The sequence below is a fragment of the Melopsittacus undulatus genome, chromosome 10 (assembly GCF_012275295.1).
Source record: "Melopsittacus undulatus isolate bMelUnd1 chromosome 10, bMelUnd1.mat.Z, whole genome shotgun sequence".
NCBI lineage: Eukaryota > Metazoa > Chordata > Aves > Psittaciformes > Psittaculidae > Melopsittacus > Melopsittacus undulatus.
Window position 1 is genome coordinate 26851490 of NC_047536.1, and position 144179 is coordinate 26995668.

General features: G+C 40.3%; 3 protein-coding genes across 4 annotated transcripts; 1 reads left to right on the top strand and 2 right to left on the bottom strand.

The window, feature by feature from the left end:
* Positions 1-6809: 6809 nt before the first annotated feature.
* DOK5 (docking protein 5) lies at positions 6810-51178 on the bottom strand. 2 transcript variants are annotated; one of them, XM_005147563.3, is made up of 8 exons: positions 51048-51178; positions 30330-30437; positions 19205-19319; positions 18986-19105; positions 18062-18251; positions 16475-16610; positions 10205-10325; positions 6810-7422 (listed from the first exon to the last, which is right to left on the bottom strand). In XM_005147563.3, the coding sequence occupies exons 1-8, from the start codon at positions 51111-51113 to the stop codon at positions 7355-7357; spliced, it is 924 nt and encodes a 307-aa protein (XP_005147620.1). In that variant the 5' UTR covers positions 51114-51178; the 3' UTR covers positions 6810-7354. The 2 variants fall into 2 exon arrangements, with proteins under 2 accessions (XP_005147620.1, XP_030903507.1); XM_031047647.2 differs by having other exon boundaries at positions 18986-19126.
* A 62102-nt stretch (positions 51179-113280) lies between these two features.
* PFDN4 (prefoldin subunit 4) lies at positions 113281-115915 on the bottom strand. Its single transcript, XM_005147564.3, has 4 exons — positions 115763-115915; positions 114811-114918; positions 114032-114175; positions 113281-113708 (listed from the first exon to the last, which is right to left on the bottom strand). The coding sequence occupies exons 1-4, from the start codon at positions 115784-115786 to the stop codon at positions 113577-113579; spliced, it is 408 nt and encodes a 135-aa protein (XP_005147621.1). The 5' UTR covers positions 115787-115915; the 3' UTR covers positions 113281-113576.
* Positions 115916-128616: 12701 nt separating this feature from the next.
* On the top strand, positions 128617-135738 carry CYP24A1 (cytochrome P450 family 24 subfamily A member 1). The gene is made up of 11 exons (XM_013128663.3): positions 128617-128853; positions 128957-129147; positions 129507-129600; positions 130352-130448; positions 131629-131720; positions 132494-132605; positions 134008-134153; positions 134480-134646; positions 134834-134912; positions 135323-135517; positions 135628-135738. The coding sequence occupies exons 1-11, from the start codon at positions 128632-128634 to the stop codon at positions 135736-135738; spliced, it is 1506 nt and encodes a 501-aa protein (XP_012984117.3). The 5' UTR covers positions 128617-128631.
* The last annotated feature ends 8441 nt before the right edge of the window (positions 135739-144179 follow it).

The following is a 144179-nucleotide window of genomic DNA, read 5'->3' on the forward strand; positions in this document are numbered from 1 at the left end:
TATCTGAATACAGACAGTTACTTTAAGCCTACCCCAATAGACTTGAAAGACACATGAAGGTCTGGCCTGGTCTCCATTTTGAGACAAATACATGAAGGAAAGAACAAGACCCTCAAGGGCACAAGGGGACACCAGAGCCCTCAAGCAGCTCTGGCTGGGATAGGTCCCTCCAACTCCTTGTATTTCACAGCTGGCAGAGGAGCTATAAATCTAATTTTGCCAGTTTTCCCCCTTTGTATGCTGCAGAACAACATTCATGCATTTCCTTCATGCTCAGTGTAGGCACACTTTCATTTTACTAAATGTGCCAAAAATAGAGATCATGCATCTCTATAAATATACTGTCTGGCTTTCAGCTGAGTCATTACACATTTATGGAGACATAAGTATTTATGCAACTATTTACTTCAGTTTAATGGACTATATATTCTGAAAGGGTGCACTGCCTTCAGCACAAAGGGTTTTCTGTATCATTTGGTCCGTATACAGTTTATCTCCACGTGTAAAATTGAGCACTCTTTGTTCAGTCAAAAAGACACAATAAATTACATTAGCAAGTTAATTTCTCTTATTCATTTCTTAGCCATTTTGTAATGTTTACCCAGTCATCTCAGAATACAGACAGTATCTGATTAGAAGCTATAATTTCATACAAGCATGATTTCATATACCACATGTAAATAGCGCACCCATCTCTGCAGTGGAGTGTGCTGGATATGTGAAGTTCAAAGCAGAACATAAAAGTATAGGACAGGAGGTTACGGAAAGTCAACCTTGAAAACTGAGACACAAAATTCAGGCAGTTGCCGGAGTTTAAGTGTGGCTGGGGTGCAATTCTCATAAAACCAATACCAGAAGCATCTCAATGAGCACAGGTCATAAGAGTCTCTTTTTAATGTGCCCTTTTAAATCTAATTTGTCTGATGGGACCACAGGTCTTCTTCACCCTGTTTTATGTAGTACTTGCTGTATTGTTTCTGAAAGTAACAGGACTGTTAATCTACATTTTCCTTGGGGACTCCTGCCTGAGAATGTGCCATTCCCATTTTTAAGTTTTGGAAAAATCAAGTGGGAATCTCACATTGGACTGGAAAAATAACCTGAGCCAAAATATGAGCCTGTCCATACATTGCTGGTTTCCTCACCTGAGGATCTAAACCTCCTCACTTGGGTTGTGACCTATAGCAGCAATGCAAGGGCAGGATAAAACCCTGCACCACCCATTTTGTTTGCTAAACTGCAATGAATTGCTTCAGTACACTGCTCCTTTTGCAAGGAGGCTGCTTCCGGGAAGCTTTAATGACAATCCGCTGCAGTTGGGCGACTGTGGCCTAACATCTGGAAGCTGGAATAATGTAATAAAAATAACCCAGGCAAACAAATGGACCACATTCCTTTAAGGAAGCCTGGGAGCCGGTCACTCTCCATCACTGGGTTGAAGTGCCGCATATGCCACCTCAGACACCTTGGGTGAGGTGTGGTGGGAGCTGCAAACAGTGGCTCAGGGCTCATTTACAGGCTTTGATTTCTGGAACTGACATGAGGCAGGAGAAATCTGTGGATATCCAGTTGTTTGCCTGCTACACCTCCCATCCCTTTCCTCTGCACACAGGGTCAGCGGCAAAATGCAAAAGGTGGTGCTGCCCTCTTCGATCCCGTCCATACAGTGCAAAAATGGCACCAGAGGCATAGAAAACATTTTTTTTCCTACACATTTATTGCTTGTACAAAGGGACCTTACAGTTCTCCTAAACACAGACACTCCTATTGTGTTTCTACAGGGTTCAGCCACAGACACCACGTTTAGAATAACCCAGACATTTCACTTTGTTTCTACTGACGTGCAAAGAAGGGAGGAGGCAGACCATATAAGCTTGATAGGGAGGAAAGGGTGGAGGGCGTCACAAAATAGGCAAAGAAAAACCGGTATGAGCTTTTTTGGCGTTATTGGCTGTAAACCCGTGCGGCAGGAGAGGAGAGCGCGGAGCAGGCAGCGGGAGGCGAGAAGCAGAGCCCATGATCCCTTTCCCTGGGAAAGGCTGGCACCCGGCGGCAGAGCCGAGATGCAGCATAGAATCATAGAATAGTTAGGGTTGGAAAGGACCTTAAGATCAATCAGTTCCAACCCCCCTGCCATGGGCAGGGACACCTCACACTAAACCATATCACCCAAATCACGGCACAGGGGATGAAGACCTGCCAAACATGCTCTAAGCTACTTTGGTTATTTCTTATTCTCACATCCATACGGCTGGAAGGCCAGGAGTTAATTTCACTAAAGAGATTTTAACTTTGTTTTGGATGGTTTAGAGCAAGATGAACACCTCACACCTTTTATTTCAAAGATTTCCAGAGCATTTAAAAGACAGATAGCTGGGGAAATACCCATATACAAACCCAGCTGTCCCAAATACCTCAGCACCCATTTCCTCTGTTTTGGCTTGTCAAGAAATAGAACAACCCATAGGCTAAATACTAAAGAGAAAGCCACTCCAATAAACTTTTTCCTAGGAAGTTTATTTTCTGGCATTTGTAAACCCACTGAGAAGGTGCAGTGCAATCAATACAGCTGAAGCCCAAGTTCTAATTAGAGCCTTCTGTTTGAAAACAGGTTTTCTTTAAACACTATGTGGCTAGTGGTAGTGATAGAATATTCCCTAAAAATAAGAAAATGGTTCATTAGTGTTCATGGAAACAGAAGATCAATCTGCCCTTGCGAAAGTTAATGAATACACAGAAATATCACATTGTGACCCCTGATCTCAATGCCTGAGGCAGCACAATTATTATTATGCACTTGCCAGAGTTGCTCAGCAATAGGAGTCGGCTGCAACTCTGAGTGCATTAATTTTATCTGTGTGATTATTTAAATTAAGGACATTCTGGCTGCAAGTCACAAACTTCAAGAGTGGTTCTTCTGCCTAAATATTAATGATGCTTTTCTGCTACAAGGTGTAAGACAGGAGAGCAAAACTAAATGCCAACAATTTTAAGAATAAATAATAACTACAGTACAAGCATGAAAAATAAAGCTACTTCACTCAAACAAATACTGAAACAACCCCCTTAAACTGCTGCCCTGCCTCGAGGAAGCAAAAACTGTTTTGTTAAAAAAAGTAAGTTTTCCTTTATTAAAAATGCAACAAAAAAACAATAACAAAGAAAACCCCAAAACTCCAAGAAAATAAAAAATGACCCCAAAAGTTTTTAAGTATGCTGAAAATACCTTGAGGTCTGGAGTGACTTTTGGCAAGCCCTTGCGAGACTCCATCTCCCTCTATAAAAGAGAAAAGGAGAGGCTGTCGGCTATCCTTTCTCTGAGCAGCACAATTACTTACAGTGCCCTGTATGCTATTTTAGATAATGGAATTTGCATTCTGTTGCCTGTAATAAGAGCATCTAAGGAAAAAGAGTATGATTTGAAATCTTGATTATTATGATTCTGCTCCCCCTAAATGTACCTGATTCCAAGATGAGCTTTTTAAGAACATTACCCACCAAGTTCTGCTGCAGTCTGGACTATCTCCATCTATCTACCCACTGTGCTATTACCAGTTCACTGGTTCATACTGGCTCGAAAGGCAAAATAATTTTTCTTAGCATGGATTTGAAAAGTTGTGTAAGCAGGTCTAAACCTTCTCTTCTGACTCATTTTTACTTTACCCCTAAAATGTACTTTACCATCTCCACTATTATGACTTGCAGGTTGGCCACTGGTCTTCTGTGGGATGAAAGGGGACCAGGGGGCATGGCATTTCTGTCCAGTCTGTTTGGAGCAGCCATATCAGAAATGGCACAGTGTTACTTAGAGACATGTGAATGGGAAAGGTTATTCAAAGCCAAAGACCTGCCCATTGGGATGACTTTGCAGAACACTTTTGTGCCTTTGAAAAAGTTATCTAGGAAGATCTGTAGACATTTGAGAAAGAACGAGGTTGAAGGATATAAAAGGCTGGAATTTGGTGGAGCAACTGAAACTAGTCCATAAAATTGTTATCCTCCTTTTACACACAGGACAAGATTAAAGAAATTAAAAAAACCCATATGAAGTCCTACTAATGGGAAAGCCTGTGTGCAGGGCAGAGACTGAAGAAAAATACATCTTGATGATTTGTCAGACACTGATCCTTGAATCCTGTGGAACCCTGAGCCCCACAGCTCTACAGATGGATTTGCAGCACATTTTTTAAAGCAAATCTCTTCAGACAGAGTACAGCTCAGGTACCCAAAAGGTTTCCACCCCAGTGCATCTGTCTTCACCATTGTATCAAACACCATGGACATCCAACTGGCACACGACGGCACCATCATATCAGTATGGTGCAGAGCTTGCTGTACAGTCTGAACAGCCCAGCTCCCAACAACTGAAAAGACCTTTCCCTCACCATAAATAAAGCCACTAATACAGAAGCAGCAAACCCTGTCCTAATGACAGCTAATGACCTTGCTAACAAAGCCAGTCAGCAATGATGCAAAAATTAAGTATCCTAATTTGTTGGTACCACAAATTAAAACAAAGCAGCTTCTTGATATTGTGTCATACACACACAGTAATTCAAAGCAAAGCTACTTCTAGGCATCTTTTTCATCCTTCACAGGCAGTTTCAGTGGAAAGAATAGTATCAGAGCTAGCTGATTTAATGACCCTTCATTTAAAGGCCAAGGTTATAGCAGCTTTTTTTGTCTTCTTTGTAATTGGACTGTTCAACCACAGATAGTCTTACCATATCAATCACTGCATGAGTGAAAGGTGAATAAAAGCATTTACTGAACTGTCATATCCATGATAAAACAACAGATGCTGTCAGCTCTAAAGGGAATCCATTACAGAAGTAAACCTGAAAGATAAAAACCTATTAGTCGTAACATGCTTTTCAACCCTTATGTTAGCAGTTCAGCTTTGAAATAAAGTGAACATAGTCCTTATTTACAATAAATTAATCTTATCTTCGCACTATGGTATGTCTTAACCAATGATGGTATAGTGATTTATTTTTCCTTTTTTTCTGTATTTCCAGAATCATGTTTACCTTCACCACACTCATTGATTTGCTTCTTTGAAAGCCTCCCTCATCTCCAGTTCCATTACTATGACCCTTGGATGCAGAAACCAAACATCTTACCTTTTCCCAGTGTTTTACTTCAATAATTGATGATATGTTTATCAAAGAGCTATATAGATGCTAAACCCAAAACCAGTTAAAGAAAAAGATTTTACTGTTACCTCAGGACACTAAAAACCAGAAAAGCTGAATTGACTTAGAAACATTGTCTCCTTCCTTACTCCTGGAAAGAAAGTCTGTTATAAAGGAAGGTAAAGACATTATACACTGCAAGTCAGGAGCTGAACTATTCCACTGTAGTGGGGCACAGGTATTTGTAGTAGCCAAGCACATTAAACTTGAGATCAGCCACCACACAGGACTCCAGCCCTGCCAGGCTTAAGTAGAGCAGAATTACTTCAGCTGTCTTGAAAACTTAATGCTTTCACATTTCTTTATGACACTTACTTGTTTTGCAGCAACATGGCCTTTTTGCCTTATGTTCCACTTGTAATCCATAATAACCCTTATATCCCTTTCTAAAGGGCTGCTATCTTGCTTCTCTTCCCATTATGTGTTTGTGAAGTCAATTAACCTTGCTTATAGCACTCGTCCCTATCAAATTTATTTTGTATTCTAATCTTGTATTCCTGTGTCTTTCCTCCTCATTTTATAGATGTGCAGTTTTAATAAGCACACTCCCTATTGTTCCATCCAACTGATTAACCATGACTGGAAGCAGACCCAGAACTGCACGCCACTCTGGATACCCTCCTCCAGAGCTGAACACTGACAGCATCTCTGAGTACAGCCCACTGCAACTATGAGTATAGTTTTGAAATCTCCTTTCAGTCATCATATTGGTCATGATCAACGGCATGCCCTCGCAGTCTGCTCTGGAATTCCATATTCAGAATTAAAAGCCAAGATATTTGCTATTTTTACTTAAACCATAAGAACATTACCTCTGTCATATGAGAAAATGAGTCTGTGCTGACTCATTTCTACAAACATGAACAAATGAAGCTCATTCTCTACTAACCTACTATAGCTATTGCATTCTTCTACTTTTCTTCCAAGATACCTGCTGAAACCTTAGCTGCTAACATTATTTGTATCAAATACTTATTTCAATTAAAAATATGCAGAGACCATATCCCCCTCTGGCACAATCACAATAAAACCTAGTCCTTAAGCTTGTTAAGTGAACAGGACTAAGATGCTTACAACCAATCTGACTTGTAATCTGATGAGGCATTCTTACTCAGAGCTTGTTAACAATATGATTTAACTACACCTCGCTAAGCACAGTACTTCATTTGCATCCGGGTGTTCCTGTTTACAGCTGTTACACATTTTCTGACCATTTGGTACAGCACACAGTAGTCAACCATGCTATTTTTGAAGAGTTTGTTTGCTGTTAAATTAAGATGCTGGTGCCAATCTATTAAAGTAATACCTAACACAAATGCTGTCACAAAACAGAAAAATCAGCTTTCTGCCCCAGAATAGTTTGTGGCACTGTGAGAGTAGTAACTCTGTTTCACTAGAACACTCAACAGGTGGTTATATGGCTTTAGATGTGGATGGGGGATCCACAGCAAACCACTATCCCTATCCATCTGTCCTTCCTTTCTTCCACTGTTGTAGTGGCTCCACAACAACTCTGTTCATGATGCTGGTAATGATGACAAAAAGCACTGTAAAAATTAAGTGGGACTTTTTTATTTCAAGCATTTACAGAGATGGAAATAAATACAGGAAATAGAAGATAGAGAGGGTGCTTTTAAAAGAAATCAATCAAGTCTTCATCAGGCTTCAAACAGGAAAAAATGCATCCAATAGCTGCTTAAAACTGGCCACCATTTCAAAGGTCAAGGATTAGGCTGAACAATAATGTAAATAACTAAAGATAAGCATTACAACAAACAAGGATGACACAGCTGACATCAGTGAACACACAGCTGTAATAGACAAATAGAACCACACTACAACAGAAGAGTCTCATATTTACAACATAGTTTACAACATTGCTATCATACAAAAACATTTGGAAATATTTAGGGAGTGATTTCTTCTCTGTCCAGCTGTCAGATATAAAAGATACACTGGAGGGTTTGCTGGGGTTTTTTTCCAATATAGTTTTAGCTTTTGGCAAAGTTTAAAAAAAAAAGACAAAAACCCTTTGTATTGCAAGAATTTTTCATCCAACCGAACTTTTCCATGTTTGCATTCTTGTTTATCATCATCACTGTCATCCACTGGGGCAGTCTGTCAGAAGACAAAGACTTTGTAAAGTTCTTTGCAGTCCTTTATCGATGCTCTGACCTGTAGGTTGGAAAAGTGTCCGTGCGATGAAGCTTCACTGGGCTAGAAACATCTTCACCAAGTCAGATGCAAAAGAAACCCAGAACAATACTCAGTAAGACACAGATATCTTATTCAGCATTTTATAAAGGACTATGTGAACTAAAGATTACAGCCTTTTAATTCAACCCATCTCTGCTTAATCTGCTGCTCCACCTCAGAAACATCTCCAACTCAGATTTTCTTTCCCAATTCCTTAACATTAGAAAGTTGTACAAAGCAAATTAAATTTTTAAAAGTTCTGACTTTGCATTTTACATATACAAAGCACTTTAGCTCACAAAATCAGCATCAGCTCTTTCCCACATATTACAAAAGAGGACAAGTGCCAACTCAGAGATCGTAAATTCCAACTTTGATGGAAAATTTTTTTGCAATACAAAGTTTTCAGGTGCCTCTACCATTGAGTCAGCAAAATACTGCTTCTTTTCCATTATATGACTCACTAAAACAATGGTCTTATATTTCTTTTTCCAGTAGCAATTGAAGCATAACAAGATTTTGGCAACCTAATGTAATTAGAGGTGCTCTGTGTACTACTGAAGGAGTAGCCTTGACTGCTGAACAACACAAGGACTTCAGTGTCTTTCCTAATTACAACGTTGGCTGTATGTCTTACTTACTTTACAAAGACTTTTACCCCATTCTCATGACGACAGGCTCCTGGGATCCTTTTTCTCCAGCTTAACAAGCAAGCTATTTTCTAAATATAAAACAGGTGGGGTTTACCCATACAGTCTATTTATCTTGTGTCAACTCAATGGTGAATTGTTGCTTTAATAAAGGACTCTATAGTGACGCACAGTAAAAGACCAATCCACTGATTGTGTCAGAGTGCTGCAAGCAGCCTTGTTCTCGTGTGCCACAGGCTGCCACCAGCAGGTCATCTTCCCATGCCCTAATTTATTGAACAAATGTGAACAGGCATGTAAGTGCTGCTTTCATTGTTCCTCCTCCCCCTGGAGCCTTTGCCGGGTGCAGCTGGGGCTTTTCATGTGCTGCCTGCCCCCTCTAGCGTTGAGAAAAGGAAAAAGAAGCAGCTTTTATCTTGCTGAAAATGAGAGGACCAGAATGGAATATGGCTGCGTACGTCAGGGCTGCCGGAGCTTGTAATTTTTAATCACAGCTTCTGACAGTCGGTGCTTTGGAGCTTTACTAAAATCTCCAGCTTTATTAAAAAAAAAAACGTAAAATAAATGTCTGTCTTTCATTATTCGTTGAGAAACTCCTAGCGTCTGAGGAGGACAAAAAAGGCACACACACAAAAAAAAAGAGAGGCTAAAAGTTTTCCAAACCAGAATGTTTTAAAATATCTGCCTAGTGATTGCTGAACAGTTGGTGTTAAGCAAAGGATATCTCCATGGTGGTTCTACAAAGCCCTGCCAGCCCCTGAGGTTTCCTGCTAAACACAGATTTACCCAGGGGGGTTTTAGCAGGATAAGCACCAAGAGCAGGGCTGTCCCGTGGAGCAGCACACACCAGCCCTGACCTTTAGGGATGACAGAGAAATCAAGCCATACCCTGGCAGGTTGATTCAGTTTCTAATGCCCCTAAAATGAAGGGATACTACTTCAGTTCATCTTTATCATCCAAATGTTTAATCAAGCTCAGCCTTTATTCTGTACGTTGTGAGAATAAAGTTATGGTGGATATTGGCTCTTTCCACTCCATGTTCCAGGCTGATGCACTTGTACAAAGTCTTTAATCTGTTTTCTGATGACTTCTCTAATGCCCTGATCCTGACATCACAACTCTGCAACACCAACTTCCATACAAACACTAACTCAGCCAATCCACATAGCTTAGAGTGGAAGAGTGTGTTTTGAAACACAAATGGGGTGCTGCTGTTTAAGTACATGACTATGAGATGCTGACTTTGGATCAGCTCCTCAGAGGTACTGAGCACCTCCACCTCCCACTCTAAGGGTGCCTCTGGGGAAACCAGCTCAGAGCAACAACACCACACATTGGGAGCTGCAGTTCTCAGTCTTTCGGGAGACTGAAGTTCAGGTTTGAAACACAGGGGCATGGACGGCTCCCGCCAGCGCTGCAGCAAACCCCACTGGGCACCCTTCCCGCAGCAGGGTGTGCTTCCCCTCCATACCCCCCGTGAATCCACTGACCACTAGATGTCCCTTGGTGACCACACTGCAGCCTGGGAAGGTTTTCAGGTATGAGGTGACAGAGCTGTGCTGCCTGTGGGCTGACAGCAAACAGGGGATCTGGAGAAGCCATCTGCCCATCGTCAGGCCAGGCTGCCATGCACGGTGGCAGCACTGCAGCTGTTCAAGCAACAGTTTTCTCCAGCTACTTATCATAGCCATTTCCTTTTACTTTCCCTAATTCAGCTGGTTTTGAGGATGCAGTTTTGGTTGAATATACACAAAATGAATAATGAAGACTGCGTCATTCTTCCTATGAGGCAGCCATCCAAAGGAGAAAGGAGTCAAATGGTTATAAGTCTGGCAAGCAAAAATCAGGTGCCATTAAAGAATTTGGTAGCAGAAAGGATTGGGCAACCTTGGTAACTGGCCATCCTGTAAAAACTGTCAGAAAACTTGTCAAATGAAGGATCCCTCTCCAAGGGGAAGAAAGGCACTTCCTGATTATAAACCCCTCTGCCAAGGTGTCCATCTTAAGGTGGGATATGCCCTTCCCTCCATCAACCAGACAGCAGTGGCAACTTGCTTAAGTGAACATCAGCCTTCCGTGAGCTGGACAGATAACTGAAATGATTCAACAACGAATGCCCTGATCTGATTTGTGCATTAAGTCTTCCCACCCCAGCCCCTTACCTTGCAGACCATACAGCTTGCCAGTGCTGTGCTGTCGCGTGATGTGCTGCCAGTAGGCGCTGCGGGGCAAGGGCACCATGGTGCTGAGGGACACGGCTCGCTCGCTCATTTTCATCTGAAGCTGCAAAGCAATAAACCGATGTGAAGGAGACTGAGAATAGCACGGCTACAGGCTGCAAAAGGCTCCTAACGATAGAGCCAGCACAGCCTCTCCCTCGTTCCATCTCCCACCCTGCACAAGCAGCAGTGACTAGGTCAGGGGTTAGTCTCCATAGGCACACACCACTCAGGTTAGGATGCCACACTGCTGTTGCACACCAAAGCTCACCTTGGTGCTGCCCTGGTCCTGGGCTAGCACTGCTTCCCCTGAAGGGAGTTGTAACTCAAGCAGCTGAAACAGAAACTGAGGATCAGCAGAAGGCAGAAGAAGGCTGGTATGCTTCCCCTTTAGCTGCAAAGGCATCAGAGGGTCTTCCCAGCTACGCAAGCAACTTCCCAAAGCTAAATACAGCTTCAGAACACTGAGAACCTGATGGGGCATGTTTCACATGGGTAAGGACAAGTTGTTCTTGTTAGATTTGAAGCACTTTCTATTCACCTCTGCTACATCTGAGGAACATATCAGGTGAATGGCATGGGAGTTCAACTGCATCCTTCAGCTAGACTGCTTGAAGGTATGCTGGGAGGAGGGCACGTGGGCTGCAGTGCATTGCTGGCAGCCCCATCTCACACCTTCCCCTCCATACAGGGCCTTCAGCTATGTTTTCTTACATAATCACAGCCTCTTGTTATTTGTACTAAACACAAAAATACACAAGAACTGACTACTTTAAGCCATTTATTTCCCCATTAATTCAATAAGATGTATATACGAGCTAATAAAAATATTTGAATTTCACCAAAAGCCACACAGTGCAGTTCAAATTCTCCTCCCACAGCTCAGGAACAAATCAGTTCAAACACACCAAAACTGCACTTGACTTAGCCAATTTATAAAGACAGCTGTTTGCAAAAGGGTTTTACACATTAGTTTTATGAAACCTGAGGTGAAAGAACCTTTTACAAGACGATCAGTATATTTTAGAGCAAAATCAAACAGGTGAAGCAAGCATAGAAAAGAGGGGAAGGCTGGCTGCATCTGAACAGACCCATTTCCAAGTTACTTAGAGGTTTCATCTACCTTCAGCTTAGTCCTTGCACGGTGGACACTGTGCCTGTGATGAGAAGGCAAAGCAAAACGAAACCCAGATCAACTTGTGCTCCTAAAACACCCACCTCTGTGTCAGCTGGGTGTGAGTCACTGCAGCACACAAGGTTCCACCTACATCACACAGTGTATTTCTACAGCTCCTTCACTAGAGCCCTGACACCCTTCACAGTGTCATCACACACACCTCAGCACCATGGAAACAAACAAGGAGGGATCTTTTACTGGGAATAAAAATCAGCAGACCATTGTGAGGATGGCATTTCCCTGTAGATGCCATTTTTGGTGGTTCCATTTGGCCGGTTGGACAGCAAGCTAAGGCACTTCAAGCAACAGCCTTAACTGTCAGGAGTGCAAAAGTCTATCCTGGCAGGAAAGAAAGAGGCACAGCTAGAGAAATGTTAGATAAAGATGCAGAGAAAGGCCAGCAAGGGTGACCCTCCTGAACTCAATCAGCAGGGGGAAGAATTAAAAACCCCACAGCTGGAGATAAGAATTAGCATGTCATGTCCTGAATTCACCGCACTTCATCAAACCACCTCGGACTGCAAGCAAAAGCAGCTTTAATGATGATTGATTTCATTCTCACAATTAACCTACTGTATCTCTGCAGCAACAGAAAGAGGAGGAATAACTTGCTAATGACCTGGCTTTATGCTGCAGAGGTACCCGGCACTATAAGCAGGTCAAAAGCAGCCAGAATTGATATGCTGGAACACGCGTGAGCAACGTGCTGGGAGCAGAGCACAATGTGGGACACATGGCTCCACATAGCAAACTATTTGTTGTATTAATAATAACTGGAGGGCATCAACGTGGAGCCTCTCGCCCTCTTCTGCCCAGGGGAGAAGGAGCATGCTGACTCCGGAAAGGAGATAAGCATCCCCAGAGCAGTCTGAATGCAACTCCCTGTACGCATGGCAGGGATCAAGTTATGTTAAGCCGCTGTCAAACCAAAGAAGCAGCAACAGTGTCAGAAGCAACGAGGGACAACACAAAGCCACCTGCAGCTCTGGTGGCTAAGAGAGATCCACAGAGGAAGGGATTGAGGATGAGGAAGAGGAAGCTAATGCTGAGAGCATCTGGGGAGTTGCTGTGCAACCTCCTGTCACCCAGATGAGATACGGACAGAGGTGTACACCAAGGCAGTTTGCTGAGGCTCTGCACAGCTCCAGGTCAAACACAGGGTGAGGCTGGCTCCCAGAAGGTTGAGTATTTTCCTTCTTGGAACCCACCTTAACAAGTTGGCAAAAATGCACTAAAAATATTTAAAGAAAAAAAAAAGTAGAGGTACTGCTAAAAAAAAAAACCCAAACCACCAAAAAAAACCCCACATGCAACACAAAAACCCCTCAAAAGCCTTTAAAAGAAACACCTGCACACCAGTGTTCTCTCAAGGTAGCTGTGAACATGGCTCCAAAAGGAAAGAAAAGAAAGAGGATTAAAGATTTTGCTAGGTTTGGTTGGTTACCTAATGCTGGACAATCCTATTTTCAAAGAACAACTTGCTCTCGGTAAGCCTTCATCTTGAGATCCCCAGCTGGAGAAGTTTGCACGCACTGTGCTTTTGAGGGGTTCTTCTTTCCAGGGAAACAAATTTAAGTAATCCAAATCAATTAGAACAATAACTGCTTAAGAACCATTTGCTAAATTCATTACAGCAAAACTACAGAATGGTGGCTAAGAGAAACAACTTCGGTAATTGAAGGGCACTAATGCTGCTACTTTGACTCCTACCCATCTTACACCAATACTCACTATTCTTATGTCAAAAGTAAGTGAGTAGCATTTCTACTCTTAATTATGGATCTCTGTGGAAATGGCAAAAGATAGCAGCAGCCTGGACAAAAGCACATCAGGTGGATCACACTTGAGTTGCTGAGAGGGGAAGAAATCAGGGAATGTTGCTGATAAACCAGCTGATAGTAGCTTTCTATGGAGCATGGAGCTTTAGCTGCCAAAACCAGGAAGTTTGCAGTTATTACTTCTTAGTGACGTGTCAAGTTGTAATGGCTTTTTTAAAGCAACCTGACCTGAGAGCAAGCATAAATCACAGCACTGCTCCCGTGAGTCTGCACAGCAAATACGCATGGAAATATAACCTGAATAGTTATTTTCTTTCCATTGTCTGGCAATGGAAAAGTGAAAGAAATAAAACAGCTGGATGTGATGAGCTACCAAATGATCAGAAAGGCTTCATGCATCACCAAGGAAAGACATCTCTTTCTTCCCTTTAAAAGAAAAAAGGGAGAGGTCTTTGAATTCACTGAAAAGGAAAGGAAACTAAATGAAACCAACTCATGCAAGTGTCACTGACTCTGGTCAGCATATGCTCAGACCTTGGCAGCAAGCAACAGCACATTAACAGAAAGTGTCAGGGTGAGGTTCCCAAGCTGAAGAACCACTACTGTGTCAATTTCTCACATGCATTTCAAGAGCCAGAGCCAGTTATAATCACAAACTGAACCAACATACGGTAACATAAAGAGTGACTGCTAGGGAGGTGACAGACACATTATAGCCCACATTCTCAACAGTACTTGGCAGCTTTATTTCACTCTAGCAGCACGGGATATTCAGCTGAGGTTTTCTGGTGGGGTTTTTTTTTTGTGCACAGGCTCCAGAAGCCCTCAGAAGCTTAATACCATCTTCACCCTGGTCTGGGATAATCATAGCACTGATGTAGCAGTAGTTAGGACTACAGGAGCAAACAGAAGACATGCAGTGTAGACTTCATTTCTCAACACCCTATCTCCTGCCTTCTTTTATTTACTCTTTCTGTAAATAAAAGCTCAAGCTTCACTAATGTAAAAATTCACAGGGTAAATAATTCTTGGAGATAGAAATCACATAGACAGGCAAGCGTGAAGCGCAGGCATCTCGAATGAACTCCTTGTTGAGGCATTCAAAAGCAGGATAAAAATACAGAGCAAATCACTCACTGTGAACAAAGATGTTCTTTACAAATATTTTGTCATCAGCAAAAGAAGCCTTCTGAGTCTACACTGATACAATGATGCTCTGCATAAACTTCTAAATCTGACTATCCTTGAACTCCAGAGAAGCCACCAAGTCTCACTACTTCGGAACCAGACAGTGTTTCTATGACAAACTTGGGAATATTTGGGGCATATGAACTTCTATTATATTCTGCTACTAAAGTACAAGACTTTCCATTCACCATTCCATTCCAAAAGGAATATGTTCTTAACCCGCACTCTAGCATCCATAAAACTAGATTTAGGGTCTATGGTTGGATGCTGTTCATGAAAAGCTTTTAGAGGTTGTGCAGCTGCTCTCTATTGAAATCTACAGCAACTGCACATCTGTTGAGTCTACTGGCATTTCTAAGATGGAAATTTTACAGTACAACATCAGACATCATCTATTAAAGATGCTATTACACAAATGTAAAACCAATGAATATTAAATTGCCTGTAAGCCTACTCCCTATTTCTACAGAACTTATCCCTGGGTTTTGAAAATGAAGCTATGCTCTCAACAGGTTACTCCATTGCTTCTGATCCTGGTGGGCTACAAATGTTAGCTAGTTATGCTGATTTAGCCTAGGTTAATTTTAATCTGCTTAATTTAGTTGGTGTTGAGTACTTGTATCATCTACCCATCTGTCTCAACTCAGATAATTTAGGATATTTTTGAACACAAACTCCCTTCGTTAACTAGAACTAAAAGGTTCTTGGTTTTAAAGAAAAGTCAAAAGCAGCGAAGATGGTGTTAGATGATACTTTACTGGGAAAGGGAAAAATACCAGTGCTTCTGGCTGCAGTATTTACCTGCTAGTTCTACTGCTTTTACAAGCAAGCAAGCAAAGTGACAAGCTCTTCCTAGTACACCTGGAAATACTTGGAAAGCATGTGATCCAAACAGACACAGGGCAGAGGCTGTCCCATGAAAGGCTCCAAGTTAGTACTTCATCCTCAGAGACATAGTGCTCTCTCTCTTGGGCTTTACAGAAGGGAACACATTGTAATGACACTAGCCAGAAGTTAACAGAGCAGCACACTGGTATACCACACTACCTAAATATATATATATTTTATTTACATATAAAACACTAACTAGGCTCTTTCCTATTGAAAGTAAAAGCATTGCACAACCCAGATAGAAACAGACTTGAATTTTCCTCACTTTCCCATATCATTTACTATAGAATCACAGAACCGTAGAATAGATTGGGTTGAAAAGGACCTTATGATCATCTAGTTCCAACCCCCTGCCATGGGCAGGGACACCTCACACTAGACAAAGTCACCAAGGGCTCTGTCCAACCTGGACTTGAACACTGCCAGGTATGGAGCATTCATAACTTCCTTGGGCAACCCATTCCAGTGCCTCACCACCCTCACAGTAAAGAACTTTTTCCTTATATCTAATCTAAACTTCCCCTGGTTATGTGAAAGTTAATAAGAGCCTGATACACATTAGCTGCAAGTGCCCTAAACTGTCTGCCTTAGATAGAATGCTTTTGGAGATCCCACACTATCTTTTCTCAATCTCTATGTTAGCTTTGCATCTTACACTTCTATATGGGTTGTAAAACAAGTTCTAGATACAAAAAGCACTTGTGGAAAACAGACATCCATGGAGAGATCAGACAAACATCTTGTCCTCACCCTTAGTTTAATCTGAACCATATGACTCCTTCCAAATCATCCTTGGAGTGTAGACATCAATTAGTAAATGTAAAACTGAGCATGAGCCACAACATCTTGCAAATAGATTGATGAAAAATGCTTCCAAACAAACTCATGATGCTGATTAATCAAAGGAACCTAATGAGAATGTGCACTGACAGGAGCTTATCATCTCTGTATTGATTCACACTTCGTGATAGCTTTGCAAACACAAAAATCAAGCATGAAGTTCCCTGTTTTGATTCTTGAAAAGCAGTCCCAGTTTATAAATCTATCACCCTAACTGTAATCAGGCACAATTTAATAAAAGCAATAATCAGACAGCTTACTATCTATGAATCAAAACTTAAGATCACATATTGTTAGTTGTGCTCACTGTGAAGCAACAAACATAACAAGCAGCCGTACCATTGAATTTTTCACACTCTGCAACAAGCGCTCGTGTTGCTCTGCTATGGCTAAAGCAGCCGAGTGAACCTTCTGATAGATTGCTTCCCCATCTCTGGTCTGAAAGATGAATAGTCCTTCTCCTGTGTCACACATCCTGCCAAAGCAAGAACAGATGGGATCCAAGTGTGAGATTTAAGTTTACAGGAGCAAGCAAAAGTTTATCAAGCTGATCTAGAAGTGCTATTGTACAAGCAGTAAGAAAACAGAGGTTGCTGAAATATGGAACAAAGTTACTTAAGCCTTTGCTTATGGGTCTTTGCAGCCCTGGTCCAACCTTGCTGTTTTAGCCTACATTTGTATTGCTCTCACCAAGCAGAGATTCATCTAAGTACCACTGATCTATCTTAAGTGTTTAAGCTCTAGAGAGATCATGCACAAGACACAGATTTTTAATACTTAGACTCCATCTCAAATCTGTGCCAGGTGGGATTTTCTTCCCATTGCAGGCTTTTAACACTGCCTGTAATGAGCTTTGCAGAGTTTTGTCTTCCACCTGAAACAATAAATATCTATCCTCAGTATCCCAACTGCATTGTCCTATCCTGGTTAATGAATAACCAGCTAAATAAAAATGTATCCTTTCCCTCCACCAAGGGGGGTTATTCTGTAGTAATATGGAAGATGGATATTTAAACACTCTTCCCTTTCCAGATAAGTTAATTATATCATCTGTTTCTTTTACTACTGTAATTCTTTCATGTGCTCATCCAAAATAATGCATCCATATCCTTTAGACAGGATTTGATAGCTCAATAAACAAGTGCTCCAAATTCAGCCAGCCAAAGACTTCAGCTCATTAAAACTGAGCTGTAGGAAGCAATACAGAACATCATCTCTAAAACAAGGAATTGCATTCAAATTTCTTACAAATTTATTTGTCAAAAAGATGGAAACCGGTAATCCACTGAATGGAGAAAGAGGAGTTCCTGCTCCATTACTTCAGTTTGTTTTGGGGAGAAAACTTGGCACTCATTGCTCTCAGCTTCAAATCCTACTTCCAGTACAGAACCCATAACTTTGTACCCAAAGGGTACATGATATTCACCCCTTCTTCCCAGATCTGTCTGTCCAATTCTCTGTCTCATATATAGCTTTACTGAAGAACAACCCTATACAGTAATATACAATGCTGCCAGCCTCCACCCCTGCAAACCCTTGGGATACCTCAACTCCTCCACCCCCATCCTCAGGCACTTTTATTTAGCAACTGCTTCTTTTCAGGCTGCAACCTGGGATTAAGAGAGGTTTTTTATTTGGTTTTATTTTTGTTTCAATTTTTACCACATATTTTAACATATAAATTATTGTATGTAGTATATCATTACATGAATATAAATTAATATAAATATATATTAAATTTATATATATAAATAATTTCTATATTAAATATATGGTAAATATATACATATAAAATAGATATATTTTTAGCAGAGGGTACAGATTAGACTCTGTTTGAAGATAAGCTCTCATGTCTTTCAACACCATGCAGAAGTGATCCAGAGCACCACCGAAGAAAGCAATGCAATGTAGTGAACACAGACCTACCTCCCAGCTTCAAACGTGAACCAAGAGGGGTCCCGTCCGTAGCGTCGGAGGGCACTTAATGGCCAAGAGACGAGTTTTACTCTGGGATTCTGGATGTCCCAAAGACAGATATTCTCAAATGTTATCTGCAAGGTACATTCCCCATGCACATCTAAATTAGGGGATGGCATCAAATACACATTGAATCTCTCTGGGAGAAAAACAAAAGGTTAGTCTAAAATCCCTGCCCATTAAATGTGCAATTCATTAAAGGAATTTCCTGTTTTCGATATCTAAGATAAGATCTTATTTCCACTTAGAACACTTAATTCAAAAACAAAGAGTCAAATCCTTCCAGTAACCCAATAAACTTTATGGCTAGGCCAGTCAGAATGCTGCATTCCTAGGGTATCAAACATTTGTGCACGCATTCAGACACTGAAGAGAATGGCACCATCATTACCCTGATATTTGCAAACAATTACTAAAATTGTGTGCATAAATAAATACATTGCAATTGCATTTCTGCATGTAACCAGTTCATTTGCATAGGAAAGTGAAGTAGCCATGGGCTCAGGTTTTGCATGCAATTACTGTTATGGATTTGCTTTACAATGCTGCCAAAGAGCCCCAGTCACAGATTGAAACTGTTGTACAGACATCATACAAGAATACACAAACAAAAGATAGTCCCCATCTTCAAGAGCAACTAACTTGTCTCCGAAAGTGCTTCTCCATTACCTTACTTATTATCTCTTGTAGCAATTAAGAACACCCAGAAGCCAAAAAGAAAAACCCAAACAAAAACAACCCTCCACAAAACAGGAAAGAAGGCTTGGAACAAACAATTTTGCTTCATTTTACTTCTGATATTCACGAGCATAGTCCAAAAGACTTAAAAATGGTGCAAATAAAGATTTAAAAGGTCAACATTTATGTACCTACCACTCTGCTCCCTCTCTACTCCAGATGCCAGCAAGTCAGGCTCTCCAAGGCTAATGTCATTAATCCGCGTTTCAAGACACTCCATCTGCAGCACCTTGCACCACTCATCTGCCTCAAGTTCTGTATAAATGCCCAGAAAATCTGTGTGTAGGTATATAATGCATTTATAATTTCACAATTAATGCTGTGTTTGCTAATGTGCGTTGCCATTTTACCCACCTGACTCACAAGCAAAGGTTTTTGATGTGTCATCATTAAAATAAATTCCAACAGCATGCTTCTTTGTGCTTTTTGGCATTCGTAATATATTCTTCACATTATTGAGCTCTGTGACCTGGAAAAGCACAAGTTAGAGTTTTACTTAGGAGCTTGAAAAGACACATATCCATTATTGACTAGAGAAGGAGACGAAAGAATAATATCTAACAAAAAGCACAAAGGAACATGCTTAGACAATCAGTCTGAAGTCCCTGGATGATGAAGCAGTCACATTGTCCGGTTCTCTCTTGTCTGTACATGAGCTTCAGTGCAATACCATCTGAGCAGGATTTTAGCCAAGAGGCAGATGGAATCAACGTTCACTCCAGGTTGAGAAATATTTACATGAAGAACATGAGAAAGACCAACCTGATGTAGCAGAAGCAGAGGAAGGTGAAGATAAAAACTTAAAGGATTCGCCTATTTGGAGGAGCAAGTCCAGTTCCAGTACAGCTTTCATCATGGAGGACAAAACTGTAAGAATGGTGAAAAGCTGCTCTCTAAATTAGTTTTTTGATGGGAAGTTAAGGATTTGTTAAAGTGGTCCACTTAAAAAAGCACAGTTTTAGTTATTAGAAAGCTTTTTAGCACTAAAGATTCACAGACTTGTAATCACAGATTTCTGTTGCTTGGCTGCCAAAAAGCGATTGGAAAAACAGCTTTCATGCCAAAAAAATAAACATGTATCTGTTTCCCTGCATACAGCTTTAGTAAATACATACTGCAGTTGCTCCATGTTTCTAATATCTACTTTTCACCTTCACAACCACAAGTAACACTCTTAAATTCGACTGAGGAGGAAATTTTCATTATTTAAATTCCTTTTAATATAAGGCTCCCACCCAGAGCCTTGTATTAAGGAATCAGGAAATTATATTCAGATATTCATTATCAGAAAATATTTCACTGATTCTTTAACGCAGTAGGGGTTGAGGAGAGAGAAAGAGGGGGAATTTAGCAGAAATGTTCCCAAAGTTGTACAACCTAACAACTTGACTACATTGGTCTCCCTAGTTCTGTGGAATAGCCTCATATCAAACTGCGTCAACTCTAAACAAAGAAATGCAGCAATTGTCTCACAGATAGGACTGTGTATTACAGTGTAAAGAGTAATCAGTGCTGTAGGGTCTAGCAACAGAAAGCACTCCTCTGGAGCATCTTGGGATCACCAGCACAACCCCCTCCATCTCTCTGGCCCTTCATCCTAAATCTCTTTCTTGGGGTCATTTTATTGCCTATTCTCTGGCAGCAGGGAAGAACAGGCAGCCAAACCTCCCAAAAGGAAACCTTCCTGTGAATGGAAGGAACAAAGAGCAGCTGGTGGGAAAAATAAAAACAAATAATAGATCCAATGTCTGGGAACTCATTTTATGGGCAGTAGGCAGAAGGAAATAATGGAAAGAATATCCCCAGGGGAACATGCCAAACCTTCTGCAAGAGGTTTGCAGAAACAGCCAAATTTAGCTGCCAAATTTAGAGCTCAGGTTTTTATAGCCTCCAGGTTCAAGATTTTGAGAAGTGTCAAAACTGAAACTTCCTAATTGTGATTTAATTTTGCATGAGCAGCTTTTTACTCTTCCAGGAAACCCTGTGATGGAAGCGCATCCCTCAGTGCTAACAAGGCACTGACAAACTCATTGTTAAGCATGACAAATCTGTCATAACCTATTCCCATCGTGCTCAGCACATGACAGGTCAAGCACAAATTGCCAGCTGCCAAGTTCAACTCTCATATATTTTTCTCATATGCCAAAAAAAAAAAAAGATTCAAATGCAGGAAGGAAATGTTCATTCAGGACAGCAACTACCTTGACATTTATACTGAGCACATTTACATTTTCTGCAAGTGAATGTGCTAATGAAGTTTTGTATCTACAAGCACAAAAGTTAGCAGAAGCAGAACATAGGCATACATTTTGGTAATGAATCATTCAGCTACCTAGGATTTGTCCTAATGGAAAGCTCATTTCTTAAGATCAGGCATGTCACACTCTCGCTGCTGGATATCCCAGTAATTGTCTCTAGACTGATGAAACCTGAGGATGCTGTGACAAGGCTCACTGAGCTTTATGAGGTTATGAGGTAAGCTTATGAGCTTACCTCCATGCTGGCTGAGGAGCCAAAAGCACTTCCAGCAGTTAGGAGGCTCAGCAGTACCACCTAGTCAGCTGTTGCCCATTGTGAGGGGTAGCACATGCTGTCGCAGCCCCAGGCAGGAAGACATCCTACATGGCAGTGAGTGAGGGAAAGGACACTTCACCATGTGGGATGGTGCCTGCTTCGGCAGAGTGCTGGGAAAGAAAAACCAATCAACCCACCCAAAGGGCATCACCAATGAGCCTGTGTTCAAAGCCATGCACCCCTGGGGCAGATGGGAGAGAATGTTCATAACACTGCTGGGAAACTGAGAAAGACAAGATTAAAACATTTCTTTGCCTGCCTACACCAAAATTTGCTTTTCCTGCCTACACTAAAGGAAGACATTTCTGGTCACTATTTCTTTTACTACAGTTCCAACCTTGTACACCTTACCTTCATCACTTCCACATTTACCTCCCAAGTTGCTGCAAGCTGCAACTACTGCCCAATCTCCATACATCAGCTCATAGAGTCTCTGCATCCTTGGCACAGAGAATTAATCACTCATTTCTGTACTGCTAGAAACATCCTGTACTTGCCAGTCTCTGCACTCAAGTCTCATCCCTGCCCAGACAGCATCTTCCAGCCTTGCACACTGTTTCTTAAGTGTCATATCCAAAATGCAGCTCCAGGACTACATCATCTCTGAACCCAGCCACAGCGACTGAGATTTCCTTCTGACAATGTATCAGATAATTGCAGTCCAAGGCTTCACACCAGAAGCAGCTGGTCTCTCCAACAAGGTTTACCCAGCACACAGCATAGGTCAGAAGCCACAGACATGCCTTGCAACCCAGAATTTTCTTTCTTTAGGTCACCCAGTCAAGAAAGGTTTCCCCAAATGTTACATGCAGCAGCTCCATCCTGTGGCCCAGCACAGCAATCTCACTGCTTCTCCCAAGAGAGAGTAGGCCACTTTTGCTGCAGTCAGTTCAGTGGACCATTAGGGAGCTGTGCTGCACTCAAGGTGTGGAGAAATGTGGTGGCTGGGTGACTAGACCTCATGACAGCAAAACTCACTACTCCTGCATTCCCCTTTAGAAACGACTGAACATGAAAAAGGCATAAATATAATGGCATCATTGTTTCGGAGCTGAGAATAGCAAGTTTTTTTCCTTCTTATCATAAATTCTTCTCAAAAGCCAGTTAGTTCTTGCAGTAAAGTACCTCTTTGTAATCCCAAATGCAGAGTAATATATTCCAATAGAGATTTTACAAGAATCAGCTCATGCTTGAAATCCCAAAGTTCAACATTCTGAACAGAAAAATTTAGTTTAATTTCAACATGCCTTCTCCTACATTTGCTTTTTATTACTGTACTCCTAATTATACTGTGGTATAAAGAAGACAATGCAGATTACCTAAAATATTATTTGTTTCATCTATTGCCTTTGCAGTATTCACAGTGGCCTTTTTTTGCTTTTCTGGGGTATCAACCAGCAGTTAATTCATCTAAGTGCAAACTCTCCCTAAGTCAACACATGAGAGAAGGATGAAGATAGCACGTGAAAGTGCCACTGACTTGAGCGTTAGTGGGTCTGGGTTTTCCTTAGGTCTGCAAGGTGGGTGTACAGGAAATGGAGGAAGGAAAAAGAGGCACAGAGATGGGGTGAATAATTTAATTATATGAGGATTTCTGTTTAATATGCCTATGAAGCTCTATCCTGCATCCCTTCCTCATCACCCTATCTCCGAGTGCTACATACTGGGAGAAGGGACAGAACATATCACTCCACAGCCTGCAGCACAGCAAGTCAGGTGCTTCCAGGAATCACCTTACGCTGTGTGTGAATGTGCATAGACTGCACTGCAAAGCAGTGTGCACCAAAACCACATCTGCTTTATAGCCTGGTCAAATAAAATTGCAGGCAATTTCACTCCTTGGACAATACCTTGAAGAAATACTGAAATCAAATATCATTGTGCCATTGACTTCACCGATCATCAAATCCTTTATAACTCATGTTTTAGCTTCTGAAATGGGGGGGGGGGGGGGGGGGGGGGGGAGGAGGGGAAGGTATTTATATTTGTAGAAGTGCTAGCTACAACATTTGGCAGCTTCTGGGTTATTCTGTGCTGCATTGACTGCTTGAGAGCTTTTGTATAATGGCATTTCACAGAGCATGGTCTGAAAGTCTCCACATCCATCTGAAGACTTCTTGATGGCATTTGCTTCTGTTGAGCAGCACAAGCTGACACCAAAGCACTGCCCTTTGAAGGGTGACAGACAGATAGCCCCCAGTTCTGACCCCTGACCCAGGTCCAAATGTCCACACTACTATGCACATACCCTAGTCCCTTCCCAGGCAGTTTCAGATAGATAGTTTCAGACCTAGCAGACACAAGGAGCTTAACAGATGGACAAAATCTGGCACTCTGGGACTATTTCTGAAGTCAGTGGCACAAGTGCTAGGATGCAGAAGAGTCGCCTGCATTCCATCCTTCAGCTCTTGCATACCTTTTGTCCTGGACACAACCCTGTGGCACCCAATTTTATGTCCAGCATAAAAACCCTAATGTCCTCTCTTCCCTTTAGGGGCTGCACTGCTGAAACTGCCCTCACCTTTCAGAGGTTCTCCAGGGTGGCAACAGCCCCTTCTGGCAAGGCCAAGCTGCTCCTGCTGCCAAGGCTCAACAATGCACCTGCAATCCTAAGAGAGAAGTTCTCTAAAGATCACTTGATCTCTGACACGCTGTGCCACCCAGCAAGGTGCTCCAAAACACCATCATTATCCCAGGTGCCTGAATAGCCTTCCTGTTGCTCACCCTTGTGTAACAGATGGTTCAAGTTGTCTGGCACATATGTAATGAATTCACACTGACGAAGTGGCAGGCTGCTAACATCCCCTCTACCATGCTTTTGGAGAGGAGTCAGGAGCAGACACCAAACACCTACAAATATTTGAGGCTTAAGTTTTCTTTTTTTGCATGTGTTTTTTAAATAACTCTCCTTCTGCCAGGCTCTTGTAAAACAGTGGGTTCATGGTGGGTTGAATTGATGTATGATTTATTTATCTGAGATTAATAAGTAATGCACATTTGTGAACTTACTTCTAAAAACGTGGATAAACCAAAAAATCAGTCCTAAATCAGTATTAACAGAGAAATCACAAGAATGAGATTTTGTTTGGCGTTAAAGATGTCCCTTTGCACACTTCTCCCCTTTACCTTCAAGCCTCTTTTACGTTAAGATGACAATCCATGTGATCGAAATACATTTCATCAGATTAAAACCTAAAACACTTGCAGAGCTGTGTGGTAAGAGAGTTCTGAACCAGAACAGGGATTAATCAGTCACTTCCCTACTGACAGTACCAGCAGACAGAGCTTCACCCTGACACTCAAGCAAAAACTCTTCCATCTCTCTCACTCCCTTCAAAAACATGCCAAACACATTGGTTACCAAAAATGGTCTTTAGCATTCAAACTATTGTTTGAATTCATCCATAAATCTCAAATATGGGTAGCCTTTCAGAATATAACACAAGAAAATGTATTTATTACCCACACAACTGCCACATTCAGTGGTTGTTAAGAATCTTGTGGTTTACTCTTAATTTAGGGCTTCATGGTTCTGTATTTCTTGGTTTCCTGAAAATTCTCCCCATGATGAGCACAGGTAGAACACTTCCTAGGACACCCCAGGGGAACATTTAATGGAAAATGCTGCTGCCGCTGCTGCAATTCCAGCCCAGTCTTGTTTATAAGATTTGGCTATATAGATATATATCTAAGTTACTAAGTATACATAACACACTATGATTTTAAATAGGTTTTTAAATATTTCTTCAACCTTGCCTGTATCTCCTTTCTTCAGTGGGAAAAATATGCCATTTTCCCTTGTTTACCTACAGAAGGGCACACACTGACTTATTCAAAGAAATTAAAGCCAGGAACACCCATATTTAGAGATCTGGTATTTACCATCACACTTGGGACTGCTCTTTCACTCATGGGATCAGTGGACCCATGCACAAGGTATGTCCTTCCATAATGGAAGGGCATGCACCTGCCCCACAGGCTTGCAAGGAGCCTCGCTATATGACAGCATAGTGAAGATACCAAAATATCCTGACCAGTTACTTTAATTCTTTTAAAGCCTTAAACTAAATGTTTCATTCATATTAAGTGATAGTATTCATTTAAATAAATGTTTAACAGATAGTTATTAGCAGAGTGGTCATACTTTAAACATTTAATTTGCTACCAATACGGTTTTGCATTAGCAAGCCTGGAAAACAATTACAAATTACACAATTCAATTTTCCAAATGGATTATTCCATAACTAGACAGAAAGACTGTTTAAATTACTTCTGCTGTTTCAAGGCAAGATTAATACAATCGGATTAAAACTTAGATCCCCTCAAGGAATCAGTATATTCCTGTCAGCAGTGTGCAATTAGTTGGTTTTATATTGGAATATTAAGGATTCTTCTGGCACACTGCAAAGTCAAAAGTCACTGGAAGAAATAAGAATGTCTTTTTTTCCTCCACTATTATTTTCTTAAAGCATAATGGTAATTTGTGGTTAGTATTTACATATAACAAGTGAAAACTAGACAGGTACCTGAAAGGCAACTCTGTGTAGATTCTGTAGCCTGGATCCTAATTATTTACTGTCCATTGTGGGCCCATGTGAATTAAGTGGGCAATTTGCTTTGTGTATGCAAATTTCCAGTTAACAAGCTACAGATGACTGTTCTCAGACAACCTGTATTTTAGGACACTTTAACCTTTCCACTTCTTAAAACAGAGAACAAGATGAGAAAGGATTTAAAGGTCAATATATATATATACACACACATATATAGTCCTTATTTCTTTTGTTGCTTTAGACTTTCAGTAGCAAGGATGTCAAAATGTAGCCCCACTGCAGGGCTGCAGTAGAGGACACATACATCAGGCATTCAAATGAGAACAAACTGGACCCCCCCAGTATAACAGAAGCACCACTAAGGCACCCCAGAGACACTGCTTGTGACCCAGATGTCAAGTGGGTAAAGGAGGGACCTTGACTCAATCAAGGTGCCAAGGAAATGATGTACGGTCTCAGACCACAGCAACTCAGCTCCAGTGACTGGACCGTCATGGTGCCAGCACAACAAATGCTCTTGACAGCCCTTTTCCACTAATAAACTGAAGTAACATTTGCACTGTGATTCATCACAGAAAGAAAAAAAAGCAACAAAATTAAACAATTCAACACTTCAGTGCAGGAGGCAGGTGCCAATGCAAAATTAGCTCCATTCATCATTTTAATTTTTCTACAGTTTTATGATTAATTAAACCTTTTCTGAGATTGATGGGTTAAGTGGGGGCTCCTCAGTTTTCCAGATTTGATGCTTCTTTCAACAGTGTTTGAGAACCACCTCAGAACAATGCAGGAAGTTAACAATCGCGTATCTGAAACTGGTAATCTGTAAGTGAGGTTTTCCTCTAACAGTATCATCTGTCAGACTGAACTGCGTTCATCCTTAGATTTATTAGCACAGGCTTATGACACAGTGACACTTGACATATTAACAGGACTGGCTGGGCTTCTCATTTGTAGGATTAACTTCATTGTCAGCAGCAGCGAGACGCAGCCTTCTGTCCAGGAGTGACAGAACTGGAATTCTCACAGAAAAGCCTCCACACACCATCAAGCTGTTATTATAACAGCTGCTCAGGCTGACCAAATGTGTACCAGGACAACAGCAATGACTGTCTTAGACCTCTGGGTGATGTCTTGAGTACCAAAGTCCCATTACTATTCTATGTCAAACCAGGTGACAAGTGGAGTTAGTTGAAGGCTGCCATATCAAGTTGTTTGTTGGGGTTTATTAATAATTAATTATGCTTTTTATAAGAATCAGTTCAACTACAGAGCTGCACAGAGCAGCAGAGACATGTTCTCCTTTTTCAACACCTCATATTTAATAGTTAGAAGCTGCATCATTCACCACCTTAGAATTTCACACATTTACAAAGCTTACTTAAAAAAGGAACTTGTTTTTTCCACCTGTGTTCTTTGTAAGTTAACACATTTTAGCCAGAAAATGCTATTTAATATTCATTAGCTTCCATTTCAGGAAGGTTCATTAAAACTAAACAGGATCCATCAGCTTGTATAGCTGATGACTCTACAGCTAGAGGACAGCCTCATTTAACATCACAGGGGAAAAACAGGGATACTGCAGAGCCCCATTACCAAACAGCAACACTGTGTAAGCGACAACCCACTGTCCTGCGTGATCACACTGTACTTGGTTAGCATTGCTTCATTACAGAGTGGTGAAGAGGAGTGATAAATGAGGAGAACAAACACCTATGGCAATATTCTAGGGCAGATCCCAAGAAGCCATCCAGCCTGCACCCCAGTGGCTCTCAGCAAGTACATCCACAGCATCCAGTTCCCGTGCTGCGAAGGGAGATGCCCATTTTAACAGGAGGACTAAGGGTTCCTGGCAGAAAACTCCATACTGTGTCCCATAATTTGGGTCTACATTTCAGGAACCTGAAGCAGACAGAATTTTAGGGGAGGGGCTCAGGGTGATTGGAGCTGGTAGTCTAGCTCGACAGGTCCAAGACACCAAAAGCAATGCAAGATGGATCATCTCACGTATATTCCACTTAAGACTCAGACACTAAGGCGCCTCACCTGTCCCAAAGGAGACTTAGAAAATAATAATCTATCAGTTCCCTCCAGTGCTTTCAAGAGGACACAATGCATTCAAATGTGGTTTACTCCTCCAAAAGGTAAAAATTTCTTCCCCTCTAGATATGAGGATTTAGGCCTTCATCCTGCTTGAAAGAGCCCCCAGATTTGGCCAAGTTCTAATAAAATCCACACAAAATATGTGTGGAAGACGTCTTACTGCTATGATATTTCTCAAACCTCAGTCAAAACTAGGGTTTGCTTTAGTGCCTTTATTAATGTTACAGCTCTGATTACGTACAGTTACAGCTTTCAAAAGCAGAAAGCATGAATTTGCAGCTACTAAACAGTTAATTCCCATTGACTGATATGGGAGTTTGACCATTGTTTATTCCTGTCACATAAGCTACCAGAGAAATCCAGAAACTAAATTTATAGAAGCAGCAACAGCTTAAAATTAACTGTTAGCTACAGACTAAGACTGACTTATAACTGAAAATCCCTCCAAGCTAGCAAGACTTTCTATGGTGCATTAGTCTCCAGATCCAGAGTCTCATGGCTTAAACCCAGCAGGTAACTCAGAACCACACAGGGACTCACTCCCTTCCTCCTGTGCCCCCGTCTCCCAGAGTGATGGGGAAGAGAATCAAATGAATTTAACTCCAAGAGCTGAGATAAGAACAGTCCAGTTCCACTACTGGTACCACCAATAATAATAACAATAAGGGAAATAACAAGAGAAGAGAATACAAAGCTAAACAGGGAAAAGGAAAAGAAAACAATAAACACAAGTGATGCACAGTACAATTGTTCACCACTCATGGACCAATACCCAGCCTGACCTGAGCAGAGATCTGGGCCTTCTGGGTAATTCTCCCCTGTTTATATATTGGCATGATGTGCTGTGGCATGGAATATTCCTTTGGCTAGTTTGGGTCAGGTGTGCTGTCGCTGTTTCCTCCCTGCTTCCCATGCTCCTCCTCACTGGCAGAGCATGAGATTTAAAAGTTCTTGATTGGAGTAAACATTACTTAGCAACAACTGAAAACATCAGTGTTATCAGCGTTGTTCACGGGCTAGTCGAAAACACAGCACTGCACCAGCTACTAAGCAGGAGAAAAATAGCTGTTACAGCTGAACCCAGGACACTTAGGAAACTGCTGTTAGGTTATATATATCATAAATAAGTGTGAAGGCACAGATCTTCTTGAAAGAAGAGAAAAAGTCCAGCCTAATTAGATTCTTCTTGGATTTTATATTCATTACTTAACATGAACTTCAAGACAGTGTGTGCTTCTAATATATTGCATTAATACAATGGAAGAAACAGATTTGCATCAATAACTGACAGAGCCATATTACTATAAATGCAGCATTTCACACAAAGCTGGAAATTGTCTTATACACACCCTCACACACATCAGATGAAAAAAAAATGCACTTCTCATTACTTTTGAAAGTTGCTTCTGTCAATGTGAATGAACTATTTCTGGGCATGACTTACTACGACTAGCCACAGGTTTTATGAGCAAACAGACAAGTCTGAATTCACATTTGGTATTCCCTCAAGATTTCCTCCTAAATGTATGTCAAAGTGAGTAAGCGTGGATCAGCCTCAAGCTGAGCTGTGCTCATCGACTCCTAGGAATTAAGCACATAATTCCTAATCTTCTAATATATTAAGCTTTTGCCAACAATGATTCTGAGTTAAAAGGTTTCTTATTTCACCTTCATGCCCAGGAGAATTACACATGTAAATTCTCAGATGAATATGAAATGTGCACATAACTCCAGAGTAGTGATTAGAGGGGAAAACTTCATTCTTTTAATACTTGTGAATTTAGAAAAGGTTTTCACACCATCATTGCAAGAAAAATTTGCACATTTGGCTTCACCTCTAGTAGCTGTCTACTGTCTTCCCACAGATGCAATATCCTAGTCAAATGAGAACATCTACGTATCCAGCTTTTTTAATTCATGTGTTACCTTGGGTGGTTGTTACTGTAATTATGAAGAGTCGGAGTCATTGTAAATATTTCAGATTTGATTTTAAAGGGCTGAGAAAAGGGACATCATCTTCTTTAAAAATAAAGGCATTTTCCATTAGCTTAGCAAGATGTTTGCTTCAAAACAGAAAACAGAAGACTTTGCCTCCACTTCACTGAATGAAGGAACATACAAGTGGGTTTAGGACCTTGATAGTAAGAAAATTCCAGTTTTCAGGCAAATTAATACATGTCAACTTCAGATTTTCCTCTTGATTGTACATATAAAACAAAATAGATAAAAGAAACAACCTTGCGCCTTACCTTGTGATAGCATCTAAAGTAAGCAGCTCGTTCATCTGAGAACTTCTCCAGCCTCTTTGGCCCTTTGCTTGAAGCTTTTTTGAATACTAACCAGCATCTCTGGTAAATCTAGAAACACAAGAGAGTAAACTTGGCATCTCCAATGACTTTACTATCACTAACATTCACATAGATGTTAAACCCATAAATCAGCTCTTGCTCTGGAGCTACAGTTAATGGCTCTTGGTAGCTTAGACAAAACATAAAATCAAGCTAATGGATACTTACTATTTCTTTTGAATTATGACACAATCTAAATTCTATAGACAGCACATGAATGCATAAAAGGTGCTAGGAAGAAAGAGCTGTAATTATGCTTGCAAATGCAAGGCTTTCTAAGAACAGCTTTGTAAAAACAAGTGACAGACTTTTCCACATGGATTTATTACAGGTTCCAGTCTTGCATGTTTCAGATGGACATGAAGAAAGCTTGAGCAGAGAGATAGCAACGGATCTTCCATCACACAAGGATGAGAGATATTCCATGTGCAAGGATAAATGAGGATACACATAAGGAAGAAGGAACTGAATTACGTGGTAGCGAAGATAATCTAACTGTAGAACCGAGGACCATTCTGACAACTGGCATTTTGCTTTCAAAGTCCAGTTGAATTTAAATTCAAGTCATTTGTGGCAGACTGTGCAGAGGAGATTAAAAAATCTCCTTTCCATCTACAGCATTAAGCCACTTCCTCTCTCAAACTTCTGCCACCATTTCTCACAATCTTCCCACCTATTCTTTAACTATGGTGCACTTTCTACCATCCTCTTACATTCAAACCTTAGCTCTCAGCTCAGATAACATACTGTCAGTATAGAAGGAAAGAGTTATAAGCCTTGCCAACTGTTCACAGCCTACATCTAATTAGTAATTCCAAAGTAACACCTGGTAAGTTAGAAATAGAACAAAACTGCCACTAAAATTAGTGTGATTTCAAAGAAAAACATTCTGACCAGCCATTACCAAGTAGTTCACAGATCTGACAGCACAAATTCACTGGAGTGATCAGTGACCCATCAAAACATCTCACCACCTCCAGGTAAGCCAGCACCCAACAGGTAACCAGCAGACAGGGCAACTCCATCCTTTGGACCCTTGATGGGCTTTTAACCAATGGATTCAGCATAAAACAATTATGTCCATGAAAAGCAACTTTATTTCTGTACCCACAAATGTTTGTTAGTTGACTATAGTTGTTTCTTTTGCCAGCTTTTAGCTGCTTCTATAAAGCTGTTCAGAGAATCACATTACTCCCCCCAGCTTTATTATTCTGCCTCACATGTGGGCACTCACACTCTTGGCCCACTTGGCTGCAGAAGCATTTAGAATATGGACAGGCTGCTCTGATGCCAGGCACCAGCTGAACCTATCAAGATTTCCTTCCAATTTTCCAGCTTATTGGCCTCTCAACCTGTTCTGTTTAATGCAAGGGTTTGAATTGAATTGTTTAAAAATTATTGGACACTGACCCAAATGACAGCTTACCACCCAAAAAGCCATTTAGATATGCACCCACTTCTATTGGAAGCGACTTTCTACCTTTACCTTCTGAGAATCTTGTTTGCTCAGCCCAGACAACCTCATCACATCTGATAAAATCTCTCCAAAACGCCACTCAAAAGAGATTGTCAAAAGTTTGAGTATTCAGCCTGTTTGTTTTTCAAAAACCCATAACTTTAACTTCAGCAATTAGAAGCCCATAGAAGACAATAGAATCCTTTAGCAATGCATTTGCTGCATTTGTCATTGTACAACACAATGGCAAAGACAGCTACAATGATGTCCTGTTCAGACCATCCACACTCAGAAGCTCCTCTCTGGGTCAACAAAAGCTGTAGCTGCAACAGTGAGTTCAGCAGCACATGGAATTAGGGGCAGGACACGAGATCAACATCCTAATGCAAATAAGCAGCTAAAGTTTTGCTCTTCCTCCAGCTGGGCACAGATCCAGTATGGTTATCATCCTTCCAAATGCCACCAGGAGCTTAAGTACTATTAACAATCAACTCCAGTCAAGCATGGTAGATGGCTTTAAGTTAGTGCTACTGGAATTTATTACTGCAGCTCAACAATGACCAATACAGGGCTAATTCTTGGATTTAGATCAGAATCAGGACAAAGCTGGGGGAGAAGGACTAAAACTATAAGTACCTCCAATCATGCAAAAGCCAAATCAGCCTACAACATAAATGCCAGTCTTTAATTTTGATTCTGATTCCATATTAGAACAATTCTCTAACAGAAGAACCCCAGGGTTGGAATACATTATATCAGTGCCTCAGGACAGCATCATCATGACCCATGCAGCTATACCTATAAAGAACAAATGGCATTCATGATGCTAACTCAACAAAAACAGAGGAAAGTCAGGTCATGAAGGTCCCTCCTCTGAACATCCTCCTCCTCCTCCTGTATGAGCTAGTCAGCTCTCTCCTCCTAGGCAATCTCTAGGCAGAGAGATTCTACCACAATAGTAGTTTAAAGTAGAAAAAAAGTATGTTGCTTGATAAGAGACAACAAACAATTTTTTGTCTGAATATACAGTTCAGAATCCCATCAATGTTAAAATGGTTATGGTTATGATGGTTAACTCCTCTCTGCTGAGTTTACAGAAATTCAAAAGGAAGATACAGGCCCTCTCTTGAAACCTGCTTAGCACCTTCAAAAATGTGAAAATGGAGCCATCAGGAACACTCATTAGTAACACAGTCCCATTTCCCTGCTCCCATGACACATACCTCTCACAGGTGAACATTCAACACCATCTTGACTGAGCATGAACTACATGGTACCCTAAACCTCTAGCAATAAAGCACTAAAAAAGGGTGTTGGACTATGTGACCTTTAAATGTCCCCTCCAACCCAAACCATTCTATGATTCTATGAATAACCAATTTGGCAGCATCTGCCTAGGAGCACTGAAAGCCCTTCAACACACTCAATGCACAGATGATGTGCCTAAGACAGAGAGCTAATCATAGACCCTTTACGAGCTACAATACAGAGCAAATAATTAGGTCTTTGATGCCACCATGATCTAGTAAGTGCCTGAAACTTGTCAGTATTTCTTCAGCTTGAAAAAGGTATGGGAACTGTTTACATTGATACATTTTGACAGCAGCAACATGAACCAGCCCCAGAAGCTCTCAGGTGCCTATTCCATCATGAATGCTCAGCTAGCTTACCCCTCAAATCCACATTTTCAGTACTACATCATGAATAGGAATTAGTTGAAAGTACTGCTGTAATTACTTCCACACCAGACACTTCGGCTGACAGCGATTAGATAAATCCAAACAGCAAATCGGGATCTGATGTGCTGAGAGAGAACAGTAATAGCTGTCATTTGTATAACACCTCAAATTTACAAAGCTCTCCCCCTGAGATCTTACAGAAAGTCTAACTCAGAAGTTAATTCAAGTATTAAAAATTAGCATTAACTTCCTATGGTCTCTCCTGGAAATTTCAGCTTCTAACAGCTTCCAACAGCCCATCAAGTACATAACAACGTAAAACTCAAGGGAAAGAAAGCGACTGTTTATCAAGTGGATGACCCAAAACCCAGATAAGGGATCCAACATGCATGTCCAAGGTCACATCAAAACAGTTCTATTTTTGGCTCTAAAGATCAGCTGATATAAATCATTACCACAAATGAAGTCAAAGAAGTGACTTCAAAGGAATGATGCAATCTGAGTATCTAGATTCCTGCCCCTCGGCGCTATGCCTTCAAAACCAGGCAGGATTGCTCAGCCGCTCCCATGCTCCACACTGTGAAGCAAAGGAGCTATTAACCTCAGCTGGAACTGGTCAGCATCTGGCTGAGTACAGTGGAAACATTTCTTCTGACTTGCCTAGATTCCATGGTTCAGCTGTGGTTTGGGAATACTCTCCCTGCAGAGAGGGAAGATGAAACCAGTCTTGCTGTCCTACATGATGACCCAAACCCCTGGACTGCCCCTGGAAATAGGTGTGGGGAGGGCAACCTGCCAGCCTTCACCACCTCCCAGCTGATCATTAGGCAAGATAACCAAGAGCTAGATTTCTGAATGCCTACAAATGTCATCCTTTGACATGCAGGAAACAAACATTTGAACATTTAGAAACTAAAATCTGCATTTCAGTCTAAAGCAACTTCACTCCAACCCTCAATACCTTTGTTCAACAAATGCTTTAAAAAAAGCATTTGCAAACAGCCAATTATTTCCAGACTGAGGGGGAGGCTATTTTTCTTATCTTAGGGCAGGGAGGTTAAAACAAGCTATCTTTTAAAACCAAGATATGTGGCTTCTACTACATTATAGCAAAGCAAGCCTATTTTACTTCAGGATCAAACAATTCCACCCCTTTTGTTAGTTATTTAAGAGGGATATGAAGGTCAGAGACAGTAGCACAAAGTCTCATCTGGCGAATTTCCTCTTTGTGAACAAGTGAACCTTAAGGGAAAGCTGCTCTATTTTATTAGTGTTGTGTTTTTCCGCTCTCTGCCCTAAAACAAAGAATTGCAATGAGCCCATTTACAGAGACACAGAACTTCCTGTTAAATAAACACAAACTTGCCTCTTTTTAAAGCAGTAGCTGAAAGTACAATCATGCACCTTAGGACAAGCACCAGAAAGCCTGGGCTATTGCCGGTATCTTGCATTTTGTTGCTCTGATAACCTCTAGAAACCTTATCTAGTAAAGACACAGCACAATGGCACAAGGCATTTCTCACAGTACTTCTGAGCTTTTTTGTGGGGGAGAAAGAGGAGGGAGACAGGAAAACAAGCGCTGTCATTTTACCCAAGGCTGGTAGATGGCTCACCCACTGAAATACCTTAGTTACGTGCAGGAAACTGAGTGGTTTTGCTGAACTTTGCCAGGGAGTGCCCAGTGGACTGGCATTCCAGGTACAAGGTCCTTTCCAACTGCAAGTTGTTCACATAAGAAATTAGCCAGCTTGTGCAAAGTGTGTGAATTGTAATTCTTCTATCTTAAAAGTGCCTTAATGTGTCACTTCTGACCCAAAAGGTGTTGAGTCCTACAATAGAATTCTTAGCCTGAAGGAATTTTGTGAGGACACTGGATCTAGAATTTTGCTTTGCATCTAGAAAAATTAATCATTACCTACAAAGGCAGATTGCAGCTCAACGCTGAATTATACTCGCTCCTCAGATACATCTGGAGCAGTAGATCTCCATCAGGTAGCTGTTTCTTTGGGAAAATCTGGAGGACCGCTTTCTCGTAAAGAGATCTAAGTACAAGCAAGTATGACGATGCCTTTGTGACTTCTATACATCATGCAGAATGGGACTGTGGCTCTAGTGAAGAACCCACAATCTTTCCATGACTTACAAAATGGAAGTACTTAATTTGAATGTATTTCTTCCATTAGGTTATGTCTTTCCTCTACTTTTCCAGCCCAGCTTTGTCCCTTGCCCACTTCATCCAAGTGTTCAGCTCTATTTCAGTCTACAAAAACACAATGTAAGTATAAAACAATTACAAGTAGATGGATTACTAGAAATAATCACATAGCTGTAAATCTATCTAACTTGTACTGAAATGTGTTTAGCTTGATGGGGAGTGGCTCACCAGCTTTGGAAAATAAGCAGCAAAGTTGTCCACATGTTGTCTGTACAGATACTGCTGCACTTGGCAACAAGACAATTTCACTTTCCCAGAATACCCATTTAATGTGTGTTATGAGTAAGTGATATTGCATTATTCATTGTGATCAGGTTATAATGACTACATAAATCAAAGTTGGTTTATAACAAGCTATCTTATTCTCTGGGGAACCAAAGAAAATAATCTAGATTTCCTCTTTCCCCAAGAAACACATTTGTGGAGGAAGAAACCTCACTTCTTCCTCTCATTCAGTATACATCTTCAGAAACAGTATTTTACATTAAGAAGTCATCCACAGCTGCTAATAGGGAATGAAGCTGTAATCTTGTCTCTGTGCCTGATCAGAATGCACAACATAGCTCAGTTTTGCCATGCTTTTACATCAAGTTATGAAATACAGGTTCAGCAATGGCCAGAACTTGCTATAACGCCAGTACACAGAAGACTGTTTGGCAGATCTTTACAAATTTATAGCCCTTCTTTTACTTTTACATTTATTAATACAAGTCAAAACAGATGCCTGCTGCTCTAAAATGAGGCATTTTAAACACTCTTCTTCAAAAACTTCTTTCTGTCCCTTCCCTCAAAACTGGAATTGCATCAGCCAAGTGGGATTTTTGTTAATGGCTGAGGTTCAGAACTCAATCCTTAGTTTAAAGCACCAAACAGCTGGATTTGAGCCTACAGATGCAGTCCCACTTGGCACACTAGTTAGGAGGCAACTTTTTCCTAAATCTTTTGGGGTTTTTTTTGGTCCTTCATGATTACACAGGATTCATTCCACAGACAAGACTTGCTGCCAAAATATCTTCAGCAACTGAAAGTCTGCATGCTGTGACCTAGGGTACATTGTCCACAGAAGGGTGGTGAGGAAGCATAATCTAACCAGAGACAGTAAAATGGCTCACCCAAGATTACCTAATGATTCAGTAATGAAGCCATTGTTTTATTTCATGCCTATACTATGTTCTGTGACAATGGACGTTGACAGGGAAACACAGGCAGCATTTTACAGGTTTTGCCCGTAGCTGGTGTATATATATATATTTATTAGTCATTGGTTCAGACAAAGGGGGAAAAATGCTCAACAAAAATGCTGCTGCTGGCACAAGTCACCGCTGGCAGATTTCAAGATGGAATGGGCTCACTGAAAGACAAGAAGGGATTTGCTGAGGCATTCCTGCCTGGTAGGAGATTAGTTTTTATTTTAATTTTTAAAGTGACACCCAGCTCATGAGAGCCTTTTACAATGAATCACTGCAACTGTCAATAAAGTAGCTTAGTAGCAATATACCCCTTCAAATCATTGATGCACTCACCCGCTGGGAGTCTAGAGTTTAGAGGCATCTTAATTACAGATCCTGGACATATGATGAAGCGCATTACCAGTGAAATCTCTCTGACATACAATCTTTTGAGGGCTTTGGAAGGACACTATGGTACAGTCCAGGCAGGACAGAGAAACCACCAGGCTTGGGGGGACACCTGAAACAGCCATTCGGACCTCAAGGGGCTGGAAAAGAGCTCTGAATGCAGGTCATCCAGGAGGTTGCCACCTGGGTCAGAACAGCAATAGCCACTAATGCAAAATGTCATTAAGATGATAGGGCTGGGATTTAGGACTTACTTATCCCACATGAATACCATCAGGGTTCTGCAAAGGAGTAATGTCTTTCCCTTCTCTTCTTAGTGCATGGTGCCTTGAATTTGCATTGGCAGGTGCTCCTTAAATGCAGCTCACAGGAGACTTGTTGATAAACTGATGTGTAAATAAATTACACTGCATAATAAACTACACAGGAGATGTAAGACAGAAGCTTTTTGATGCGATGGAGAGAAACACAGAACTGGATCCCATTTTTTAGTTTCTCCACTGACTGTCTGGAATTTCAGGACCTAAAGGACATTAAAAGCAAGACATCAGCTTCCAGCCTGCTCTCTCTGAAAAAAATTATGAGTTGGATGCAGCATCATTAGAAGGACAGCATTACCTGAAATAACCTTCCACTTTCAGGCCCTTCTTTATTGGCTTACAACCTTCAAAGCATAGGGCTGCTGGTTTGTTAAGTTGGGGTTTTTAAATCATACACAGAAAAGGTTATAATTCTGGGCTGTTAAGGCCATTAGAGAAGAGTGTCTCCAAGTGCCAGGAAGCATTTACCAGGAAGCAGAAACCCTCTCTTGCTAGTGACAGCTTGAAAAAAGTCAAACTGAAGCTAAGTATCTGATTTGGCTCCTTGAACATCTGCTAAGCTTTATATATGGGAACAGTTAATTCTAGGCATGAAACTGGATAGGAGAATAATCAGCCTAGGATTTTAACTACTAAAGGAAGAAAAAAATAGTAAAGGCTTCAATGCAGACTAAAAACTGCCTCTGCGCAGCCAGCTCGTGCTGGCTGAGCTCTGCAGAGTGCAGTTGGATGTGCTGCTGTCCTGCTGGGTCAGGCCATTAGCGCGGTCCAGTGAATTAACACAATTTAGTGCTGTGTTAGAATTAGGTAACTGCTGAGCAACTTAAAATGACTGCAATGAATTATGGTTTGGAATTATTCTTCTTTTTGTAACCAAGGATCTAATCTGGTTACTTTAATTACATGGGCTATAGAGGGAAAATAGCATTGATACAGCTCATTAACAGTTCACAGAGCTCACTAATCAGTACATGGAATGCAAAGAGGCTGCAGAGTACGCAAGTGCTAACCCTTGAAAATAGCTGCTCACTCCTCACAGGAGAACACAATCTCACCTGTGAAAGCCAGGGTAAGGGGATGCTCCCAATTCAGCTGTGAGAAGGCACTGATGGGACTTTCTCCATGTTTGGAGATGAACTATACTTGCTCACAAACTCTCAGCAACAGGCTTCAGCCCCACAGAACACACAACCATTTGTAAGAGTTGTATTTCAAAGCTGGCCTTTTAATTTTAAGACTACACAAGAGACAGAAGAAGGGCAGAATGTGTGCACGGATTTCTACTTTACCTCAGTAAGTTCTTCAGCAATAAGCTGCCAGCCAAAACCAGACATAGCAGAAGGGCTTTAGTTTCTCAATCTTCCGTGTATGACTTGAGCAATTGGGCTGTACCTGTTGCCACTTGCCCACCTGTTAAGTTCAGTTAATGATGCTTATTATGTGCTGCTTGGAGAGCCAAGGATGACAAATGCCCTGCAAGCCCATAACTAACAGATGGGTATAACTGCCCAGTCCTGGCCCGCTGTCATTCTGCTATTCACCAATTAATTCAACTGCAAGCTTCAGAGAGCATCACAGGTTTCCTGTAGCAAATACAACCTCCCATGCCTCCAGACACCCCAAGTAAGTCTCAAGGTTAGTCCATCGCAACACATGGTAAACCAAATTTATTCCTTCCACATCTGTCAATCCTGACATCAAAGCTATGCAGTCATAGGTCATTTCCCAGCCTCTCTGCAGCTCAGATCAGTTATAAAATCAAAGTGAATCTGCATAAAAGAGCAAATAATGCTACCAAGTGAGTCACTGCAAGCTGGACTTCACCAAAATATAGTGCTTTGTTAAGAGTGACAGAATTACAGCCCATTAAATCATAGTAACAAGCATTTCAGCATTGCAGCAAATAATTGAAGTCATTTGCCTGGGCTGCTAATGGACTGCCACTCTGTTCAAAGCTGCTGCAGGGAGAAGTCCATGGCAATCAAAAAGCATTTCCCTCTTCAAGCACTTTGGTGCACTGGCTTCAGAGTGGTAACCTTCAATGTATCCTGAATTACAAAGGGATTCAACTCAGAGCAGCACCCATGGGGTTAGTGATCAGGAGATGGACTCCATCCTAGGTGTGCAAGACCTCTGTTACTCTGTCACAACTTTTAAAGCTACCAACCAGGTTAAGCTTGTCATCAGTTTGGCCTTTAGAAAGAAAATTCAGTCATTTTTCTGGTAAAGGTGCAAGTGAGGCTGCGGGAGGGTTTTGTTTGTTTATTGGGTTTAATTTTGTTAAATTTGTTTGACTTAAAGAAACACAGATGAAAAATGAGAATTCTAGGGGCATTATTTCCTTGGTAGACTTCAGCTTTCCACTGGCTCTTGTGGTCTTCTTGCATTTGCTCAGACTAATCTACACATTACTTCAAATGGACAAAGCCTACTTCTATTAATTGCTCATGTCCCAGCTGGGTAGTACTCATTACAGAAGGAGTTCAGGAGTTCATCCACATTTAGATAGGTTCCATGCTCAAGAAAGTGTGACTGCTGCCTAAAATATGCCTATGAAAGCTTAGCAGAGTACTGCCTTAATGTGCACTACTTCATTTAACAAAGAATAGCCACTTGCATTATACCATAATCACCGTGCCAAGAGTATGCCACTCAGTAGTATGCAGCTAATTCAGTACCATCATCTAACATCCATCCTCACTAGTATGGAGATATTAGTGAGAGCATTAAGAGGAATTTTTCCTCTACTGACCACAGGGCATTGATAGTTCCCCAGACAAACATTACTTGGTAAGTAAAGGGATAACTTAATCTCCTACATTAACGTTACTGGGGAGAAATGATTTAACAGTATTGCCATTTGGAATTGAAACAAGCTACATTATTTTCTGCAAAGGTGGAAAACCCAAAAAAACATTCCACTCTTCATTCCAGCAGCTTGAACTTTCACTGGTATTTCTGACAGCCCTTGATGAAGTCAGACAAGAAGATAATAGGAACAGTCCATCAACTTCCACAGTATACCTAAAACTACGCAAACATCAAATTAAGATGTCAGTCCCAGGTGCAGACTTTGCATCTGTTACTTTCTTTCAAGTGTCTCCACAAACACTGCAAAAATGGTAATTTACCACAGATCTAACTTCAGGGTAATGCCCATATACACCAGCAGGAAAATTACCTTCACACTGTGTAACAAATTGATGATGAAAAGGCATCAAAATCACAAAAGACTAAATTTCACCTGTTTACAATTGGGTTTTCTTTTTCTTTCACTGTCTTTTAAATTGTTCTTGGCATACCCTTTTGTATGCAGAAACTGTACAGACTTTTGTCTAGCAAAGGCAAAGCAAATAGTCAACATGCAGAACTGGGACCCACAACTGGCAGAAGACAAGGGAAGCATCTGAATTAAAAGCAGAAGAAAAAAGGGTGATCTGGTCAATTTGCATTAGACCCGTTAAAATGAAAACTCCACCTTTATAACAAGATAGCAAATGAGTAAGAACCACTGGTTTACTAGTTTACTCAGTGTAGGAGAAAAGGCAAATTTGGAATCTCATTGTTTTGCTTCACAAGCTAAGCCCACCTTCCAAAGAAGAATGTGGAAGGTAAATTGCCAGAAAACATATGCTGGAAAGCACAAGAAAAGCTGTTCCTGCTCCTAAAAAGGCCACTGTCAAAACAGGAATTTCATATTCCAAATCATGATCTACATAATCCCACATATTCTGCCTCTTGGAGAGAAACTGGAACAGTTCTTAGGCTTATTTGGGGGTATTGTGGTGGTGGGTTTTTATGAATCAAATTAGTCTTTCTTTTGTTTCTTTGCACACAATTCTGAGGATAAGATTTGCCTATTTTTAAGACACACAAACCTCCAGCTTTCCCAGCTCAGCTTAGAATCATAGCTTGGGCTCTGAGTGATATCCAAAACAAACTCAGATGTTGCCCTAAAATGAAATGCAATAGTAAAAGTGGTTTGATGCAAAGTAGGGGCCATGGGAAAGATATCAGACCCTTGCTTCTCCATCCCATTTCTACAAAGTTAAAATTAAGATACCTTAAGAGAAGACACAAAATTCCATTTTTGTTGCAAAACTTGCTTTTAATTCATCCAGAACACAGGGCTGAACACCCTACCCTCTAACACATGGATCACACAAGGTGAGCAGCTCCAAAATGACAAGCACTGCTCATTTTTCTCCCACTCAACTTCTTTGCTTTGAGAACCTTTACTTCATTTCCAGAGGTAAGCCCTTCAAGATACATGCTGACTTGGACTCAAATTCCATAACTTTGTGCCAGAGGAAATCTAAAGGGGACTTGCTCATGGGCTGGTAGACCCAATGCCAGCAGCCAGATGGAGCTTCATTAGGTCTTGAATGACATTTACTGGTGTTTCTCCCCTCATCAGCTGGAGGATAAAAGCTCAAACTTTCTAAGCAATATTCTGGATCCTCTCCCTGCTGCCACTGACAAGTTCCAAGCAGTAAGAAATGTTAATATCTGTGAATATGTTCCAACACCTTATTTAACAGTTGTCTAAAAATATGACTATCCAATGGGCTTAATACCTTGCAGGCTGAAGTTGATACATGAGAAATCTGTTCATTTTTTCCCTGTCTCGATGCTGCCAGACTGAAAGGAGCCGTATAGGTGAACACAAGAGTTTTATTAATAATGCTGCTTCAAATGTACATGTAAGCAGACAACTTTTCCTTCTCTCTCCCTTTTCTCTCCCCCCCCCCCCCCCCCCCCCCCAACTTACATTATTCTTGTTTCCACTTTTCACAGCTTGTACTCTAAAATTCCCATATTAATTTTCTGGCATGCTTCTTGAAGCACCAGTCTTTTTAACCATATGGTTCTAGTCCTGCAGATTGTCTCTCCCCCATTTTACCTCTCCTCCCACAGGGTTTCACAGAAACAGCGCTAAGCAAAACTTGCAAAAGTACATGTCATTTTATACGCTCAACACCAATCTTCTCAATGAAGTTTCTACAGAAGTCAGTTTACTTCAAATCAAGAACAGAAGAACCTGAAAGCTTCATCTCTTTTCGGTTTTGGACAATCAAGAATTTCTGCTGATGTTTAAACCAAAGCCTGGAGAGGACCAAGGCCAAAACTTTACACAAAAAATTTTCCAAACTTCTAAGCATGAATCACAAGTTTTTCCACCTAGCCCTAAAACAAGAGTATGCAGGATGAGCTAAACTTCCCGAGGAAAGGTCTATAGCACAAAAGTGTGGAAAGGAATTGAGGAAAGGTCTACAACACAAAATTTTCCCACTTAATCCTAGCATATGGCCACTGCCCAACAACTAAGTTCTCATGCAATAATACTGAAATACACAAGAAATTAACAACCTCCTAATTTTAGGTGAGTGTCTAACACAGTAAAGCATTGACCAAAGAAGCAGGCAGTCCAGAAACCTGAAGAATTACTTTCTTTCCACCGGGTTTTTAAATTAACACAGGATTATTTGAGTACTGCTCACATCACCTCAGCAGGCATTTCCTAGAAACAAGCAACTAAGTTACATAGTGCTGAAGAAGTCAGCTCCCTTCTCTGTCACAAACCAGACACTGAACTGCTACAAATTCCTCCTATGGGGTTGGCCAGGAGAGCGCCAGTTCTGTGTTGGAGGACACCACTTACACCACATTCCTTCACACTGATGTGATTAAGAGGTTTTGGGCTAGTCAGACCCATCAAGCAAAGAAAATTGACACGCACAGATCTAATTTCTGACCTCAACAAGGTTAATACTACAGAAGGAACAAGTCTACTGCTGTAGTTCCAGCAGTCACGTCTTTCAGGAGAGACCCAGTCATTGCTACCTACTAATTTCTGCTTCCCTGATTTCACTGTGATCAAGACTTTACTGAACCGAGTTAAGCTGGTTCAGATCAGTCTTAAAACAGTGTTCAGAACAATGCCACCCACACAAACTTTTTCTACTATATGTTAATGTGATCCTTGCACCAGCAAGATTGATGGCATCAACACAGCAGCTTTCAGATTTACAGCTTCTGATTTTTCTCCTTCCCTTCACTCCAAAACAGACCCATTTCCATCAGCCACATTTCCAGTAACATTCAGCACTTGCATTAGGTCACCCCTGTAATGAGAAATCACTTCATCATGTCCAAGTTGATTTGGAGAGGCACAGAAAAGAAATCAAACTATGCTGCCCCATCAGGGGCAAGGACAGCAAGAGGGAAAGGCTGAGTGCCCTGACCCACAGTGCCTCCAGCACACCCAGGGAAGTGCCCTGCAAAGAAGCAGTTGGAACGAAGAGGTCTGGGCTGAGCTTAGCTCACCTTTAGCTCTTCAAATAACCTTGTTGCTAGATGTATGGGCAAAAGCTTCTCCATCTTTAACAAAAGTAGCTAAATGCTTAGTTTAAAACTCCATTCTACACATTTGATCATGGAAGATTCAGCCCCATGAGAGGATGACAACAGAAACCTCCCAGGCAGGACTGCAGGAACACATCAGATGTTGGACAACCCAATATTTGCCATGACTGAAACCTGGAGGTCAGTGGCTGATCTCCGTGCCGTTAGTGAACTCCCATGGACAAGGGCAAGGTGTATCAGAACTGCACTTCGGGCTTCAGCTCTAAAACCCTGCCAACCCTCACGCTGGGTGCTCAGATCTTATTCTTGGCTCCTGCCCAAATTTCCATGGAGGACCCACTCTAATAGACAGATGAGGCTGATCATTCCTTGCATAACAAGGAGGTGCCTCCAGCAGATGGGGTTACAGACAACCCCAGAGCAGGCTGTGCAGCCTGTGGATTTAATTAGAAGTGTTGTTAAACAGATACGACTGCAAGAACTGGTCTGTGCCTCACCCCGTAAGTGCAAAGTTGGAGATACCTCAGGAGACAGCATTCTGCAAAACTGTTAGCAGCGTTTCCTCTGCCAGACAGAGGTACAAGAAGCAGATTGCCAGGTAAAAAAGAATCCACTTTATCCCTCTTTTCCTTTCTGTGAGCTTCATTCAGATATAGAAACCTCTGCAGAAACCTGCATTTTTAGGAACAGTTAGCACAGCTCCATTAAAGTCAATGGATCCTCCCAAAGGAGTGTTTTTAATAGCCTGTAATAACTTGATAGTGATACAAGCTTGTGGAGCAGACTCCCAAACCTCCACATGCATGAAATACCTTATAAAATCATAGCAATAATAAAATAAATCAGGCTGCCTGTTAATAATGTCCAATTCTGAGAGCAGCACACATTATTTTTAGTGTTCAGACTGTTTTTCTGGGTTGTAAACATCCAGTGTATCTAGTTAGCATAGTATATGTTCTAGAGAGATAAATACTTTGTAAGGCTTTTCTAACAAATTGCCAGGACTATTTGTTTTAAGTACCTCTGCCATACAGAAGCAGTAATCTATGTATATTAATTGAGCAGCGTATGTCCTACACGCTTCTAATTTTAATAACCCTGTCTTTTATAAAAGAAAAATCTCCATCCTCTTCTAGAATAGAGGTCACCTTAATTTTCATATGCAAATCACTTCAGCATTCCCTATTCTCCTGTTAGGTACACATGATCTTTAGTGTTTAACTTGAATCCCCTGTGAAATACGCACAGAAGCTTGGGAAGGCTACTTTATGTCTGTGGAGAAGAGCTACTTCCATGTCTGCGACAGCTAAAGTTGTTTTGCAGCTTCAGTTCTTGCATCCTCACCATGAAATTGAGAGACAGATGACCTGAAATAACATGTTGTGAATAACCTGGGAACAGAAATGGTTTCAATGCTAAAGAGAAGTCTGCTGAAGCAGAAAGCACCACAACTGTTACCCTTCTTTTTGGCTTTATAATGAAAGAAATAAGTATGCAACAACTGTACATTCACTTTTTTAACCATAATTAATTCTTTATTTCAACCTGGATTTATATTAGATTATGGCATAGACCTCTTATAGCAAAGGTCTTACAGAATAAAGACGTTTTAAGAGTTTTATTGACCAGATAAAGATTACTTCAGCATGGGGAATTTTGCGCACTGGGAAGAGCACACAAGAGCACAAACTAGAATAGATGGCTCCACACCTATTTTTAAGTCTTAAAAATCTGAAAGATGCTGTCTATCCTTGCTGTTGGACTTTTCCTGGAAGATTGTTCAGTAGCAGCCTCCTCACATTGCACATGCAGAGCTTTGATCCACCTTTCACCACAGCAGGTCAAGCATCACAGTACACAGAATGAAGCTCACATTTTGATATACCTATCTGAGAGATGAGATAAAATAGAAATGCTTGACACAGACAGATGTGTTCATAGCAAACAAAGCTCGAGAGAAAGAGTACAGTCATATTTGTGTCACCTTAAGGTATGCTCAGAAAGGTATTCTTCCCGTCCTAGAAAGCAGCAACATGCAAACCACCACAGCCAAAACCTCTTTCTCTATTGCAAAGAAGATACTGGTTTCCAAGCAAGTCAGAGTGAATGTTTTTGGAAGCCAATGTTTTCTAGTCAATCAAGTATCTTGCAGAGCCAGACCAGACTCTTCAAGGCTTTGCATAGCTATGACTATGTACAATCCCTTAACAGAGACATCTCACCAGCAGCACATCTCAGCTGGTTCTCTGAGGCATTTCTGTTTGATCAGCACTATTTGGCTTTTAGCTGCAGACAGCTTAAGGCAGATGCCATTCATCGAAGAGATTGTTTCCCTCTGACACTAACAGTACTTCATCACTTAATGCAACAAGACACTCCAACTGTCCTACTGGCATATCAGAAACCAGGGGCTGACAGCTAACCCCATGGCATCTTGCTCCATCAGTCTCCCATACATCAAGAGACAGGGACAGGCCAGATGCCTGTAAATTCTGCAGGGTCTTCCAAGGGGAACACCATCGTCCTCAAAGCCCTGCATGCAGGAGGGCAGCCAGCACCTCTTGGTGCCATGCCACCAGCACTTCCAAGACTGCTGTCTTTACCCAGAGGAACAGGCTTCAAAAACTTTGAGCCTTCAGCATGCATTTCTGCCTTATACCTTGACTATGGCAGTAAAGAGTATCCCTAGAGCAGTTCCTGTACTCCATAATGCTTGCTCAGCTTAAAATGTGGCTTCCAGCAAACCTGAATTCAGGTGTGCATGCAGGAGGCGTAAACTGAGCCTTGACAACAAGAAGTTCAACAGAAGTGTGAGACTGCAACCAACAGACACTTCTGGGAGCTTCCCAGTCCATGAGGAGAGGTGGGCTGGCTGCACCTCAAAGGCCACTAACTGCCCCTTTCCTTTTAAAGCTCTTCAGGCTCACCAGTGTAACAAAGGCCCTTTAGTTCAAAGATTTGTACCTGCTTTGATTTCTTATTATTTGAACACTCAGTTGAGCCAGTCCAATCTCAAATGAAAGCTCAAGTGTGTTTGCAAGCAGCACACATCCACCCATTCTTAAAATGAAAACACAAGAACTAGCTGTTTCATTAAGGAGAGGAAATATCAACATAATACATTCCCCCTCAGAAAGGTTACATCTATATCTCGGAAAAGATGCAATCTGAAAATTATGAGGGCAAGAAAAGCCTATTCCAGTAAAGAGGCCATAAAATTACTCCTCTGTTTCACAGGTAGATAGAAAGCACTGAATCAGATGAAAAGTGACTGCAGGCAAAAGCACTCAGCCCAGCTGAGTACCTTCCTTTTCAAAACCCAGGTCCAGCAGTCTGATGGAAGCACTGCTCACAGAGCAAAGCAGGTTTCCTTTGTTTTCAGGAACTCTGGAAGGTTGTGCTTTTATACACTGTCAGCAGTTTTCTAGCACACCACCTCCTCTGTGTCACTGCTAATGACATAACAGAGGGAAATCATTGGCTGAGGGAATTATTTTTCTCCCTATAAGGATGGAAAGAATCGGGAAGAGTGTGCTTTCTCCCGAATATATTTGGCTCTGCAGAAAACATGTGATACAAATGTTGCTATGGAAACCATTCTATTAAATAATATTAAATTAAATTTACATATTTAAAGTGTGCAAAAACAGTCCAGGTACAAAATTCAATCCAGAAATTACAGTGGAATTGTCCACTGCCCACTGGAATTGGCAGTTTTCTTTGGTTTTGAGAAAGCTGATTCTCTGCACCCCTTTCTTTCCAAATGGAGCACCTGCATCCCAGTTACTCAGAAAAGTCATTTCTTGAGATAATTTGTAGATACGAACTCAGTTCCTAGTTCCCTTGGAGATGGAATTACCATAGCATTGCAGAGAAAAAGCTAGGAGCTGAATTAGGTCTGAAAAAACAATGCACTGATTACAGCCGTGCCACCATAATATTGGTATATATTTAATAACTCCCACTTGCATCCCACCACACACAGAGTATTGAAATCCTTTTCAAATGAGCAGGAGTCCTACATGGGGCTGGAGTAGGCTGGTCCTTCCTAATGTTTTCAGTGTGGGAAAGTTCTTTAAAAGTTAGTATTTTAAGGTCTAGATTGTTTTTTTCCCTTCCCACCTCCACCTCCTGGGTGTCCTACCGCCCTCCCCAACAGAGCTGCTATATAGAAAGCTGTTTGCATAGTTTCTTCATCTCTGAAGAAGCCAAGCTCACATAGCCCTTGAGTAAGGCTGGATTCAAGCTTTTGCTAAAATCAGGTGGCAGTCCCAGGTGCTCAGACATGTGCATACCTCACCAAGGAGGAAAACACACAAAGGGGAAAGGACGGTGCTTAGCTAGGGTTGCATACAGAGAAGTGGGTGCTGACAGTTGTTGCCACCAAGCAACACAAGCTCATCCTGCATTTAAAGAACTGGGGTTAATCACATTACCTGTTTCTACTTGGGTGATGCAAATCAGGGCAATGCACTTTTAAGCAGATTATAGGAAACAAAAGTTACAAGAAGAAATCTGCAGCCATGTTTCAACCATCTGTCCTTAAGCTGTGGGCCAATACACTAAACTGAGAGCTACAAGCACAGTAAAGTATTACTGATGATGAAACTGCTATTTCCAAACAAAGAGAGCAGCCAGATCTGAACAGGTCACCATTCCTGCACAGCAAAGGCCTCTTCTCCAGATGCAAAGCAGTGACAGCTAGATCACTGCGGCTGCTATCTTCCTCATCAAGTTCTCCACAGCGCTGGAAAGCCATCGGGACAGCACGCCCAATGCAAAGAGCTGCTTAGGGCAACAAACTCAGGGCTCCACAGCTTAACAGATCTATGGCCATGAGAACTCTTTGGGACTCTTCCAGTATCTGAAGGGGGCCTACAGAGATGCTGGTGAGGGATTATTCATTAGGGGCTGTAGTGACAGGACAACAGGTAATGGGTTAAAACTCAAACAGGGGAGGTTTAGATTGGATATAAGGAAGAAATTCTTTACTGTTAGGGTGGTGAGGTACTGGAATGGGTTGTCCAGGGAGGTTGTGAATGCTCCATCCCTGGCGGTGTTCAAGGCCAGGTTGGATGAAGCCTTGGGTGACATGGTTTAGTGTGAAGTGTCCCTGCCCATGGTAGGGGGGTTGGAACTGGATGATCTTAAGGCCCTTTCCAACCCTGTGATTCTATGATTCTATGACTCTGCTTGAATTTCCTCACAAAAGCACTTTCCGCCACCCCTTTCACACTTTCCAGATATTGATAATGACAAGAACCTTTAGAACTGAAAGCAATGAGATCAAATAAAGAAACAGTCTTTCCAAAGAAAACATTTAATATTTGTTCCGTTTCCATGGACTCAGCGTTGTTCTCCATTTCTTGCTCTATTTTTGCATTCACCTGTCAAGTGCATGTCTATTGAGCAGGCACTAGGCACTTCACCACCACCACCCTCAAAATGTTCTGGAAAGCCTTAGTAAAGGAAAGGCACAGGTGTTACCAAAATTTACACCTTTCTCAGAGTGAAATGTGCCTTATTCACATGATCCCTGGATTTCACTGTTACAGTATAGAAAAGTGTCAAAGTTTAACGTTACTCTTCATTTACATCGGAGCAAACTAAATACTAACATACATTTAGTAATGAAAGGATAGTTAAAATACACTAATTCTGCCAAATTTACTACAAGTTGCCTCATAATGACATTATCTCCATCACAGGATCGTGTGGTTCTTAAAGAATAAACTGTGCCTGCAAGTCCACGTTCAAGAAAAACAGCCTGCTGGAATACTTTAAAATGCTGTCCAGTTTCCAAACAACTCAGGAAGATGCAAGTTACCAAAGCTGCAGAGAAGTGCTGAGCATGGATACAGCAAGAGAATGAAACTACAACTGTAATGGGCCAGCAAGAGCTTTCAGATGACTGTGCACCCTCTCCTTCTCCCCCATAATAAATCTTGATGCAAAACTCACACTATGAACAACTGAGAATTGCCAACCCGTCAGTTCTCAGTAAACACAAGAAATGAGTTCTCTTCCTGTCCTGAGAGGCAGATACATCAATTTAAACCATGTTATATACACAAAGCCTCCCTCCTTTAGCCGTCCTGGCTCGCCAAGGGAGGCCGAAGGTGCAGAACACACTGGAGCAGCTCTGGTAGCTCGCTCAAGGGGAACAGGCAGCAGCAGCAGCCCGTGAACAGCCCCTGCTTTAAGAGGGCAGATGCCAAACCAGGTACTGCAGGGAACTGCTCTGCCACTACTGCCCACTGAGTACCTGCAATGAATCCAGGAACACCGCACGCTAGTGAAAGAACAACCTTACAGGAAGTTTAAAGATACATAACGAGATAAAGGGGGCTTTCTGGATTTTCATTTTGTGCAACTCCAATGAACTCCAAAGCCCGGAGGGTACCACGAGGTTTTCATCTGTCCCACACAAGACCTTAAAGCCGTGATTTTCAGCAGCCCCTTCCCAGGACCCCTGCAGTCACCGACCGCTCTCAGCTCTCACCGCTGCCTAGGGCTCCCCGCACCGGCAGACCCCATCCCGGGGGCACAGGCACCCCCAGCCCCCGTCCTCCTCCCAGCCACACGGTCCCTCCCCAGCCGTCCGAGCCCTCGGCGCTCTCCTCGCCGGCAGCCGTTCGGCTCCGGCCCCAAGTTGGCGGTGCCTGTCGGGGTACGAAGGGCAGTACCGGGAGGTGGAAGCAGCCGAGGCTTCGGGCGGGCAGCGAACCCATCTCCAAGCGTGAGAGAATAAAGATACAGGTATACCACGCACGTATATATATAATGCGTATATATGTGTGTGTGTCTATACATATATATATATAGACACACACACATTTGGGTGCCTTTATTCTTCTTCCCCTCCCCCCCCCCAAATTTTGTCTCACGTCTCCCCCGCGGAGACACTCACTGAGGCCAGTTTGTACAAAGGACAAAGGAATGGAAGGGGACGAACATAAGAGGTGAACCAGAGGCCGGTGCGAGCCCGGGAGGTGCCAGCACTCACCCCCAGCCGCCTGCTCCGGATGCGCACGTAGCCTTGCTTCACGATGTCGTTGAAATTGGCGGCCATCCTGCCCCGGGAAAGTTGGCACCGGCCGGCGCCGCTCACACCCGCACCGCTCCGCGCTCCGCACCGCTCCGCACCACCCCACGGAGCACCCCGGGCCGCGGCGGGCCGGGCCCTGAGAAGGGCCGTGGGAAGGACCGCAGCAGCGCCCGCCCTCTTCTGCCCCGCCTCCGGCACGGCCCCGCCAGCGGGAGAGCTGCCGGTGCTTGTCCCAACAGCCAGCGAGGGGCACGGCGCTGCGAGCACCCTCACTCTCGAGGCACGTTGTCTCGATGCTTTATGCCATCCCGCCCTGTACCAAGAGCATCGCTTCCTCCAGCTGCAGGTGGGTCATCCGGCAATGACCACATCTGCGCCGTCCTGCTGAGGCGGTGCGGCTCAGACCTCTGGTTTTCCCTGTGAAAGGGGGCTTCCCAGAAAGTCTTTGGGATGCCTGAAAGAACGCCAAGTGGCCCAGCTCCAGAATCTCCTTCTAAAGAGCGGTAACTAGAGCTGCTGTCCTGCGTTGCACTTCATGTCGTGGAAATGTCACACGAGCCTATGCTGCATTTTCTAGGCAATGTGAGGTTGCAGCAAGGAAAGATTTCGCCTGGCACTGGGTGCCTCTCAGTTCTCCTTTTCCAAGAACATGCAACTATTGCCAAGCACACCAGCGAGTACTGGAGAGAGGGGCCCCAGTAACTCGGCTAGCTCTACATGGGTTACCTGCTTGTGGCATGCTATAAATACTATGTCCTGGAAAAATGGACCGTTCCTCTCTTCATAACATCTTTTAATAGCATTACAAATATAGGCAGTCTGAGGTCAGCCAGAGAGATGACTTTGACTTTAAAAATTATCCTACCATGAAAATTACAACCAGGGTAGCAAGGAGGAAGGCAGGGCAGGGAATCACCAAAGAGCATAAAGGGGAGAGCACCTCGCTGCTGTGCTCAGCACAGGGTGACAGGGAAGCAATGCCCATTTTTATTTAGTTGCTCCATAACTACAGAACTTACCTGCAACAAAACTGGCCCCTTTCTGCTTTAAATTTGTAGCTCCTTCATTTTAGGAGCAGCCAGAAATGATGGTGGTTGCTCTGCTGTGGTGACAGCATGGTGCTTTCAGTTCTTGCTTGAAGAGTTCTTGCTTGATTATGCTCTGCAAGGCTTTGCGAAATATCAATTGATGGAGTGGATTACAGAGATGGAGTGTAAGACTCTCTAGCTGAAGGGCTAATTCACTTAGGAGGAAGGAGACAAGTCTGCACTCCTTGCCACAGTCTCGTTTGTTATTTTGTACTCTTCTTTTCACTGAGCTATTTTGCAGAATGCGTAAAACAGAACAGCTTCAGCTAGAAACAGCAAAAACATCCACACCCATGCACCAAAATACACCAGAAATGAGAAGAATAGTCTGAGACAAGTCCATCCACTACAGCAATACGACCCTAAATCAACCCAGAAGTTGAATATTTCAAAGTATGGGTTCCTGCCTGCAAAATTGCCAAGTAATGTATTTTTGTTAAATATATCACTCTGACCCAAGAACACTGTTAATACCAGTTCCATAGTGCCATTCATTAGATTCCACTGCCGGTTGAAAGCTAGGGAAGTTTAGGCACCTAGCCTGCTTCATCTGGTATAGGAACATGCATTCAGCACAGAAACGTGTTTTACACTCTGAAGCGCTATAAAAGTATTAATGCTGGAACCGTCACTTATGTTCTAAACTCAGAAAATAAAAAAAAACAAAGCTTGCTTATTTTAGTTTCAAAGACATTTGTAGCAGAAAAGAAATTACAACCACACTTAGATGTCTTTTCAACAAGTTTAGACATTGCTTCTAATCCCTTCCAGTACCTGTAAACACATCCTGCTGATACCATTAGCCACTAGCATAATCTTGCAAGTAAACACATTCCTAGGAGCTTTGTTAAGTAAAGGTGGATTTAAGCCTGTGCTTATTCTTTGATGAATTAGGATATTAGTGTCCACTTACGTTTTCACTTTGAACAACATAAATCCCTTACACATGCTATGGTTCAAAGAGAAAATGCATTTTAATCCCCATGTGTGCAATATGTTCCAAGAATGTGCCAGAAAATCTCATTGTTCAGGTTTGCAACCCAATACTATCACTAGAAAAAACCTTGTTTACTAGGTTTTCAATACAGATGCAAATGTGTGCTGTCATTGTTTTGACAGGAGTCCTTCTTTCATTTCCCTAGGGGTCTATTGACCATTTGCACTCCCTAAAAGGAACCGCTGCACATGTTTTTCTATATTCAAAACTGTGCAAAACCTTTATAATAAGCTTTCATTGAAATTCAAATGCTTTTCCTTTTAATGACAATGTTACTGCAATTATTTCTTAGGAAGATAAGAGTTAAGGGTCACTTTGAAGTACTACCCTACTGTTGATAATTTAAGTGGATTATTGTTATATTCTAATCTCATAATAACTATCATTGTATTGCCCTACAATGAGCTCATTTGCTTTTAGGGCTCTGCAAACAGAAAACACTGTTGTGCGTTTTCACTGACAATGAAGGTATCCGGTTGTTTTCAAAATGCCATACTGACATTTTAAAAAGAAGTTCCATTCACCTATTACATTTGCAGCATGTCATCCCCTGTGCCCATGACATTAGTTCATCACAGTCTACCAGTGGAATTTGTCAAACATCTCTCAGACGTACCAAGTTAAAGAATAAGAAAGCTGTGGAGGCCATTTTAAGGGAGCAATATTCTCTGTGGAAGTTATTTCCTCGAACAGATGGAGCTGGCACTACTCAAGCATTTCTTGACAAAAAGAGTTTCTCATTTGATCACCCTGAAATGATTTTCTGGAAATGCAGAACATGCATCAATACTGTTTTATGAAAAGCTCCCATAACATTTTGTCTCCATAAGGTCAAGATTGCCAATGTTTTTCCACTACTGTTTGGATTTTTCAGAGTAGTTTGGAAATGATAACGTCACAGTGAAGTGTTCTGACCTTATCAAGTACTTTGAGGTTACTGGAATGCGATATTTCAAACACAGTATCTCCATGAAAAGCTTTTTGGCGTTCCTATGTCTAGTTTTGTTTTGGCGTGTGATAATTTTTTTGACACTTCATTCTGATTCTGCAATGAACAGTCTGAATTTGGACTAGTTCTGGCTGCAAGGAAATGCAACAGGTAATGAGCAAAAACCAGAGAGTGTCATGCTTTAAAAAAAGCATGCTATTCCTATGCTACTGCAGACTTTGACATCCCTTAGTCTCCTCTGTGAAGCCAGATTTAGTGCTGCCTTGGCTCATTGGGCCAGCTATATTTAATTGGAGAAAAACAAGGAAAAAAAAGAAGTTTATTCTGAATTTACTTCTTTCCCAATGCATAGGAAGAAAACACACTTTTTTAAAGCATGACACTCTGATTTTTGCTCATGCATAGTTTTGTTTTATAACTGTGGCTTGTTGTACTGCTGGTGCTAATGCAAAAGCATAACCTGGATCCACAGCACAAAACCGCTCAGAAAGTCTGTTCCTTTAGCATTCATGTATCATTGTGCAAACTGATTTTGAGTGAACGAATTCTGCAGAAGTAGATTTCTCAGATACTTTGCTGTTATATCTTCCCCTCTGTCTTTGTTTCTAATATGCCAGCGAGACTCTCTATGCAGCGACCCCAGGTTTCAGGCAAAAGAGAAGTGTGTTGGGGCACAGAATTTAGGAATCCTTCATAAAATTTGGGCTAGGCTTTTGAGGTAACTTACCTGGCAAAGTGAGGGCAAGATCCTTGGTTATAACATCATTACTCAGTGCAGGGATTTTGGAATACATTAGGTATAAAATTGCTTTTGAGAAATGCACACATAACTTATTGGTGGAATTATTATGCAGATGTCAGTCAGTGCCAAAACATGAAAATTCATGAGACTGAACAGTTAGCTTAAAAAAAAACCCTACCAGAACAGAATGTAAGCATATAACTACTTGCACAGTAAACAGGAAAGTGCCTGCCAGCATAAGCCACTGATAATCAATATTTAATGAGAATAAATAATCTATTAACCAGGCTAACATGTCATTTTGCACAGTAATATTGCAGTATCAGGCACTGAAATTACCTTGCCTCTGCATGATTCATATAATTCTGTTTCATGTAGACCAAGGTGGTGAAAGGCAGAGAAGTTAGTGGAGGGTGGGGAGTAGCAAATGAAATGCATCCTTTTACTGGAAACTCTGGTTCTGATTGTAATATTTTGTCCCTAACAAAATTACTGTCAACACAGTGAATGCTAAGATAGAAATAAATATATGCTGCCTGAATCTGCAAGCAAAGTGAATCCAGGATAACATTAGCAATTGAAAAACCCAACATTCATTTCGCTTGCTTTGTAGTTCTGTGACAGTTACAAGCATTTAAGCAACTTTCTCATCCTCCCGCTCCTGAAGGCCTTCCTTCATCTGCAGAGCACGTCTGGAGGGATTAAGCTGGAGTGAATGGTGGGTCATGAGGTCACCATCCATCCTCCCTTTCCTATAGGTAATTTATCAGAGTCTGCAGTGTATCAGAGTGCAGCTCTGGGACTGTCAGCTCGCTCTGATCTTTGGCTATGGCAGAGCTGGAGAGATACAGCCTGTGCAATTGCAGTTTCCCTGCCTGCCTTTTTGATATTTCCTGTCTGAGCCAGCACAAGAACATTAATCCCCCAGTAGGTCCCAAAATATGTGACTGTAGTCTTTATCAAGCCATGAGTAGGCAATGCAGGAGTGCCAGAGACTCAGACCTCAGCAGCAGCTGAATTCGGATTACACCATGTGCACATGAAAGACTCATTCACATTTGTCTGTGTGTTTGGGCTTAACTGTGCTGCTCGTGTAGGTGGATTTCACTGCATGACAAGTGGTTATCGTTGGGGCTGGCCCAGCTAAACTCCACAGCACAATGAATAATTCCTTCAAGGGATCCTTCCAAAAATCAGTGTCTCCTGGGATAAGGCAGCATTTTCCAAGACAGTGAAGACAAACCTGCAAACGAGTGTCTCAAGACTCAAATTGCCAACATGAAACTGTGAGATTTAGCATACAAAGATATAGAAATCATACCATAAACAGACATTTTGCCTACTATATGCTCACAAAGGAATTTGGCTGGAAAGTATTCATGGTACCCAGGGAATATTTAAGCCAGGGTCCATATATGGTATGGGGTCCATAATGGTATCTGAAGTTTTTAAGGACATTCTGTAGGAGCCCAAAGCTTGTCTCTGGTAACACTCAGGCTGCAGTATGCCTCATCAGTGCTGTAACAGGATGCTGGTTGCTAATACAATGTATTTAAATAAATCATTTACTATCATCACACGGCCAGAAAAGCACCAGCTAAGTTTCAGTTGCAACCCAAATGTTAAGGGTTTCACTTGAAAATTCAGATAGAAGCTTCTTCACAATTACGTCACTATTTTGAAAGCGAGTTGTTTCTAAATTAGACTGCAAGGTATGTATTTATAGATACGCCAATACTGATCCAGTGAAACCTATTTTCTGTTGTTTCAGCCTAAATACTCATTACTGAGCCAATGTCAAGCTAGTTTGACATCTGTGCTAATAATATGTCCATGAGGTTAATTCTTACCTTGTCTTAGTGCTCATTTAAGTATGTATTGCTGCATGCATACTGAAAACTTACACCTGAAAGCTTCTGGAACTTTGTGTTGCGTTAAATGTGTTAGAAAGAAATATATTTTCTAATTATAGGATTTGCAGATGGCATTTGGAAAAGATATCACATAGTGTCAATTTACAATGCTGGTATTATATGCTGCCTTATATAATCAGTAAGTTTGTGAGATGGATTTTAACATTCCACTGTGCAAGGTTAAATTTACATAAGTGTTATCAGAACTGGGCACCTGAATAAAATGAATGACTATAGAAATAAACACCATTCCCCACTGCAGCATGACTTGCAGGTAGGAAAAGCCAGAGCTCTCACAACACCCTGCATCCTGGAGCTATTGGACAGGGGAGGGACAAAGGGTAGGTTTTGTTCTCCATGTCATTCTTCCAACATATCAATCCCTTTGCATGGAGGTGGCACAAGAAGGGTTGTGCTTTGTAATGCTCTAAAAGTCTAAATCAAGTTATTTTCCTTTAGAAGCAAGACAAATTACTATGAAAGAATGATGACTGATACCTTCACACCAAAGTGTGAGAAAATATAGCTAAAAAGATGTACTTTCTGACTCTCCCTAACTACAGCTGAGACAAAAGACTGCATCAATCACCCTCCTGCACATGGAATTGGAAACATTTGGTTCATATGTGAAAACCTGCCTGTCACTTCCTTGAAAAGGCAGTCCAAATTTACAGATGTTCTGTGCTAACTTTGAAGGTGGAAATTCAAAACACATTATAAAACAAAGACTAATGCAAGTTAGTTAGACATAAGGACAGCAAGTCATGCTTTTTATGGCACACAAACAAATTTGGAATTTGTTTTTCAGTATTGAACTAAAAATATTAAGAACACTTTCAGAGTGGTAAACCACAAATAACAGGCCTTCTGCTTAAGAAGTGATCTTAAGTGCTATTTGCACAACTCTAATACCATGTAGCAAAAGGCTCTGTGTAGAATATAGGTTTTGTAAACTTTTGCTAACAGCCCAGCAACTGCAGGTATCTTAAATAGAGTCACTTGTGACCTTTGTGAGACACCATTTATTAATTGCATTTGTACTGACGATGAAGCTAAAGTCTCATTGGAAATTTAAGGGGATTTGTCTGGGCTCAGCCACTGTACCTCCTAGTCTCTTGCTAAACTGTGCCAGCAAGTCTGGTGTATACAAATGGGAAAGGATTCTCAAAGACTAAATGATTTCTCAGATTTCCCAAGGTCTTGGTCAGAAATAGCATGGGAATTCCTTCCATGTGCTCACACCTCTCAGGAGCTGCAAATATTGCTGCTGTTCAACCTTTTGAGGAGCAGATTCCAGCACAGGCATAGATTGTCTAAACCAGGAAATGTCTGCCAAAGGGTTAATTGCAATTTTAGGTCAGGTCACTCAGAACCAATGCCAGAAAGCCAGGGAGGTTGACTGTAGAAAACAGCAGTAGAAATATTTGTTTACCATTAACCCACAGTTTAACAAGTTTTCTAACAAAGCTGCCATAAATTGAACATCTGGCTGTATTGGGTAGAATTTACAGACCTTTCTCATGTAGCTACTTTCCTGAGGAACTGAGAAGAATGACTTTAACACCCAATTATCCTTGATTTTCATGCAAGTTACACAGAAAATATTGTAAATTGCATCTCTCATGTAAATTATTTCAAATGAGTATTCATTAACACAGGTGACTTTGCTTGCCAAGGCTCAGCTGGCTCTGGGGACTCATTCGTTGTCCTGAATGGTGGATACACACACTGATTAGCAGAGCAAGGGAGAAGAGCACAGGCATATCTATACAAGGAGCACTCATTCATAAACAAAACCAACAAGGACAACTTGAGAAACCTGCACTGTCGAATGCTAACAAGTCTTGTCAGCAGAGCCTGTGTTTTCTTACAGGTGTTTAAACGTTCGATCAATTCAAATTGAACTTTGTCATTATTTGTGGCCAGACACATCTATCTCACTTTATGTTAATATCCTTTCAATAAGTAGTTTACAACACATTAAAAATGATAAATTGATATTACTAATATATGGATTTGAGTGGTAATAAGCACTAAGCTGAAAGGTTATTAAGTTATTACAAAATGTAATGCTGAAGAATTACTAACATGCTGCACAGACCCTATGCTCTTTAACCCGTAACAAACCATTTGTTGAAACTTCCATCATTGTATTAAAAATCTATACTATCTTTATATATGAGATTTATGGATTACTTAAGCTAAGTCAGATCTCTCTCTGAAGCAAAATAGCATGCAGCTTTAGAACCCTTCCAGCTGGCCTGGACAGGAATCTTTGCTGGTGAGATGAGGCAGCAGCCCAGACTGCATCCAGCCCAGTTCTCTGCAAAGTATCATAGAATCACAGATGGTTTGGATTGGAAAGGACCTTAAAGATCATCCAGATCCAGCTCCCTAATGTGAATTGTGATCTGGCACGGGTAGTTCAGGTGGGTGCAGTTGTCTGCTACAGGGTGCCTCAGCCAATGACCAGCCTTCCTGATAATTATCTGCTCAGCTTTGCATTCATCTTTTTCCATACATTTTAGTAGATAATGGGAAATTGGAGGGAAAAATTCTAGATACAATTTATGAACAAGCTAAACTTGACATCTGTCTTGCAGTATTATTGTATTAACCAAATTCCGATTGTGGTTTTGGGGTGAGTCATTACAAATTTGTACACTTAAACAGCCTTCTCTTTCAAAACAAACTATGGCTAAAAGAATGGGGGGGAAGTAATTTTAAAATTGTAACTAATCTCACTGTAACAATATTGCCTGTCCCTTTTGGTTGCCAGAGCTTGAAGCAGGAACAACTGGCAGCATACTCTGCTCTTGGCACTATTGCACTGGGCATCACTTTCATGCTTCAGAAACCACTTTTTGCATTGGCCTTTTCAGAAGAGCTTAAGGAAGCTTAACTCTTAATGACTTTTCAGTGGGGTTTGGATGTTTGCCTCCGTCAGGTTCCTCCAAGAGGCTGTTTATTATATTTTGAAGGAGTCTTTTGCAACATATAGGTAAAGCATTCAGAATTCTCCCATTCCGCTATGGAGCTGGGATGTTTTAGGCAGCGCCATACGGTGCAATGGAGAAAACCTGCTCCAGAGATGTGTGCATCCCTGGGGCTCCTGGCAGTAGTGAAAGCACACACCTGAACAAGAAGCTTAACTGTTTAAAAGTGGGCTCCACATTCCCTGCCTCTCCTTGGAGAGGCTGCCCTTCATTCACGTTAGGTGTGGGGAAGGATTAATTTCTTTCCTGCACTTTTCTTGGTAATTTTTGACCATGAGCACTGAAGTGCTACTGCCCTGACTCATCAAGAGCCTTAACTGTGAACCTAATTTGAAGCAATACCACAGTGACATTACAAATTAATGGTCTTACTCATGTAATAATGTTTGCTATGTGCTCAGGCAATGGCTGTTCCAGGGCCTCATTCCTTGAATGATGGATGAGTAATTCTGAGGCCTCCATTTCATTCTCTATCAATAACAGTAGTTTTGAGGTTTTTTCCTGGAGAAACTGGTGTCTCTGCTCACTGGAACTTTATTATGAGCTTTTGGTCAGAGTCTCACTAAAACTGAACTGTCAGAATTTCTTTCCTCTCAGCTGAACAATGCCAGTTTGCACTAGCGGACACGTCAGTCTTTAGCCTTTGTCTTGGGAGCTTTCCTCATGGTCTCCAATCAAAACATATGCTGCAAACATAAAATGTTGAGTAATTGTCACAATTAATCCGCTACTACAGAACCTCACATAAGATCTAAAATTTTCATACAGAAGGTGGGGGCACCAATAACAACATGGAGGCAGTCAGGGCAGCTCATTTGGCCATCAACATATTTTCTGCTGGCATCCTTGTAGAGCAATCCCTTGGATCTAGATAGGTGTCACCAACTAATATGTTTTGAGCTTGTTCCTTCTTTTCTGAACATCCTGCAACTACACACAGTGCGTTTGTCACTTGATGATAATACAGGCAATTTATCCCATGTAACATGTGGATGTGTTCATGGCTGGTGTGAGCTCCTGGGGCAGTGCGTATCCCCCATCACATGGCCTGGATGGAACTACTACTTGGTTAATTGAAGAGCCTGCCTGGTAAGATTGATAGATCAGTAAGACTGATGAGCTTTACTGGAAGAAAACTCTAATTCCCAGCTGTGGTTCAGTTTGGGATAGCAAAAGTAATGCTTATATTTAGTCATGGAAATAAATAATGCATGAGTGTTACCATGGCATTTTAGCAGCACTTGGGTCTGAAACAGGCTTTGCTGTCATCCCTTCTCAGTCTGTTCAAGCCTTATCCTTTCTGACAGTTCATTTTCTCAACATTAAAGTTTAAACAAATGTTATTTTCTTTCATGAAAATCAGTGGTTTCTATTAGACTTCCATGGGGCAGATTTGCTAAAAAGTGTTTATGTGCAATATTTAGTGTCATACAAAAGCTACTCATCACATTTTCTTCTTTGTTTCAAACTGGAGAAGGAACGTTTGCCAGTAAACAAAATGTATAATTGTGAATCTAAATGCACATATTGTCTTTATAAACATGCTTGCCAATTGGTTATTTGCATAAGCAAAACACATACCTACAATCACTAGTTTTAAAGGTCCAGTTGTGAAATTTCTAGCTTTAAAAGTATAAGCATTTGGTGTTTTTGTGGAATAGAATTCTCCAGTGTCTTTTCCCCATGAGTTTTTCTCCCTGTATATATCCATCTTAAATTGAGTAACTTGGCTATACTGCGTTGTTAATATTTCCTTGAAAACTCTGAGAGAATGAAATATATATCTAGTGGAATCTGTAAATACGTTTTAGATATGCACAGGTATTGTCACCTCTCAAAACTGGATCCATCTTTTAGTTAACATAGTCAGAATAATTATGACCGGAGTTTTTATTTAGATTTCCACGCAGTTCTGCACATTTCTTAATGGATATCTCAGCCCAAGAAACCTCAGTAGTAATGCTAGAAAACATTTTGCAATGACTCACTAATTTCTGGATATTTTCCTGCTTGTGCCTTGATTTCTAGAAAGACAGAAAATCTCTTAAATATATTTCTTAAAATGTTATTATTTCTTCATATATCTATAAATGTTGCTTTCACTTACTGACTTTTTTTAAGGACTTTCAGTTAATGCTTCCAGCTAAGCAGAATGAAAAACTGATAGAGTGCTTAGGTAGTAATATTGAACTTCAGCAGAAGCACCATGAACAACAATAAAATACTCTCATATATAAAACACTGTGGAGTTTTTGGTCTGAAATTCCTAAACTAATCCAAAAGGAGGATTATCCTTTCATTCAACAAGTTGCAGTGAAGAAGATAAGCAATCATGCAAGAAGATTAGAAAGACTCCAAAATATCCTTGTAAAAATAAACTATTAAGACTTTGATGTTACCTTGTCTGCCAGTGAAAGATTTGACAAATGTCATACAATATAAACAGTTGTACTTCAGGACTGAAAGGCACAGCACTCAACTCTAATAACTGAGCCAAATAAAATACAGTCCAATCTGGAGGAAAGGAAGCACAATCTGTACAGTTACATGTAAACTGTAGGTGGATGTGAGACAAATGCCCAGCTCCCCTCCCAGAGTACAGGCACAGGGATTAATTCCCCATCCAGACCTGCTGCACTTCACATCCCAGACACCAGCACAAACCACCAATGCAACAAGCTTAGTAACTGGACAATGAGCAGAAATGAGACATGGTCCAGGACAGAAAGAAGGAAATGGTACTTTGACAGCATGTGTCCTTCACTGGGACTAGCAGGGTCCAGACATCCATCATATGAAGAGATGGGTAGGACAGGGCACAACACTGAGACCTTAGCTATAAGGGCAGCAGTTTTTACCTGCTGGGGATGGTGAAAAGCCATTGCAGCCATCTCGGGTACAGGTAACAAACACATAAAGCAAGGAAAACCTGCTGCCTTTTTATTTTCCAAAGGTAGCTACACCTGAGCAGCCATAAAATGTAGAAAAAGCTCTTTGACCAACAAAACCATTTTCCATGCAAGAATGTCATGCCCTAACTTGTCTGTGCATGCACATATGGAAACTAAATAGTTCCTTGTACCTTGGTGTAAAGAATGAATTGAGTTGGGAAATATTTTTACAGATAAATATATGAAAAGGAAAAATAAAGTAATAGTTCAGAATGTCATTTAACACATACAAAAACATAAATTAGATCAACCTAGGTGAACTTTACAATATTTCTAAGGAGATTTAGCTGAAAAGGTTGCTCAAAATTAATGAACTAGAATCCTGTATGACGAAGGTAGAAGGCAGCTCCTAAAACTATGAATAAGATCAAAAGACGGTTTCAGGTTTATTAAAACGATTTGCTTAAAGGAAACTGAATAACTGCAAATGACCGTGTTGGCAGTGCATTTCATTTAGGGAAGATTTCATATGGTTAATGGTAATTACGAAGTATGTGACAAATTAACTGAAAGCAAGTGAGAACGTGTATGACAGGCAGATAAGAGCAAATATTACACTACTGCTGACAACTCCCAGGTCTTTCAATGAGAAGAATTTTAGAATTAGTCAGACAGGACCTTTTTCTTTGTTTTTTAATAATAAAATAAAGCAGAATTTTGGAAGATGTAGCAGTTTCAAGGGAAGTATCCAGTCTGCTGTCCCCGAGCATTATGGATCTGATCAATCTTCATGGCCTTAGGTAAAATTAGGAATTAAAACCAAAAAGAGTCAAAAAATCATATTTGTGCCTCACATTCATTCCCTGTAACTCTCATTCATTGTCATGCCAGAAACGGATGTTTGCTTTTTTAATCATGGGAAGGAAAATAGACCAAAATCTGCCACTTGAAAGTAAAACATTCCCATCTCTATTGCACTGACAAGCCATGAAAAACACCATGCACTGAACATCTTCCTCTGTTGCTGAATGGAAAAATCTTCTTAGATGCTTACTGAAGCTTAACCCAATGAAGCAATTAAAAGAAAAATTTAATGAAGTGGTGTGCTAATGACTGACTCAGTCTGTGGCAGCTATCTCAGAAGGACACATTGCTTCAGTGCTTTCCCTTCGATACCCTGTAGCAACAAGCAGAATCACAGAATCACAGAAGCCATGTTAAAACCAGTACAAATTCCAGCAAAAACTGTATTGCCTTTTTGTGGTCTGAAAAAGCCTTTTTTGTTTCCAGCACAGCACCTCATTTGAAAGCAAGAGCCAGAAAGAGAGGCAACATATGGGATCTGCCACCACAAAACCACTGTGCAAACAAGCTTTTTGGTGATTCAGAGTTTGCACAGGGGAGAATGAATGTGTATTTCCCTCCTCCAGCATGCTGCGAGGTCCCAGTGGTAGTATCTCATGAGGGGGGCATGCCTATTTTATGCTTCAGAGCATGTTTGATTACATCTCTCATGAATCACTGCCAGATAAAGAGTACAAGACAGGTAAAAAGCACCATTTGTAAAGAAATGTATGCCCATGTACATATAAATCAGCACAGAAATTACCGTATCCTTTGCACCATTCTGTGAAACCCCATAATACCTCTGGATGCAGGTAAATTGCCGAGGGGGTTGGGTTGTGGGTTTTTTGGTGTTTGTTTGCTTTTTTCAATTCGCAAGCAAAATGTTATGTCACCTTTTTAGTACAATTTCACTATGTTGGCATTACTACAGCTCTGCAAATGATGTTGGCCAGCTGATAAGGCGGCATTAGGAGCATGACAACAAGCTCAGACAACAGCTGGTGGAGGCTCTCACCTCTTCCTAACAGCTAGCAGAAAGAAAAGGTAAAGCAGCTTTGCAATAGGAAAATGATCTAACACACACTGAGATTTTAATGGGATTTGCATCAAACCTGTAACTCGTTGAATAAAAGAGAAAACAATAAGACAAAGAGCTTCATATGTCTCCTTGCTGATAAGGCTGGAAGTCAGTAAAAGCCCTGTTCCCCACAGGGGAATTAACAAGATACATCCTTGGTATTGAAAAGGGTGTTACAAATGAGAGTTCAGGAAGGTGTCAGCAATCACAGAAGCTGGCCATATTTTATTTAGTTAAATGGATATTTGCATTTCCCCTATGGAAAGGTAAAAGCTGAACATGTCAGACTATTTTTCCTATGTAAATGTAAGTAAAAACACATATGCATCAAGTGGATAAATATGGCCTCTCAGACAGATCCCTCTTGTGCAATCATTCTTTCAAATGAGACCATGACTGAATAACAACATTTCCTGTTTTGCTCCAGGTTTTTACCTGTGACTGCATAGACATTTCTATCACCATGTTCTGTAGGGGAGCTTGTTTATGTCTGCTCAGAAATTAAAGGTGATACAAAACCTGGAAAATGCCTCAGTGTAGCATCTGCTCTTCTGCACCTTTCTCGTTCAACATTTCGTCCTGAAAACACGGACATCACTGAAGATGGATGATATGCAATAGGGTGATTTAAACCTGAAACCTGAATTTGCTATAGAGATTTCAAAATTGTGCAATTAAGACAGACTGTCACGAAATGATTAATACCACAAGGTACCTATCATTTCTTTTAGTCATAGCAGAGTAGCCCATTAATTCGAAATCTGCATGGTCACAAGTGTCACTTGCTCCCACATTTATCCATGGGGACTGAGAAGCTGTCTTTATAAGGAAATCAATACTGAGTATTGTCATGATACCTTCAGACTAATCAAAAGCATGGGCGATGTGAGGGGGGAGGAGGATTTCATTAAAGTTAATAAATTATTGGTGTGGCACGGTGGTACGATGTGAAATGGATGTCACAGTGCAGACAGCTCATGTTTTAAAGAATGCTCATTACATTTTGCCCTGGAGTAATGATTTATGCGATTAGAATGTTTTCTTCATCTAAGCTCTCCTCTTGTGTTCAGGTTTTCCTCTGCCAACCATCTTCATTATATTGGAAGAACCTCAATGCAAAATTTTTAGCAGTAGTCAAAATTTATAGCACTCTTCAAAAAGGAGTTAGTGTTCAGCACTTTTCTTTTTTAAAGTGCCTCAGATTATGGACCATTAATGAAGAAGTTAATCTCCAAACTCCTGAAGAAATCGTGGGTGACGGAAGTGGCTGGGAACTGAAGGACCAACACTCCTTGTGGATGTTGACACACAGGCTTCCCTAGATATTCCTTTCCTGCCAAGAAACCTTTTCTATCCAACAGAAACTTTGGAGGCTTCAAGAAGCCCAAGCAGCCTGCTTGGTGCTCACAAGTGCTTTACACTGCACACACAGAAAATCCCACTAAAGTGTGTGGCCTTAACATGCACAGCTGCTCTTCCTCCCAGATTTCCTCAATAAAAGGAAACACAACAGCATTTAGAAAAATAGTAATAGTTCACTTTTGCTTTTTATAAGTAATTTCTGGAATAAAGAGGGAGGAAATTCAATCCTAATGTTTGTAATTGCAGCTGAAATGCTACTGAATTTATGGTTATTTTCGGCATTGACTACTTTCTGGTTTACCACACACCCCCACATGTTATCTGCTGGATTTTTTTGGCTCTGGTTTGAGAGTCTTCCTTAATATCACCTAAAAAGCAACACACAGCTATCCTTCCTTTTAGCTGATGGATTCCATTCCCAGAACACACTAAGACTGACTTAAGCTGAAAGCTTAGCCAGTGGGATTTTCCAGTTAAACCTTGATCAGGTTTACTCACACTCTTCTGTAAAAATAAGAAGTGTGAACCCAGATGTTTTCTCATTAGCAGTCTGATGTTCTTGAATGCCTTGAGACACAACCTAAATCTATTTGATTTCATTAACTTTTCTGGAAAAAAATGTCCATTTATTAAGATTTAATGCAATTCATTCAAAGCACTTCAGACATTCACGGACTTGTGCACAAGGCCCACTTAATCTCTCTGTAATCCCTGTTTTGGTGGCTTTCCTCGTAGACAGTGTGTTAAGCTTTTGTTTGGTCACTGAACTGAATCCTCCATGAAGCATGACCCACTGCAGCTGTATCCTCGCAGCATTACTTATTGTAGTGATAAGGGGTTTCAGGAGGCATCTGCAGTTACTTTTGGTGCTCTGGGCAAACTGCATTACATGCGATTATATTCAGTCTAAGTACCCTTACAATTTCTGTTGGGTATGATATTCTTCTGTATTCTCTTCCCAAAGTCATTTGGCAATTTTGTCACTGTGAAAGCATTGTTGCAGCCAGTCCTCAGTTAGCTGTATTTAGTGTTGGATGAAACAATCTCACTAAGCTTTTAGTGCAGGTGAATGTTATGCAGGGCCCTTTGAGATTTCTGAAGGAAAAGCTCGGTAGAAAAGCACTATTATGTTTTATTTTCTAACATGTCAGCAAGTTGGATGCACTATGAAGGTCCCTGGAGAAAATAGTCTTAAAAATGTCTCCTCTGATAATGTCCTCTAGGAGCTGCGACCCAGAAGTGATATCCTGCTGGTACTCACTTCCCCACATCTCTGCCAGAGCATCACAGGGAACAGCTACAGCCCTAGAGTCCATAGACCTTCTCTGGTCAGCAGAAGGGCTGATCCAAACTGATGCAGACTGTCACTGACATTTAGCTCTCACTGGTTTGAACAGAGAATCTTCCCATGGGACTGAATCATTAGTGAAATAGATAGATGAATGTAAAAAATGGAGCATTACTCCTACATGTGCACAGAATACCTCTACAAATATCCCATCCTGAAAACAAGTTAGAGAGATGGTGTTGGGCAAATGTTGTTTCTTGACTAATATTATCATATTTATGACTAATACCTAAATATGGATCCAGTTTCATTGCCTGGAGAAAGATCAAACTAAAATGTTTGCTAAGCGAAAGGCATAGGACCGGTAATGGGATTAAAGAGGGGTTAAATTCAAGTTTCTGTATAGGAATTACAAAGAGCAGGAAATAGAGTCTAAGAAAACTAAAAGCAAAGAGCATTGAGTATCTCTCTGCTTAAATTGTGAAATATATAAAAAGTCTTTACCAAAGTATGATGATGTTCTGGACAGTTTTTTCATGTGTATCATCTGCACAGATGCTTTTTGCTGAAATTAGATATCATTTAAGAATCTGCACAGCAAATATCACACACCGAGAGAAGGAACACACACAGGCAAATAAGTCTTTCTGCTGGCTACTTTAATTTTATTCTGTGTAGTTCACGAATAAATAATTTACATGCTAATGTAAGTTAGATCAATTACTGTTTTCACTTGTATGAAATCATTATTATTAAAACAGTTCATCCTTATAGAGAGGAAGTGCACCTGCTCTCTGCTCTAACATTAGGGGACACTATGCATTATTAATGTCAGATATAAATGCCTTTTGTCTCATAGCTAGATCTACTTTTCCCCCTCTTGAATCTATCTTTCAATAAATTTGCATGCAAATTAAAGTTCTTTCAATGGAGCATGATTTTGCTTTATCTTCCAGCTTACCTATGTACTAAGGAGCAATTTCAGAGATCAAGTCATAGAAAGGCTTTATATAGTACATTATATGAACTTACTGAGGCTATATAATGTAGCAATACAAGTTGCCAGGTTTTCTATTCAGTGGATGACAGATAAGTTTTAAAACTTGGTATAGAATGAGCTTGTGTTTTCCTCTCTTAAAAATTCATGCCATATCAATATTAGATACAGATACGAAGAAAATAATCACATTTGCTTGGTTCTAAATAAGGACAATTTATTACTTCTGTCATTACTTTGCCAGGTATATTTTATCCCTGACTTGCAGAAAAAAATCTTAGGTAACAATATTGGGTTCATTTAAGGGCATTGAAACAGGGCTGCAGCATCAAATGCAAATAAGAAGGTAAGAAAAAGTACATCTGCAGAGTCATCATTATAAAAACCCACAGAACAAGATGATTTTACGTGATCTCTGTGTTAGAAAGGACCCATGCTTGCCCTGATGGTGCATTAAGATAAAAAGTGCCACAGAGGAAAAACTGTGCATCTCCTGTCAGAGTGACACGTACCAAAAAACCTCCAGGCTGAGCTGACTGGTTTCTTGCTCAATGACATTAACAGGTTACGTGAGCAAAATTCATCTCAACAAAGTGGCAATAGATTGCTCATTCAGACGTGTGAGACCTACAGCCTGGAAAACTTGCCCAGAAAAACACAATACAGAATGAGAATCAGGTAACTTCAGTAGATCCCTGACAAACAGCAAAGTAGCTAGATCATCATACTGAAATGAGACTATCACAGTACTAGAGCACAGAAAGGCTTCGCAGCAGTGGGTCTATGGGTTAGAAATGCTAGCATCTATTAGTAGCAGATGCAGTTAACTTGCAGATGCAATGCAGAGTCTGAACTGGGTGTAAAAAGCTGCAGAGATTTGGTGATCACAAAAACAAAAGCACAAGAAAAAAGGCAGCACCAATAAAGCTGAAGTTCAGCTTCTGACATTCTTACCTAGAAACTTCTGCTAGAAATACTTAAAACCTTGCACAAGGGTTGGCTTTGTTTTTAAGTGCTTGACTTCTCCTGAAGTCACTGAGGAGTCTCCCTTTGACCTCACTGAACGCTGAAGCAGGTCAAACAAAAAAGGGTGCTCTGTATTATTGCCCTCCTCTATCACGCTACAAACACGGAAGAATCAGGATGGCTCTGGCTATTCCTCAGAGAAATTAGTTAAGAACTCTTTTAAATTAAACCTAACATGTCCATATCTCAAGCAGAAAGTTTTAATACTATTTCCAAGGCTACTTGAAGACATTTCAGCAGTTCTTCCTATAACAAGAAAATCTTAAGAATAAACATTTCATTTTCTTTCATCACAGAATCACAGAATCCCAAGGGTTGGAAGGGACGTCAAAAGATCATCTAGTCACAGAGATTCATTCAAGAAAGTCCCATTTGTGCAGATAGCAGACATCCAAAATTAAGGGCACCCATTCCTCATTTCTTACTCAATGCCACATGGCTTGTATCATTAGCTGGGTAATACTGGTTTGGTTTTTTTTTCAACAGCCTTTTACACATTCAACACTGATATAAATACAGTTGTAGCTGTATTACAAATCAGCCACTTATCAGAAAACATGAATTAGGGCTGGGAAAAAACATAAGCAGTTGTGCTTTTCCCAGTGCACTGAGAAGTGGAGGGACAAAGCATTTTCTGTGTTTTTAGCCTAGCTACTTCCAGCTATAATGTACTCGTCCAGACTCATACTACCCTCAAAACTCCTCAGTAATGTCTCCTACATAAATATGAGCAATGCCTGGCTCAAAAGGAAAGTGAACTGAAGACAAAGATTTTTGCCTATTGATTTCTAAAGCTGTCAGATTAAGACCTTAATATTGATTTTCAGAAGTGTCAACTGAAGACATGAATACAAATGACAACTGAAATATCAATATAAATATGTTTAATGTATCTGTATTGACAAAATGTGTTGGGTTTGTTGTGCATGTCAAAGTTACACATCCAAATGGTATTGCAATGTATTCATTCAGATGTGCCTTTGGGGGGCTGTACAGACCCATTTGTGACGACCAGCTAGCATGTGAACATTGAAAACATTCTTCAAAGTGTGCCAGCAGAGCTTGATGACCTGCTGTGCATTTGACTTCATGTCTTTTCAAATGCAAACAAAAAACTCTCAAATATCTACTACTAATGGAATGCATTGAAAGAAAATACTTATTTTCACTGAGGGAAATGCACAAACGATGAACACAGTAGTAAATGACATATACCAAGAAACAAGTAGCTTCATAGCCTAAGGCACAGCTGTTTACTGGAGAGGCAGGAGAATGAACAAGGACATTGAAAACAAAAAACCTGACCTGGGCACTTCTTTCTAGAGGCACGAAGGCAGTGATCAAACAGGCACCATTTCACTGCAGTAGGACATCATATGTGCAGAATAATACCTGAAAGAAACACCTAAGATATTCAAAGGGAGAACTTCCAAATCCTAACTGAAGTGATGTAACCTAATTTGAATTGCATTACTTTTCTCTCTCTGAATATTAATTGGGATTTTTGACAGATAGGTTTACTGTCACTGAGATGAAAGATATGCCTGTCAGCTAATGTTTACAAGCCAGTCTTCAAGCTGAGAGATAAAATTAAAACCATTACCATACCACCAGTTTCAAGCCAAACTTAGTATCATACTTTGCAATTAAGCTGAATTAGAAGCAGAGAATCCCTCACCTTGGCTAAGAAAGGAGTTTTTAAGCCTTAGTACATTTTCCAGTCACACACCACAGATTCTGGGAGAGGGAAAGGGAAAGTGAGTTCACCAAACATTCGTATGCTGTAAGTTCCCATGTTCAAAGCCAGGTTCTTATTCCTGACCTACCAGGATGCTCTCCTCAGATCAGAGATACAGCACTCTACCTTCGTCATCTTTTGGATGTTATGGCTTGCTCTAGGCATGTACTGGCATTGTGAATTGTTCTGTCTGCTATTTTTGCCCAAATTCTCAGCTGTATTCTGGCTGAAATAGCCAGACAATTTGATTGTCCTTTCTTAAAAAAAGGCTTATGTTCTCCTGTGAGAGATGACAGGAATAGCAGCCATCAGCAGCTATAACATCCTTCAGCTTCTTCACCCACTGCCACTTTGAAATCTCCTGAGCTGCCAGGACAACATGGATGGGACCTGTGCCCTCCCCACCATCAACCAGGGAGGATTTTCCTGCTCTTTCTCAGCAGATTTCTTCCATGTCCAGCCAGCACCTTTAGCCCATGTGCTTGGGGAAAGGCATTGATCTTGGTCATAGCATCTCAGTTCACCTCAAAAACAAGAAATTATCTAGTAAGTTATTTTGACAGAATGTGCCTACATCTAGTGAATAACTGGAAGAGACAGGACAAGCTGGAGGCACTTTCCTGGGCCCATCTGAAGTACTAAGACAAAAATAAAACAGGGTGATTTGCAATACTGACTTATCTTGCAAATAGCGCACATCAGCTTCAAATATTTGTCAGCTGTGACTCACGTCATGGTGAAAGGCAGAAAGGTCAATGTTCTCTTCCTCTTGAACAGGGTACACTGGGGCTGCTAACAGAAAATCAGTTTTGCAATTACTGGCTCAGCAAATAATAATCAGTTTTATCCCATCTTTAGCTTGGAAAATCTGAGGCTGTTGGGACTAATGAATTGGATTTATGCTCAAGAAAAATTAACTATTGAGTATCTATGTAAACACGTCCAGAACTAAATGGGACAGGCTGGTAGATGGGGGCAGTGGAGAATACAGTCTGAGGGAAGTAGTAGTAGGAACACTACTGCCTAAGGAAAGAGACATTTTGTGTATATTTCAGCTTAGAAAAAGCATTTCGAATTAGACTATTGGTTGTAATTACAATCCAAGAAGCTCCAGTTACTTTTTCCCCCCATATAGTACAAACCTGCTAACATTTTAAGATACTCTCTTGCCATATATGTCCATATATACATTTTTTGATTGCCACAAGATTCCTAAAACTAAAAATAAGATTAAATCCATCCTATAAGAACTCAAGACACTTAAAGTCAATGTTGCAGCAGTGAATACTGATAGAAAAAAAAATCTTTCAAAACAATTTGGGAGTATGGGAGCAAAGGAGTAGTAGCTATCCTTTTTGTACCTCAGTCTTAGCCATTTTATGACAAAACATGGAGATACTTTGTCGATTTAATGAAAATTTTAAGATTTCATAATAGAAGGCAGAAATTTTCTCAATGAGCTCACATTTGAGAGCAATATTTTGCCAAGCTACTTAGTAATGCCATTCAGATATACTGGGTTTTGTATGGCAGCAGGTTTAGCACTGATTTTCGGCAGCACCATTTTGCCACAGCAACGTAGTGGTGCTGTGATTGTGAAAGCTAACCACAGATAGTGAAGGCCCAGGCAGAGTTTGTCCTTTGGGAAAAGCTATAAAGTAGGTAATGCATTTTTCTGGGTTCACAGGTATAAGAGCTTGTTCAGAGACAGATGGCAGTTTAGAAAGGATTAGCTATCAATATCCACAATGAAATTTTAGAGGGAGCAATTCAATGCAAAATTTTAAGTATGTTTATACCCCAGTTCCTGCTGTTTCAGGCATGAATCAAATACAGAAAACGGCTACATCCACGCCTGTTCAAAGTGATTATGTCACTTGTTTCTTCTGTGGCCTGTTGATTTATTCCACCGGAATGTGTGAACCCCCCCCCCCACTCTCTGGTATGGAATATTATTTTCCCCGACATCGTACAACCTGTTTGCATTCTATATGCAATGTAAGGAATCATATTAATGCATTTGTGCCTACTAACCTTTTTAAAAGCACACTGAGTGGATTAAGAGTTCAAAAACCAGGCCAGAGAATGCCATGGGCCAATACTGTTAATTTTGTTCTAAAACTCATTTGTTTGGAAATAGTTCAGTTTGGATTTTTTCTGTGGGCAGACAGGTAGAAAGAAGGTAGAATCCAAGTTGCTTCTGACAGTACAATGCCTGTCTCATGCATTTTCAGCAGCCAGCATAGGAATGAGTTCATTTTGAATTGAAATTAGCTTATTATATTTTTTTTATTACTGGCTCCTGACCAAGTGAGGAATTGCTTCCTAATATTCAGAACACGCAGTACAATTTATTCCTTTACAAAATTTTAGAAAGATCTTATGATCAGAGACTCATACTCTTTTTTTTTAATTTAAACTAGTAAACAGTTTGGAAAAAATACAAAACCTCACAAATTTTAGTGAAATTATTCTATGAGATTTGCATTCATCATGTTATCTGTAATATTTCAGTAGTAGTTAATATAGTACTTTATAAACCTGTTTTCTTTCCTTTACCTAAGCTATGCCAGTGCTGTTGTAGCCCTCCCCCTATTTCTGAGCATATAAAAGCTCCAGCATTGTATTTAAAGGGTCACTACAAAGAAGATGGAGACTCCCTCTTCACAAGGAGTCACACGGACAAGATGAGGGGCAATGGGTACAAGTTACTCCTGGTTGGAGTTACTTCTGGTTGGACGCAAGAGGAATATTCAGCAAGAACAATCAGCCATTTGAATAATCTCCCCAGGAAAGTGGTAAATTCCCCATTGCTGGATATATCTAAGATTTGCCTGGATGGGGTGCTGGGACATCTTGTCTAGAGGGTGCTTTTGCCAAGAAAGGTTGGACCAGATGATCCTTGAGGTCTTTTCCAACCTGGCACTCTACAATTCCATGAAAAATTTCACTTTGCACTGCAACACAGCCTAGATGAACTCCTGAATACAGAAACAGAAATCTAAGGGTTATTTTTGAATTTCAGTGATCAAATGGTAAAACAAAACTGCTGGTCACAGGAAGGGGAGGATGGTGAATAGATTGGGAAGGCTCGTGTAATCACAAGCAGCTCAGTAGCCTCTTTGAATGATTTATGAGCTCTCTCTGGCTGAAGGTCTTGGGCACTGAGAGGCATCAGGGCAGGCTCTTGGCCAGCATCATTTCACACACTAGCTGTTTATGGCTTGGAACTCCACAAAGAATTAACATGAGCAGGAGAGATCCTTTATTTCATTGCTCCAAGAAAGGGGAACATGATCCAAGCAGATTTCCCACAAACCTGACAAAATCATGGACTAACCACAACTGCGACAAGAAGCCAACTGCTAGAGAAGGTGAAAGTTCCTGCTGTTCCCAGACTGAACATAAGTGTGAGCAATAGGCAGTCTGCTCAAGGCTCATTTTGACACTGACGCTCAGCCCAAAATAAAAGCCTAATTTTTAAGGGAAATGGGTTTTGAGCTGTTCTTGGTCTTCACTCAGTACAAGGTCCTTCAGACGCAATTCATGTCAGTTCAAGCTGTGACAGCTTTAGAACAACTGAGACTGAATAACATGGTGTTTTGTTCATTTTGGATAAGCTTATGAAAGGGAACTGTCTTGCTGCTTAGATTTTTGGCAGCCTATAGGGTGAAATGGACCTTCATTTTTAATGAAGGAGCGATTCTGCCAAAAGAGCAAATAGAAAGAAGTGCAGAGCTGGTGATTTCAGAGGCTGGTTCCTGACTGATGTCAAAGTAAGAGCCCCATTTCTAAGCAACTTCACCATTTTCTTAAAACTGAAGATGGAGGGGCAAGATCTTGTAATTTGCTAGGTGGTGAGAATGTAACAAGGCTGTTTACTTCACACCTTCTGGCACTGCCTTTTCGTTTCTTACTATTTTGTATTCAAATATACTGCTTCTTTAGCTTTCTGCCCACATGAATACAGAAAAGGGCCAACAAATGTCCCACCTTCCTCATGTGCATTCTCCGATTCCCAAGAAGCTAATGCCTGAACTGGAGATTTAGATATGCTCAAACCAAAAATATCTTCCCATTTCTTCTGCAGGTCCAGATGTTTCCAGATGTTTAATAAACCCTGACACAGCTTATGCCAAAACTGGGACCCTCCAGAGCTGTTTTGTTGCATCCACTTCAGAAGTTAAAAGAAATGCAAAAATGGCTTATGCCTGGATCAGCATAGCAATGAGATGAGCTAACTTTTTCCAAGGGAAAATTAAAAGAACATATAATTAGATAAAAACAAATGATAATTATATTGAATGATTTTAATAAAAGTAATCTGAAACATTCATTTAAGAAGCAAATAGCCTACACTAAGCCAGGAGAAATGCAAATGGCTAAAAGCACAATAGAGCATTTGGGAAAAAGCCATTATCTAAGTATCGCATATCTTCATGTGAAATGCAACCAGCTTTTAAAAAGAGGAAAATAGACCCTTTCCCAAAATGTACATTGCAGTTGTCAGGATTAAGGAAGATCTTTGAAAGGTACTGTACTCTATCACTCCAATTTTCTGTCAATATTTGACAGAAAAAAATCTTTCCATATTTATTCCATAATTATACAAGAATAAATAGGAAATCTCACATGTGCGTGATGCACTTGAGAAGTGCACAAATTCTTCACAGCCCAAAGCAAAAGCAAACTCTCACCATAATCTTCAGCTATACAACATTGTTAATTTCCTTCCATCTCTCAACTATTAATTACATTCCTCATTGACATTCAAGGTTCCTAAAAGAGAAGGTCAGTATGCAGCCTGTATCACTATAGAGATGTGAGTCAAGTGCACATTATTATGTTCAATGCAGAGAAGTTACAGAAGTCTCTCCCCTAATATTGGGACTATTATAACCAATCCAAACACATTTTCCTCTGTGAAATGAGACACCATCTTTTTCCTGTTCTGCTGTTTTCCAGTCCAAATGAGGCCTGTGTACATCAGGAGTGAGGAATTTGATAAAGTGATGATAAATGACCAACCTTCTACTGACTTTATAAAGAATATTGTCTTTTGCAATATTGCAGACAGGTTTGATTATTGTCAGAAAGCTGGACCAGGACAAAAAGCACACCTTACACAATAAATCTGTTTCCTCTATATTTTTGATTCCTACATTTGGGCTTCACTAAAGAGATACATTTTTACCCTTAGCACTTGGAGAGCTGTGATTTCCTAAGAATTACCAGTGTACGACAAGAGCCACATACTACTCTGGGCCTCAGACCACCTGGCCTGCTAAAATGAAAAAGTTGCCTCCTTCATCTAAGTATCACAAACAGTTATAAAGAGCCCTAAAGAATTAAGCTGCTGATGTAACTGCACGAGACAAAGATGTGTAGAAGAGATTAGAGCCTATTTTTCCCTCTTCCCCCCCCTCAACAGTTTGACTTTCGATCTCAGCTGTGTTTACTGCTAGGGCAGAAAGCATTCTTTGACTTGTAAGCTGATCAAATTTGACCTAGAAGCTACAGAGAAATTAATGTAGCATCCTGCTAAGCCAATCTTTTTTTCTAGCCATGCAGCATTTTATAAACAGCTTAATACACCTAGCAACTTAAAGAAGTGGGAACAGATTAATAATATATTATGGCTTTCATTTGCTCCATGATAAATCTAGATAAATGCTATTAAAACTGCCAAAAAAATTGAAATGAAATATTAGGTAGTTGGAGGTACGCATGCTTTCTGCTCTGCCGGTGCATCTCACTAAAGTCAGCTTCACATGAGTGTCTGTCTCTGTCCCCACTTCCTTTATTAGGATATATTAGCCTTTAAACTACATGTGACTGGCAATGCTGCCATGTGATCTGCCCTTCGACAGGGACAAACTGTGTTACTCTGTCTTTTCAAGCAGTAGTAGTAAGGGTCACACTGAATTCCAGGCACTAGTGACAAGAATCAACAGAATTTCTGGGACTGTAAATTTTCTTAAACCAAGGGTGCCACTCAGGCTGGATATCACATCTTTTCATAGCAACACAATAGGCCACCTTTAGATGATCCCTCTGGATTATTTCCATACATTATTCTAGGACTTTGCTTGAGCCACTGCTGAAGCAGCAGCTTATTTCACCACTACATCAAGAAGTCTCAAAAGTGATTCACCAACAGTTACTTAGGCTGAGATAAGCCTGAATCTCTCCAATTATGCACTGAGAAACTTGCTTTACCCATCCAGGTGTTACAACAATGGTTGTATGCAGCCACAAATAAGCATATCTGCAAGGTCTTGATCTCTTGTGCTGTGTGTTCCTGATACATACCTGGGTGAAAAATGATCTCAGGATGCTGCCATGAACCAGTCATTATTTACCGTGAGCATCACTGCCTTCTCCTTAGAAACTTATTTAAAATTCTCCTACTTTCACAGAGATACCAAATGATGTATACTCAAACTGATACAAAACCCATTAATATACACATATATGGAAAAGAACTTGCAAAACAAATGCCAAAGAAAATAGCTTCTAAAATTGGCCAAGACATTCTGCAGTGACATTCAGGAGGAAAAAGCCTGTGTTTCACTGGAATAATAATCAAACACTCTATTGGATGCCAAGCAAGTACTCAGCCAAAAGAAAATAAACTTTACTGTGTTAGCCCTTCTGTCAATCCATCTGTCTCCTCCTTTGACTCAGCTTCCCAGTCTTGTTTCTGATATGCCCTGGGGTAACAGTGGTTTCCTGTACTTGCAAAAAAGAAGACATTTCAATATACTCAATATCTGCATTTCTAGGGTAATTCTAGTGTGTTTTGGAACCCAGAGAATGTTTGTAGGTAGAACCTCGGTTGACAAATATAATGTCACTAATTGTAAAAGACATTCTATTGTGGTGGCCACAGAAGCTGAAATGTGTATGAAGAGACTTGAATTTGCAAATCCAGATGGGCTAAATACACTGCCTGCCACTTTCACACATACTGCTCCAGTCCAACAACCAGGTTTAAACTCAAGTTTTTCTAGATTGAAAATGAATTAATATTGCTTCAGAATCATTCCCGCTTTCTTATTTTGCTCAGTATGAATGGTTACTTATGATCATTTTAGGTTCATGTCTAGATTTGCTTTAACCACTGAATAATATTAAATCACAGGAAAATAAACAGAAAAACACCCTACAAGTCTGCATATGTATAAGAAAAATCTATGCCTGATCTTTTTTAATGCTTTGAAAGGAAACTGAAGCTGTTTGCTTATTCAAAGTGAAGTCATTTTGAAATATTAATTATTATTACATCTGTTGAAAAAAATCAACCATATATTCCATAGAGTTCTGTATATTTTGACATTTATTTTCATTTTGTTTAGGAATAAAATGAACATTTGGATGTTCTTCATGGACTAAAAATTCCATATTGTAATGTGGGGAATGTTTAAAATATTAAAGGTCAAAATTAATCATGACATGTCTTATTCAATATGCAATGACTAATATTAACGCATTTAAAATCTGAAACTGAACAAAATAATTAAGGAGTATCAGAACAAAACAAGGAAGCCTAAATGATGTGTTTTCATAAATTCCTATTAAAAGTGTTGCCAAAATTCATGCATCCAGTGAAATACTTCTAACACTATTCTCTAGGAAAATTTATGGTGGAAAAGAAACAGATTCAGTTATGGTTTGTGTCTTGCTCAGTTCATGGGATGAAAAACCCATGGATCTATTTGCCAGTGAGGTAAGAGCCAAAATGACAGAAAATGCCCTGGAGCAGGCGGATGAGTTGGCACATGAGGGCTCAGTACATGATTGCTTCTCAGCTGTGTAGTCCTCACTCATGCAAATCGCTTCACACCTATCTTCATGATGGGGAATGAAGGTCAAAGACAGATGATCTATGTAAGGGGTAAACATGCACACAACCCCACTCTGTGTGCAAAACTGCTAAAACTGGGGGGGAATAAAACCATGCTCATAACAGAAAGAAAACGAGTCAGGGACAGAATGGATACGTGCGGCTTTACCTAGCAGGAGCTTTCCTCCTAATGAAGTCTGCCTGTGCAATTTCACACAGAACTCACTCTAAACTGCACTTCTCACCACTGGCAGGGTAGTGAAAATTACTGCCGGGTCTATGTTCTTCTGCCTTGTGGCAATTAAGCTTACTCAATTTAAAGACCATTTTTCTTTTTAGTTCTCAGGATGAAGGGAAAGAAATGCTGCTAACCTATCCACAGAGCTTCAAAACTGCATTTGAGAATAGTGAAGCAGAGAAAGTCCCAATTTAATCTACTGCAATACTCATTTTGAACCAATCTTACCCTTTCCAATTTCCTTCTCCTTTTATAACAGGTGCCCAACTATGAAAGCCCTAAACGGAGAATAATGAAATCTCCTCTCAGCACTGCTCCCCATGATGCTATTAAAACTTGGGTGTGTCACAGCTCTACTCCCCAGTTACGAGTGTTGTCATCCAAGTGGGCAGGATACAGAGAGATGCAATTAGCAACATAGGGGAAAGCGCAGCATTATTGATCCTTCCTTTGAAGAAATTATTCTCTCTGAACTCTTGCCAGCTAAATAATCCCAGTTTTAGTGTCCTCCTAAACATCCCTAATCTATTAAATACAACAAATAATCCAGAGGAGATTCTAACATACCTCCTGATTAAATCACTGTATGCAATTCAATCATAGGTTGGTGCTTGTGAGTCTTACTCCAAGATTAATCAACATTACACTATTTTCTTTTTTACCAGGTTTGCAAGGGATATCAGTTTTTACAAGGTTATCAAGGGATGCAGTCACACATGTTCTAATACGGAAAGATGTTATTTAGGCTAAGGTAAAGTACTCTTCCTGGTAGAGTGTTATTAAACTGAAGGCAACTAGAAAAAAGAATTAAAGTCTTCACTATTATGTTCTCCTATGCTGTTTAAAAAGGTGGCTAATAATTCCCAAACTGAGTGATTTGTAATGCAGGTAGCATCTAGATAGGAGTGTTGCTCAGTTTTCCATATGCTATACTGGCAAAAAGGAGCAACAAGAACCATGCAGTCTCTGCATTTGCCATTTCCTTGCTGAAATAAAATTTAATTTGGCATCAACACTATCCCTGCTCTAAAAAAAATGACACTGTTAATACACTAGAATTTCTAAATCTGTGTATTGATGCAGACCCAATGCAGGGGCAGGAAGTATCCTGCTGATATGAAAGAAATTATGGAAAAAGATCGGTATGTATTATTTAATAAAAAAAAAATACATGACTGGTAATTAAGTCCATAGCTCCTGAATCACAGTCCATGACAGTATTTGAAGTGTAAATAGCTTAGATATCAGTTCTGAAAAGTACATAATCGCATTTCAATGCCATCGAGGCAATGATTCAAGGACAGATTTCTCTTGAATAATGACATTTTTTTCAATGTATGAAGAAACCTAGTTTCTTGCTTCCTATTTTTCTTTCTACATCTGCAAATAAAAAGTCAAAAGGAGCTCTGCCATGCTCCTGAATATTCAAGTATCCAACCAGATGCAAACAAGAATGAACTACAAGTCTAAGTGGCAATGTAATATTCTGAGAACACCTGAGTTACAACAATGATGAGACATGATTTCAGTTTCCTATTTATGAAAAAGTGAAAGAAATACAACTACTGTCTTAGTTCATTTCCAAATGCTTATATAAAGAGCTCTGGTTTTTATACTGTCAGTGGACTACCTTCATAATGAATTTGGTTACATCTATGAGATGGTCGTAGTGATTAGGCCATGTCCTATTCTAACCCTCAAGGAATCTCACCAGCTCTTTAGACAGAGCATCAAAACCCAGGCTGTGCTATTCATTACTTTGAGTGGATTATCACTGCTGCCAAAGATTCACAGTAAACTAGTGTGCTTTGTTCTTGAGCCAGGAAATTTTAATTGCTTCTGCTTAAGCAAAAATTTAATAGATACATCCATTTCCCTTCCAGACCATTATTTGATTAATAAGGGGATGAAGAAGGCCAGGTGTCCTATATTAGTAAGCTGTTTAACTACCAACTGGTTATTAAATGCACAAGAAAATATCAAGAAGGGAGTCTATTGCCATGGGGATTAGAAGCACCATGCTGCATACCATTACTTCTGGAAAGCCTGAAACTGCAGACCACTACTACAGCTGTGAGACTTTGATTGAAACACCATCAACGCTCCAGAAAGGTGGTTTGCAGTTTAAGGTTAGCTCTATTTCATCATAAGTAATATCAATAAATATGTTGGTTTTTGCTGATATACAGAGCTGTTCCATTGGGACCATATTTACCAAGGCCATGGCTGCCAAGAATACAAAGAACAGGATAAGAAAAACTGAGCCATCCTAACAGGCAGCCACCAGATCATGAGGGGCAGGACACAAAGCAAAAAGCAGCATAGTTCTCAGTTTTGCTGCTGTCAGGAATAGCATTCAAAAGTCTTTGGTAGCTGCTGTGAGGCTTTATGTGCAAAGAGAAAACACTGTCAGCATGGAGGTGTGGTTACAAGGGAAAGTAGAAGGCAACACAGGAAGATACAGACAGCTGTGGGGTTTTATACAAACTAGTTGTAATTCATTATATAGACCAGAGTGAACATCATCAAATGGTGGTTTTTAACTTTACTTGAATTACTATGAGTGAAAGAAGGGAAAGACACCAAGGGATCTTCTATGATCATAAAAACAAAATTAATGCCCACAAATAACAGCACATTCATTTGTCCTGCATAAGGGTGCAACAGCCATTCTTATATCCAATGCCCTCACCACACACTCTCAAACCTTGTGCAGATAAACCTGGCAGCATCTACTGTTTTCCAGGAGGAAGATATAAATTGCACATGATCATAAGCATTGTGTGGGCTTCCTGGGGAGCATTCAGCAAACAAAACTCATGAACAGATGCAGCTGGAATTCACTGCAGGATGATTTTATTTGCCTAATCAGGAGGAAATAAAGAATCTGTTTAGAAATTCCAAACTCTATCACTGTTAGCAGCTAAGCCTTGGAACCTGTGCAGTCACAGCATACCAGGCTTGTGGGGCTGTTTTCAAGAAGAACTGGTGTCAATGAAGTTGGATTCATCAGTTCAAGGTGCTAATGTCCATGGGTTTTGCTTTCAAGGTTCAGCTGTTATGCCTTTGCATTATATCTTGTCTATCCTAAACTGCTTAAGAAAGTTTCACCTAACAGAATGATCAGAGCAAATATTGTAACTAAAGATGCCATCGAATCGCATCAGTGATAGAAGCAAACATTTCAGATACAGTTGACTAGTTACAACCTTTCCATTTCCAAAGCTAGATGCAATTTAATTGGTTATTTAATACATCTTCTAAGCCTCAAATTTTTGCTGCAAATCCAAGTTCCCAAGCATTTAAACCAAGTATTTTCTTTGCTCCCTTAGAGCAGTTCTAAAGAAGTGGTCATTTTACAAACTTCATTATATATCATGAGGCTCTAAGTACACGGATCTGAAGAAACTAAAACTAAAATGCATTAAGACTGGAATGCCTGCATACTTTCAAACCCTGCTAAAATTTGGAGGGTGGATAACAGTTATTTCAATCCTCACCTCTGATTTTCCTTCTATTTATTAGCAGCTGGTTCAGAGAATCAAACCATCTGCTCTTTGAAAAATGAGTATTGCCAAAAATAAATAGTTTAGCCTTGGCAGTAAATTCATCCAGACTGCAACTTGTCTTACCATTGCTGCTTCACTAATAAGATTACAGCTAGAATATTATATCTGCCAAGAACCTTCATAATTGCTTTTAAAAGTGAAGTATAGTTCAGAACAAAACTGTTAGCCAGTTGTTGAGGCATCTCAGTGCTCAGTTTTCAAATGTTTGAAAGTGATTTCCTTGTAACACAAGCCAAGTAAAGCAATGGGCATAAATGTTCATTAGTTTAATTAACATTATTTGAGGGTAAATACTAATGGAGCACATTATAAACAATAGTCTGTTTTCTGCTTCTAGTTTATGGAAACAAAATTCTGCACTTTGGAGAATGCAAACTGTGAAGTTACTACTTGTCTGTGCAAACCATATGCCATGATCTAACCCCAGCCAGCAACTCAGCCACAGCCAAACACTCACTCTCCCCCAGCAGGATGGGGGAAAGAATCAGGAGGGTGAAAGTGAGAAAACTTGTGGGTTGGGATAAATACAATTTTGCTTATTAAACAAGGAATTTACTCACTACTTCCCATCAGCAGGCAGGTGATCAGCCATCTCCAGGAAAACAGGACTCCATCATGCATAACGGTTTCTTGGGAAGACAATCATCATCTCTGCAAACGTTCCCTCCTTCCTCCTTTTTCCCCCAGCTTTATATGCTGAGCATGATGCCATGTGGTATCCATGTGTCACCCCCAAACCCCTTGTATCCCCCAACCCACTTTCTGGTGGGGTGAGGAGCACAAAAGGCCTTGACTATGTGCAGGCACTGCTCAGCAATAACAAAAACATCCCTGCATTATCAATGCAGTTTCCAGCACAAATCCAAAACACAGCCCCATACCATCTACTATTAACATTACCCTAGCTAAAACCAGCACACAAAGGAATGGTAGAAACAAACATTTAACTTCAATGGACATGGATAAAACCCTACATACATAAATAAAGAACCCTAACTGGAAGACTGGGATAATCTATTGTTCATTTCCTTGTTGATATTTCCAGTTAATACATCTTTTGCCATACTACAGAAGGCAATTCAGTGCACTCCATTCACACTTAACGCAAGTCACTTCCCATTAGCTTCTAAGTCTGGAAAAAAGGAATAATTATGCCTTTGAAATGAGATTTAAAGAGAAGTCTAGTCAGTATTGCTGCTGTAACACTTAGCTCAAAAATGCATCTTATCATAGAGCCTGCAGGTGTTTGCACATACACTACTGTGAGCAGATCTCACTCCCTTATATTCTAACCTCCCAGACTTCTGGTTTATGGTATCCCTGGTCACCTAGCATGGGTGTTGACCTGGTAAGTAAACAGAGCCACTGAAGCCTGTGTATTGTAACACTGCTGCTGCTCTTGCACTTCACTTGCAAAACCTTTTAGGGATTTCAAAAGGCATTAGGAACACTGTAATCTTCACAAATTCCTGCTGAGGTAAAACCTCTTTTGAGGTAAAAGGCTAGGATTTTCAGATGTGGGTGCCTGGCATTATCTTCTGAAATGTCCCAGGATATAATGAAGATGTCAGTGGGATCTTTGTCACTTCTGAAAAATTAGGCCAATTATTTCAGTGCCAGCTCACTGCACAGCTTCGGAAATCTTCTCTGGAAAATGTCAGCCCAATGCTGGTCTCAGTGAGTCAGTGATAAACAAGTTTAAAGGCTTGAGAGCAGCACAGACATTTCAAGGGACTGCCCACAGGAGCAGAGAAAGACTTCCTCATGTCCTGCAGAGTGATTAAGCTGCATCCTTTCTTGCTTTTCTAAACACAAAGTCCAAGCAAGCTCCCCCTCTTGCCCCAAAACTATTTCCCTGCTTCCTACTCTAGTGTCTGGAAGCTTCTCATGTCAGTAACATCTTTCTTACACAAGAAAACAAGCATGTCATAAATGTAGCCCTTTCTTTGAGTTGTTTTCACAAAATAGCACATCTTGGGCATAATGGTTCGAGTTCAATCATACCATTCCCAGTTTTGGTGGACTCTCAGCAAGAAAAACTGGATCGAAGGCATATAGCCTGTATACATTAGATATAGAACTTTTCAGAAACTGTAACATTATAGAGTTATAGAATAATTTTTTTCTGCTATGCTTCTTGTCTCCAAGGTGTACAAAGTGACAACACCATTAGTTTTGAGGCAAAACAACAGAGGATGGGAGGAAGCATTTCATGCAGTGGTCACCGTTTTGGCTTAGGGAATGAATAAATATACCACATTTCAGAGAGCAAACAAAGACGAATTACTTAAAAATAAGGCAAAGTGAAAACCAATCTGCTGAACTAAAAATATGTTAATATTTTAATTGACATACTGCATGTCAGCAGGAGTTAAATGAAATAATCTATCTTTCTAAACACATGATCATTTGTGTTGTTAGAAAACTGTTCCTGTTTTTTAAAGAGGAGAGCGTCCCTCTATCCTTTTCTATATATGGAATATGCCATCCCTCTAATGATATAACTATATTTAACTACACCAGAAAGAATGGAATTTATATTCATGAGATACAGATGGCTTCATAATTCACTAGCAATGGAGTCCTGAGTGAGTAATTAGGCCTCCCCTATGGAGCAGAAAGCAATTCCAAATCTCAGTACAGCTAATAAATAAATTACATAAGGAGACAGAGGTCCTCTTACTGGTTCTACTTTGACCTGCTCTGTGACATTGGGCGCCTCCTCTCTCCACCTTTTTTCCAACCTCTTCATTATATCTATTTAGACTGGCAGGTTTTGTTTAAGGGAAAGCTGAAGTTCAGCAGTGAACAGGTCTTTATCCTGCATAGAATTAATTGCAAAGGGTACTGGCTACACACTGAGCTTTCTCATTTAAAGGATTTTTCCAAAATATAAGATGTTCTGTATGCATAATAGGGATTATGTTTACTAACATACTATGTGTTAAGTCAACTACTGAATACTCAAAAAATATATCCCCCAAAAAACCCCAAAATACCCCTAAACCCCCAAATAACCTTATATTTTAACAAGTTTTTCCAAAGGGGTTATGAAGCCTGCTAGGCTTCTAACATCCTAGTGAAAAAGAATAAGTAATAGAGTTCATGTAAAAGTTATTCTTGAGAATCCTCCATGGTGGCCAGGGAATTCCCCCAGAAAGGTAGCAATAAAGGTTATTGCTACTACAGATTGTGGCTGAAAAGTAGTAGTTCAGGCTAAACAGGGAAACAGGAGGTAAGTGGCTAGGCTCAGGGATCTGCTTTGTTTCTAATTTGTTCTACTCTGGTTTATAGAAAACAAGGCATCTGTGGATACAGCTGTATATCTTTATCTAAATTCAGACATTTAGCAGGCTCTCTCATCTTGAAGCAGAAACGTGAGAATCAGTGTATCTAAAGTAAATATACTTCAGCTTGCTTGCTTTTAAAACAACCTTTTCATTCTCCCTTTTCCTGAGGGCTATATTTTTCAGCCAGGATCAACTCATGCCTGCTTCTCTTCTCTTTGACTTGCAGAAGAGATCTGTAAAATGCAGGAAAAGAGAGAAATACAAGGGCAGGTCTTGGACAATACAAATCCACAAGATACAATCTACAAAGACAGTATCACCTGTGTTTTGTGTTAGATGCATACTAAACATTAACCTCAATTCATCTGAAGAATCAATTCTCAGTGCTTTGAATTAGTGTCATTGTCTCAGTCAAAGTTAGATGTAACTTGGAGACAGTCACTATCTCTTTATCTTTCAGGTATGACCTGGAGAATTTTACCTAGCTCAGATTGTTAAATACTTCAATTGCATATATGATCTCCAACACCCAGCACAGTGGCAAACCAAATAGATAGATAGTAAATTCAGGTTTCAGTAAGCAACAGAAAAAGCTAACCTTGTTGAGAGGAAGATCACATTTACATGGACACACCTCAACTGATGAAATTAGGGGGAGTGTTAGTAATACAGAGGTATCTAAATTTAAACAATACTGTCTCGAGCATTGTTTTCTCTTCAGAGCCACAGTGAACCAGAAAGAGCTTAGGAAAATGTACTGGTCATTCTAATAGAACATATTCTCCCAACTCTACAAATTACAGCTTCCACCAACCAGGCAACCATTTAAGGAAGGCAAATCAATTATTTATTTTTGGCCTCAAGATAATTTTCTCGGTGTAAAGACTAGACCTACAATCAATCAGCAGCTAGCTGTATTATCAAAGACTCTTTCGCATGGATAGGAAGCTGATGATATGATTGAATCACTTTGCAGAGTGGCTCTCAATGCAATGGCTGGTGTGATACCTGTTTCTTGCCAGGTTTATTAAGATAAAGGCAGTATACTGAATGATCTGGCTGCTGCCTTGGTTCCTGTCACAGCTTCTCCCTGCCAGGTCAGTCTCTGACATTTACTTCGGATAACCAACAGAGTTATGAAGGTGGAGGAGTTGTTACAGGACCTGGATCCCTCTCTATTTTTGGTTGAAATATTTGGTATTCTGTAAAGATAATTTTAAAATTTCATTACCCTTTCTAAAAAAAGCCTAAAGATGACGATTAACTCTTCAGCATGTGATTGATGCCATTTGATTTCGGTGTAACTTCAGCACATATTTAAAAATTAGCCACATTTGTGCATTACTTAGCCCTGTAGCTCAATTAGAGGCAAACTGGATTTGTATATGTGAGCTGTCAGCTTATTTGATCTGTGCATTCACTCAAATGCTATTTGTATGCAAGTGCAATTACACTTGTAAAATGCAGGCAAAAATGGATCAAGCAGGTTTGGAACCTCTCTCAAAAGAAAAATCACTCATAGTGTATTTTAAACTAACCTCTTCAGAAAAGCTAAAATAAATTCTACTCACACGTATTACACTTGTCAGTATGCTCTTCAGAATTATCCACTGATGGATGATGGTCTATTGGTTTATGTATGATTTCGGGATCTGTAAGTCTGAGCTCTTCACTGATTTGGATGATCCTGAGCAAAGTACCTGAACTGTTCTTGTTCTTTGTCTGTAAGCAAAAGATCAAAGAAATAAAGCAGAAAAATAATTTCTACCCTCAGCTGATGCAACAAAGAATTGTGGAATGTTTGAAGTGTTTGAGGTCCTTGTATGAAAGAATAAGGATGTAGTAGTACTAATAGTACAAATGTAACTGAGCTCCAGCAGCAGTAGCTGAGTGCAGACAGGGCTGAGTCATGACACTTTCCACATACATAATGTTTTCCTAAATAAAAACATTAATCTATAAACCAGACCTGCTTTCTAGGTCATAGGTTCCCCATGGATTTCTTTTATTTTTCCCGAGATGGGCTTTTGACATGGAATCTATAAAAATCCAAACATGCTGCTGAAGCTGATATTACAATTTACCTCTTCAGGGCTGAGAAATAAACTGAGGTTCTTCCTGTCACAGGGGACATTAAAGACCCTGTTATGATTTCTTGAAGCAGTTAACTTTATCCCCAATGTCCTTACACTGTGTTCCTAGTCCTTGTCTGCACTGCTCTATACACCACCAGAACATTAAGGTGAACGTGTTTAATATCTTACCTAAAGCTGCTCATACTTACTGTATATACTTAGTGTTTATCTGTCACTTTGCCTATTTCAAACCATTTATTGTAACTCATAAAAGTGAACTTTTACTAAATCTACTGAGACCAAGGTTGTCATGAAAGAAAACATGAGGGAATACTGCTACTCTTGCAAAACCACCACATATGAGGTTATTTGTACTTGCACATAGAAGAACTGCACACTAAAAATGATTCAAACACCAGGGCTGCATACAGATTCCAGTTATCGCAAAACAACTACAAATCACTGTAGGCCTATGAAAAAGGAAACTATACTGTAAACATGTAGGGAAACAAAGAGTGTTTTCTGGATCTAGGAAAAACTCTCATTTCAGCAGTGATACTTGTATCAAGAGGTACATACTTGTATCAAGAGATACTTGTACCTCTTGATACAAGTATTTTTTTAACCAAAATGAAGGAACCCTGACACCCCTATGCATAGAAGAATGTTGTGTTTTCGCTGAAATAAAAATAGGTCAGTATGCTCTATGAGTATGATGAATATGCTCTGCTCCAATCATGTAAGTGGACTGGGGTATGGGATTATCAGTATGATTATTGAAGGGGATAGGATCTGATGCTATTCTGGCACCTGCTGCATAAGGCACTGGTGTAGAACTGTGCTCGCTTGGGCACAAAGGGATTAAAAATATAGAGACTTAAGCTGCAAAATCTAACAATTAGTGCTAGTCAAAACATGAATGTTTCATTTGACTTTTAGAGACATTTTAGAGCAATACTGATCTGCACTACTAAATAATGCAACCAAGTCTACTGAAGTTTTACAGTCTGGATTAATTCTATCTCACAACTTCAGATAACCTATGTGATATTCTGCTTTTTATTAAGGGGACCAGGATGATCATTCTAAACTATGCATTTAAGTGTGATCACATATGTGCTTACATGACTTTTCCTGGGTCATACTTTTCCCACATATTTTTGCAGTTCCGGTTTCTTATCACTGAACTAGGAATGTATTTTACAATGCTGAAGCAGCTGCTTGCTCATATCAATTTTATGCTTTCTTTTTGATAAATCTAGATATTGTTTTCTGATTATAACAAAAAACAAATTTAATAAAATTAAATCAGTTTATACAAACTCATTCTACACTACAGTCAAATTTTTAATTTCATGTCTCCTCAAGGCTGTTTTTTATACAATGAATACTTTAGTACTTTTTTACTTTGTGTTCTAAACCATTGAACTGAGACCCTGTGATAAATTACTATTCTATGACATAAAAAATTGACTTCAATCTTTTTGTAAGTAAACACTTCTGATTTAATACATGCTATGCATTGCACAGATCTTGCTGTACTAAGCTTAAGTAGTTCCAAAAAGCTTTGGCTGTTTCAGACAAATGAGGTACTGTGATGGAAAACAAACCCAGACAGGTTTAGGGTAATTACGGTGCATGTGCGGCAGTGGCATTGTTACCTGGGGGATACTTGAGTTCTTTGGACCATAATTGCCAGTAGGGTGGGTGACTTTGCAGCCTTTGATCCTTCCTTGGGTATGAACTAGAAATTGGGTTTGCAGATTCAATAAGAGGTGGAAAAAATACACAGGCAACTAGGAAAGTATCCTGTATGATCAGCCAGTATACATATAATTTGGCTGGGCAAAAGAACCTGTATTTGGACTGATCTTTGATATCCTGGATGCTATGCTCCCTGAGTTATGCTTTTTCTCACACTTTTTGTCTTCATTCACAGTGTAGGAATGTTCTCTAGCACTAATGAAAACCATTTATTTGGGTCACCATTAGCATTTCAAAATGCCCTGAAACAATTACTAGTCTATTGGTCTGCAGAAATGGATCTGAAAATTGAACTCATGAATATTGCTTAGAATACTGAGTCACATCATGTTTCTTTGTAGGGGCCTGGTCATTAGTATTTTAGACACTTAACTAGGTGAGAAATAGCTCAATTCAAAACATCTGTCACTTAAACTCACAGATGAACTACATGCCTATAGAACACATTTAAACAAATTGCTGGAACCATGTCAGTGATACAAAAGAGACCAAGCTACAGTATAAATTCTGTATAAAATCACAAAGAATAAGCCAAAAGTGCAACTTCTTTTTTTTTTCACTGATAGTTTTTCACTACTCAAATAATATTCCTAGCTGAGTGAATCTACTTCAAGTGAATCTACTTCAAGTGAATCTTCTTCACAGACATGTCTTGCTCCTTTTTCATCAAATCAAGTGTCTCCAAGTTATCTTCATTGTGCAGTGTGGGGAAGAGGATCATCCTGGCCAAGGAGTAGGAGAGGGGTCCAAAGGCCAGGAGGATCGGTTTTTCTATTTAGCTGTCATGTGAAGACTGTTGAGCTGGTTTTTGGAGATGTGCCATTCTGTATCTATCTTTTTCAGACTGAGATTTGGGAAGTCCTCCCCATAGCAAGATGTCATTAGTGACTGAGCAGACCACAAACAGAAGGGTCAGTAGAATTACCTATTAACTTCAGAATAATTAACTACTCCTTTAATTAAAACTCCAGTTAGATATACTGTTTCCTGGTTTTATTTGTTAATAAAGCCAGTGGTAATAAAAGCTTACATTTGAGCTTTCACAGTATGTGGTAACTGCAGGAACTGGCTGTAAATACCGCCTGTCTAAGCATTAGTGATCTGGTCACATATACTGAATTTATTATAGTAATAAAAAATATGAAATGTCTAGATTATATTCCTTTATCATAGTGGCCAGAACAATGTATCTCTTATGAAATGCTCACTAATTAAAAATCTCACTGTTTTCACAAGTGTGTAGGTATTTTCATCTTGGGGTAATTTTCTTTACTGTTTTCAAGCTTCTCTTGATCAAAGTCTACATTTCTCAGTGACAGCTCTATGAATTAAAAGGGTTAAACTTGCCTAGCTTATGTTAGGCAGATTCAGAAGACAGCTACATATCTATATGCTGCAGTTACAGCTTTATTTTGCAGTCAACTACAACCTGTATGTTTGTACAATGCAACTGGTTTTACTCCAAGACTAAACGCAAACTACAAACTAAAGCCATTAATTTCTGCATTTCTTTTAATTTGTTTTTCATATATGAATTTCCTAATAAATTTAAAAATTGTTCTCTGGAACTTTTCTGTTCTGGTTTATAAACCCAGGCTCAATAACTGTTATGGAATTTCAAAATAACACTGCCTACAGATTTCCCTGAGAAAGGGTATAATCTTCTATTCAATGTTTTAGCTGTGTTCTTAAGTATTTGGTAAGTTAGAGAGTTAATACAGAATTAAAACTTTATGAAATTTGTAGCAGTCAGAAACTCTTGGGTATACTTAATTTTTCCAGGAAGAAAAGCTAAATCATATGTAGGAAAAGTATCTCCAGACTCGAACCATACTGGTCAGGAAAGACAGCTGTCTGGGCTGGTTGCTTGTCATAACCATCAAAATGCTACACAGAACAAAGTCTCACAAGAACAAAAGTGCTGTTTGGTCACATTGGGCTTTTTATGTCAGGATTATCTATGCATATATATTTGTTATGGAAGAAAGTAGATATTAAATTTTTACATGAGTCCAGTATCTACGTAACAAATGGATTATCAGTTCAGTTACCTGCTCAACAGCAGCTGCCGCATCATCTCCTTCCTCTGCTCAATGCCCCAGTGAAGTACAAAGATGTGGGTTCAGCCTTGCAGCTTCAGGATCAATAACTTCAGGGTCAAAAGCTAGCCACTAAAATTTACAATTCTTTTGAATAAAGCCTAATTGCTTAAGTTCATGCTAATTCTGTCACTTCCCTTTTTGAGGAGTTCTTTTTTTGTATGTGTAAATTGTAGCAGGCACAGTAGGACTCCTGGTTTGAGTCACTGGGGTTACACAAATGCCTTATTAACTACAGTCAAAATTGACACACTCAGCATGATTAACTTGTAGGTTTGTTACAGAATGCTTAAGTAAAAAGCAAACTACTAGTTTAAACAGAAAAGGGCTTTTAAAAGGAAAAATGTAAAACCTTAAATATATGGAGGGAAGGTTTCTGCTTTAACTGTATTGTAATGGCTCTGGTTCAAGCACAAGTGTACTGTAAAACAGATTCATAACAGCTCCAGGAAAGATGTCTATACGCGTTCTAAATTCAAAGAGCTATTTGGCCAGGACAATTTCTAGGTTAGAAATAACACTTGGTTGTTGTCTTTTCTTGTCCAGTACAGGGATAACTTCCATGAGCAATAATCTGCTCCATTATTAACAGGACCCAAGCCACGAGGCTGCAAAAATGTCACAAGGTTCTGTCCTGTATTTTAAAATGATCAGTGTGTCTAATAATTTAATTCCACGTTATTCTTTATGCTCTCCCATGACTTATACAACCCTATCAGTTCATCTGCAAACACTGTAGTGATCCTGCTTTGATTAATCACTGCCTTTCCTGTCCTTTCTAATCTATAAATTAACAAACAGATCCAATGTGAGATCAAAGGCTAGTGAAATATCTCTCCAACTCTGATGCCTGTTAAATGAGTGATGAAACACTAGTTTTCAGTTCAAAGGAGGCCTTCCATAGCGTGGAAGCTATTTTAAAGAGTGTTAAGAATTTTTGCTTGGTGTCCACAGCACATAATAATAATGAAAAGCAGAATCATACTCTGATATATTTATAAATGCAACAAGTGGAAGCTGATAGTTTGCTTTTACCAGCTCTTTCTTGAGCATCCTGATGTGTTGCTAACACCTCTTTCAAGCTCCAAAAACTTTGTTGATTTAGCTATTGAAGTTTTGTATGGTCTTCAAAATTGACTCCAAAGTCCTTGGTCCAATGATTCTCTAGCTTCTGATGCCTTTATGGCCTTTTGTTTCTTTTACTAAATTGTTATGTGCCTAAGAATCCTGATAAGGCATATAGCAATTTTTAAACAATATAGAGAAAAATACACTTGTAGTATTTGTTAATCTGCACCAGGTAACAAGGTGTTTGTTATCCAGTGTTTAAACGTGCTTTAGTGTACGTTTGGCATATGACTTTTACTCCTTGGTATTCTCAAAGTTGAAGACACCTTGTTCCTATGTAGTCCTCACATTTTATACTACCAAAAAGAAGACATGAGCCATACCCCTACTTAAGTCTTAAGCAGGTATCTTTTAAGGTCAACAATAATGTAACCAGTTTTGGTATCTATAAATTCTGACAGAACACTTCTGAAAAATTAAAGGCTTGCTACTTGTCATTCTGCAAAGCACTGCAAAGATTTGCTATCCAAATGGCAGGAAAATTAATTGGAAGTCATTCTGGTAAAGTTATCATTAAAACCAGTATGCAGCAGCATGAGGGGTAAAGGAAGACATGCAGATTATGGTCAAGTATGCTGACTTCAGTTCTTTATGTGCCTTGTGTCAGAAAGTTTAATTGTTCATACAAAGGATATCAACATTTTTACCAATCCAAACAAAAAACAAATTCATTAGTGCCATGAGAGAATAATTATCAGATTGTCCACAGGTAGTTATGCAGCTAATGACCTGAAGATGGGAGTGTAATTACAGCCTTCACTCACAGGCTTCACTCACTCTAATATCCTTTCCTCTCTCACCATTTATGTTCTATTCATTAAAACTGTACAGATCATTAACTCATTAATAACTGCAGAATGCAAATGCAGTGAAATAGAGTGGATTTAATGTCTCCTTGGTTGTGAAGTATGTTCCAGTGCTGGGCTGATAATTTTTTACAACTGCTATTAGAGCATTTCTTTCAAGGCAAGAAGCTTCTCCGAAAAATTGAAGCTAACAGGAATTAATATTTCACTGTTAAATAGCAAACCCAGCTGCCAAAGAGAATGAACTGCTATTCTAAAAGATACACTTCAGAATGCTATTCTCTCTACTTTCTTGGACTAAAGGGCTGTTTCTAAAGGCACTGATCTTGCCCTTTATTTTTCCTATAGTAATGTAGAAAATAACTACCTGTGTTTTCACCAGAATTAATCCCACGAAGAGAACTCTGACACATGTGAACAGAGGTCAGGCAAACTCGTGGGAAAAACTGCAATGATTTGTGCATAATAATTAGCTCCATAATGTAATGTATGTCAGAGGGTTTCTTCCTTGAGTCTGAATTGTGCTCGGGCCAGCTGAGAACTCTATTGAAGACAAGCATCTTGCCACCTGACCCTGCAAACCCTGCATTCACTCAGCTTCCAACTAACTCACTAGAAATCTTTCCAGTCAAGAGCTAATAATTAAAGATCTCATAAAAAATGCTATTTTGGAGCTATGTGATTTCCTCTTGTTTTTTAAAAGCTCGTTTGAGGTAAGGAGATAGGCTTAACTCCTAGTGAGAAGGGTGGCCTTACAAACTGTGTTCGAGAGACACAAGGTCAGTCCTTAGCTATGCTGTACTTCCTCTGAGCATTCTTGCCTAAGCTCTTGAGGGCCAGAATTTCAAACCAGCTCCACTCCCACTGTCCTGACTACAAGAAACACATCACTGTTAAATGGGAGCTTTTCATATGCTTTTTTGGTGGCCTTTAATTTTTCTATGCCTCAAATTCCAGTCTTTAAAAGGAAAATACAACTTTTTCTCTCGCACTGTTGCAACAAAGGTTTGCTTGGTGGCAGAAGAACAGTAAGAGGAGGAGTGCTCATGGATGTACTGCTGTAATAATAAAATACTCCCTTCAGCTTTTGCTTTATACAGTGTGCATAATGAAGTCACTGATGGAACAACAGTTCACCCAGGTCAGCCCACTGGTCTTCTAGGCAGTTCAGTTAGCTTTAAGAAACGATTATATTTTTACAAGTAACATAGCAAAAAAAGTTAAATAACAGGGCAGTTAATCACATTTTTGGACACCAATACCTCAGCTATCGATGTCATCTGCATTAATAGCCTCCAATACTTATATTTCTCAAGACTCAAAAAATACTGTTAATGGACTTGAAAAGAAGAGATAATATTCTTGGTGAACTGAGTCTGTGTGATTAAGTGCTCAGTCTCTGGTAACAAATGAGTGCAACAACATTTAAACCCTTTCCAAACAGACAAATTAATGTATTTCTCATAATATTATTGCTGGAAACCTAGACAGGCCAGTGCATCTTTGTGATTTTCTCTGCATGAGTCAGATTTACACTGCTGCACTGAAAAAAAGGGTGATGATGACAAGTTGATAAACAGGTTAAAATAATGTAATTTGCCGCGTTTTGTCATTTGCATGCTGTCAGCATACATAAAATTCCAAAAACCACCATGGGTAAATCCATTATAGGTCTGTTAAGTACTGCTGTTGGGTACATTGAGTCCTGATGCCTCATCATTCATTATACCCGTTAGCAATATGCATGGCAGAACTACATAGCTCTTATCTGAAGGATGAAAGTCATGCTTCCTACTCCAGTAATGCTGACATTTAAATTTGATGTCCGTGTTTCAGTCTCATCCCAATTTCCAAACCCTTTGTGCTAATAGTGCTTAAGCCTTAATTGCACATTTAATAGTAAGAATTACAGAATCACTCTGGTAAATTAGATAAAAAAAATGCAATGGACATAGATACTGAAGCAAATCAAACAGGAAAGAGAAAGGAAAGAAGTAATTTTCTGGTTTATAGGAAAAGTTAAACACGTTTTTCAACCAATCAATCAGCTCCAATGGTGAAATAAGAGATCCTGCAAAAATCACCTTTGTGCTGCTAAATGTTATGTGCACACTGTAACTAAATAGCTACAATTCTAAAGTGGCTAAGAGACTTACTGCAGCCAAATAAACTCAAGAAATGGACATGTGTGTCTAGCTGAATTTTTCTAAAGCTCTGCAGACCCCAAAAAAAGACATTAAAATTCACAGATTTTTAAGATGGTAATTAAAATACTTAGCCCCAAACGGGATCTCAATCCTATCTTCAGGTGGTTTGAACCTAACTTTTCAAGACTGTCAATGAACTTGCTCAATGACTACAGTCACCAAGGAAATAAATGTTACGAAGTTTTTGAACTAATGAACTTAAACTAGAAGCTAAGAGTCAAGAAGGAACACTTCTTCTCTGATAAGCATCATATTGTGTTTTGCTGCACCTTGAGATGCTGCGGTAATCAATGGCATTATAGTGATAAGCATTTATTATTCACATCGCAGTGCATTTTTGAATCCCTGTATTGCATCTTGGCTCATCAAACCCTGGGAAGTCCAGTGCATGAAGGGCATTCATTTCTTTCCATGATCAGGTGTAAATCAATTCAGAAAACTATCGATCCTCTGCCTTGTGACCCTGTCGAGTTTCAGTGTCATTTGCTTTGACTTAGCTATGTGTTGCTGTCCAGATCAAACCATCCCAACATAAACTGCCAACACCAGCACACCCTCTTTGCTGTCAATGATTCCCTATATCAATATCATATTGCTTGAGGTTGTGCTTCACTATTTCCTGGAAGGTTTTCCTCTGACTACCCTGCTGACATCCTCCCTCTGTTAGTTCAACAAATAACACCTGACTTGGCAATCTTCCCAAACTGTTGTCTTCAGTTCCAGGCATGTGAAGTGTGCTGTAGCGATCACAGTTTCAGCTCCCTGGAAGACTGCTATGCTCTAAAATGATTTAAAACAAAACTTCATCCTTCCTTGAATGCACAGTGTGATAAGCAGATGAAATCTCTCCTGAGCTGTATGCACTGTCAGTAGCAAATCTGTGCCTTCTTGTATAGAAAATTAGATAAAGTATCCACTTTGCAGACCCTTAGTTTAATCTAGAGACTGATACCATATTGCTTCCAAGCTTTAGTTCTTAAAAAAAGCCCACCAAAGATGGACAGCCTGGGCTAACAATATTTGACAGTTCTTTGTCCAAGAGAGCACCCTCCAATAATGTATTTCCAAAAGAGAAAACATTTTCATGACTAACATATGTTGCAAACTAAAATGACTAATGACAGCCTGTGATTCAAAATGACATACATAATGTCCTTTTCTACCAAGTCAACTGTGAGTAAATACCTCTCAAACCAAGCTCATGTTTTTTTTGTGTACCTGCTTACCTCCATGGGGCCATTATCAGCAGATCAGGGGCATTCAGTCCGTATAAAACTTCACAGTCTGTTCAACTGTGTTCACAACACAGTGCTGGCCCATCAGTGGCGCAAGGACAATCTTACACCATCTGCCAGGCTTTCTGTCACAGAGCAACCTCATGATACTGTCACAGCTACTCAGCTTCACTTGTTGCAGACACTTTCCTGGATTGCATCTGATTCTGTCTCTGTCTGAGAATCCGCTCCCTCTTGGTGCATGCCTCTGAAGGAATTTTACAGCTGGTTTGGATACTTTTCTCTTGGAGAGCCTAACTTGCAGGTCATTGTGGAAGTCCTGGTCTTGACAGTGTCAGATGCTTCTGTCAAATCCACTGATAAGAACTAGAACAGAGATGCCATTCTATACTTCTACAAATACCTCATGGACTGCATCTCTTCCGCATTTTAAGCTATATCATGATTCAGATAGCGTGTGCTGACTATATTCTTAAGAAAGCATTCCAGCAGAGTGCTATTCAAGACAGGATATTTTCTGCTGTTTTTCCTTTAATTGTTAATAGAAATGAAAATGGCACTTTTGAAATCCTGCCTTTCGTATATTTCCCAGTTTGAGGGGACAAAGCAAGTCTTAAGAGACCAGTCTGAGGAAGCAAAGGGATACATACAACTAATGGTGATTGCTGATAGGGTATGCCTTTAGCAAGGTACCAGTACACTTCATTTACTAATAGATTCATGTATCTATTCATCAGTTCATTCACTTGATTCTTTCTTAGTATCTGTCAAGGTTTTTACAGATTCTGAACATACCTCTTTTTGAGGCTCTTTATTCCCTCTGATGGCCCAGCAGAACCTTACTATTAAAAGCTATTGTATTTATAGAACTTATACGTACATCCCCATAGAATCATAGAACAGTTAAGGTTGGAAAGGACCTTAAGATCATCCAGTTCCAACCCCCCTGCCATGGGCAGGGACACCTCACACTAAACCATAACACCCAAGGCTTCGTCCAACCTGGCCTTGAACACTGCCAGGGATGGAGCATTCACAACCTCCCTGGGCAACCCATTCCAGTGCCTCACCACTCTAACAGTACCTGAAGTCCCACAAAGCCTATGGTGGTTTTTCTTCATTTATAACTACTTTATAACTCTCTTTTCTTGGCTTGGATTAGGTATGAAATAGGTTTTACTTGGGTACCTACCTCTTTAGCCCAGTATTGCATACAGAGCCCTGATTCTAGATCAGTTTCTCTCTTCCACTCTTTATTGATGCCCCTTACAAATCAGTCCAGGCTCAGTTTTGCTGTGATACTCATGAGCTATGAAATCATGAGAAGCTTGCAGACATAAATCAGGTAGCCAGGGCTCATTGTGCTTTCATTGTTCATGCAACAATGGCTTGAGATAAAAACCCAGGTAAAACATGATAACAGCTCTACAAGCAGTAGGATACTATTCTCTTGTCAACAAAACACCTTGTATATCATCTTTTTATTTATAAAGGTCAGTGAATGGGACCACACACACAATACTCAGAGGAAATAATGTGCGTACCGGCTTTCTGACAATTTTGGTACCTATCTGGCATAAGTACAAAACAAAATATTTAGATTAAATAGTCACTATTTGTCTGATCTGTTCCCAGCTGCTGCTTAATACTTGCAACTCTCACCAGTTTCTGGTATCTGATGACGTTCAGTGTCTGTAAATATCAAACAACACTCTCTGTTGATACAGAACAGCATTCCTGGTCTAGAAGCAGATCCGTAGCACAACTCAGGGAAGTACCTAGGCTACAAACTCATGTGTAAAACTCTCACATAATCAGTCTAATACAGATTAAGCAGCCAACATTCCTTCCCTCAGATAGGAAGAAGTCTGGAATTGGACTATCAGAATGCCATGAAGAGCTCAGCCTTCATTCACCTTTTGTCTGCTGAGAGCAGCCAGGCCAAACACAGGCTGTTACAGCCACAGCATACAACATTTCTGCCCAGGGTTTTCAATAACTTTAAACCTATTGCAAATATGCAGTGGATTTATTTTACATTCACACTAAATCTGATGCAGTCATGAATGCTTCTGTTCAGTGCAGATGTACAGAGCTTCACACAAAAGCTGGATTTACTATTGAGCTCTTCAGCACCTCTAAATAATGACTAACATCTCCACTTACACTGGAAAATGAGACTTTTGAATGTGTGTCAGCCCACTGAGCACATATAGTACTGTCTCACGTTTCCATCTGCTAGTTCTATTAGGCCAGATGTAAGTTCTTCAGAAAATTACTGGACAATTCTGCTGTCCTAGAAGTCAAAAGTAGGCTGGAGAATGGACAGGTCCAGCATTGTCCTAGTCCAACTAATTACTGACTCCCAGAAAGAATTTTAATAAATGCTATAAGAAAAAATCATTATCACCTCGCACATAAATGTTTCATTTGAACTATGCAGTATAAGCTAACTGAATTACATCCTTGCTTTTAGAATTAACTAGTGAGCTTTGAAAACTCCTTTTTCCTTTGTGCTTGTCACTCTGTGTATCAAACAATCAAATAACTCTTAAATCTCATGAAATGAACTCCCAAAGTCATTGAAGAGATAATAAACTAGGTTATACCACTTGTCTGGTATACAGTTAAATGTCTTTCATATATCTTTAAGTGGTTATTAATCTCTGAATTAGTTTAGAATACATTAACCTTCAAGGTAAATTAGATCAATCAAGAAAATGACTCACAAGACTAGGTCTATCTTTTTTGCTCAAATTTGGAGCATGTGCCAAGAATATAATAGAAGCAGGCAGAAAGCATTCAAATGCAGCTTTTCCCTGAAAGTATGACATATATCATGGAGAGGGGCTGGATGTTCATATTCTACTTGATGCTTATGGGTAAAGTTGTTCCTTAGGGTAAGATGAATCAATGACCAGATGAGAATGTTTACAATTGTGCTAAAAAGGAATTATGCTATGAATGAGGAATGACATGAAGCCCATGAAAATTAGGTGTAATCATATCCCCAGCTCCATTTATTTTCCACTCTGGGTTTATTTTAGCCTTGTTTACTTTAATTATAGAAGTGGCTGAGAAGCTTATTCTGTTCCATTTGCAAATGGCACGAAGTCCAGACATTTGTCACATTCTGCTTCAAAATTACTTCAGATCTTCTGGAAAAGAAGTACTTAAATACTCATGTGGGAATGGAGCATCATTACAGTTACAGCACATACTGTCATGCTGTGCATTGCTCTAAGAACCTATGAATTCAGTGTTTAGCCACTATTTTCCAATGTGAATGATGGGTGGTGAAAGCTTTATGGTGGTTTAAGCTAATGAGTTATTTTGCTGTTGGAAAATGCCATGCATAGTTATCCTGGATTGGTGGACAAGTGGTAAATCATTAGGACAAATTCCAGCTCTAATGTTTGTGAGAATATGGTTAACTATTTTTACAGGATACTTCAGATCACACCAGTGATTGGTGTCACTATTTATAATGTCATATTCCAAATCTACACTTAACATCCTTAGCTGTGAGAAGTCTCACAAGAGGTGCACTTCCTCTAACTGTAGTTAGTGAAGCACAGTCATAACACTGGAAAACTGAAGGAAATTGATACCTTGAAAATCTTTTGTTTGGCTGGTAAGGGGATTATTTTACTGAACTTCAAAGACTGACATTCGCCTTCGCACCAGAGTATCTAGAAGCATGAGATTTAAAGTGCTGCTAGATGACATATTAAGAATCATTGTGCTTTACAAATGGACAAAAAAATCTAAAATATAAACCAGACCTTTTAATACCAGTGTAGCATGTTCCAAGCTAAAAGAAAAGACAGAACTTGCAAAGCGAGATCTGAGAGCATGATGGAGAAGAAGTAATACTCAATATGGGCTCTAGCTTGTAGACACTGCATATTAGATCCCAGACTTAGGAACACATTTTGAAGTTATCAAGCTTCTGACATATTTGCATAGTCCTGTTTTCAGTGAGACCGCTTTTATGGGCTGGGATTTTGTGCACTCTTCAGGCCTTTGACTAGAATCTAAGGGCTGGAGCCTGCCCTTCTTGCCTCCAGGGCACATTATGGTAAAACCCAAGTAGTCTCATTTAAACCATTCCTTCAGTCATAAAATCATAGGATTGGAGAATGGTCAGGGACACCTTCCACTAGACCAGGTTGCTCCAAGCCCTGTCCAACTTGGTCCTGAACACAGGGATGGGGCAGCCACAGCTTCTCTGGGCACCCTGTGCCAGCACCTCACCACCCTCATAATCCACCATTACCTTCCATCAGGGTCAAGAGCATCCTGCATGACACAGATTATGCTAGCTCCAGATGAACAAGATGAATATTTCTCATCTTACGGCACTGTGCCCTTACGGTCTCACAAAAGTCACACTGTGTAGACTGTGGGAAGATTAGAAACCCCAACATCATCTGCAATAGTGCTGCTTCCATGAGGTATTAGCTGTACCTCTTGTGAAGAACTTTAACACAGGATGGTGAGCTCTGCAGTAGGAGAGGGGGCTCTAGCTATCACAATTCCAGCTTTTCCTGAGCTGTGCTTGCAGATCCTAGCACAATAAATGCTGGTAACCAGATCCCGTTTTGGGATTTGATATTTTGATGATTTAATATTCTTACTTCATCCCAGTTGCAGAGCATTGAGTGAAAGCTTTGTCCTTGTACATCTAGGAATACGAACACCATTTCAGCAATCTTGCTGCAATTAAATACAAGTCTGAATGTGCATGGTGTAATTAAAAATGTCTGTTTCTTTAAAACAAATCAGTTTTAATTGTCATTCTAATTGAAAGCCTATTACATGTAGTAATAAATGTTATCTGAGAGATTGCTTAACATCTTGAATGCTTTAGAAAGCTCTGAAAACACTGACTAATTCACCCTTGCAATAACTAAGATAAGTAAAGGCATCCAGCTTATCTGAGGATGAGAAAAAGAACTGGACGGAATATTCATCTGAAGAAAAATCACGTATTTTCAAGAGCATACTGATTTTGGTTAAATGTTCAAAAAATTAGAAAGTAAGCTTAAGTTATATTGTCACAGCACTCAATCAAAATCAACAGTTATTGCTGAAGTGAGGCAGAAACTGTCCAGAAAGCTACATCAACACATGCCAGGCAAAGCTCTTGTTGAAGTTTTAGGATACACCCATCCCTGCTTGTTTTTAAATGGCTGGAATTCATTCTTTGCTGAGGACATAAGATTTTGAGGAGTCTCATTTATTTCAAGTCTTGGTTTTATTGCGTATGTAATGGTGGCACTATTAGTCTTTCCATGAGGATTTTCATGTCCATAATTTAATTTTCCATATTCTGTACAGTGGTGAATTCTCAGTCCCACACTTAGTCTGCAAGCAGAGTGTTTGATAGCACAAAGTCCCTCCAATAAGATTTATCCCTTCTACCTAAATCCACAGATTTCAAGTCTAAATTACTAGATTAAATTACTGTAAAATAGATACTTCCAAAGGATTTAGATTCTTTTTTTCTTATCTGCAATTCTGGCCTAAAAATCACTTTTTCATTACTAGTTCTCAGTTTGGAAAATGTTCATATATAGCTTCACAAAACACTTGGAACAGTTGCTGTGATGCCCCTGAGACACAGAGTATAAATATTTTTTATACTTTCAGTGAAGCTTCTAGGACTGATTGGATCTTTATGTAAAAGATAGGCTTTTTATGATTAACTGAGAATAATGGAAGCAATCTCTAAAAGAAGGCCAGCAGAATTATGGAGCTTAAACTTCTCTCAAGTTATAAATCACACTCTACTCAAAGGCAGATGTTCTGCATACCTGATTATTCATCTGTCTTCAACTTTTATGAACTAGTTCAGACACAGTATAACACAATTTGAACTTCCTCTGAAAAGTAAACCCAAAAGGATTAGTGTATAAATGTCAGCATGTCTTTACCTTGTTACCTCTTTAATGACTGCTCTGCCTAGGAGGCTGTGGCTAGAAAACAGGCATTCAAATCTCCAGCTCTCTCTCAGGCCAGACACATGGCTAGTTGAAACCAGGACAACTACATGCACTTTAAGTCTTTAGCTACAACAGACTGGACATCACAGCTGTCTGGCTCTATTCCATTAATACTATTACAAGTTACAGGAAAAAAAAATTTTCTCTCCTTAGGGACTAAGAAACAATCCTGCTTTTCTGTTTTAACACTTTGCAGGCACTAGGGATAGGTGTGTTCTTAGCTGCAATGACTGTAATGTATACTGCTTTGGAAAGCTGAAATAAGCATTCCAAACACCTGCTTCACAGGGAACAGAGATGAGATACAATTAGCTTTTCTTAAAAGGCAGGAGAAAATGAGCTGTGGGAGAATAAAGAATTAAATTCCCAAATTCACTTCTTCCTGAATAATTACTTGTGATATCTTTTGAAATATCAGTGTCACTCTAAGGGGTTTACCATTTAAAGTGGCATTTCCATGGTAGTCAGTACCACGACTATAATCCCTTCCAAGATTTTAAATGCTCTAATAAAGCTCAATATCAATAATCAAGGAAAGAACAGTTGTAGCTTTTACTGTATTTTGTCATCTCATTACTCTTTATAAAGTGGCTGTGTCCTTTCTTCTCACAGTAATGCTGCCTTGCCTACTGATTGTACACCTTTTTATGCCACAGGGTAGAAAGAAAATATGAGTAATGTGCTTTTCAGATTTTCCATTTCTGAAATACATAATAATCTTGAAAACTACATTGCAGAAACACCGAAAGACTTACACTCATGCCAGTCAGCTTTTTTTTCAATTTCTGCTTTTGCCTTTTCTCTTAAGAGATAATGCCAATTACTGCTTTTTTGTCCTAAGGCAGCATTTCTCACAGACTTTGGCACTGATTTTGAGTCAATTTTAATACAAAGTCTAGGAAAAATGTGAACTATTTGATTAATGTAAATCACATTCAACTTTTGCAGACTTTGAGTTGAGGACATTTGTTTTTACTACAGCAGAGCTCTTTGCACGTGTGGTTTTACACTCACCAGATTACAGACAGTGCTGAAGTTCATGTTCAATTTGCTTCCTTCCTCTAGCCTAATGTGTCTGGGGCATTCAGTAATGGTTTAGCAGACAAGGGTCAACTCCAATACTTCAACAGAACTGAAGTGTTAATCATGGGGAAAAGTGGGCAGATTGTTGAGGGGTTTTCTGCTCTGCAGTGCTGTTTCTGTCATGGCCAAGATCATCAGCAAAAACATTTCAGACATACAAAAGGCTTGGATGTCTGAACGTATCACCTCTTCTTGTTTCCAACTACAATCAAAAAATTCCCTATAAACTCTGTAAAATTCCACATCTAAGTAAAAGAAAGAACATAGAGGGCATGCCACAGCTTGCCTTGTGTGGGAGAAAATCCCAATACCATGAAATTCAGCAACTTTTAATAAATCTACTAACATCGATACAAAACCCCCATAGACAAGACAGGAAACTATCCTGTGTTTGCACCCCTAGTTCCACACATAGTGATTTTACACGAATGCAACATCAGCAAATTCAGGAACTCTGCACAAGTATACACAAAAAAAGAAGCTTAGATGTTTTTCCAAAGCACCCAGGTGTGCTCAGAACTCCTTTAGAAAAAGCTGGAATGGAACTCATTAATGCCCTACGAACAGAAAGCCCTACTGCACTTCTGTTGTCTATAAAATACAGTAGATATTTCAAACATTGCTAGTGTCACCTTTTCGCTGCAAGCTGTAAGTTGTTTTTTAATCTTTCTTACCCTGTTGCTTCCAAATGAACCATAATAGCTGTGAAATGGAAATAACTCTATAGTTTCTGAGTTGTTCCAAATTTCCATGTTTGCTTTGTGCCTTAAATCAATTGTTCCTGTATAATTATGCAGACTACCATAGCTCATTAATTCAGCTCTATTGCACAACCAAAAGACCAAGATAGCAGCATTTTCAAAGCTGAACTAGATCTTTCTACCTCCATTATGATGATTAACAGAACAGAATGTGACACAATTTGGTTCATGTAATTCAGCTAGGTGTAAGTGATACACTGATGCATAATAACCAACTTTGTGGCCTTCTTTGAAAAATAGTATGGAATAAACTTAGAGGTACACATTAATGAAGTTAGTTACTCTTTTACTATAGCTGAGATTTCTGTTTCCATAGTGAGATTTTTCAGAGAAGTTACATTTATGGAGAATCTCTATTATTTGCTCCTTTCAGAATTAATTACAGCTAAGGGGAATTGACTTCTGTTGGCTCTGAATTAATCACTTCTTCATTTTAATGGACTGATTCATTTGTCTTTACAATTTGTGAATAGTGTTCATTATTTTAGCATCTACACACTTCCATTAATTGAAACACAAACATTTCAACAGGAAGCTACAGATCACCATGGAAGCAGAGAAAAGCAAGAGCCTAAATGCATATTTTTCAGCACGCTAGGAAGTGTGTGAACTATAGAAAAGCCTGATCCAGAGCTCACTATCAATGCATCAAACCTGCTGAGGAATAAAAAGCAAACTCTGTATTCTCCACTGCAGTACAAAGGACAAACGAAAATAGCAGGTTAGAGACAAATTACTCTGAAAAATCTCCTAACTTTTATATCAAGTTTGACATCAAGAAGAACTTCACCTTTGAAATAAATGGAAATCGAAGCCAGCATTTAATAAGCAGAGGGAAAGAGCCTCTGATCTTTCTCCCACATGTCCTGTCTAGTACAAGGAAAGTTTTGCAAGCCATTCATATTTGACATCAAGCTCAGGAAATTCTTGAGATAATTCCTATGCTAAACTCAAAGTTACTGCATGTCGTCATAGCAACAGGCATTGGCTGAAACATCATGATGATATTAAATAAATCTTTGCCTTGATATAAAATGAAATTCATTGTATTAGATGTTTATCATATCAAATATAACAGCAATAAAATTACGTGTCAAGAAGTTCTAGCCAGCAACAATAAATAAAAGTCAACCTGATGTGAAATTCTTGTGCTGATGTCACCAAACAGCATTATAAATACATAGAGCTACTTAGCAGTCTGCTGTCTGGAGAAGTGAAAGAATACAAAGCCCAAGCTGGATGTAAAAAAAAATGAAAAGCAGCAGCTCAGTGTCACAGTACATGTGGCTGAAATGCAAAGTATTGTTTGGGGAGTGTTAGAAGTAGATCAAAGTCCATGTCTCATTTGAGATCAAGGTTGTTACTAGAAAGTAACAATACCATATAGATAAAATACCAGCTTTTTTAACTGACAGCTACTGTATCCAATTCAAAGCCCACTACAACATCCTACTTTGTGCCCTCTAGCTGTTTTTTCTTCAAGGACTTAAAAAAAGAAAACAAGAAACCCACAACCAACCAACCCATACCTCCTCTAGAGTATAATATATGATATATGGGTCCTTCATCCCATGGTCCTTTGAACCTGCAATAATGAGATGTCAGAGAAGTGACTGCACAGGTAAGCAGGATTGCTATAATGCACTCCTTCCCTATTAATCTTAATGGCTACCTCACATAGGAATGAACTGCAAGGAGGATAATCTGGGGGAGAATAACTGCAAAACCTCTGCAACAGTCATCTCACAGTAACATCCACAAGCACACAGCCGCTGCAAATTACTAATGTCCAAACCTGGGTGGTAAAGAGAACAGAAAGAAAAACATCCTCAGCCGTAGCTCCATCAAATGTTGTAGAACAAATTAATTAGTAAAATAAACTCTACAGTTGATTTTGCTACCACTTTCAGTGGTGTTCAGAAAGTCAAAGACCATGGTCACAATAAAATGTGTAATCATGGACAGAACAATTCTACAGTCAATTCCATTTTGCTCCTTTTTCAAGAAATAGTAATTCTTAATATTTATATTTGTGTACACATGAGCTGTAGCAGCATTTTCTGCAAAGTGCAGAGCCTACCAACACAGTTCCATCTGCTCAGACAGTCTATATGTATTTGTGTACTACTACCTTGCTCCAGTAAGTCTACCAGATTTACTGTCTGTGCACTGGGAAAAGTAAACAACACCTTTCCTCACTTGTGCTGGGCTGTGTTGAGAAAGCAAGCAGGAAATTTTCCCAATATCTCAAAGAAATGGCCAGGTGCAATACCGGCCAAGCCTGTATTTCAACACCAAGTCCACCTTGTTTCTCCTCTTCCCTGTACAATGTACCAGACCACAGTGGTTATCCTGAAGCAATCCTTTGATGAACTGACACTATAACCCTGTACCTCACCACTCAGCATCCCCAAGTGTGAGGTTTGCTGGCCTGAGTATAAATGGCCACCTAATGATACCTGCAGATCATAAATGGAGATGAGAGTAACAGGATACTAACCAGCTTTGGAGAGCAACAGCAAACAAAAGGTTTTTGTAAATCTGCATGTATTTACTCAGGTTTATAATATTTTATTACATCTCTAACAGCTGGATGCAGTTAACAGTCCCCTTAACTGTAAACCTGTCTCATTGCTTGCTGAGGGAAATCCTTCATAACTATTTATGCCTGTCTGGTGCACTGCGTTCTGTGCACTCCCATCAGCAGCTAACTTTTAATTACAAAATAATTTGTTTTTTCTGTATGACTCATAGAATCAATATAAAGACAAACTGGGTTGTAAATAGTTTCTGTCAGGCCTTATCATGCCTATATATATCCTTGCTTTTTCTTTCATGAGTCAGTCTATTAGAATAACATTAGATAAATTATCTGAACTACTGACTCATGCAAACCAAACTACTTAACTCTGTTGCTTCTACAGAAAAATATGGCTTCAATATTCAGAATTCAATTTCTTTTTTGATCTTTGTGATAATTAATACCATAAAATTATCTGTACTTTGGATACACATCACTCCCTGTAATTATTGAATAATTTTCAACCACATTTATATTATGGAATGCAATGATATCCCAGGATCTTCTATACAAAAGAAATGAAGGTTCTACAGGAGAAAATTTGCTAAAGATCATCATGTGGAAAACCTTTTGGTATCTGCTGACAAGATACAGAATCACAAACAAGCCCACGAAAATATAATTGTGTCCTACTATGTTTAACAGTTTTTTGCAAGCTACTTTGAAAACTGGTAAGTTAAGGCTATTTGACCTCCTGAAATGAGTTGTCTTTCACTGCAGTCTTGCTAGTTCATCTGCTTTGACTGCTGCAACCAAGTGAGAAGCCAGCCACTGGTGGCTATATGACTCGCAAAACAAAACTAGTATGAAAATGGCATTTTAATACAATCACAGAATCATAGAATAGTTAGGGTTGGAAAGAACCTTAAGATCATCCAGTTCCAACCCCCCTGTCATGGGCAGGGACACCTCACACTAAACCATGTCACCCAAGGCTTCATCCAACCTGGCCTTGAACGCTGCCAAGGATGGGGCATTCACAACCTCCCTGGGCAACCCATTCCAGTACCCCACCAATCTCTAAGATATCATAAGAGAACATAGGCCCAACATGCTATATGAAGCCCTTAGATTAAAATTAAATCTCTTTTATAGTGCATTTAATTTTTCAAGTGCTTTACAAATGTCACTCCCTTGACAAAACAGGGAATAACAGTAAACTATTTGCATTCTGACAACAATATTAAAAAATCTATAGTCAAGTGCAGCTAAATGATTTATGACATGTACAGAGGTGCACAGAGGATCATGAGATTTTAATGGGCTTATATTACTTGAAGGCAAACACCATTAGAAATAAATTTCCAATCTACCAAAAATAAAAAGTACTTAGAAGATGAGGCTTTAAACAGACTAAATGCCAACTGAAAAACAATTGCATGTATTCCCTAGCGAGGAGAAAGGTTATTAAAAGAAAAAACTAGGACTCTGTCAAATACTTCTAAGCAAATGATGAATGATCTGCAAATTAACTTTTACAATGACAACTGAAGAACAAAAAAAAAGGTTTCTGCATGTCCTATTTTACACATATAAAAATAACAAATGATTGTCTGGGATAGTAGTTCTCTAAACTACAAAAACCCAGAGACTAATCTGAAAAAGTCTGTTGGATAATTATTTCCCTGACTTGCAAACACAACTCTCCAAACCATACCAGAAAACTGGACACTGCACGTGCAAAAAGGCACCTACATTTTCAAGGCTGCATGGACATACAATTTGTAGTAAGGACTAAGCAAACAGGAAAGACACATCATACACATAAAAGCCTAAACTCTAATAGTGCAGGCAGGCCTAGTGAAACTGTCTAAAATATACCAACACCATGATAACCCGTAAAAAAAGGAAGAAAACAAGGGGGTGGGGTCACAAAACAAACCCCATTGGACCAAAATCCAGCATTAAAGAGTAAAGACCTTTGGCATTCATAAGAATAGGCTTAACAGTCTTCTTTTCCCTAAACATCAGAACTGTCATATATGGACAATTCAATTTATAGGACACAAAAGAACATCAGGGATAATACAACCTCTCCACACCTTGCTAGCATTCTCCCTTTGGGTCGTTTACTGTACTATGGTCCTCATCAGTCTTATAGCTGCTACTGGAATCATGGTTAAGCCTTACTATCTGCCTTTTTCCTCCCCGTAATGAAGCCATAACCATACCATTTGCCTCTCTGGAAACCATGATAATTTTAAATACTTGCAGTCTGCACAGCCATGAGAATACTCACAACAGGAAAGCTGGCACAGCAATCACTTTGGAGTGAATTTTAAAGTGTATCAACCAATCAACGAGAACGGAAACGCTACAGCCAAAGTTTCATGCTACTAAGCGCCGGCACTCAGGGCAGAGGCATGGGCTCGCCTTAAAAAAGGGCTTCCGCGTTCTTTGATGCCATCTGCTGGATGCTTCTCATTATGGGTCTAACTCCACCATTAGTCCAGTTTTCACCTGGAGAAAAAGTCTTTTACCTTTTGTTTGGTTTGTAATTATATGACAGGTGCACTGGATGGTTTACTTTAACATACAAAATGAATGGTTTGGCTGTTTAGAAAAAAAAACCTCAATATACCAACAGCTCCTAAGACAAACCTTGCTCACAGTTTTGAACTGACAGCTGTAACTAATAAAGGAGGATAAGGCAGAGCTGACTCACACAAGTCAACCACAAGACTCTCATCAGCTTCTATCAAATAACTGGCCACCTTCTCTCTTTATCGCTTAAAATAACAACTGGGTCAACCCAAAACTCCTCTAAGCAGTTTGATGCCTAACACAGGAAACTGTATGGAGGGTTCAGAAATTATGTAAAGGAACACCTGTATCTCCTTGAAGGCCCAGCACTTGTTTTGCCACAAGCTTTGGCTGGCAGATAGAGCAGCAGAGTTTCCATGGCTACCAGATTCACATTTTACCTAAAAGGAACTGAAGTATTCACTCAGGAAGTAACAAAAACTTGATCTCTTTCCTGAGACAGAGACTTGAAAACCACAATCAGGAAACAAAGTTAAAAATCTGTACAGTTATAGCCAGGGTATTTGTAAACATGTCCAGCAGCCGAAGCATATAAACCACTGGAATTCTACCAAAAAGAAGCATGGGAAATACGAGGGCTAGACAGCAAGACAGAACATTAGCACAGCTTTTGAAATTTAGAGCCACCAGTTGATACACATTGTATGCAACAGAGGTGATTGTGCTGAGGTGTTAGATCTCCCCTGTCAAAACCAGTACTCTCTTAAGGTTATGCTAAACCTTATTCAACATTAAACAAATTTATATAAACAACTATGTAAGTCATAATGCTGTAATTCATATGTAACAGTGCACTGGTGAGATCCTGTTCAGACATACTGAAGATCAAGTTCAGTATCACTACCCTGCTAAAACTACTTCAACAATACAGAAAGCATGTGCTATTTTTTCTTCCTCCAGGTTTACACTGTTTGAAGATGCCATACAACTGACATATGATAAGTAGGTATTAATCACTTAATGAAAATATATTAATCTCATATTCTTGATTATTTATATTAAGGACAAATATATTAAGTCATTTGCAGAGGTGAGTAGCTGCAGAAAAAAAAGCCAACACCAGAGCAAAGGATACAAAGCATCCAGGAGCCTCAGTTCTGAAAGGCAAGAGGCACTGAGGGAGCCTTAAGTCGTTGACAGGACTTGCTCAGGAGCCAGCAGCTCAGCTGGGGGCAGCACCAAGAGGGACAGCATCAGCACCCAGACAAAACTGATGAGAGGGGAGGCTGCAGCACAGACCTCAGTGTAGAAAGTGCCTCAACTGGTCTCTTGAGGCAAGGGTGTACAAATGGACAGAGTGCACTCAGTGCACCCTGGTGGAGGTCCTCCTCCAGCAGGTGGCTGAGCTGTGGGAGACTCAGCAGCTGAAAGTGTCAGGGAAGCTGAGAGGGAGCTACACTGCTTGCTCCAGGCCCAAACTGTGCAGGGGCCACAAGCATGCACCATAGTCCATACAGAAAAGAAGGAGGGAATTAATCCAAGACGCTGGGAACCAGTAAGAAAAAAACAAAAATACACAACAAAAAGAGGAAGAGGACAATTAAAAGCAACGGGCTTCCTCCAGAATCCGACATCTCCACCCAGAACTGCTTCACAGTTCTGCAGGGGGCTAACAAGGCAGCACCCACTGTACCAAATGAACGTTGGAGATATTCAAGGCCCGCCTGGACAAGTTCCTGTGTGATGTACTCTAGGTTACCCTGCTCTTGCAGGGGGGTTGGACTAGATGATCTTTTGAGGTCCCTTCCAACCCTCAGGATTCTGTGATTCTGTGATCCTGCTGATGCACCAGTAAAGAGGATTACTATTAGTGCCTCAAGGAAAAAGCAGCAGGTCACAGTAGCAGGTGACTACTTTGAAAGGCACAGAGGCATCCATCTGTTAGCCTCACCCAGTCTTGAAGGAGGTGTGTTGCCTACCAGCGGCTCAGATTAGAGGTTGCCTGGTCTTGTAAATCCTGCTAGTGGTATTGACAGCAGTAGTCTGGAAATAATGAAGGATTTCAGTGCCCTGGCAGATGTGGGCAGGAGCTGTGGAGCTCAGATACGGTTTTTTTAATCCAGTCCTTCAGGTCAAAAGGAGGACCTTGAAAAAAGGCCAGGTGGATTTGGCAGGTTAATAAATGGCTAGAACAGTGTTGCCATAATCAGGGATTTGGTTATTTAGAACATGGGACACAATTTGGGAGGCCAGGTCTACTGGAAGACAGTGGACCTGGTCTGACAAGGGAAATTGCTGCTTTGGTTAAGAGATTTTCCATGCTGGTCAAGACAGCTTTAAAATAGATGTGCTGGGGTAGGTGGTCATCAACCCATCCCAACACTCCCAGTATGCTAAGATTTAATTTTTAAGACCAAAGTCATAAACAGCAGGTATTTCTACGGAACAGCACATTATTAGCAGGCAAAAGTCCAAAAGCAGAATTTTAGAGTGAGACAGTACATAATTATTTGAAGGATGTAAGGAGTCAGCAAATTAAGACATTTAAAAATTACTTTTAACTCCACATAGTGATGGAGGTGTAGCTCCAGGGATTGATGCTGACACAGCAACATCATCTATGAACTATTCTGACATTAATTTGGTGTATGTGTGGATTTAGAAAATTATTGTTCAGGAAAATTAGAAGTTAAAGACTCACTATTCTGAGTTACAGCATCTTTTGTGACTGCCAAATACAAAGTAGTAAATGACTGAATATGACTGTGACTCCAAAAGCTTTTCTTCAATAGCAGTGCAGGTTTTAAGGAGATCTCCTTTCTCCCCTGTCAACTTGTTGCCATGCTGTGCACTGACCTAACAGTGTGTATGCTATCTGAACTAAGATTGAAAGACAAAGGATAGACTTAGTATTTCCAACAGTGCAGTTAAAACCAGCATTATAAATAAAATTATAATAAATAGCATGACAGCCAAATAATTAATCATGTATAAGAGAAACTTCTTATACAATCAAACAGCCATTACAGGGCAAATCAAAAGTTCCCTATTTATACTGGTTTTCTACTTTAGCACTTTCATGAGTGGAAAACAAGACCAAGGAAACTACAATACATGCCTGACTTTATTACTTTAATATACAGTGCAAATATTCCAATCTTGATGCTTTATCATCAGTAATGAAGCTAATGCTTTCCCAAGCAAATAAATAACTGCAACCAGCAAAATAAGAAAGCTCTCTTTAAACAGATGGAACCCAAGTGAGTAAATTAAAAAAAAAAAAAAAAAAAAAAACAAAACAACAAAAAGAAGTGTTGGATTTTGTTCTAAATATAATTGGAACAATGATATCAAAATATTTATTAAACCAAGGAAAAGTTGTATGGTATATTTAGAAAACTTTCAACTGTCCTCAGCCTCAAGATTTATGTTATTTCCGAACTTTGCATAAAGCTGAACTTTCAGGTCAGATAAGACCCTCTGAATTGATTCCACTCGGGCTTCTAACACATCAATTTCTTCTTGTAAACTTTTCTGAAAAATAAAAAAAAATCAGCCAGTTACATTAATCCAAAATGAGTCATGTCTGCCTGCAACATATAAACTATTAAGAGGTACTCTTTGACAATTTTTTGCTAAGTCAGGCTGCAAGATTCATTACAAGGCAAAACAAAGGCTATGTATACTGACATGGCAATTAGGACTTGCCATGCATGCACATTCTCCTCCTCAAATCAGAAATCAAACATGAACTTTAGAAAGTAAGAGGTTCAAGGATGGACAGATTATCCCACTCCAATGCCCATCACACCACAGCAGCCAGTACAGTATAGGAGCTCCCTTTTGCCCAGACAAACCTTTGCCTCCTCCAGCATCTCTTGTGTCTCTTCTTGGGAATGACTAATGAAAACATCTCCAATTTGGTAGGGTATCAGTAGCGAGTCATCATCATCAAGCATCATGATGTCATCACAAGCATCTTCCAAGTTCTGAAGCTGTTTCTATTTATCAAGGTATAAGAAAGGTGGTCACTTCATACTGGATAAATGATTTCAATGGATACATTGCCATGTTACCGAGTAAAATGAAGTCAGCAAGTCTGTATTGTGAGCAAAAATCCTACCTGCCAGCATGATATCAACATGTTTAACAGTATAGCTCCAGAGCTGTAATTTAGCATTAGATTCATTCTACCAGTAGAAATTTCTAGTCAATACTCATTATCTGTCATTAATAGCGTAATTAACTGTCTAGACAAGGGAAATACATATGCTCAATTTCTGTCAGTGCATCAAAGGAAGAACGTAACATACAACTGCCTTACTGGTTCAAGAAAAAATAAATATGAACAATTACAGTCAGGAACTTTCACAAACACTACAAACAGCCATTGTATGGAGACAATGCTTTGTGTATGACAACTAAGGAGTTCCGTGAACTACATGCAGAAATATACTGGTGGCCTTTATTTCTCATTACTTCTTTCTCCACTTTAACTTTCTTTATTTTCAAAATACCAGAAATCCAATATTAGAACCAAAGCATTACTTGCAGTATTCCACTGCCCCTGTTTTCTGTGTTAAAGCTGAAATACTAAGTTAGGGCAATGAAAAAGTGATATATGAAGCAAATATACCTTTTTCACTTCTATTTCTTCTTTCAGTTCTGTGATCCTGCTAGTATTTCTCGCAAACTTGTTGATTTTCTGTTGATCTTCAAAAGTAACATTGACATCTTCTGCAGCCTGCAAGGAGAGGTCAAAATGAACCTTATTTCTTACATTACCTTGAGTCTCACGACAAGATTACTCCTACAGGTCTTCTGAAAAATAGCTTTACATTCTGCTTATACACTTGATTTCTTTAAAAGCATCCTCAAGGACATCAACAATATCCATATTTAGCTGGGGAGAGGCTGTAGTAACAGCCAATTAACACACCAGCTATTCATGGCATCCAAATTGTTGTTTCCTTGACAGCATTGACAGCTGACGCGGACACCTCTGCTCCCTGATCACTGCAGAGCTGAGTGTAATACGTTAACGTGATCCATAAGCAACAACATTTTATGCTAGCGGGTTAGCAGTGATGTGCTACAGTGCTACAGAGGAGTCTGGCACCATCCTCCTCTGAGATTTTGATCTGCATTAACGAGATTCGCTCTCAAGTCTTCTCTTCTCTAGACTAAACAGGCCAAAAATGCTCCAAACTCCTGACCGATAGAGCTAAGCTCACAACGCCAAGACACTCATACAGGCAAGTGACAGGGATATTTTCGGCACGGCCTAACCCGGAGAAGGACACACACACACCCGGCCCTGCCGCCCGCGGCTGAGTGAACGTGGGGCAGGCGCTCAGGGAGGCACCTCTGCGGTGCCGGAGCGAGGGGCGGGAGGGAGCGCTGAGGTGACAAGGCCGCACCGCCCCAGCACCTCCATCCCACAGATGGAGGGCCCGGCCGACCCCTCCCGGAGGGCAGCAGAGGGGCTCGGAGGAACCTGCTCCTCCTCGAGCCTCCTCTTTGGAGGAACCACGGGGCAGGGAGAGGCTGAGAAACAAACCCCCACCCTTCCCTCCTCCCGCACTCACCGCTTTCTTCATGGTGGCGGCCATGATGGTAGGACCAAACCATTCATCCTCCCCACAGAGGAGGAGCGGGGGCTTAGGAAAATGAGAAAAGGCGAAGGAAAGCGCCCAGCGGCGGCAGCCCTCCGCGGCTCGGCGCTTCTCCTCCTCCCCACTGCCCCGTCCCGTCGGACTGCTCGGAGGCACCACAGGACACACAACAAACCTCACCCCATCCCGCCATACTTGGTACGTCCTGTTTAAAGGGACAGGAGTGCTGTAGCCGTGGCCCGCCGGCTCTGCCGCCAGAGGGAGCCGTGGGACGGGGCGCCGGATCTCTTGCCGTGGCCTCCCGCCTGCTCCGATGCCACAAGGGCGGCGGGGCCCGGCGCGGTGCCGCAACGGCGGCTGGGGGTACGAGGTACCGGCCTCACTGCTGTGAGCCGGCCTCAGCCCTCACCAGCCAAACCAGCCGCCTCTCTTGAAACGGAGGTGTGAGCGGCCTCCAAGTTCAAATCATTGCAGAGGGGCTTTTAAGCCAAAATAAGTTGGGGTTTTCTTTCTAACAAGGCTGATTGACAGCTTCTGAACAGGAACAGGGGTCGCTCGCATTTATGCTGCATGATTACCTTCACATGCTGAACTGTATGTAGCTTCTCGCAGCTACAAAACAAAAAGAAAACCCAAAGCAGATCATGACATCTCCCAGCTCGGGTGCTGGGTGCTCTGACATCCAGCTGCAGTGCGTACAGGGCCTGTGATCCAAGAACCTGGGGCCCAGGCACACGTGGATGTTGAGTGACACTGGCAGGATTGCTGGAGGCACCGGGTGCTGCCACAGGCTGACCACGCTGCTGGCAACAGCAGCTCAGACTCCTCAAGACCCTGCTTGGGTCTGCCAAGACCTTCCTGCAGAATGATCAGCATCTCCAGTAGCTGTATTTAAATACACCTCAGCTACAAAGCTTTCCGAGTGATGTGCTGTGGTGCCAGTGTCAGGTGGGGATGGCAACAAGCCTGCAGTGTCAGTCAGAAAGGTGTTTGAAGACATCTTGAGGTACTCTGCTGTGATTCATCTTTTTGCTATGCCCTTCTGTGGGCCATGGGGTTAGACTCAAAGGAAGTACCTGGGTACAGGGAGTTCAGGGCCCTGTGTTGATGTGTTTTTAATGTGTCTGGCTTTGGAAAGGAATTTGGAAAGCTGGGGTAGAGTCTGCAGCTCATTGAGCAGTGTCTGGGGAGAGTTTGGATCTCCAGAAAGACAACTGCTCTGACGAGGGAGGTGTCTAGGGTCAGCACGTTCAGTCCCAGGCAGCCAAAACTGCTGAACCTATTCTCAGACCAGTTTGGAGTCCAAAGATCAAAACCATTTCCTGAAGGCAAAATTTATAACCTTTCATTCTCAAGTTATGCTTTATAAATCCTAATGCCCCGATTGCACACAATGGCCTTGTTCTTCAAACACTTAATTGATAATACAGGAGGCTGATGTTCATTTCCCTGCTGTCAGATGGCATTCAAATTCATGTCTCCCACCACACTCCTAATGCCTGAACCATTAATAACTCTGTATGTCATCCAATGAACATTATAATGAAAAATGTAGGAACAATCCATGGAACAGAGTGCATGTCTTTACTTTTGTTAGAACCCCTTGCTGCTGAGGAATCATGGAATGATAGAATAGTTATGGTTGGAAAGGACCTTAAGATCATCTAGATCCAACTCCCCTGCCATGGGCTGGGACACCTCACACTAAAGCATGCCACATCAGGCTTTGTCCAACTTGGCCTTGAACACTGCCAAGGATGGAGCATCAACAGCTTCCCTGGGCAACCCATCCCAGTGCCTCACCACTCTCACAGTAAAAAACTTCCTCCTTATATCCAATCTAAACTTTCCCTGTTTAAGTTTTAACCCATTACCCCTTGTCCTATCGCTACAGTCCCTAATGAAGAGTCCCTCCCCCGCATCCTTATAGGCCCCCTTTCAGATACTGGAAAGCTGTTAAGAGGTCTCCACTATGCTATGAGGAAGAATCCAAACCTGCAGCTGTGGGAGAATCCATCCTCCATGGTAGCCCATTCCAAAGGGGATCCATGAAGGACAATAGAAGACAACACCCAACAGAAGAATGAGTGTATATTTTAAAAGTTTCCTATTGATTTCCTGCAACTAGGCCTTATTAGGAAGAGCTAAAATATGGCATACTCCAAGTCTTAACACATATACCAACACCATTCTCTCTCAGCTTTGACGTTGTCCATCATAGGTGGAAACAGTATAGCAGCCCTGCTGTCTGCAAGAAGGAAAAGCTTGCATTCTTGTGTTATTACTTACAGAAATGGAGCTTACACTGACAGTGTTCAGCTTCATTTCATAGCAGAGCTGGCTTGGGAGTTCTCCTTAATAACTGCTTTTTGCTGAATAAATGTAAGAAAGTTACAGCTACTTGTGGGAAAGATTACAGCAAGTTTTTAGCTTAACAATTAATATATCAAAACAATCTGTAAGGGATATTTACTGAATGAAAAGGTTCTGGGTTGGTTTTTGGGTTGTTTTTTTTAGAATCAGAATGACTGCTCATTTTAAAACTCCTGTCACAAACTAATAGAAAAAAACAGAGTAGAAAAGAAAATATTTTGAGTGGCTCTCACACTGACTTACCTTTTATTTTGGTGCATAAATATGATTTGTTTCCCACTGAGGAAAAAATTAGTCACAAAAGTTCTCCTTGGAGAACTGTTATCATTAACTGATGTGAAAACATAAATCTCATTCTAAGTATCTCTTTTTCTTAGAGAAAAAACTCTCATCTCTAGTCATTGTCCTGCTCTTTCCTAAGTCAGCTATCTTCTCATTTCATAAAGATCCTACTATGAAAGGACATAACCCAAACCTTGGTTATTTCCATGGGTGGATTAGCTGAATAATGTTTGTTAGGTCTGAGCCAGTGTAATTTCCTTCAAGAGAAAAGGATTTCATAAGAATTTGATGACTTGAAGGCTTTGAAAATAAATGTTTTTCTCCCACATGCTCAGGCAAGATCTGTGGTATGAGCATGTTGCCAAGAGTAACTTACTGTAGACCTTTCTTATGTAAATAAAAGTGAAAACAGTGCACGAGTGCATCTAGTGGTGGAGTAAGATAAACTCATTGAACTCACTGACCTCATTTCTCTTTCAGTTGCATAAAAAGACTTGCTCTTTCTTGTACTGGTCCTCCTTGTTGCAAGTGTGGTTAGCTTCACCTTGTACTGCTGTGGGATCCCTCCCATGGTGTGTGCAACCCTCATGCCCTTCATCTTACTTGTCCTTTGTGGTTCTTGTTCACAGTTTCATGCCATGTTACTTGCTGTAGCCTTTTGCAATATAGCTCTGTGGGAAGAGTCTTCCCATGCTCTTTGCTACGTGAGTTGTTTTGAATTACCAAACTCTTTACCTTTTCCCTGAAGTTGCACAGAGCTCTGATCAGTCTTTGAGCATCCTGAAATACCTGCACATCAATAATGTTTGTTAATAAGAGATGCATTAGAAATGGAGAAAACTGATTGGGGATGAAGTAGTTGGTTTATATAGATTTAGATAAATCTAGATAAATTTCTTTTATCTAAAAGTAGACTGCTATTATCAAAAGCTGCATAAAGCTGTATTATTTTAATAGACTATACCATAGTATATGGTAGTAGTGTGTACTACGTCACTAAAGAGGTACAGCTTCCATATCATGGAGACTCCAAGGTAGAAGTAGCATGGCATTTCCAATATTAGACAACATGGCTTATTGTGGTATAAATGTCTTTACACCAGAATGTCTATGTCTTCCCTTCTTGTACCAGCACTGTGGGGGGAATGGAGGCCAAAGGAAAAATCCCCTTCTAAGGGTGTTCTTCTTTTCCAAAAAGACATGCCAGCTCTTAATGGTATACAAGTCTTAAGTATTTATAGGACAAATGCCCCTTAACTTTTCATTCTTTGTGGTCTGAGAAAAGGAAGGCAGACTTTCTCAGATTTCTAACCTTTTTCTTTCAAAGAAAAATCCCTCCTGTTAGTAAAAAACATCACTTCATCATTCAAGCCCTCCTCTATATTCATATATATCCAGCATTAGAGGTATTAAATTGCATTAGCCCCTTTCTACAAGTTATCCTAATAAACTTCACCCTCTGTGAAGGAAACTTGTCTTTTCCCTTGGTGTAGCCCTTTGCAGAGAGTTCTGCAGCATCACCTGGATCCATGGAGCTAAGGGGAGTTTCTGCCGGCTGTTTGTGCCTGAGATGAAAGCTGGAAATTCCCTTTTGCTGGGAAATCCCTTTATGTTTAAGCACAGTAGAGATGTTACTCCACCTTCGTGGCAACATAGTCTGTAAACATGGTGCTTTATAATCCCATAATTCTGGCCCAGTGAAACAGTTATTGCCTCATGCTGGTTTTATTTAAAACAAAAGGTAAGAGCTGGATTTGCAGCCTTGCCCTTCCTCTACTTGACATCTCAGTGTCAGCAGGGAATATACCAGAGTCCAAAATATTAGCCATGTATTTCTGTTGCTCCACAATCCTGTTCCCAGAAACAGCTGTAGTGGTGGAATATCTCTGTTTACCAGGATTTTTTTGTGGCCCATACTGGAATTCCCTCTACAGGGCCTACAGCTGCAGTGTCAGTCTTGCTCTTTTTTTACTTTTGTCATTCATATTCAATAAGAAGTGCTCACAAAGTACCTGAAATTAGATCTTCAGTTACACCTGTACAAGTAGAAATAATTTCCTTTCCAAGAGTAGCACTTTCAGGGCCAGTTTTTAAAAGTCAGTATGTATTTCTTGGAAAATATAAGTAAGGAAGAATGGAGTCCTGTTCCCTCCTTAACTGTCACCCTTCTGGATACTGTCACCTTAAAGCATTATATATTTATTTGCCACTGAACCTAGAGGCTGGTTCTAACCTCACAGGAGGTCTGTCAGTAACATGCCCTGGCTGTAGTGTTACTCAGCAGTTTTTAATCTGCACAAATTTGTCTTTTTTCCTTTTTTTCTTCTTTTTTTGGGGGGGGGGGGGGGCTGGGAGAAGGGGGCTTAGTGCACGCAGAATCATAATGGAATCTGGGAGAAGAGTTTTCCTCAGGGAGGTATCAGATGTGCTCATTTGATACTTTACCAAATAGAGCAATAAATATATTAAATGTTTTCCCAAGGGCAGTAGTTGCATTCAGTAGTCATACATCTGAGGAAACTAAACCCTTCCCTAGAGAGGTCTGCAGCCAGGCATTTGAACTGAAATAAACAGCAGGATTTCAGGCAAGGGCTTTATCTGATGAACTCTAATCCCTCCAAAAGCAATGACTAGAAGTAACCAGGATGTGGCCCAGAGGGTATTGAGTTCAGTGAAGCATAGCCCAAGTGCCTTTTGGCTGACTAATGGTTAAGGGAGATGGAGTTTTCATATCTTCTTATGACTCTCGTGAAGACAATAGCAGCAAAATGCACTCATTTCACAGCAAGTCACTAGTTAAAGTTCAAACTCATCTCTTTGTGGTTTTACAGAAGTACTGCTGGATTAATAGTATCTTTAACATACCTATTAGACCTTTCATCAGAAAATACTCCAAAGGCCACAGACAAGGATTGTTTCACACACCCCTTCCTTGGGATGAAACAGCAGTGCTCCATAGTAGCAAAAACATTTAAAATTTCCTATTTATTTGTCATTTCTGTGAACTTAAGAGAACACCAAACTGTAAACATGGACAAGATGGCATCAGGAGGCATTAGCTACAAAGGGCATAGAAGCTACTAGTAGCTGGTTGGGGCTCTGAGTTCTGTACTAGCTTAGGGGGAGGCATCACTTACTTAGGCACCAACTTAACCTTCTAAACCGCCTTTCTCATATACTGGCAAGAGTTCAAGATGCTAACCTCATAAGAGCATCACCTATTGTCTTGGTATTTCAGGGTAATTTAGAGACCAGAAATTAATGTCTGCGAAACTCTAATTCTAGAATTACAATACTGTATAATACAAAAATAACATGGAAGACTATTCACACAATTCTGTTTTATGAGATTTTAAACAACATGTCAGTGCATCGATACAATAAATTTTTATTATTGTAAGATAAATGTAAGCAAAATGTGCAGAAACAATATTGTTGTTGGCTTTTCTTTGACAAACTGTCTAGTACCGTCTCATAGAAATAGAGCCTTCAAAATCTTAGCAAGTAACAAGCATCTATTTGTTTTAAAAAGACTTAGTATGAGGTCAGTTTTACCTCAGCAGAAATGCATCCATCAGACCGAAAGTAAAATAATCTGTGCAAACGTTACAGGCTTAATCAACAAATCCAGTAAATTGCATGAGTTTGCATCTGATTCACGTGTTTGTATAACCAGCTTTAGCAGATTCTCTTAAAAAGACATGTGATTGTTATTTTTCCAGGCATTTAAGACAGTCACAAGACTAAAAACTTCAGATTCATAAACATAGATCATTATTTTAAATTTCAGTTGTTGTTTAAAATAAAGTCATACTCAATATTTCCTGCTCCTGAGAGCTTTCCTTGCTTTTGGCAAATGGTTTTGGTCTTTACTTACATTGTAGAGTTGTTAGTCCCACTAACACTGAAAATATTTTCATAGTTGTTCAGTACCATAACACAGGTACTGCTTTGTGCATTAACTGCATGTGAACAAAGCAACTGCACACGTAAAATGTCTTAGCAGAAGGTTAACTGTGTAATTGCATGTAAAAATTAATATACACAATTGATTATAATTACATTGTTTCTGTATGCAGAGCTATGATCAAGATTAATTTCTCACTAGGGAAAAGTCACCAAGAGTTAGTTTCTCAGAATGCAGATAGCTGCGTCCATTCATTTTGGCAGAAATGCAGGCTGTTAGGGGGTTTTACAGCTGGAGACATAAATACATAAATACCTACAGAATTGGTTTGCATTTGGGATGCCTGAAGATCTAAATTCTGAACTTCATAGAGATCTAACACTCCATGTCTCCGTGTGATATGGCAAATTTTAACAGACTCTTTTGGCCTGAATCTTGGGCATAACTTAACTACCCACATGCTTCCTTAGGTACAGTTTTTCACAGTCACTCCTAATACTTCCCAGGACCCTTCTGCCCTGTGTACCTTTAGGATCAGTCAATAAAGATAGATACCTAGATATTGCATATTTACACAAGACTGTCTGCAGGTCTAACCTGAATTGGATGCAAGCTGGCCAGATTCTCAGATATGTCATTTACAGTTGCTGACACCCATCACAAAAAATAAAGTAGTTTAATGGTAATTTATGGAATCTATATCACTACAGTCTCTTGTTGATACTGCTGAACTAAAATGTTTCAATAAAGACTAAATCTAAAGGCACAGTGCTTAAACGTCATGGATCATTAGGCAGCATGAAAGAGGGTAAGTCACCCTGTTGAAGTGATGAGGAAAACACTATTTAACATTCCACATTTTGTGTCGTGTAAGATTTCCTTTGCATAACACTATGTTATGCTGATAACAGGAGCAATAAATTGACACTTATACTTTTACACTGTCATAAACATTTGTAATTATTTTGCAAGTAAATAACCAAATTGCATCCCTACTCATTGAGACACATGTAAGTATAGTTGGACGGCACATTAAGCCAGTGAATAACTGCAGAACAGAGAAGGATTGGATGAGTGTCAATGGAAAAAAATGGTTTATGGACATCTGGAAGAAATGAGGCTGAGAGAAGCAGCAGGGTTGTTCTATACTGACTTAGGATGAAGTTATCCACCCGCAATTATTGCTCGATCACAAAATCATTATTCCAATAGGTACTTTTGAGCTATCCATAGGGATTCAATTCACTCTGAATTTCCTCAGTTCCCCCGTGGAAGTGTTGAAGAATGATAAAGAAAACCCAGGACTTCCAGTATCATCTTCCATGGCAGAACAGCCGCTAGTGAAATTCCTACCCCCTGAACAGGAACCAAAGGCTCTGAAAAATTAAATATTCTGAGAGATTCCTAAATGTTGCTCGTTTTTAAACTAAATGTGCTTTTCACAGTGCTGTGTGGAAGGGGAAGAAAGCTTCTAGACTTCTGTCAATTCTGTCCAAAGAGAAGAATTCAGCCTGGGGCAGTAACTCATTCTTGCAGCATCCTAATGCACAAATCCTTCACTAAAACAACTCCCTTCCCTGCTCAAGGAGGACAAAGCTGCTAAAAGAGACAAGAAACTCTAAAAGGCCAGAGAGTGATTCTAGTTATCAGGAGAAAAGGGAAGAGCCAGTCAAGTCCTGCGCATTTCCAAGCTGACTGTCAGAATATCTTCTCATGGACTTCATTTTCTTGGTCTATGCTCACAACTTTCTCCCTGACTCCCTGTACGTTTTACCTCTCTAGAGAATGCAGTGTGCATGGAGCATTGCTTTTGCCACATAAAGCAGATTGTATTTATGCACAGAAAATATAATTCCATTTTAATTTTTTAGGTAAGCAATAGCTATCTTTAAGTCAAGAAATCTCAATTTTCTTGAACCGTGTAGTCACTTATTTAAAGACTCCTTCAGTAGTTGAATGTCGAAATGTTTATTACAGGAAGATAGCCCAGATAGGTCATGGCCAGCTAGAAGATTCTTTGGCTGGTGGAGTCTGAGCTGTTCATCTACCTTTCTGTTTTTCTGAATGCCTCTCAAAGGGTTAGTTTGATCTCAGTTTGCTCAGCAGACCTTTATTTCCACACTGCTACTGACATCCTGTAGGAGTGTAATCATCTAGTATGCAGTGAGATCAGAAGAGTTTTGTGTTAAAAACCCCGGTGTTTGAGTAAAAATATAATAAAGATTTCTTTTGCTTTAATTTCACAGTCAGTGTCTATATAACAACTTGGAAGTCTCAATTTTCAAATACATTTCAGCTTCTCATCTGGAGAATGTAAATTACTGTACTTTTCCATTTCCTAATTGTGGCTAAATTCATCAATATTTACAAAACTGTTAGATCCTCAACTGGAAAGAGGCGTAGAATTAAAAGTGTATAAACAAACATGAGCAAAAACCTAGAATAATGACTTTTGTGTTTTGACACTGGCATTTATAAGTGCATTCAGTTTGTCTTCCCCAGCATTATGAAATACCTTGCCTCTGAATCTCTGCCTGTGACAGAGATTCTCCTTGTGTAGTCTACCCATTCTCCTTGGGCACTTCTACATTGTAGCATTTTAGAAAATGCAGGACACTTCACAAGCATTTTAGAGCCAAAATAGCAAATGTCTTTTTCCAACAAGGACAAAGACTATAGGTCAGGAGACACGAATTGTGTAATATCACAAAACAAACCTCCTGGAATTACAGGTGTTAAGAAAGAAAATCCACTACCAATCTAAAGGTCTTCCCACTGAGGAGTTATTTTGGTAATATTTAGTGTGTTTGAAATGCATTGTATTCAAAGGACTTGGTTCACTTTGCGGGAGCTCGCTACTATTGATATACTTATTGGAAGGTCAGCTGCTGTTTCAGTGCAGTTTCCAAGCACACCTCAGTCTCTTAAACCCTGGTAAGGAGTTCGTAGCTTGATGGGGTTTCCAAGCTTTATTTAAAGAATATGTTACTATTGTTTCCCAAGTGGTAGGACTAGTGATTCCTTCTGCTTAGGAAGCAGCAATAAAACTTGGATTTCAGGTACTGATTAAATATTTTAGTGATGAAAAAATGTGCTGTGATACAGCCTTTCTGTACCTCTACAACAATCCCTGTCAGATCTTCTGCAGAAGGATCAGATTGACAGATCGTTTGTCAAAGAACATTCTCTCCTGACATCTGAGCCTGCAGAAATGAAATGATGTTTTTTTCTGTAGCAAAATCGAAGCATGGAGGAGTATGTATAATAAGCTATTTAGTTTTCTTCTTCACACATTTCCTGGTCTTTGACCTAAAAGTACACCTTGCTGTGGTACAGAAATGAAGAGGGCTTTTCACTCAACAGGGGTCATTACCTGTTACAGTCATCAGAAAATGTTGGCAAATCATATGGATAGACATCTGTGGGACAAGAGTGACATGTTCATCTGTACAGGTGCCTTGGTAGAGTGACACTCCTGTGAGGATATGCCCCCAAAACTCAGTTCAAGAACCCTGTAGTGCCATGCTTAAGATAACCCTTGATACGTTCTAAAGGTCACAAGAAAAGATCTTGCTGAAAATTAAAGGTTTGTTTTGAGATCTCTTAAAAGGGAGGGGAGGAAGTTGTGAAGGCTGAAAATGCCCTTAGAACTGCACTTAACCAGAAATTAAGGCAATCATTAGCTCTCCCAGCTCCAGGCCTAGCTGAGTGACAAATACCTGAGCTTCCCTGACAGAGAGTTATGTCATGACCACAGAAGTTAAATAAAACCTTTTCCATTCTGTAATTTGAAAATAGCTTAATAGAGAAGATTTCGTATTAACAGGGTAGATGCTTTCCCATAGCAGCGATGAACATAAAAAGATTGACCTGTGCCCAGTTTAGTCTTGACTTGCCTATTCCATCGAGATTCTTCCATAGAGATCATTTCACAGACACTAAGCTGTGACCCTTCAAATGAGTTCGTTTTCATTCCTTAAATAGACAGGTGTCCACAGAGCATACAAATTGTCTCTTCCTGTCTGGTTTCTCAGAACTTACCATTGAATGAAACCCAGACTGCTCTCGGACAACAAGGACAGCAAGATGTTTTCTCAGTAGAACTGGTTCAGAGAAAGCAAATCACAAGACTATTAACTTGTTGTGGTGTTTCATAGAATCATAGAATCATAGAATAGTTAGGGTTGGAAAGGACCTTAAGATCATCCAGTTCCAACCCCCCTACCATGGGCAGGGACACCTCACACTAAACTATATCACCCAAGGCTTCATCCAACCTGGTCTTGAACACTGCCAGGGATGGAGCATTCACTACCTCCCTGGGCAACCCATTCCAGTACCTCACCACCCTAACAGTAAAGAATTTCTTCCTTATATCCAATCTAAACTTTCCCTGTTTAACTTTTAACCCATTACCTTGTCCTATCGCTACAGTCCCTAATAAAGAGTCCCTCCCTAGCACCCTTATAGGCCCCCTTCAGATACTGGAAGGCTGCAATGAGGTCTCCACTCAGCCTTCTCTTCTCCAGGCTGAACAGCCCCAGCTCTCTCAGCCTGTCTTCATATGGGAGGTGCTCAGTCCCCTGATCATCCTCGTTGCCCTCCTCTGGACTTGTTCTAACAGTTCCATGTCCTTTTCATGTTGAGGACACCAGAACTGCACACATTACTCCAAGTGAGGTCTCACAAGAGCAGAGTAGAGGGGCAGGATCATCTCCTTCAACCTGCTGGTCATGCTCCTTTTGATGTAGCCCAGAATACAGCTGGCTTTCTGGGCTGTGAGCACACACTGAAGCCAGCTCTTGTTAAGTTTCTCATCTACCAACACCTCCAAGTCCTTCTCCGCAGGGCTGCTCTGAATTCTCTTCTCTGCCCAACCTGTAGGTGTGCCTGGTATTGCTTTGACCCAGGTGTAGGACCTTGCACTTGTCATGGTTCCCTAAAAACAAAAGAAAAAAACAACTAAATAATAATGCACGTCTTTGAACCAGCTTTAATTTTAAAGCCTGCCTCAAAAGTGCCCTCATCTTGTAGCCCTCATAGTATGATCTCATAGAAGAAAATCACTGGAATAGAGCGGCAAAACGAAGAACATACAAAAATCACAAAGTCTGCAGTGAGATGTCATGCTTTTGTACATTTTTCTCTGTAGTGATCATTGATACCTCAGTCTTTTATTATTATTTATTATTAATTTCACTGTGAGACCTGTGCCTTTATGGGTCTCAGGTTCCATGTCAAACCCATCTTCTGATTGTCCCTGGTCTAACATACCCATCAGTCTGCACACTCTGCATCTTGTCATCAGACAAATAAAGGGGATTAAGAGCTGAGTCACAAAATGCAGCTTGGGAAAGATGAGAAAAGGTAGTATGGGGTGGGAGAAATTAAGTCCTCATTGTCTTTCCTGGAAATCCTCTGGTTTATGGGAAGCTTTTTGTCTTACAGCAAGATCCACACACAACCTCTCTGACTTCTTTTGCAAGGAGAGGACAGAGCACTAAGGACCCAGCCACCCTGTGCTGCTCTGTCTGTACTAACACCTTTCCTGCCTTCACTTAGAATCTGAGGGTTACCCCTCTCTCTGAGGGTTATGGTGCAGTTTCCGATTAAAATCCTTCTGGAAATAACTGATTTTTGTCAGAATTAAATAAATGGCTGCTAACACTAAGAGTGAAGGGAATTCTGCCTTCTTAGAGGATGCACTCACATGCCCTTTTCATAAATAGGTGGTTAGTCAGCCAGATAGGGTAAGAGCAGCCCAACCACCAAACGCTGTTATTCCTCAGCTCCCTGCGTTTTTGTTTTTATTCCATCGTTCCAAAGTGCAGATGCTGAAGGAAGACTGAACTGCCCATCCACCTACACACTGTAGGATGAACACCGCAGCCCCCCATGCTTCATGCAGGTGTACCGGGGCCCCTTATAAATAAATAAGAGAAAGAGCTGAAGGGGAGCATCCGCACAACGCCCGCAGCTCAGCTCCGCCGGGCAGCGGGTGCCGATACCTGCCCCTTGGCTGCGGCAATCCCCTGGCAGGCCGGCGGGTCCGGGGCCTCAGCCAGGCCCCCGGCAGGGCGCTGGCGAGGGCGGCGCTGGCTCGGTGCCCTCCTGCCTCGCCTGAACCCTTTCACGAACCGCCTGCCCCGCGTCCTCCCCGGGCCGGGCCGGCCCCACCTCACCGCGCCCGGGGCTCCCATTGGCCCCAGACGAAAGTCCAGCGGGCCTCCCGGCTGCTATATATGTACCTATAGACGGATGGGTGCCTGTCACCGCGGCGATGAGCGGCTTCAGCATCCTCCTCCTCCGGCGCCCCGCCCTCACCTGCGGCCCCGCCGCGCACGCAACCTTAGGGCTGCGGCCACTGAGCTGCTACCTGCGAGCCCCTCGGAGCCGTGGGCACCCGCTGGCCGCACTGCCCGGGCCGCCCCGCTGGCCGCTGATGGGCAGCCTGCCCGACGTCCTCTGGAAAGGAGGGCTGAAAAGGCAGCACGACACGCTGGTGAGGCGGGCGGAGGGATGGGGATGCTGCGGCGGGGTGTGTGGGAGAGCCGGGAGCTGCCCGCACTCACCGGAGGGGGGTTCGGTCTCTTCTACATGCCCAGGCCGAGTATCACAGGAGGTTTGGGAAGATATTCCGCATGAAGCTGGGGTCTTTCGACTCAGTGCACATCGCAGCCCCCTGCCTCCTGGAAGCTCTGTACCGCCGGGAGAGTGCCTGCCCCCAGCGGCTGGAGATCAAGCCCTGGAAAGCCTATCGGGACTTTCGCGACGAGGGCTACGGGCTGCTGATCCTGTAAGTGGCGTCGGCAGCGCACCTGCAGAGATGCGGGGAGGGCCGCTTGCTCCCTGTGGTCTCCAAGGTGCCTGTGATGCTGAGGGAGGGAGGGCGAGCGAGCGGCCGCGGGGCCGGTCCGGCCTCCCCTGTGTGGCTATGCCCGCGTCTCCCCTCCCTCCCGGAGCCGGCTGCATCCCTTGTCCCCGAGAGGCGGCCGCGGCGTCAAGTTTGTGCCCGTTGGGGCGCTGAAGGCACATCCGCGCCCCGCGCTGCCAGGGAGGTCCCGATGCACATGCTGCTGGTTTTGGGCTGTTTGCTTCTTTCTTCCTTCTTTTAGCCTATCTCTTCCCAACCTGTCTGTTTTCAATTCGATCTAGGGAAGGAAAGGACTGGCAGAGGGTAAGAACTGCCTTTCAAAAGAAACTGATGAAACCCAGGGAAGTTGCGAAGCTGGATACCATGATCAACGAGGTATTGTGCTTTGAGAAAGTCTTTCTTTATTCCCCCTCCCTTGGAATCCTGGGGAAAAAAAAGCAGATAAAATGTTCCAGTTTACTTGGATAGCTGTTGACTACAGCAGTAAAACCAAGGGTTGATACTCTGGAATCAGCCAGGGAATAATAATGACAAATGGATTATCAGGGTCTGACCATAAATGTGACCACACAGTTGACATTGTCTGTCCCCCCAAGAATGGTAGGATTATTCCACAATGATACAGGCACCTGCAAGCTCAGAGTTTTTTCTTGTCTTTGTTGTATTCTGTATTTTTTTGCCTTTATTCCTTCATCCTCTTTAACCTTTGTGTTCCTCACTGAGTTTGAGGAGCATCTGCGATTAATAGCTTAATTCTCCTTATTGTGAAACTCCTACTGTCCCAGCATCAAATTGAAGCATTTCAACCTGTGGAGGAAAGCTCAGTTCATCAATGTACAAGCAGTAATAGCAAGAGAGTCATGTAAAATCCAGACATATTAAGACAGAGGGAAACTAAATCTCGTCCAAAGAACATAAATATTCCTCTCCTATGTGAGATTGTTATCTATTGAAAAGAAATATTCCTCTCCTATGTGAGATTGTTATCTATTGAAAAGAAATATTCCTCTCCTATGTGAGATTGTTATCTATTGAAAAGACAGCTGAAATGCTAAATTACATGGGGTTTTTATTAGTTGATGTCATTTTATTCCCTTTTATTCTCTCTCTTCTCTCCATCACTTAGGTCCTGGAAGACTTCATGCACAGAATAGATGACGTTTGTAACCACAATGGACAAATGGAAGATGTCTATTCAGAATTCAACAAATGGTCATTTGAAAGTAAGTTGGTTTTGCCTGAGAACTGTATATATTTTGTACCTCCTAAAGCATTTCAGTTGAAGTATGGTCAGTGAGAAATGTGTGGGCTGATCGTTTCCAAGCTATCACCTATGATATCAGGCAAAGTGGGTTGCAGAAAAGACGGGGACTAGCAGTACATGTGCAAAATTCAGCAGCAGGTATACAGACTCTTCTGGTCATCTATATCACTTCCAAAAAACCTCAAACATAAAAATGGCTTATAAATCCAAAGCCTGGGAGAATCGCAGTGCATTTATCTAGAGTGGGATCAGAAAGCACTCAACTGTTTTTGTCCATCTGATATTTGGTAGTTATCAGCAGCACAAGACTGATGAACCGATTCAATAACAGTGAAGTGTATTCATTGTAAACAAGGATTGGAAAATCCCCTTTTAAATGTTTACATTGGGATTGAGGAGCACTGGAATAAGTTACCAAGACAGGAGCCTCCACCTTTAGAAACCTTTCAGAGTACACTAAGGAACTGTGTGCCAGGAATGACTTAGGGCAGAAGAAACTGCATCAGTGGCTCCCAAAGGGAGGGATGGTCAGCCATAGTGTGGAACTGAGGCTCTGCCAGACACATCTGCTCTTGGCTGGCTCATCTCAGCAACCTGTGTACTGAGCTCAGAAAGTGTTTGGGTGTGGTTTTTCTTTCCACTCTGTGGTGATGGCTGCTTTTAGAAAGGGAAAAATAGGAAGTGACAGCTTTAAAACGAGAAAAAAGCAAGTGGAAAGAGGTGGAAGCTGGTGGAGTGTGGCATGCAGCCAGTGTTTGCAAGTGTTTTCTGGCTGTGGAAAGGGCCAGAAGATGCTGGAGTAGATGGCTTCTCCAGCTCCGGTTTTCTCTGACTCAGTTCTTTTCAGTAGCATTGCCAAATATGCCAGCTCTGCTTCGCAGAATGATCTGCTGCTTATGAGGGGATTCATGTAGTTATTCTTTTGTTGTGAAGAAACTGCTACTGTAAGGACACCTTAGCTAGACATACTGCTTCCTGGGTCTGAGACAAATGTGCAGAAGATGTTTTGAAGTGCTGCTCTCATAGGTGCATACCATAGAATGTTTTTCAGGCTAATCCAAGCCATTCCTTGATGAGAAATGGTGACACCATGCACCCTTCTGTTTATATCATTTAATTATAATATTGCTTAACAACAGGTATCTGTCTGGTGCTGTACAGAAAGAGGTTTGGTCTCCTACAGAAGGATGTAGAAGAAGAAAGTTTGAACTTCATCAAGGCAGTAAAAACGGTATGGAGGAGTCTTTACAGGGGCTATTTTGATTTTCTACTCTTATTACTAACGAGAGGGTACCTGAAAAAAGAAACTCAAGCTTCTGTGCCACAAGTGTATTGGCAGCCTTGCACATCCAAGGTGACACATATATGTGCAAAGCTAGCACTGAACATCTGATGGTCTCATTTATAAAATGCCTAAAGTTGTAGGGGAAAAATGTGTGGACATCAGGGTAATCCTGGAAATGGAGTTGTCAGGTTGGCTGGTTAACTTCCCTCTCTCTGTGAGACACCCATAGTGCAACATTGCTGTTTGTTGAGTGGGACTCCTGGAGTTGTGGGGGATTATGCAAATACACGGGGTTTGGAGGTTAGTCACTCCTGCAAGCACACCTGATGTGCATTTTGCTGCAATGTGGACTTGGGTGATATCCATCTGCCTAATTTTAGCCTAAAAAACTAGACCAGGTATCTGTCTTTTAGATGGCTAACTTTAGTTCCATCTGTTTTCAAGGGAGAGAGCGGCACTGCCAAAGAGTGGCTTGGCTCACTCTAAAACAGGTGCCTAAAATGGGATGAATCACTCACTGGAGATGCCTCCTAACCTCCACTGGCTGTTGCTAATTTTTTGCTGGATATGCTCCAAGTAGTTTGAGACCCATCCTTTTGGTCCAGGTTGGAATACCTGCCAGAATCTTGACTTCCTTAAAAACTGCTTCCTACTTTACAGTCTCATGTTGTTCAGAGATTGCAAGTAGATAGATTTCAAAAACTTTCTCTCCACCACAGATGATGGCTACTTTTGGAATGATGATGGTGACCCCTGTAGAACTTCACAAGGGTCTGAACACAAAAGTCTGGCAGGCTCACACAAAAGCATGGGATGATATATTTAAAACAGGTTATTGTCTTAAACGTGATATCTTCCCTTTGTCTCTGCTTCCTACTTGGTGGAATTAACTTCCTTCATACTTGCTACTGCCCTGTGCTGCTGTTCATTGCTGCCTTCAGCGTAGATTGAGACACTTGCTGCAGCTAACCACAAAGCTCTTCCAAGCATGAGAATACTGTTGTCTTATGACTAACACTTAGGTCTGCTTGTAGGGCAATACCTAATCCCCAGGAAAGCCCCAGAAATTTAGGAGCTAGCAATGCTGTGAGCCAACTTTAATCTGTCATAAAATTAAATAGTCAGAAAGTGTATAAACTCTTTAAAGGTGAGGTATATGGGTGAGAAAAGGGACTGCTCTCAAAGCACCACAAAGGGATTTATTTTCTTGAGAAACAAGAATTTTACGTACAAAAGCCTGTTGGCTTCAGTAAAACAAAAAAAGAGAAATTACAGGTTTTCAGAACAACCTGGAATATAATCTAAGGTCTTAAAAGCATCAGCAATTTAAATTCTAAGCTACAGTTTGGCTTTTTGACAACATTTTTGACAACAATGTCTAAGATGGATTTGCCTTCACATTACAAAAATTACTCTAACTCCAGATATGAAGTTCAGTTTCTCTTTTTCAGTATTTTTCTAGATAGTGACAGTTATAGGTGAAGATGGAGAGAGGGTTTGGCTCTGCATGACTGAGATGCTGAGCAATATATTTCTCTTAGTTATTTGAGTACTTGGTATGTCAGGACCTTTGGTCATGCCAGCCACATATGCACCTATTTATTGCTTCTTAGTTTATGGGCTTTAGGAAGGACACTTGAAACCAGTTTTGTCCAGAAAAAATAGTTTGACACCTTCATTTGACAGAAAGAGCTCTTTACTAGGAACTGCTCTAAACAACTGGGATATTCATGAGAGAGGGTAGCCAAAGTCTAGTCCTCTATATTTAAAAGCAAACGAACAAAATGTAAAAATTTAGCATCTATTTTTGCCTTATTTTAGTAAATCAAAGACTTCAATTTCCCCTCAGGGAGTCTGAGTGCTAAGTCTCTTTGATTTTCTAACACCTTGATCCCTTTGAAAATCCAAGCTAATAAATTTTACATGCTTGTATTGCTGTTTGCTAAATATTTCACTCAAGACATCAATGATTTCCATTACTAATTTAAGAAAGCAGAATTCCTAATAGTTTGCAGAAGCTCCTTCAGTTCAGAAGTGATTTTTGTGATCTAGTTATTTTTTTTGTCTAAAAGGTGAAAATGCCATTATTTATTCAGTATAATGCTCATCGCTTGACAAAAGAGCACAGCTTGGTATCTTCTTTCAAAATCATGCATAAAACATGCTTTTGCTTTTATTATTACAGTATTTATAGTGATTTTCCATTAGTCACCTCCTGCTCCTCCCTCCTCAGCCAAGCACTCCATTGACTGTCGACTGGAAAAACACTCTGCAAACCCTCAGGAGGATTTCCTGTGTGACATCTATTCTGGAGGACAACTTTCCAAGAAGGAGCTGTATGCTGCCATCGCAGAGCTTCAGATTGCTGGAGTTGAAACGGTAAGGCTGCCTTTCCAAGAGCTCTCTAAAATTAGCACCCTTCCAACTCCCTGCTTTCTTCCGTCACCTAACCATCACAACATTTGAGAGTGAGCTCATCCTGTAGTACCTTTGGTGGCCTACGTGCAAGTCAATTTTTACCTGAAGTCACTAAATTATTCCTTCTGTTCAGTACTCCTAAAGAACAACTGGGATGGCTCATAACCCTTTAGGCTTGCAAAATACTGCAAAACAGCGACCAGCCATAGAGGCTGCTTTGAACTTTTGGAAACTTTGTTTCTGTCACCACCAATGGAGGTCTTGCATTTCTTTTTGCTTTGTTTCAGACGGCCAATAGTTTACTATGGGCTTTGTATAACATTTCACGAAATCCGCATGTTCAGCAGAAGCTTTTACAGGAAATACAGAGTGTTTTGGCTGCTAATGAGGGTCCAAGTGCTGAGAACCTGAAAAATATGCCTTACCTAAAAGCATGTCTGAAAGAATCCATGAGGTAAAGTTCTCAAATAATTTGCAAAAATCAAAATGATCACAAAGGTTTTTACCAACCAGTGTGTACTAAGGAGAAAGAATTTTCTAGTATATATAATTTTGTTCACCTTTCTGGTTAAGGGAAACTATGATAACTACAGGAAGAAAAAATGTTGGAAATTTAACCCATTTTGTTTCTTTCACTGTAGATTAACACCTTCGGTGCCATTTACCACTCGCACCATTGACACAGAAATGGTTCTGGGAGATTATCAGCTGCCCAAAGGGGTAAGTCAAATTAATTTACCTTACTAGAATATGTTGTCATTGATTAACTGTCCTTAAACCATTGAAGTTGGTCATATTTCAGTCTCAAAATAACAAGGACAAATCCCTTAGAATTTGCACCAAGAATTCCCATAAACGGAAAACCATACTTGCCTGCACTGCCTTTGGAGTTAGACAAAAATAGCTTTGCGTGCTATTTCAATTTTTTTTTGTCAAATTTTCCCATGATTTTCTGAGAAAATTATGACCTTTTTGGTGTTGGAATTAATCTTTAGAGAATTATGCAACGTCTAATGTGGAAACTGCCTCACCTTTACTGTTAAATTATTTTGTTCCATTAACAATCTAATTCCCTTGGTAGCTCTAAGCCAATTTGTAATGAGACTCTCTTTCTATTGCTTTGTTTATAGACCATACTAATGATAAATAGCCATGCCTTGGGTTGCAATGAAGAGTACTTTCATAGCTGGACTCAGTTTAAACCAGAGCGCTGGTTTCAGAAAAACTTAATAAATCCATTTTCTCATGTTCCATTTGGCATTGGGAAGAGGATGTGCATCGGACGCCGCATTGCAGAGCTACAGCTTCACTTGGCTCTTTGCTGGGTAAATACTCTAAAAATGGCATTCCACACACAGTGCCTGGTTGTTCAACATGTAACCTAATGAGAAGATCTAGAAGCCATAGCATGCTGACCAAAATGTCTGTGTTTCAGCTCGTTCGCAAATACCAAATTGTAGCAACTGACGACAAACCAGTAGAAACACTCCATTCAGGAATACTGATTCCCAGCCGGGAGCTTCCCATTGCGTTTCACAGGCGATAAGGTATGTGCCTAAGGGTTTCTTGAGTGCAGGATGCTTTTCTTTGAACCTTGTTTAGAATTTTCATAGGATCACAGAGCAGATGTCTGTCTAAGCTTTACTCTCACAATGTGAGATTTATTAAACACCATCACGTTCTCTTATTTTTAACAGAAAATATTCCATGTACTAAGAACACAAGTTTTGTACTTATGACTCTGAAGTTAGCTGTCAAGTTTTAAACTTCATGGGAGCATGTCTTCTGTGCATGGTGCAGATCGGAACCAGGGAAATCAAAATGTATATACCATTGGAGAAAACAAAATAATGGCTATTATTATACCTTCTCCACTGCATTTCTAGAATTTATTTCCTGGAAAATGGCATTTGATTTTGAGCATCAGTGCACAGATTAAAGAGAAAATTCCCTAGTGAAGGAGGAATGCACCAGTGCACTACGGAGTTTTGATAAGAAAAAAATATTTTAGGCAGGAGGGCAGAGAAAAGAAATACCCATTTGTAAATAGCGATGCAATGTTGGAACTTATTATACAGTTTTTCTTCCAAAAAAATTAAATGCAAGATTTTCTCTGCTCTCAAGTTTATACAAAAAAAAAAAAAAGATAAAATACCTTATTTGTGTAAAAATCTAAATGGGAAAACTGGGTCTTTGGTCTAGAATTAAGTTTTCAAATTAGAACTCAAGTGACATTTAAATACTGTGAGAGAGATTTTTTTTTGGCCGGCCATCACCACAGGAGAGAAATCCCCCAGTATAATCTGAATCAGGGTATTAATTCCTTTAACTGAAGTTTGTTTAGGGCTATTTCCTTTTAAATAATCGATCACTCTGTAGATTCTTTTTCTGTTTAATACAGCTTGCAGAAAATAAATGACACCCTTGCTGCTGCCTTCTCTGGAAAAATGCCTATCAACTGGGAAAGTCAGAGCCTATGGTAACCAGTGGAGAAACTGCTACACACATCCCTCGAACAACTGCTGAGCCAGAAATGGCACCAAGAAAATCTCCCATACTGTTTTATTGGGAGAATGTGGTTAGTTAGTTCAGCTGTGCTTAGCAGTGTTAAAAGGAAAGAAAAATACCATGCACGTTCATATACCTATGTAAATACACTGATTTAGTGCAGCTGAGGGGGACTGTACAGGGTAGAGCTTGATAGTGAGCTGTGCAGTGTTATGTATAGTTCTTATTAGTGACCAGTGAAATTAGTATAGCCTGAAGCTGTTCAACAGGCTGGCTTGGAAAGAGCTGCCTTCCAGTCTGTGGGTATCAAACAGGACACCTGGGGAACAACAGCCCCAACTGAACTGCCCTGTTAGCTCAGAGCTGAGGAGCTTTGAGAAGTCAGCTTAAGGGAAAAGAAACTTACTTAGTCTTTATCAAGTTGCCAATGTTGTGAATTAAACTGAGACGTAAGATGGCAGTCTGTAGCAAAGGTAACAACAGGGCTTAAAAATTAGGATAAAGAAATATACTTTCCCTAACATTATACACTTCCTTAATAACAGGGAAATAAGGACAAAGGGGTATAACAGGATTTATTCCTCATTCCTGCACAGTACTTTGATTCCAGCAGTTGCAGTACTATTGAGTACAGAGTATACTGCTGCATACTCTGCTCTTACCCATAGAGTTTCATGCCTTCAACTCCCACACAAGTCATTTTATCATGACTTTATTGCAAAACCTTAGTGGTCTTTTATTACATGAAAGGCCTCATCCATAAATAGAATCACTAGAATCCTATGGGTTCTGCCACTATTAAATGATGATTATCCTAACAGGATAGTAACTTTATCAATGAGTAATATAAAATATGTGTTTCAAAGAACCACAGGAAATAAGGATCCTAAATGCTTTTAAGAGGTCTGTTTCTTGTGAAGATTTCAATATCTGTATCTGAGGGTTAAAGTTGTCATTGCCCTGCATGTCATACCGTGTGTTAGCTGTTACAGCCACTAGTGTATTTTCCCATGATGCAGTTTCAAGTACAGGTTTATATATATGACATGAATGGTTATTTTTATTTTTTTTACATTCTGAAATGTTACAACTTCATGGCATTTGTTGGTCTGTCTCCTGCATCTTTTAGTTTTCCTCTGCTGTTTGTAAGCTGCTGCAGTATTACAATGTGTAAAGTGATTTGTGTGTTATCTGAACCTTTCTAGTCAATTTGGTAATAGTAAATTTTATAATAAAATAAAGATTTCTATTTTTTTGTCTATAAATAGTCTTCCGTAGTTTACTATAAAGTCTTTGTAGCATGACAAAAATCTTGTCATTTGTGGTAACTTCTTGCAACAAGTTGCCGTGGTGCTTTCATCCCTCCGCTTAATCACCTCCATAGGCTAGGACTTGAAATTATACAAAGTGCAGTTACTGTAATGCAACAGTGAAAAACTTCCTCTTTATGATACCCCCAAGCTGCTTCACTGTGGCTGTAATGACACCCCAGCTGGGAAACTGTTTGCAAAGCCCAGCTCTGGTGGGAGGATGCAGTGAGCACTGCCCAACACCTGGCCAGCTTTGGTGTGGTGGATCCCAGCTCAGCAAGTGCAGGGGTGTAATGCCCTGCAGCATGGAGCTTTGATGCCAAACTCCTTTTGTGCCATTAGTCTTGCTATTCCTTCAACCTAGGCTAGCCCCACTACTTGGGAATGTGTTAAATCCATGCTGACAGCCTGTTTACCCCTAATCCTATGAGATGTCAATGACCAATAAAGTTAGGAGGCTTCCTGCATGCACAGCATAGTCTGAACACGTTTCTCCCCAGCAGGCACAGTACTGAGGTCTCCAGGGATGACACTGTTACATTTCTCTGCCATTATGACAAGATAAAATCAATATAAAGTTTTGAGGAAGGATGAAAATAGTTTGAAGCTTTGCAGGATCAAAAGAAATGATGGATATGAAAAAGTGTCACCGATCCAGCACCGTGACTGACAGCTGGGTGGTTACACAAAGAGCAAATCTGACAGTTATCAAACCCATGCTGTCAGTGCCAAGTGAAGGCTGCCTCTGGCTGAGCGAGTGGTGGTGTAAGAAAAACCATACAGCACTCTGCGAGCATGTCACTCCTCTGAAGATCATATTGCAATGTGTCCTTTGGAGTGACTGTGGTTTGTGTTGCTGAAACTAATCTGAGAGCTGGGAGCACTGAGTGGGCTGAGAGACTATTGGTCTCGCATGATCAATGGGAAGCTTTGGCAGCTCCCCTGAGGTGCAAAACGATGTGCAGAGATCTACACAAGGTGCTACAACAAGAATATGCACTAAGTCTCTTGTTATATTGTTTATAGTATATAGTATTATAAACAAATATTACTCCTTAGAGCCAATGGAGTTGTGCCAATGTGAAACAAGTGTTAGCAGAAAGCAAGGTCTTTTGTTCAATTCCAGGCACATCACGCTGCACACAAATGTTCCAACGGTTTAACTTTTAAAGACAACCAAAGAGAAGAGTTACAATCTAGTTGCAGTGACCTTGACAGCCTAGTTATCAGCTATTTTGAAATCCTTTATTGCTTCTGTATAGTAAATCAGAGGTTCATGCTTACTGGAATACTAATTATTTTCACTATTTAAATTCAGTGGACTCAAAGATCTACACAAGCGTTGCTCTGAGGTTTTGAGCAACAAATGCATGCTGTCTTCTGGATATCTAAAAGTACAATATCCACCGACCTGGAAAACCTTGTTCCGGAAGCTTTGTAGATTTTCAAGTTCCTGAAGTTTTCAAAGAACTTAATTAATCTGCTACCTCAAAGTAAATGTCCAAAGCAATTTAGCTAGGAAATAGGTAATTATCAAACTACACAGATAATGAATGACCAAGCCAGACTTCAACATTGAGAAACCCATATGGCTTGCTCTTTCTCGTATTTCAGAAATCCAGCGTGATGCTTCTGAGATTAATAAATGTCCATGAAACCTTTCATCTGTGGTCAGCTGGATACATTCAGTTCAGTTCTTTGCTTCTTTGAAGTAGTTTGCTCATTCAGAATGACTTACGAGAAAGACAATGACACAACTACTTCCCTGTTATAGTTTCTTACACTTACTCCTCAGAGGCAGATAGCTGGATTGTAAAATTAATGGAATTAATTGGCCTCCACATTAACTTTCTCAACAAGGAAGGAAACAAGGTTTACCTATCCAAAAGAAAAGCAATTCTGTTCAGGCTTTAGGCAGGTTAGTGAGAATGATAAAAATGAAGTTGGAGTCAATTTATCTGTGGGGATTTTTATGAATAGATGTCAGTTTTCAGGACTGACAAGCTGGCATTTTTCGTACATGTCCTGCTCAATATAAGCTGTCTGTTTCACACTGCTCTGAGTCAGGCTTTGCATACACCTCTCAGTGCTGTGATTAGATGACAGATAAGGTGTTCTAGTTTGCCTCCTTGTATACTGAGAAAGAGCCTTGCTCTCAGCAGCTAGAGGTAGGATTCAAAGCTGTGTCAATGCTGACTTTAACTGATGGGGCAAAATAACCCAAGCTCTGAAAGAAATAACTCTGCAAGATGCTCACAGATAAAGTTCATTCTAGAACAAATTGTGGGAGAATAACTTTGCACATGCTTAGCTTTAACTATGTGAAACATCACATTGACCTCAGTGAGGCTGTATGTGCTCATGTGGGGGTTTTACTGTATTATCGTTATTTCCAGCATGCCATTTGTGGCAAACATGCTCAAAATTCATGTAAGGGTTGTAGCTTTAGAGGAAAAAGCTGCCTTTTTACTTCAGATAATTGAAACAAAGAGCCTGTTGAGATTGAAACTACAAGCAGTCTCATTAATCTCCTGCCCTGTATTGTTCTGATAACTTGTGGATTGATATACCATCGTGTGGGTGGCTGTATTCAAATTTTTTTGGTGTGTCCTCCTAGGCATGGCTTGGGAAAAAGCATTAATATTATATTATGAAACTGAGCAGTATACTTACATTTAATCTTGGGTGTTTCTGAGTGTCAACTGAGAGTAAAAAATAGAGTGATGCTGAGTTGTTTTGTCACAGAAACAGCACATGTCCTGTCCTTTCTGCTGATGTTCCTACCTCCCAGCTCTCTTGTACTGTAGCTCAGGGCTGCAGTCTCACTGCCTTAAATCCCTTTCATACATTGCAATATAAACCAGTAATACATTTGTTGACACTGTGAAATGTAAGCTAACACAAAACTGGTATCAATCATTACAGAATCAGTACAATTATTTGGCCAGGGAAGTGTAACCGTTACTGATGGAGACCACATTTGGGATCTGGTTCAACATTACAGTGTTCTTTTTCCAAGACAGCCCAACTCTCCATGTGAATATTACTGCTCGCTTCTTTCTTGTCTATCTAGAAGTGCATTAACACCTCATGCTATACCTATCTGCACCTAAATCTCTATATTTCTATATTCTTTGCTAGCAGAGGAAGGACTACATTGACTTCCATCTCTTGTCCATATTTTTTGCCTCAGCTGTAAGATCAGTAGCCTGTGGCTTTAAAACAACAAAAAAGTTAAACTTTAGCTATAGCATTAGTGTTCAGAAGGAGACTTTATAAAACTTTACATCATGGGGTTTGGATGGAGCTGAACACTTATAGAGCAATCCTCCTCCTGACAAGGAAAACAACAAGACTTCTTCATGAGGCAGAATATTTTTCTCCAAGGGATGATGTCAAAACAGGTGTGGAATGGGATGCAGTTTATAATCAGGGTAAATTGTATCTCGTTTTCATGGGCATGTTCCTCTCAGCATGTTCCAACTCCTTGCCTCTAATTATTCAGCATGTTGAATGAACTCCAGGCACCACATATCAGAGAAGGGAAGGCAGTGGAGACTGCTTCTGGCAGGGAGCACAACAAGGCTATAAAAGGAACTCTGAGTGCAAGAGTTACCCCTTGGTCATCTCCAACTGTTATGCACATTTATTATATACTTTACCTTCCACTATCAAATTAGGTACCCAGAAACTTGATTGTAAATCAAACAAATCACATCCGATTTACCCTGCAATTGAACTGTGTTTCACATAAAAGAGGAGACAGGAGAGAAGCAGGAGAATGGTGCATGTCTTGATTACCTTAAACTAAAGGGGATCCTCATTGTCAGATGGACTTCCAGTTGCACAGTGTGGCTCAAGCTGAAGAACCGAAAAATGTCATCCAAATTTAATGTAAATAATGAAAGAATGTAAATAATGGAAGGAAGTTTGAAAAACTCCCAGCTCAGGCAGTATGGACTGCACTTATCTAGACATTCAAGTTCCCACAAAAAACAAAAAAACCCTTATTGTTTATCTCAGTTACACCAATGGGAATCACAAACAGTGTTGCAGATGAGGTCAATGCCTGAATCAAGCACAGTCCCACTTGGTTCAAGGCAAAGGTACCCACATATCTGATCAGGTGTGCCAGCCAACAGCCAGCTTGATCCGTGGGCAAAAGCCATCCTCAGTCCTAAAACTGGGAGCTGCTTTGGCAGGAGCATTCAACCGCAGGCTGCAGATACCCAACTACTCTTTGTCAATGCATTCACTGCTCTGAGGTTGCACCAGATAGGGTTAAACTGGCCCAGGAGAAGGCCTCAGCTGGGACTCAGGTTTTAGTCATTTTAAATGGGGCCTGCAGAGCATAAGTTGAATAAGGAAGACTTTGGGAGCAAGACTGTGGGCAGGATAACATTGTAGGCAGTTGGGTTCACACACATTTTCTCTGTTCAGGAGATGCCAAGTTTTGGTGCTCCAGAACTAGTCTGTCTTCCCTCTGGCTATGTTTGAAAGTCAGAGCAATAGAAAAGAAAAGCTATAAATATGCATTGCTCCTTGTGACACACACATTCAGTATCTCATTTCAATGCAAGTGAAAAGCTTCAAAGCACACCCGACTAAAAAGAACCCAACCAAACCAAAGATAACAAAACAGGAGATACCTTGTATGTAGTCACTAAACACCCTGATTTAAATTTCTCAAGTAATTGAACAACCTGGACATATTATTAAATCCTTATCAGGAGCTTCCACTGTAGTTTCTCCTTTTAATAAGTGTACAAGAAGTTGGAATGCCACTGAAAATTGGTTTTAATCATTAAAGACTAAACCCCAGAGCATCTTGGATTTTTTACCTGATGGATGCAGGTTGTGCAGCTTGCAGAACTGTGAAATGCTTAAATAACTTCAAAGAAAGAAAAATTAGCTGCTCCTTAAACATACTTCACATACTTGAATTGCTCATGATACCTGACCCACAGCAATATACCCTTATTAAATAGCTAATTCTGGGTGCTAATTTTTCATAATAGAAGTTTTCCTCCTTTAAAATTAAATTGAATTCAATGCTCTGTTTGAATATCATCACAGGATGAATCAGACAGGTATTTTCTCACAGCAGTGTTTCACTAATGACATTTTTCAGTCATCGCAGTGAATGAAACACTTGGGTATGTCATAGAGTCATAAAACAGCTTCAGTTGGAAGGGACCTTTAAAGATTATCTAGTCCAACCCACCTCCCTGCACTGAGCAGGGAGATCTTCAACTACGTGTATAAAAAATGTTCAAAAGCCTATAATGAGCACTGATAACATCTCTAAAAATACTCAGTAAAAACTCAGGATATTTTCTTCACAAGGTTAGTGACCAAATAAAAGTTTTTATGGAACTGAGTTTCTGCTAAGAAATTTCAATTTTACATTCTAATACAAATTATCCATCAGTAAATGAGGAAGATGTTACTTGAGAAGTGAAAAGTAAAGGAATTTTGGGGTGTTTGGTTTTAGGAAGGGAGGTGTACAGCAGTGTCTAACATTTAGCTTTGAAGAACATAAATCAATGGGGGAACAGAAATTTGTTACATAACACAAAATAACGCTGGGTTGTCATCAAGGAGGATATTAAAAAATCACGTTTTGGTACATATCAAAAGTATCCATCCCTGCAGAGACACTTTAGAATAAATACTGTATTTTTATGAAGAAAAAGATAATTTCTGCCCATGAATGATCTATTTAATAAAATGATGCTATTGTTCTAAGTGACAAGAGTCCAAGTGTACTTTGCTATCAATGGCAACCAACTCAATTCAAAACAGTGCTCCATGCAGATGTTCAGTTATCATGATTTATCTATTTTAACATTTGAATAAAAGAAAGAAATGTTAATTGGCCTAAGGATAACTCTAAGATTTTTTTTTCCTCACCAACTTCCAGAAAAGAGGAAAAATAAAAGATACATTCATATTATTAGAATTTGGCTCCATGTCAGGTATTTGCTTTTCCTAAGAAAATGTAATATTTCTAGGTTCGTGTCTAAGTGCATTCTCTTTAAAAGACTGATAAAAAGTGCATACTGAGGGAAACATCTGCAGTGAAATGCAATATTGCTTTGTCAAAATTGCTTTTTGCATCCAGAAGCAATGCCGCATCTTTGTGGAGGCTTCTGCTCAACCCGCCTGT

Excerpts from the sequence above, each read along its gene's own strand:
- PFDN4 (XM_005147564.3), bottom strand. The coding sequence starts at position 115,786 with ATGGCCGCCACCATGAAGAAAGCG. Across the intron at positions 114,176-114,810 it reads AAGAAATAGAAGTGAAAAAG|AAACAGCTTCAGAACTTGGA; the intron begins GTATATTTGCTT and ends CTTGATAAATAG. Across the intron at positions 113,709-114,031 it reads AGATGCTGGAGGAGGCAAAG|AAAAGTTTACAAGAAGAAAT; the intron begins GTTTGTCTGGGC and ends TTTATTTTTCAG.
- DOK5 (XM_031047647.2), bottom strand. The coding sequence starts at position 51,113 with ATGGCCGCCAATTTCAACGACATCGTGAAGCAAGGCTACGTGCGCATC. Across the intron at positions 19,320-30,329 it reads ACTTTAGATGCTATCACAAG|GTCACAGAGCTCAATAATGT; the intron begins GTAAGGCGCAAG and ends GTGCTTTTCCAG. Across the intron at positions 18,252-18,985 it reads AGTAGAGAGGGAGCAGAGTG|AGAGATTCAATGTGTATTTG; the intron begins GTAGGTACATAA and ends TTTTTCTCCCAG.
- CYP24A1 (XM_013128663.3), top strand. The coding sequence starts at position 128,632 with ATGAGCGGCTTCAGCATCCTCCTCCTCCGGCGCCCCGCCCTCACCTGC. Across the intron at positions 129,601-130,351 it reads TGGATACCATGATCAACGAG|GTCCTGGAAGACTTCATGCA; the intron begins GTATTGTGCTTT and ends TCCATCACTTAG. Across the intron at positions 134,154-134,479 it reads AGATTGCTGGAGTTGAAACG|ACGGCCAATAGTTTACTATG; the intron begins GTAAGGCTGCCT and ends GCTTTGTTTCAG.